The 144,179-nt window shown below is 29.6% G+C and overlaps 26 non-coding genes across 26 annotated transcripts; all 26 read left to right on the top strand.

Annotated features, from left to right (window-relative positions):
• The first annotated feature begins 71,268 nt into the window (after positions 1–71,268).
• On the top strand, positions 71,269–71,340 carry TRNAR-UCG (transfer RNA arginine (anticodon UCG)). Its single transcript has one exon. It is a non-coding gene; the product is annotated as a tRNA-Arg (tRNA).
• Positions 71,341–73,005: 1,665 nt separating this feature from the next.
• TRNAR-UCG (transfer RNA arginine (anticodon UCG)) lies at positions 73,006–73,078 on the top strand. Its single transcript has one exon. It is a non-coding gene; the product is annotated as a tRNA-Arg (tRNA).
• Positions 73,079–74,238: 1,160 nt separating this feature from the next.
• TRNAR-UCG (transfer RNA arginine (anticodon UCG)) lies at positions 74,239–74,311 on the top strand. The gene has a single exon. It is a non-coding gene; the product is annotated as a tRNA-Arg (tRNA).
• A 1,158-nt stretch (positions 74,312–75,469) lies between these two features.
• Positions 75,470–75,542, top strand: TRNAR-UCG (transfer RNA arginine (anticodon UCG)). Its single transcript has one exon. It is a non-coding gene; the product is annotated as a tRNA-Arg (tRNA).
• Positions 75,543–76,699: 1,157 nt separating this feature from the next.
• Positions 76,700–76,772, top strand: TRNAR-UCG (transfer RNA arginine (anticodon UCG)). Its single transcript has one exon. It is a non-coding gene; the product is annotated as a tRNA-Arg (tRNA).
• Positions 76,773–83,813: 7,041 nt separating this feature from the next.
• On the top strand, positions 83,814–83,886 carry TRNAR-UCG (transfer RNA arginine (anticodon UCG)). Its single transcript has one exon. It is a non-coding gene; the product is annotated as a tRNA-Arg (tRNA).
• An 880-nt stretch (positions 83,887–84,766) lies between these two features.
• On the top strand, positions 84,767–84,839 carry TRNAR-UCG (transfer RNA arginine (anticodon UCG)). Its single transcript has one exon. It is a non-coding gene; the product is annotated as a tRNA-Arg (tRNA).
• A 2,337-nt stretch (positions 84,840–87,176) lies between these two features.
• TRNAR-UCG (transfer RNA arginine (anticodon UCG)) lies at positions 87,177–87,249 on the top strand. The gene has a single exon. It is a non-coding gene; the product is annotated as a tRNA-Arg (tRNA).
• Positions 87,250–92,104: 4,855 nt separating this feature from the next.
• TRNAR-UCG (transfer RNA arginine (anticodon UCG)) lies at positions 92,105–92,177 on the top strand. Its single transcript has one exon. It is a non-coding gene; the product is annotated as a tRNA-Arg (tRNA).
• Positions 92,178–101,780: 9,603 nt separating this feature from the next.
• On the top strand, positions 101,781–101,853 carry TRNAR-UCG (transfer RNA arginine (anticodon UCG)). Its single transcript has one exon. It is a non-coding gene; the product is annotated as a tRNA-Arg (tRNA).
• A 6,534-nt stretch (positions 101,854–108,387) lies between these two features.
• TRNAR-UCG (transfer RNA arginine (anticodon UCG)) lies at positions 108,388–108,460 on the top strand. The gene has a single exon. It is a non-coding gene; the product is annotated as a tRNA-Arg (tRNA).
• Positions 108,461–109,845: 1,385 nt separating this feature from the next.
• TRNAR-UCG (transfer RNA arginine (anticodon UCG)) lies at positions 109,846–109,918 on the top strand. Its single transcript has one exon. It is a non-coding gene; the product is annotated as a tRNA-Arg (tRNA).
• Positions 109,919–111,075: 1,157 nt separating this feature from the next.
• On the top strand, positions 111,076–111,148 carry TRNAR-UCG (transfer RNA arginine (anticodon UCG)). Its single transcript has one exon. It is a non-coding gene; the product is annotated as a tRNA-Arg (tRNA).
• Positions 111,149–112,533: 1,385 nt separating this feature from the next.
• Positions 112,534–112,606, top strand: TRNAR-UCG (transfer RNA arginine (anticodon UCG)). Its single transcript has one exon. It is a non-coding gene; the product is annotated as a tRNA-Arg (tRNA).
• A 1,663-nt stretch (positions 112,607–114,269) lies between these two features.
• On the top strand, positions 114,270–114,342 carry TRNAR-UCG (transfer RNA arginine (anticodon UCG)). Its single transcript has one exon. It is a non-coding gene; the product is annotated as a tRNA-Arg (tRNA).
• A 1,157-nt stretch (positions 114,343–115,499) lies between these two features.
• TRNAR-UCG (transfer RNA arginine (anticodon UCG)) lies at positions 115,500–115,572 on the top strand. The gene has a single exon. It is a non-coding gene; the product is annotated as a tRNA-Arg (tRNA).
• A 3,121-nt stretch (positions 115,573–118,693) lies between these two features.
• Positions 118,694–118,766, top strand: TRNAR-UCG (transfer RNA arginine (anticodon UCG)). The gene has a single exon. It is a non-coding gene; the product is annotated as a tRNA-Arg (tRNA).
• A 2,387-nt stretch (positions 118,767–121,153) lies between these two features.
• TRNAR-UCG (transfer RNA arginine (anticodon UCG)) lies at positions 121,154–121,226 on the top strand. Its single transcript has one exon. It is a non-coding gene; the product is annotated as a tRNA-Arg (tRNA).
• A 4,576-nt stretch (positions 121,227–125,802) lies between these two features.
• TRNAR-UCG (transfer RNA arginine (anticodon UCG)) lies at positions 125,803–125,875 on the top strand. Its single transcript has one exon. It is a non-coding gene; the product is annotated as a tRNA-Arg (tRNA).
• Positions 125,876–129,712: 3,837 nt separating this feature from the next.
• On the top strand, positions 129,713–129,785 carry TRNAR-UCG (transfer RNA arginine (anticodon UCG)). The gene has a single exon. It is a non-coding gene; the product is annotated as a tRNA-Arg (tRNA).
• A 1,433-nt stretch (positions 129,786–131,218) lies between these two features.
• Positions 131,219–131,291, top strand: TRNAR-UCG (transfer RNA arginine (anticodon UCG)). The gene has a single exon. It is a non-coding gene; the product is annotated as a tRNA-Arg (tRNA).
• A 1,433-nt stretch (positions 131,292–132,724) lies between these two features.
• Positions 132,725–132,797, top strand: TRNAR-UCG (transfer RNA arginine (anticodon UCG)). The gene has a single exon. It is a non-coding gene; the product is annotated as a tRNA-Arg (tRNA).
• Positions 132,798–134,230: 1,433 nt separating this feature from the next.
• On the top strand, positions 134,231–134,303 carry TRNAR-UCG (transfer RNA arginine (anticodon UCG)). Its single transcript has one exon. It is a non-coding gene; the product is annotated as a tRNA-Arg (tRNA).
• Positions 134,304–135,736: 1,433 nt separating this feature from the next.
• Positions 135,737–135,809, top strand: TRNAR-UCG (transfer RNA arginine (anticodon UCG)). Its single transcript has one exon. It is a non-coding gene; the product is annotated as a tRNA-Arg (tRNA).
• Positions 135,810–137,241: 1,432 nt separating this feature from the next.
• Positions 137,242–137,314, top strand: TRNAR-UCG (transfer RNA arginine (anticodon UCG)). Its single transcript has one exon. It is a non-coding gene; the product is annotated as a tRNA-Arg (tRNA).
• A 3,889-nt stretch (positions 137,315–141,203) lies between these two features.
• TRNAR-UCU (transfer RNA arginine (anticodon UCU)) lies at positions 141,204–141,276 on the top strand. Its single transcript has one exon. It is a non-coding gene; the product is annotated as a tRNA-Arg (tRNA).
• The last annotated feature ends 2,903 nt before the right edge of the window (positions 141,277–144,179 follow it).

Below are 144,179 nucleotides of genomic sequence, written 5' to 3'. Positions count from 1 at the left end.
AAGTATTTACCTGTTAACTTGTTCAATTTTGGTAATCTGTGTTAAAAACAATTCTTTGACCAAATTGATACAATAAAGGATATTTGCATATCTGCATATAAAAATTACATCTCACATGTTTAAAAGGAATCAATGAAATCTGAACACCCATAGTCCAATGAGAAATTGCTCTAAAGCCTACATCCCTAATATTTTCATAAAACTTAAAAATCCTTTTGGAAAATGGAAGTGTTTACCTGTTAACTTGTTTGATTTTGGTATTCTGTGTTGCAAAGCAATTCTTTGACCAAATTGATACTATAATGGTTATTTGCATATCTGTATATAAAAATTACATCTCACATGTTTAGAAGGAATCAATGAACTCAGAACACCCATAGTTCAATGAGAAATTGCTCTAATGCCTACATCCCTAATCTTTTTGTAAAACTTTATAGCATGCCTATAGAAGAGTTAAGTCATTTCTCAGCTAAGTTAAGGATTTTACAAAATCTAGGCTATGTGAAAGGTATACTTTGTAATGTTCACTCAAAATATATCATTAAAATATATTGTTGGATTTCATTTTGTAATTCATATGAAAGTTTTTCCAAAACTTACCTCTAGAAAAAACTTCTAAATTTTGAATGTTATACTTGAGGTTACTATTACCACACCTTCCACAGGTTCGAGAACCTCTACATAGATGACCATGTGGTCTAATGGATATGGCGTCTGACTTCAGATCAAAAGATTGAGGGTTCGAGTCCCTTTGTGGTCGAAGTTTTCTTTTTGTCACTATTTGAAATCTTCAAACTCTGCATGAATTCAATGGATGACAAAGTTGTAAAGAATGTACATTTCTAAATGTAATTCCCATAGGAAAATAAATACAACGTAAACAATGATGTGTATGACGTACACATAGTTACAGTTTTTTTAGGTTTTTGGTGGATAGTAAAAGGTATCCTTTTGGAAAAGGTAAGTATTTACCTGTTAACTTGTTCAATTTTGGTAATCTGTGTTAAAAACAATTGTTTGACCAAATTGATACTATAATGGTTATTTGCATATTTGCATATAAAAATTACATCTCACATGTATAGAAGGAATCAATGAAATCAGAACACCCATAGTTCAATGAGAAATTGCTCTAAAGCCTACATCCCTAATCTTTTCATAAAACTTTATAGCATGCCTATAGAAAAGTTAAGTCATTTCTCAGCTAAGTTAAGGATTTAACAAAATCTAGGCTATGTGAAAGTTATCCTTTGTAATGTTCACTCAAAATAAATCATTAAAATATGTTGTTGGATTTCATTTTGTAATTCATATGCAAGTTTTTCCAAAACATTCTTCTAGAAAAAACTTCTAAATTTTGAATGTTATACTTGAGGTTGCTATTACCACACCTTCCACAGGTTCGACATCTTCTACATAGTTGACTGCGTGGCCTTATGGATAAGGCGTCTGACTTTGGATCAGAGGATTGAGGCTTCGAGTCCCTTCGTGGTCGAGGTTTTCTTTTCGATCACTATTTAAACTATTCATGAAATAAATGGATGACAATGTTGTAAAGAATGTACATTTCTAAATGTAATTCCTATAGGAAAATAAATACAACATAAACAATGATGTGTATGATGTACATATAGTTACAGTTTTGTTAGATTTTAGGTGGATAGTAAAAGTTATCCTTTTGGAAAAGATAAGTATTTACCTGTTAACTTGTTCAATTTTGGTAATCTGTGTTGCAAAAAATTCTATGACCAAATTGATAAAATAAAGGATATTTGCATATCTGCATATAAAAATTATATCTCACATGTTTAAAAGGAATCAATGAAATCAGAACACCCATAGTCCAATGAGAAATTGCTCTAAAGCCTACATCCCTAATCTTTTCGTAAAACTTTACAGCATGCATATAGAAAAAATAAGTTATCTCTCAGCTAAGTTAAGGATTTAACAAAATCAAGGATATGTGAAAGCTATACTTTGTAATGTTCTCTCAAAATAAATCATTAAAATATGTTGTTGGATTTCATTTTGTAATTCATATGCAATTTTTTCCAAAACATTCTTCTAGAAATAAATTCTCACATGTTTAAAGGAATCAATGAAATCAGAACACCCATAGTCCAATGAGAAATTGCTATAAAGCCTACATCCCTAATATTTTCATAAAACTTAAAAATCCTTTTGGAAAATGTAAGTGTTTACCTGTTAACTTGTTTGATTTTGGTAATCTGTGTTGCAAAGCAATTCTTTGACCAAATTGATACTATAATGGTTATTTGCATATTTGTATATAAAAATAACATCTCACATGTTTAAAGGAATCAATGAAATCAGAACACCCATAGTTCAATGAGAAATTGCTCTAAAGCCTACATCCCTAATCTTTTCATAAAACTTTATAGCATGGCTATAGAAAAGTTAAGTTATTTCTCAGCTAAATTAAGGATTTAACAAAATCTAGGCTATGTGAAAGGTATACTTTGTAATGTTCACTCAAAATAAATCATTAAAAAATGTTGTTGGATTTCATTTTGTAATTCATATGCAAGTTTTTCCAAAACATTCCTCTAGAAAAAACTTCTAAATTTTGAATGTTATACTTGAGGTTGCTATTACCACACCTTCCACAGGTTCGACATTTTCTACATTGTTGACTGTGTGGCCTAATGGATAAGGCGTCTAACTTTGGATCAGAAGATTGAGGGTTCGAGTACCATCGTGGTCGAGGTTTTCTTTTCGATCACTATTTAAACTATTCATGAAATAAATGGATGACAATGTTGTAAAGAATGTACATTTCTAAATGTAATATCCATAGAAAAATAAATACAACATAAACAATTATGTGTATGATGTATGTATAGTTACAGTTTTTTTAGATTTTAGGTGGATAGTAAAAGTTATCCTTTTGGAAAAGATAAGTATTTACCTGTTAACTTGTTCAATTTTGGTAATCTGTGTTGCAAAAAATTCTATGACCAAATTGATACAATAAAGGATATTTGCATATCTGCATATAAAAATTATATCTCACATGTTTAAAAGGAATCAATGAAATCAGAACACCCATAGTCCAATGAGAAATTGCTCTAAAGCCTACATCCCTAATCTTTTCGTAAAACTTTACAGCATGCATATAGAAAAAATAAGTTATCTCTCAGCTAAGTTAAGGATTTAACAAAATCAAGGATATGTGAAAGCTATACTTTGTAATGTTCTCTCAAAATAAATCATTAAAATATGTTGTTGGATTTCATTTTGTAATTCATATGCAAATTTTTCCAAAACATACTTCTAGAAAAAACTTCTCACATGTTTAAAGGAATCAATGAAATCAGAACACCCATAGTCCAATGAGAAATTGCTATAAAGCCTACATCCCTAATATTTTCATAAAACTTAAAAATCCTTTTGGAAAATGTAAGTGTTTACCTGTTAACTTGTTGGATTTTGGTAATCTGTGTTGCAAAGCAATTCTTTGACCAAATTGATACTATAATGGTTATTTGCATATCTGCATATAAAAAATACATCTCACATGTTTAGAAGGAATCAATGAAATCAGAACAGCCATAGTCCAATGAGAAATTGCTCTAAAGCCTACATCCCTAATCTTTTCATAAAACTTTATAGCATGGCTATAGAAAAGTTAAGTTATTTCTCAGCTAAGTTAAGGATTTAACAAAATCTAGGCTATGTGAAATGTATACTTTGTAATGTTCACTCAAAACAAATCATTAAAATATGTTGTTGGATTTCATTTTGTAATTCATATGCAAGTTTTTCCAAAACATACCTCTAGAAAAAACTTCTAAATTTAGAATGTTATACTTGAGGTTACTATTACCACACCTTCCACAGGTTTGACAGCTCCTCCATAGTTGACTGCTTGGCCTAATGGATAAGGCATCTGACTTTGGATCAGAAGATTGAGGGTTTGAGTCCCTTTGTGGTCGAGGTCTTCTTTTTGATCACTATTTGAACTCTTCATGAAATAAATGGATGAGAATGTTGTAAAGAAAGTAATTACTATAGGAAAATAAATACAACATAAACAATGATGTGTATGATGTACACATAGTTAGTTTTTTTAGGTTTTAGGTGGATAATAAAAGTTATCCTTTTGGAAAAGGTAAATGTTTACCTGTTAACTTGTTCAATTTTGGTAATCTGTGTTGCAAAAAATTCTTTGACCAAATTGATACAATAAAGGATATTTGCATATCTGCATATAAGAATTACATCTCACATGTTTAAAAGGAATCAATGAAATCTGAACACCCATAGTCCAGTGAGAAATTGCTATAAAGCCTACATCCCTAATATTTTCATAAAACTTAAAAATCCTTTTGGAAAATGTAAGTGTGTACCTGTTAACTTGTTTGATTTTGGTAATCTGTGTTGCAAAGCAATTCTTTGACCAAATTGATACTATAATGGTTATTTGCATATCTGCATATAAAAATTACATCTCACATGTTTAGAAGGAATCAATGAAATCAGAACACCCTTAGTTCAATGAGAAATTGCTCTAATGCCTACATCCCTAATCTTTTTGTAAAACTTTATAGCATGCCTATAGAAAAGTTAAGTCATTTCTCAGCTAAGTTAAGGATTTTACAAAATCTAGGCTATGTGAAAGGTATACTTTGTAATGTTCACTCAAAATATATCATTAAAATATATTGTTGGATTTCATTTTGTAATTAATATGAAAGTTTTTCCAAAACTTACCTCTAGAAAAAATTTCTAAATTTTGAATGTTATACTTGAGGTTACTATTACCACACCTTCCACAGGTTCGACAACTTCTACATAGATGACCACGTGGTCTAATGGATAAGGCGTCTAACTTCAGATCAGAAGATTGAGGGTTCGAGTCCCTTTGTGGTCGAAGTTTTCCTTTTGTCACTATTTGAAATCTTCAAACTCTGCATGAATTCAATGGATGACAAAGTTGTAAAGAATGTACATTTCAAAACGTAATTCCCATAGGAAAATAAATACAACATAAACAATGATGTGTATGATGTACACATAGTAACAGTTTTTTTAGGTTTTTGGTGGATAGTAAAAGGTATCCTTTTGGAAAAGGTAAGTATTTACCTGTTAACTTGTTCAATTTTGGTAATCTGTGTTAAAAACAATTCTTTGACCAAATTGATACAATAAAGGATATTTGCATATCTGCATATAAAAATTACATCTCACATGTTTAAAAGGAATCAATGAAATCTGAACACCCATAGTCCAATGAGAAATTGCTCTAAAGCCTACATCCCTAATATTTTCATAAAACTTAAAAATGATTTTGGAAAATGGAAGTGTTTACCTGTTAACTTGTTTGATTTTGGTAATCTGTGTTGCAAAGCAATTCTTTGACCAAATTGATACTATAATGGTTATTTGCATATCTGCATATAAAAATTACATCTCACATGTTTAGAAGGAATCAATGAACTCAGAACACCCATAGTTCAATGAGAAATTGCTCTAATGCCTACATCCCTAATCTTTTCATAAAACTTTATAGCATGCCTATAGAAAAGTTAAGTCATTTCTCAGCTAAGTTAAGGATTTAACAAAATCTAGGCTATGTGAAAGTTATCCTTTGTAATGTTCACTCAAAATAAATCATTAAAATATGTTGTTGGATTTCATTTTGTAATTCATATGCAAGTTTTTCCAAAACATTCTTCTAGAAAAAACTTCTAAATTTTGAATGTTATACTTGAGGTTGCTATTACCACACCTTCCACAGGTTCGACATCTTCTACATAGTTGACTGCGTGGCCTTATGGATAAGGCGTCTGACTTTGGATCAGAGGATTGAGGCTTTGAGTCCCTTCGTGGTCGAGGTTTTCTTTTCGATCACTATTTAAACTATTCATGAAATAAATGGATGACAATGTTGTAAAGAATGTACATTTCTAAATGTAATTCCTATAGGAAAATAAATACAACATAAACAATGATGTGTATGATGTACATATAGTTACAGTTTTGTTAGATTTTAGGTGGATAGTAAAAGTTATCCTTTTGGAAAAGATAAGTATTTACCTGTTAACTTGTTCAATTTTGGTAATCTGTGTTGCAAAAAATTCTATGACCAAATTGATACAATAAAGGATACTTGCATATCTGCATATAAAAATTATATCTCACATGTTTAAAAGGAATCAATGAAATCAGAACACCCATAGTCCAATGAGAAATTGCTCTAAAGCCTACATCCCTAATCTTTTCGTAAAACTTTACAGCATGCATATAGAAAAAATAAGTTATCTCTCAGCTAAGTTAAGGATTTAACAAAATCAAGGATATGTGAAAGCTATACTTTGTAATGTTCTCTCAAAATAAATCATTAAAATATGTTGTTGGATTTCATTTTGTAATTCATATGCAATTTTTTCCAAAACATTCTTCTAGAAATAAATTCTCACATGTTTAAAGGAATCAATGAAATCAGAACACCCATAGTCCAATGAGAAATTGCTATAAAGCCTACATCCCTAATATTTTCATAAAACTTAAAAATCCTTTTGGAAAATGTAAGTGTTTACCTGTTAACTTGTTTGATTTTGGTAATCTGTGTTGCAAAGCAATTCTTTGACCAAATTGATACTATAATGGTTATTTGCATATTTGTATATAAAAATAACATCTCACATGTTTAAAGGAATCAATGAAATCAGAACACCCATAGTTCAATGAGAAATTGCTCTAAAGCCTACATCCCTAATCTTTTCATAAAACTTTATAGCATGGCTATAGAAAAGTTAAGTTATTTCTCAGCTAAATTAAGGATTTAACAAAATCTAGGCTATGTGAAAGGTATACTTTGTAATGTTCACTCAAAATAAATCATTAAAAAATGTTGTTGGATTTCATTTTGTAATTCATATGCAAGTTTTTCCAAAACATTCCTCTAGAAAAAACTTCTAAATTTTGAATGTTATACTTGAGGTTGCTATTACCACACCTTCCACAGGTTCGACATCTTCTACATTGTTGACTGCGTGGCCTAATGGATAAGGCGTCTAACTTTGGATCAGAAGATTGAGGGTTCGAGTACCATCGTGGTCGAGGTTTTCTTTTCGATCACTATTTAAACTATTCATGAAATAAATGGATGACAATGTTGTAAAGAATGTACATTTCTAAATGTAATATCCATAGAAAAATAAATACAACATAAACAATTATGTGTATGATGTATGTATAGTTACAGTTTTTTTAGATTTTAGGTGGATAGTAAAAGTTATCCTTTTGGAAAAGATAAGTATTTACCTGTTAACTTGTTCAATTTTGGTAATCTGTGTTGCAAAAAATTCTATGACCAAATTGATACAATAAAGGATATTTGCATATCTGCATATAAAAATTATATCTCACATGTTTAAAAGGAATCAATGAAATCAGAACACCCATAGTCCAATGAGAAATTGCTCTAAAGCCTACATCCCTAATCTTTTCGTAAAACTTTACAGCATGCATATAGAAAAAATAAGTTATCTCTCAGCTAAGTTAAGGATTTAACAAAATCAAGGATATGTGAAAGCTATACTTTGTAATGTTCTCTCAAAATAAATCATTAAAATATGTTGTTGGATTTCATTTTGTAATTCATATGCAATTTTTTCCAAAACATTCTTCTAGAAATAAATTCTCACATGTTTAAAGGAATCAATGAAATCAGAACACCCATAGTCCAATGAGAAATTGCTATAAAGCCTACATCCCTAATATTTTCATAAAACTTAAAAATCCTTTTGGAAAATGTAAGTGTTTACCTGTTAACTTGTTTGATTTTGGTAATCTGTGTTGCAAAGCAATTCTTTGACCAAATTGATACTATAATGGTTATTTGCATATTTGTATATAAAAATAACATCTCACATGTTTAAAGGAATCAATGAAATCAGAACACCCATAGTTCAATGAGAAATTGCTCTAAAGCCTACATCCCTAATCTTTTCATAAAACTTTATAGCATGGCTATAGAAAAGTTAAGTTATTTCTCAGCTAAATTAAGGATTTAACAAAATCTAGGTTATGTGAAAGGTATACTTTGTAATGTTCACTCAAAATAAATCATTAAAAAATGTTGTTGGATTTCATTTTGTAATTCATATGCAAGTTTTTCCAAAACATTCCTCTAGAAAAAACTTCTAAATTTTGAATGTTATACTTGAGGTTGCTATTACCACACCTTCCACAGGTTCGACATCTTCTACATTGTTGACTGTGTGGCCTAATGGATAAGGCGTCTAACTTTGGATCAGAAGATTGAGGGTTCGAGTACCATCGTGGTCGAGGTTTTCTTTTCGATCACTATTTAAACTATTCATGAAATAAATGGATGACAATGTTGTAAAGAATGTACATTTCTAAATGTAATATCCATAGAAAAATAAATACAACATAAACAATTATGTGTATGATGTATGTATAGTTACAGTTTTTTTAGATTTTAGGTGGATAGTAAAAGTTATCCTTTTGGAAAAGATAAGTATTTACCTGTTAACTTGTTCAATTTTGTTAATCTGTTTTGCAAAAAATTCTTTGACCAAATTGATACAATAAAGGACATTTGCATATCTGCATATAAAAATTATATCTCACATGTTTAAAAGGAATCAATGAAATCAGAACAGCCATAGTCCAATGAGAAATTGCTCTAAAGCCTACATCCCTCATCTTTTCGTAAAACTTTATAGCATGCATATAGAAAAAATAAGTTATCTCTCAGCTAAGTTAAGGATTTAACAAAATTTAGGCTATGTGAAAGTTATACTTTGTAATGTTCACTCAAAATAAATCATTAAAATATGTTGTTGGATTTCATTTTGTAATTCATAAGCAAATTTTTCCAAAACATACTTCTAGAAAAAACTTCTCACATGTTTAAAGGAATCAATGAAATCAGAACACCCATAGTCCAATGAGAAATTGCTATAAAGCCTACATCCCTAATATTTTCATAAAACTTAAAAATCCTTTTGGAAAATGTAAGTGTTTACCTGTTAACTTGTTGGATTTTGGTAATCTGTGTTGCAAAGCAATTCTTTGACCAAATTGATACTATAATGGTTATTTGCATATCTGCATATAAAAAATACATCTCACATGTTTAGAAGGAATCAATGAAATCAGAACAGCCATAGTCCAATGAGAAATTGCTCTAAAGCCTACATCCCTAATCTTTTCATAAAACTTTATAGCATGGCTATAGAAAAGTTAAGTTATTTCTCAGCTAAGTTAAGGATTTAACAAAATCTAGGCTATGTGAAATGTATACTTTGTAATGTTCACTCAAAACAAATCATTAAAATATGTTGTTGGATTTCATTTTGTAATTCATATGCAAGTTTTTCCAAAACATACCTCTAGAAAAAACTTCTAAATTTAGAATGTTATACTTGAGGTTACTATTACCACACCTTCCACAGGTTTGACAACTCCTCCATAGTTGACTGCTTGGCCTAATGGATAAGGCATCTGACTTTGGATCAGAAGATTGAGGGTTTGAGTCCCTTTGTGGTCGAGGTCTTCTTTTCGATCACTATTTGAACTCTTCATGAAATAAATGGATGAGAATGTTGTAAAGAATGTAATTACTATAGGAAAATAAATACAACATAAACAATGATGTGTATGATGTACACATAGTTAGTTTTTTTAGGTTTTAGGTGGATAATAAAAGTTATCCTTTTGGAAAAGGTAAATGTTTACCTGTTAACTTTTTCAATTTTGGTAATCTGTGTTGCAAAAAATTCTTTGACCAAATTGATACAATAAAGGATATTTGCATATCTGCATATAAGAATTACATCTCACATGTTTAAAAGGAATCAATGAAATCTGAACACCCATAGTCCAGTGAGAAATTGCTATAAAGCCTACATCCCTAATATTTTCATAAAACTTAAACATCCTTTTGGAAAATGTAAGTGTTTACCTGTTAACTTGTTGGATTTTGGTAATCTGTGTTGCAAAGCAATTCTTTGACCAAATTGATACTATAATGGTTATTTGCATATCTGCATATAAAAATTACATCTCACATGTTTAGAAGGAATCAATGAAATCAGAACACCCTTAGTTCAATGAGAAATTGCTCTAATGCCTACATCCCTAATCTTTTTGTAAAACTTTATAGCATGCCTATAGAAAAGTTAAGTCATTTCTCAGCTAAGTTAAGGATTTTACAAAATCTAGGCTATGTGAAAGGTATACTTTGTAATGTTCACTCAAAATATATCATTAAAATATATTGTTGGATTTCATTTTGTAATTCATATGAAAGTTTTTCCAAAACTTACCTCTAGAAAAAATTTCTAAATTTTGAATGTTATACTTGAGGTTACTATTACCACACCTTCCACAGGTTCGAGAACTTCTACATAGATGACCACGTGGTCTAATGGATAAGGCGTCTAACTTCAGATCAGAAGATTGAGGGTTCGAGTCCCTTTGTGGTCGAAGTTTTCCTTTTGTCACTATTTGAAATCTTCAAACTCTGCATGAATTCAATGGATGACAAAGTTGTAAAGAATGTACATTTCAAAATGTAATTCCCATAGGAAAATAAATACAACATAAACAATGATGTGTATGACGTACACATAGTAACAGTTTTTTTAGGTTTTTGGTGGATAGTAAAAGGTATCCTTTTGGAAAAGGTAAGTATTTACCTGTTAACTTGTTCAATTTTGGTAATCTGTGTTAAAAACAATTCTTTGACCAAATTGATACAATAAAGGATATTTGCATATCTGCATATAAAAATTACATCTCACATGTTTAAAAGGAATCAATGAAATCTGAACACCCATAGTCCAATGAGAAATTGCTCTAAAGCCTACATCCCTAATATTTTCATAAAACTTAAAAATCATTTTGGAAAATGTAAGTGTTTACCTGTTAACTTGTTTGATTTTGGTAATCTGTGTTGCAAAGCAATTCTTTGACCAAATTGATACTATAATGGTTATTTGCATATCTGCATATAAAAATTACATCTCACATGTTTAGAAGGAATCAATGAACTCAGAACACCCATAGTTCAATGAGAAATTGCTCTAATGCCTACATCCCTAATCTTTTTGTAAAACTTTATAGCATGCCTATAGAAGAGTTAAGTCATTTCTCAGCTAAGTTAAGGATTTTACAAAATCTAGGCTATGTGAAAGGTATACTTTGTAATGTTCACTCAAAATATATCATTAAAATATATTGTTGGATTTCATTTTGTAATTCATATGAAAGTTTTTCCAAAACTTACCTCTAGAAAAAACTTCTAAATTTTGAATGTTATACTTGAGGTTACTATTACCACACCTTCCACAGGTTCGAGAACCTCTACATAGATGACCATGTGGTCTAATGGATATGGCGTCTGACTTCAGATCAAAAGATTGAGGGTTCGAGTCCTTTTGTGGTCGAAGTTTTCTTTTTGTCACTATTTGAAATCTTCAAACTCTGCATGAATTCAATGGATGACAAAGTTGTAAAGAATGTACATTTCTAAATGTAATTCCCATAGGAAAATAAATACAACGTAAACAATGATGTGTATGACGTACACATAGTTACAGTTTTTTTAGGTTTTTGGTGGATAGTAAAAGGTATCCTTTTGGAAAAGGTAAGTATTTACCTGTTAACTTGTTCAATTTTGGTAATCTGTGTTAAAAACAATTGTTTGACCAAATTGATACTATAATGGTTATTTGCATATTTGCATATAAAAATTACATCTCACATGTATAGAAGGAATCAATGAAATCAGAACACCCATAGTTCAATGAGAAATTGCTCTAAAGCCTACATCCCTAATCTTTTCATAAAACTTTATAGCATGCCTATAGAAAAGTTAAGTCATTTCTCAGCTAAGTTAAGGATTTAACAAAATCTAGGCTATGTGAAAGTTATCCTTTGTAATGTTCACTCAAAATAAATCATTAAAATATGTTGTTGGATTTCATTTTGTAATTCATATGAAAGTTTTTCCAAAACTTACCTCTAGAAAAAATTTCTAAATTTTGAATGTTATACTTGAGGTTGCTATTACCACACCTTCCACAGGTTCGACATCTTCTACATAGTTGACTGCGTGGCCTTATGGATAAGGCATCTGACTTTGGATCAGAGGATTGAGGCTTCGAGTCCCTTCGTGGTCGAGGTTTTCTTTTCGATCACTGTTTAAACTATTCATGAAATAAATGGATGACAATGTTGTAAAGAATGTACATTTCTAAATGTAATTCCTATAAGAAAATAAATACAACATAAACAATGATGTGTATGATGTACATATAGTTACAGTTTTGTTAGATTTTAGGTGGATAGTAAAAGTTATCCTTTTGGAAAAGATAAGTATTTACCTGTTAACTTGTTCAATTTTGGTAATCTGTGTTGCAAAAAATTCTATGACCAAATTGATACAATAAAGGATATTTGCATATCTGCATATAAAAATTATATCTCACATGTTTAAAAGGAATCAATGAAATCAGAACACCCATAGTCCAATGAGAAATTGCTCTAAAGCCTACATCCCTAATCTTTTCGTAAAACTTTACAGCATGCATATAGAAAAAATAAGTTATCTCTCAGCTAAGTTAAGGATTTAACAAAATCAAGGATATGTGAAAGCTATACTTTGTAATGTTCTCTCAAAATAAATCATTAAAATATGTTGTTGGATTTCATTTTGTAATTCATATGCAATTTTTTCCAAAACATTCTTCTAGAAATAAATTCTCACATGTTTAAAGGAATCAATGAAATCAGAACACCCATATTCCAATGAGAAATTGCTATAAAGCCTACATCCCTAATATTTTCATAAAACTTAAAAATCCTTTTGGAAAATGTAAGTGTTTACCTGTTAACATGTTGGATTTTGATAATCTGTGTTGCAAAGCAATTCTTTGACCAAATTGATACTATAATGGTTATTTGCATATCTGCATATAAAAAATACATCTCACATGTTTAGAAGGAATCAATGAAATCAGAACACCCAAAGTTCAATGAGAAGTTGCGCTAATGCCTACATCCCTAATCTTTTCATAAAACTTTATAGCATGGCTATAGAAAAGTTAAGTTATTTCTCAGCTAAGTTAAGGATTTAACAAAATCTAGGCTATGTGAAAGATATACTTTGTAATGTTCACTCATAACAAATCATTAAAATATGTTGTTGGATTTAATTTTGTAATTCATATGCAAGTTTTTCCAAAACATACCTCTAGAAAAAACTTCTAAATTTTGAATGCTATACTTGAGGTTACTATTACCACACCTTCCACAGGTTTGACAACTCCTACATAGTTGAATGCTTGGCCTAATGGATAAGGCGTCTGACTTCAGATCAGAAGATTGAGGGTTCAAGTCCCTTCGTGGTCGAGGTCTTCTTTTCGATCACTATTTGAACTCTTCATGAAATAAATGGATGACAATGTTGTAAAGAATGTAATTACTATAGGAAAATAAATACAACATAAACAATGATGTGTATGATGTACACATAGTTACAGTTTTTTTAGGCTTTAGGTGTATAGTAAAAGTTATCCTTTTGGAAAAGGTAAGTGTTTACCTGTTAACTTGTTCAATTTTGGTAATCTGTGTTGCAAAAAATTATTTGACCAAATTGATACAATAAAGGATATTTGCATATCTGCATATAAAAATTACATCTCACATGTTTAAAAGGAATCAATGAAATCTGAACACCCATAGTCCAATGAGAAATTGCTATAAAGCCTACATCCCTAATATTTTCATAAAACTTAAAAATCCTTTTGGAAAATGTAAGTGTTTACCTGTTAACTTGTTTGATTTTGGTAATCTGTGTTGCAAAGCAATTCTTTGACCAAATTGATACTATAATGGTTATTTGCATATCTGCATATAAAAATTACATCTCACATGTTTAAAAGGAATCAATGAAATCAGAACACCCATAGTTCAATGAGAAATTGCTCTAATGCCTACATCCCTAATCTTTTTGTAAAACTTTATAGCATGCCTATAGAAAAGTTAAGTTATTTCTCAGCTAAGTTAAGGATTTTACAAGATCTAGGCTATGTGAAAGGTATACTTTGTAATGTTCACTCAAAATATATCATTAAAATATATTGTTGGATTTCATTTTGTAATTCATATGAAAGTTTTTCCAAAACTTACCTCTTGTAAAACTTCTAAATTTTGAATGTTATACTTGAGGTTACTATTACCACACATTCCACAGGTTTGAGAACTTCTACATAGATGACCACGTGGTCTAATGGATAAGGCATCTGACTTCAGAAAAGAAGATTGAGGGTTCGAGTCCCTTTGTGGTTGATTTTTTCTTTTTGTCACTATTTGAAATCTTCAAACTCTGCATGAATTCAATGGATGACAAAGTTGTAAAGAATGTACATTTCTAAATGTAATTCCCATAGGAAAATAAATACAACATAAACATTGATGTGTATGACGTACACATAGTTACAGTTTTTTTAGGTTTTAGGTGGATAGTAAAAGGTATCCTTTTGGAAAAGGTAAGTATTTACCTGTTAACTTGTTCAATTTTGGTAATCTGTGTTAAAAACAATTCTTTGACCAAATTGATACTTTAATGGTTATTTGCATATATGCATATAAAAATTTCATCTCACATGTTTAGAAGGAATCAATGAAATCAGAACACCCATAGTTCAAAGAGAAATTGCTTCAAAGCCTACATCCCTAATCTTTTCATAAAACTTTATAGCATGCCTATAGAAAAGTTAAGTAATTTCTCAGCTAAGTTAAGGATTTAACAAAATCTAGGCTATGTGAAAGTTATACTTTGTAATGTTCACTCAAAATAAATCATTAAAATATGTTGTTGGATTTCATTTTGAAATTCATATGCTAGTTTTTCCAAAACATACCTCTAGAAAAAACTTCTCACATGTTTGAAAGGAATCAATGAAATCAGAACACCCATAGTCCAATGAGAAATTGCATTAAAGCCTACATCCCTAATATTTTCATAAAACTTAAAAATCATTTGGAAAATGTAAGTGTTTACCTGTTAACTTGTTCGATTTTGGTAATCTGTGTTGCAAAGCAATTCTTTGACCAAATTGATACTATAATGGTTATTTGCATATTTGCATATAAAAATAACATCTCACATGTTTAGAAGGAATCAATGAAATCAGAACACCCATAGTTCAATGAGAAATTGCTCTAAAGCCTACATCCCTAATCTTTTCATAAAACTTTATAGCATGGCTATAGAAAAGTTAAGTTATTTCTTAGCAAAATTAAGGATTTAATAAAATCTAGGCTATGTGAAAGGTATACTTTGTAATGTTCACTCAAAATAAAACATTAAAATATGTTGTTGGATTTCATTTTGTAATTCATATGCAATTTTTTCCAAAACATTCCTCTAGAAAAAACTTCTAAATTTTGAATGTTATACTTGAGGTTGCTATTACCACACCTTCCACAGGTTCGACATCTTCTACATAGTTGACTGCGTGGCCTAATGGATAAGGCATCTGACTTCAGATCAGATGATTGAGGGTTCGAGTCCCTTTTTGGTTGATTTTTTCTTTTTGTCACTATTTGAAATCTTCAAACTCTGCATGAATTCAATGGATGACAAAGTTGTAAAGAATGTACATTTCTAAATGTAATTCCCATAGGAAAATAAATACAACATAAACAATGATGTGTATGACGTACACATAGTTACAGTTTTTATAGGTTTTAGGTGGATAGAAAAAGGTATCCTTTTGGAAAAGGTAAGTATTTACCTGTTAACTTGTTCAATTTTGGTAATCTGTGTTAAAAACAATTCTTTGACCAAATTGATACTTTAATGGTTATTTGCATATATGCATATAAAAATTTCATCTGACATGTTTAGAAGGAATCAATGAAATCAGAACACCCATAGTTCAGAGAGAAATTGCTTCAAAGCCTACATCCCTAATCTTTTCATAAAACTTTATAGCATGCCTATAGAAAAGTTAAGTAATTTCTCAGCTAAGTTAAGGATTTAACAAAATCTAGGCTATGTGAAAGTTATACTTTGTAATGTTCACTCAAAATAAATCATTAAAATATGTTGTTGGATTTCATTTTGTAATTCATATGCAAGTTTTTCCAAAACATACCTCTAGAAAAAACTTCTCACATGTTTAAAAGGAATCAATGAAATCAGAACACCCATAGTCCAATGAGAAATTGCTATAAAGCCTACATCCCTAATATTTTCATAAAACTTAAAAATCCTTTTGGAAAAGGTAAGTGTTTACCTGTTAACTTTTTCGATTTTGGAAATCTGTGTTGCAAAGCAATTCTTTGACCAAATTGATACTATAATGGTTATTTGCATATTTGCATATAAAAATAACATCTCCCATGTTTAGAAGGAATCAATGAAATCAGAAAACCCATAGTTCAATGAGAAATTGCTCTAAAGCCTACATCCCTAATTTTTTCATAAAACCTTATAGCATGGCTATAGAAAAGTTAAGTTATTTCTCAGCTAAATTAAGGATTTAAGAAAATCTAGGCTATCTGAAAGGTATACTTTGTAATGTTCACTCAAAATAAATCATTAAAATATGTTGTTGGATTTCATTTTGTAATTCATATGCAAATTTTTCCAAAACATACTTCTAGAAAAAACTTCTCACATGTTTAAAGGAATCAATGAAATCAGAACACCCATAGTCCAATGAGAAATTGCTCTAATGCCTACATCCCTAATCTTTTTGTAAAACTTTATAGCAAGCCTATAGAAAAGTTAAGTTATTTCTCAGCTAAGTTAAGGATTTTACAAAATCTAGACTATGTGAAAGGTATACTTTGTAATGTTCACTCAAAATATATCATTAAAATATATTTCTGGATTTAATTTTGTAATTCATATGAAAGTTTTTCCAAAACTTACCTCTAGAAAAAACTTCTAAATTTTGAATGTTATACTTGAGGTTACTATTACCACACTTTCCACAGGTTCAAGAACTTCTACATGGATGACCACATGGTCTAATGGATATGGCGTCTGACTTAAGATCAGAAGATTGAGGGTTCGAGTTCCTGCGTGGTCGAAGTTTTCTTTTTGTCACTATTTGAAATCTTCAAACTCTGCATGAATTCAATGGATGACAAAGTTGTAAAGAATGTACATTTCTAAATGTAATTCCCATAGGAAAATAAATACAACATAAACAATGATGTGTATGACGTACACATAGTTACAGTTTTTTTAGGTTTTTGGTGGATAGTAAAAGGTATCCTTTTGGAAAAGGTAAGTATTTACCTGTTAACTTGTTCAATTTTGGTAATCTGTGTTAAAAACAATTCTTTGACCAAATTGATACTATAATGGTTATTTGCATATTTGCATATAAAAATTACATCTCACATGTTTAGAAGGAATCAATGAAATCAGAACACCCATAGTTCAATGAGAAATTGCTCTAAAGCCTACATCCCTAATCTTTTCATAAAACTTTATAGCATGCCTATAGAAAAGTTAAGTAATTTCTCAGCTAAGTTAAGGATTTAACAAAATCTAGGCTATGTGAAAGTTATACTTTGTAATGTTCACTCAAAATAAATCATTAAAATATGTTGTTGGATTTCATTTTGTAATTCATATGCAAGTTTTTCCAAAACATACCTCTAGAAAAAACTTCTCACATGTCTAAAAGGAATCAATGAAATCAGAACACCCATAGTCCAATGAGAAAATGCTATAAAGCCTACATCCCTAATATTTTCATAAAACTTCAAAATCCTTTTGGAAAATGTAAGTGTTTACCTGTTAACTTGTTCGATTTTGGAAATCTGTGTTGCAAAGCAATTCTTTGACCAAATTGATACTATAATGGTTATTTGCATTTTTGCATATAAAAATAACATGTCACATGTTTAGAAGGAATCAATGAAATCAGAACACCCATTGTTCAATGAGAAATTGCTCTAAAGCCTACATCCCTAATCTTTTCATAAAACTTTATAGCATGGCTATAGAAAAGTTAAGTTATTTCTCAGCTAAATTAAGGATTTAACAAAATCTAGGCTATGTGAAAGGTATACTTTGTAATGTTCACTCAAAATAAATCATTAAAATATGTTGTTGGATTTCATTTTGTAATTTATATGCAAGATTTTCCAAAACATACCTCTAGAAAAAACTTCTAAATTTTGAATGTTATACTTGAGGTTACTATTACCACACCTTCCACAGGTTCGACAACTTCTATGCAGGTGACCGCGTGGCCTAATTGATAAGGCATCTGACATCGAATCAGAAGATTGAGGGTTCGAGTCCCTTCGTGTTTGAGGTTTTCTTTTCGATCACTATTTGAACTCTTCATGAAATCAATGGATGACAATGTTGTAAAGAATGTACATTTCTAAATGTAATTCCTATAGGAAAATAAATACAACATAAACAATGATGTGTATGATGTACACATAGTGCCAGTTTTTTTTAGGTTTTAGGTGGATAGTAAAAGTTATCCTTTTGGAAAAGGTAAGTGTTTACCTGTTAACTTGTTCGATTTTGGTAATCTGTGTTGCAAAGCAATTCTTTGAACAAATTGATACTATAATGGTTATTTGCATTTTTGCATATAAAAATAACATCTCACATGTTTAGAAGGAGTCAATGAAATCAGAAAACCCATAGTTCAATTAGAAATTGCTCTAAAGCCTACATCCCTAATCTTTTCATAAAACTTTATAGCATGGCTATAGAAAAGTTAAGTTATTTCTCAGCTAAATTAAGGATTTAACAAAATCTAGGCTTTGTGAAAGGTATACTTTGCAATGTTCACTCAAAATAAATCATTCAAATATGTTGTTGGATTTCATTTTGTAATTCATATGCAAGTTTTTCCAAAACATTCCTCTAGAAAAAACTTCTAAATTTTGAATGTTATACTTGAGGTTGTTATTACCACACCTTCCACAGGTTCGACATCTTCTACATAGTTGACTGCGTGGCCTAATGGATAAGGCGTCTGACTTCGGATCAGAAGATTGAGGGTTCTTGTCCCTTCGTGGTCGAGGTTTTCTTTTCGATCAATATTTAAACTATTCATGAAATAAATGTATGACAATGTTGTAAAGAATGTACATTTCTAAATGTAATTCCTATAGGAAAATAAATACAACATAAACAATGATGTGTATGATGTACATATAGTTACAGTTTTTTTAGATTTTAGGTGGATAGTAAAAGTTATCCTTTTGGAAAAGATAAGTATTTACCTGTTAACTTGTTCAATTTTGGTAATCTGTGTTGCAAAAAATTCTTTGACCAAATTGATACAACAAAGGATATTTGCATATCTGCATATAAAAATTACATCTCACATGTTTAAAAGGAATCAATGAAATCAGAACACCCATAGTCCAATGAGAAATTGCTATATAGCCTACATCCCTAATATTTTCATAAAACTTAAAAATCCTTTTGGAAAATGTAAGTGTTTACCTGTTAACTTGTTGGATTTTGGTAATCTGTGTTGCAAAGCAATTCTTTGACCAAATTGATACTATAATGGTTATTTGCATATTTACATATAAAAATAACATCTCACATGTTTAGAAGGAATCAATGAAATCAGAAAACCCATAGTTCAATGAGAAATTGCTCTAAAGCCTACATCCCTAATCTTTTCAGAAAACCTTATAGCATGGCTATAGAAAAGTTAAGTTATTTCTCAGCTAAATTAAGGATTTAACAAAATCTAGGCTATCTGAAAGGTATTCTTTGTAATGTTCACTCAAAATAAATCATTAAAATATGTTGTTGGATTTCATTTTGTAATTCATATGCAAGTTTTTCCAAAACATTCCTCTAGAAAAAACTTCTAAATTTTGAATGTTATACTTGAGGTTGCTATTACCACACCTTCCACAGGTTCGACATCTTCTACATAGTTGACTGCGTGGCCTAATGGATAAGCCGTCTGACTTCGGATCACAAGATTTAGGGTTCAAGTCCCGTCGAGGTTTTCTTTTCGATCACTATTTAAACTATTCATGAAATAAATGGATGACAATGTTGTAAAGAATGTACATTTCTAAATGTAATTCCTATAGGAATATAAATACAACATAAACAATGATGTACATATAGTTACAGTTTTTTTAGATTTTAGGTGGATAGTAAAAGTTATCCTTTTGGAAAAGATAAGTATTTACCTGTTAACTTGTTCTATTTTGGTAATCTGTGTTGCAAAAAATTCTTTGACCAAATTGATACAATAATGGATATTTGCATATCTGCATATAAAAATTATATCTCACATGTTTAAAAGGAATCAATGAAATCAGAACACCCATAGTTCAATGAGAAATTGCTCTAAAGCCTACATCCCTAATCTTTTCGTAAAACTTTATAGCATGCCTATAGAAAAGTTAAGTAATTTCTCAGCTAAGTTAAGGATTTAACAAAATCTAGGCTATGTGAAAGTTATACTTTGTAATGTTCACTCAAAATAAATCATTAAAATATGTTGTTGGATTTCATTTTGTAATTCAAATGCAAGTTTTTCCAAAACATACCTCTAGAAAAAACTTCTCACATGTTTAAAAGGAATCAATGAAATCAGAACACCCATAGTCCAATGAGAAATTGCTATAAAGCCTACATCCCTAATATTTTCATAAATCTTAAAAATCCTTTTGGAAAAGGTAAGTGTTTACCTCTTAACTTGTTCGATTTTGGTAATCTGTGTTGCAAAGCAATTCTTTGACCAAATTGATACTATAATGGTTATTTGCATTTTTGCATATAAAAATAACATCTCACATGTTTAGAAGGAGTCAATGAAATCAGAACACCCATTGTTCAATTAGAAATTGCTCTAAAGCCTACATCCCTAATCTTTTCATAAAACTTTATAGCATGGCTATAGAAAAGTTAAGTTATTTCTCAGCTAAATTAAGGATTTAACAAAATCTAGGTTATGTGAAAGGTATACTTTGTAATGTTCACTCAAAATAAATCATTAAAATATGTTGTTGGATTTCATTTTGTAATTCATATGCAAGTTTTTCCAAAACATTCCTCTAGAAAAAACTTCTAAATTTTGAATGTTATACTTGAGGTTGCTATTACCACACCTTCCACAGGTTCGACATCTTCTGCATAGTTGACTGTGTGGCCTAATGGATAAGGCGTCTGACTTTGGATTGGAAGATTGAGGGTTCGAGTCCATTCGTGGTCGAGGTTTTCTTTTCGATCACTATTTAAACTATTCATGAAATAAATGATTGACAATGTTGTAAAGAATGTACATTTCTAAATGTAATTCCTATAGGAAAATAAATACAACATAAACAATGAAGTGTATGATGTACATATAGTTACAGTTTTTTTAGATTTTAGGTGGATAGTAAATGTTATCCTTTTGGAAAAGATAAGTATTTACATGTTAACTTGTTCTATTTTGGTAATCTGTGTTGCAAAAAATTCTTTGACCAAATTGATACAATAATGGATATTTGCATATCTGCATATAAAAATTATATCTCACATGTTTAAAGGAATCAATGAAATCAGAACACCCATAGTCCAATGAGAAATTGCTATAAAGCCTACATCCCTAATATTTTCATAAAACTTAAAAATCCTTTTGGAAAATGTAAGTGTTTACATGTTAACTTGTTGGATTTTGGTAATCTGTGTTGCAAAGCAATTCTTTGACCAAATTGATACTATAATGGTTATTTGCATTTTTGCATATAAAAATAACATCTCAAATGTTTAGAAGGAGTCAATGAAATCAGAACACCCATTGTTCAATTAGAAATTGCTCTAAAGCCTACATCCCTAATCTTTTCAGAAAACTTTATAGCAAGGCTATAGAAAAGTTAAGTTATTTCTCAGCTAAATTAAGGATTTAACAAAATCTAGGCTATGTGAAAGGTATACTTTGTAATGTTCACTCAAAATAAATCATTAAAATATGTTGTTGGATTTCATTTTGTAATTCATATGCAAGGTTTTCCAAAACATTCCTCTAGAAAAAACTTCTAAATTTTGAATGTTATACTTGAGGTTGCTATTACCACACCTTCCACAGGTTCGACATCTTCTACATAGTTGACTGCGTGGCTTAATGGATAAGGCGTTGGACTTCGGATCACAAGATTGAGGGTTCGAGTCCCTTCGTGGTTGAGGTTTTCTTTTCGATCACTATTTAAACTATTCATGAATTAAATAGATGACAATGTTGTAAAGAATGTACATTTCTAAATGTAATTCCTATAGGAAAATAAATACAACATAAACAATGATGTGTATGATGTACATATAGTTACAGTTTTTTTAGATTTTAGGTGGATAGTAAATGTTATCCTTTTGGAAAAGATAAGTATTTACCTGTTAACTTGTTCAATATTGGTAATCTGTGTTTTAAAAAATTCTTTGACCAAACTGATACAATAAAGGATATTTGCATATCTGCATATAAAAATTATATCTCACATGTTTAAAAGGAATCAATGAAATCAGAACACCCAAAGTCCAATGAGAAATTGCTCTAAAGCCTACATCTCTAATCTTTTCATAAAACTTTATAGCATGCATATAGAACAAATAAGTTATCTCTCAGCTAAGTTAAGGATTTAACAAAATCTAGGCTATGTGAAAGTTATACTTTGTAATGTTCACTCAAAATAAATCATTAAAATATGTTGTTGGATTTCATTTTGTAATTCATATGCAAATTTTTCCAAAACATACTTCTAGAAAAAACTTCTCACATGTTTAACGGAATCAATGAAATCAGAACACCCATAGTCCAATGAGAAATTGCTATAAAGCCTACATCCCTAATATTTTCATAAAACTTAAAAATCCTTTTGGAAAATGTAAGTGTTTACCTGTTAACTTGTTGGATTTTGGTAATCTGTGTTGCAAAGCAATTCTTTGACCAAATTGATACTATAATGGTTATTTGCATATCTGCATATAAAAAATACATCTCACATGTTTAGAAGGAATCAATGAAATCAGAACACCCATAGTTCAATGAGAAATTGCTCTAAAGCCTACATCCCTAATCTTTTCATAAAACTTTATAGCATGCCTATAGAAAAATTAAGTAATTTCTCAGCTAAGTTAAGGATTTAACAAAATCTAGGCTATGTGAAAGTTATACTTTGTAATGTTCACTCAAAATAAATCATTAAAATATGTTGTTGGATTTCAGTTTGTAATTCATATGCAAGTTTTTCCAAAACATACCTCTAGAAAAAACTTCTCACATGTTTAAAAGGAATCAATGAAATCAGAACACCCACAGTCCAATGAGAAATTGCTATAAAGCCTACATCCCTAATATTTTCATAAAAGTTAAAAATCCTTTTGGAAAATGTAAGTGTTTACCTGTTAACTTGTTTGATTTTGGTAATCTGTGTTGCAAAGCAATTCTTTGACCAAATTGATACTATAATGGTTATTTGCATTTTTTCATATAAAAATAACATCTCACATGTTTAGAACGAGTCAATGAAATCAGAACACCCATTGTTCAATTAGAAATTGCTCTAAAGCCTACATTCCTAATCTTTTCAGAAAACTTTATAGCATGGCTATAGAAAAGTTAAGTTATTTCTCAGCTAAATTAAGGATTTAACAAAACCTAGGCTATGTGAAAGGTATACTTTGTAATGTTCACTCAAAATAAATCATTAAAATATGTTGTTGGATTTCATTTTGTAATTCATATGCAAGTTTTTCCAAAACATACCTCTAGAAAAAACTTCTCACATGTTTAAAAGGAATCAATGAAATCAGAACACCCATAGTCCAATGAGAAATTGCTCTAAAGCCTACATCCCTAATCTTTTTGTTAAACTTTATAGCATGCATATAGAACAAATAAGTTATCTCTCAGCTAAGTTAAGGATTTAACCAAATCTAGGCTATGTGAAAGTTATACTTTGTAATGTTCACTCAAAATAAATCATTAAAATATGTTGTTGGATTTCATTTTGTAATTCATATGCAAATTTTTCCAAAACATACTTCTAGAAAAAACTTCTCACATGTTTAAAAGGAATCAATGAAATCAGAACACCCATAGTCCAATGAGAAATTGCTATATAGCCTACATCCCTAATATTTTCATAAAACTTAAAAATCCTTTTGGAAAATGTAAGTGTTTACCTGTTAACTTGTTGGATTTTGGTAATCTGTGTTGCAAAGCAATTCTTTGACCAAATTGATACTATAATGGTTATTTGCATATCTGCATATAAAAAATACATCTCACATGTTTAGAAGGAATCAATGAAATCAGAACACCCATAGTTCAATGAGAAATTGCTCTAAAGCCTACATCCCTAATCTTTTCATAAAACTTTATAGCATGCCTATAGAAAAGTTAAGTAATTTCTCAGCTAAGTTAAGGATTTAACAAAATCTAGGCTATGTGAAAGTTATACTTTGTAATGTTCACTCAAAATAAATCATTAAAATATGTTGTTGGATTTCATTTTGTAATTCATATGCAAGTTTTTCCAAAACATACCTCTAGAAAAAACTTCTCACATGTTTAAAAGGAATCAATGAAATCAGAACACCCATAGTCCAATGAGAAATTGCTATAAAGCCTACATCCCTAATATTTTCATAAAACTTAAAAATCCTTTTGGAAAATGTAAGTATTTACCTGTTAACTTGTTCAATTTTGGTAATCTGTGTTGCAAAAAATTCTTTGACCAAATTGATACAATAAAGGATATTTGCATATCTGCATATAAAAATAACATGTCACATGTTTAGAAGGAATCAATGAAATCAGAACACCCATTGTTCAATGAGAAATTGCTCTAAAGCCTACATCACTAATCTTTTCATAAAACTTTATAGCATGGCTATAGAAAAGTTAAGTTATTTCTCAGCTAAATTAAGGATTTAACAAAATCTAGGCTATCTGAAAGGTATACTTTGTAATGTTCACTCAAAATAAATCATTAAAATATGTTGTTGGATTTCATTTTGTAATTCATATGCAAGTTTTTCCAAAACATTCCTCTAGAAAAAACTTCTAAATTTTGAATGTTATACTTGAGTTTGCTATTACCACACCTTCCACAGGTTCGACATCTTCTACATAGTTGACTGCGTGGCCTAATGGATAAGGCGTCTGACTTCGATTCGAAGATTGAGGGTTCGAGTCCCTTCGTGGTCGAGGCTTTCTTTTTGATCACTATTTAAACTATTCATGAAATAAATGGATGACAAAGTTGTAAAGAATGTACATTTCTAAATGTAATTCCTATAGGAAAATAAATACAACATAAACAATGATGTGTATGATGTACATATAGTTACAGTTTTTTTAGATTTTAGGTGGATAGTAAATGTTATCCTTTTGGAAAAGATAAGTATTCACCTGTTAACTTGTCCTATTTTGGTAATCTGTGTTGCAAAAAATTCTTTGACCAAATTGATACAATAATGGATATTTGCATATCTGCATATAAAAATTATATCTCACATGTTTAAAGGAATCAATGAAATCAGAACACCCATAGTCCAATGAGAAATTGCTATAAAGCCTACATCCCTAATATTTTCATAAAACTTAAAAATCCTTTTGGAAAATGTAAGTGTTTACCTGTTAACTTGTTGGATTTTGGTAATCTGTGTTGCAAAGCAATTCTTTGACCAAATTGATACTATAATGGTTATTTGCATATCTGCATATAAAAAATACATCTCTCAAGTTTAGAAGGAATCAATGAAATCAGAACACCCATAGTTCAATGAGAAATTGCTCTAAAGCCTACATCCCTAATCTTTTCGTAAAACTTTATAGCATGCCTATAGAAAAGTTAAGTAATTTCTCAGCTAAGTTAAGGATTTAACAAAATCTAGGCTATGTGAAAGTTATACTTTGTAATGTTCACTCAAAATAAATCATTAAAATATGTTGTTGGATTTCATTTTGTAATTCATATGCAAATTTTTCCAAAACATACTTCTAGAAAAAACTTCTCACATGTTTAAAAGGAATCAATGAAATCAGAACACCCATAGTCCAATGAGAAATTGCTATATAGCCTACATCCCTAATATTTTCATAAAACTTAAAAATCCTTTTGGAAAATGTAAGTGTTTACCTGTTAACTTGTTGGATTTTGGTAATCTGTGTTGCAAAGCAATTCTTTGACCAAATTGATACTATAATGGTTATTTGCATATCTGCATATAAAAAATACATCTCACATGTTTAGAAGGAATCAATGAAATCAGAACACCCATAGTTCAATGAGAAATTGCTCTAAAGCCTACATCCCTAATCTTTTCATAAAACTTTATAGCATGCCTATAGAAAAGTTAAGTAATTTCTCAGCTAAGTTAAGGATTTAACAAAATCTAGGCTATGTGAAAGTTATACTTTGTAATGTTCACTCAAAATAAATCATTAAAATATGTTGTTGGATTTCATTTTGTAATTCATATGCAAGTTTTTCCAAAACATACCTCTAGAAAAAACTTCTCACATGTTTAAAAGGAATCAATGAAATCAGAACACCCATAGTCCAATGAGAAATTGCTATAAAGCCTACATCCCTAATATTTTCATAAAACTTAAAAATCCTTTTGGAAAATGTAAGTATTTACCTGTTAACTTGTTCAATTTTGGAAATCTGTGTTGCAAAAAATTCTTTGACCAAATTGATTCAATAAAGGATATTTGCATATCTGCATATAAAAATAACATGTCACATGTTTAGAAGGAATCAATGAAATCAGAACACCCATTGTTCAATGAGAAATTGCTCTAAAGCCTACATCACTAATCTTTTCATAAAACTTTATAGCATGGCTATAGAAAAGTTAAGTTATTTCTCAGCTAAATTAAGGATTTAACAAAATCTAGGCTATCTGAAAGGTATACTTTGTAATGTTCACTCAAAATAAATCATTAAAATATGTTGTTGGATTTCATTTTGTAATTCATATGCAAGTTTTTCCAAAACATTCCTCTAGAAAAAACTTCTAAATTTTGAATGTTATACTTGAGTTTGCTATTACCACACCTTCCACAGGTTCGACATCTTCTACATAGTTGACTGCGTGGCCTAATGGATAAGGCGTCTGACTTCGAATCGAAGATTGAGGGTTCGAGTCCCTTCGTGGTCGAGGCTTTCTTTTTGATCACTATTTAAACTATTCATGAAATAAATGGATGACAAAGTTGTAAAGAATGTACATTTCTAAATGTAATTCCTATAGGAAAATAAATACAACATAAACAATGATGTGTATGATGTACATATAGTTACAATATTTTTAGATTTTAGGTGGATAGTAAATGTTATCCTTTTGGAAAAGATAAGTATTCACCTGTTAACTTGTCCTATTTTGGTAATCTGTGTTGCAAAAAATTCTTTGACCAAATTGATACAATAATGGATATTTGCATATCTGCATATAAAAATTATATCTCACATGTTTAAAGGAATCAATGAAATCAGAACACCCATAGTCCAATGAGAAATTGCTATAAAGCCTACATCCCTAATATTTTCATAAAACTTAAAAATCCTTTTGGAAAATGTAAGTGTTTACCTGTTAACTTGTTGGATTTTGGTAATCTGTGTTGCAAAGCAATTCTTTGACCAAATTGATACTATAATGGTTATTTGCATATCTGCATATAAAAAATACATCTCACATGTTTAGAAGGAATCAATGAAATCAGAACACCCATAGTTCAATGAGAAATTGCTCTAAAGCCTACATCCCTAATCTTTTCATAAAACTTTATAGCATGCCTATAGAAAAATTAAGTAATTTCTCAGCTAAGTTAAGGATTTAACAAAATCTAGGCTATGTGAAAGTTATACTTTGTAATGTTCACTCAAAATAAATCATTAAAATATGTTGTTGGATTTCAGTTTGTAATTCATATGCAAGTTTTTCCAAAACATACCTCTAGAAAAAACTTATCACATGTTTAAAAGGAATCAATGAAATCAGAACACCCACAGTCCAATGAGAAATTGCTATAAAGCCTACATCCCTAATATTTTCATAAAAGTTAAAAATCCTTTTGGAAAATGTAAGTGTTTACCTGTTAACTTGTTTGATTTTGGTAATCTGTGTTGCAAAGCAATTCTTTGACCAAATTGATACTATAATGGTTATTTGCATTTTTTCATATAAAAATAACATCTCACATGTTTAGAACGAGTCAATGAAATCAGAACACCCATTGTTCAATTAGAAATTGCTCTAAAGCCTACATTCCTAATCTTTTCAGAAAACTTTATAGCATGGCTATAGAAAAGTTAAGTTATTTCTCAGCTAAATTAAGGATTTAACAAAACCTAGGCTATGTGAAAGGTATACTTTGTAATGTTCACTCAAAATAAATCATTAAAATATGTTGTTGGATTTCATTTTGTAATTCATATGCAAGTTTTTCCAAAACATACCTCTAGAAAAAACTTCTCACATGTTTAAAAGGAATCAATGAAATCAGAACACCCATAGTCCAATGAGAAATTGCTCTAAAGCCTACATCCCTAATCTTTTTGTTAAACTTTATAGCATGCATATAGAACAAATAAGTTATCTCTCAGCTAAGTTAAGGATTTAACCAAATCTAGGCTATGTGAAAGTTATACTTTGTAATGTTCACTCAAAATAAATCATTAAAATATGTTGTTGGATTTCATTTTGTAATTCATATGCAAATTTTTCCAAAACATACTTCTAGAAAAAACTTCTCACATGTTTAAAAGGAATCAATGAAATCAGAACACCCATAGTCCAATGAGAAATTGCTATATAGCCTACATCCCTAATATTTTCATAAAACTTAAAAATCCTTTTGGAAAATGTAAGTGTTTACCTGTTAACTTGTTGGATTTTGGTAATCTGTGTTGCAAAAAATTCTTTGACCAAATTGATACAATAAAGGATATTTGCATATCTGCATATAAAAATAACATGTCACATGTTTAGAAGGAATCAATGAAATCAGAACACCCATTGTTCAATGAGAAATTGCTCTAAAGCCTACATCACTAATCTTTTCATAAAACTTTATAGCATGGCTATAGAAAAGTTAAGTTATTTCTCAGCTAAATTAAGGATTTAACAAAATCTAGGCTATCTGAAAGGTATACTTTGTAATGTTCACTCAAAATAAATCATTAAAATATGTTGTTGGATTTCATTTTGTAATTCATATGCAAGTTTTTCCAAAACATTCCTCTAGAAAAAACTTCTAAATTTTGAATGTTATACTTGAGTTTGCTATTACCACACCTTCCACAGGTTCGACATCTTCTACATAGTTGACTGCGTGGCCTAATGGATAAGGCGTCTGACTTCGAATCGAAGATTGAGGGTTCGAGTCCCTTTGTGGTCGAGGCTTTCTTTTTGATCACTATTTAAACTATTCATGAAATAAATGGATGACAAAGTTGTAAAGAATGTACATTTCTAAATGTAATTCCTATAGGAAAATAAATACAACATAAACAATGATGTGTATGATGTACATATAGTTACAGTTTTTTTAGATTTTAGGTGGATAGTAAATGTTATCCTTTTGGAAAAGATAAGTATTCACCTGTTAACTTGTCCTATTTTGGTAATCTGTGTTGCAAAAAATTCTTTGACCAAATTGATACAATAATGGATATTTGCATATCTGCATATAAAAATTATATCTCACATGTTTAAAGGAATCAATGAAATCAGAACACCCATAGTCCAATGAGAAATTGCTATAAAGCCTACATCCCTAATATTTTCATAAAACTTAAAAATCCTTTTGGAAAATGTAAGTGTTTACCTGTTAACTTGTTGGATTTTGGTAATCTGTGTTGCAAAGCAATTCTTTGACCAAATTGATACTATAATGGTTATTTGCATATCTGCATATAAAAAATACATCTCTCAAGTTTAGAAGGAATCAATGAAATCAGAACACCCATAGTTCAATGAGAAATTGCTCTAAAGCCTACATCCCTAATCTTTTCGTAAAACTTTATAGCATGCCTATAGAAAAGTTAAGTAATTTCTCAGCTAAGTTAAGGATTTAACAAAATCTAGGCTATGTGAAAGTTATACTTTGTAATGTTCACTCAAAATTAATCATTAAAATATGTTGTTGGATTTCATTTTGTAATTCATATGCAAGTTTTTCCAAAACATACCTCTAGAAATAACTTCTCACATGTTTAAAAGGTATCAATGAAATCAGAACACCCATAGTCCAATGAGAAATTGCTATAAAGCCTACATCCCTAATATTTTCATAAAACTTAAAAATCCTTTTGGAAAATGTAAGTGTTTACCTGTTAACTTGTTCGATTTTGGTAATCTGTGTTGCAATGCAATTCTTTGACCAAATTGATACTATAATGGTTATTTGCATTTTTGCATATAAAAATAACATCTCACATGTTTAGAAGGAGTCAATGAAATCAGAACACCCATTGTTCAATTAGAAATTGCACTAAAGCCTACATCCCTAATCTTTTCATAAAACTTTATAGCATGGCTATAGAAAAGTTAAGTTATTTCTCAGCTAAATTAAGGATTTAACAAAATCTAGGCTATGTGAAAGGTATACTTTGTAATGTTCACTCAAAATAAATCATTAAAATATGTTGTTGGATTTCATTTTGTAATTCATATGCAAGGTTTTCCAAAACATTCCTCTAGAAAAAACTTCTAAATTTTGAATGTTATACTTGAGGTTGCTATTACCACACCTTCCACAGGTTCGACATCTTCTACATAGTTGACTGCGTGGCTTAATGGATAAGGCGTTGGACTTCGGATCACAAGATTGAGGGTTCGAGTCCCTTCGTGGTTGAGGTTTTCTTTTCGATCACTATTTAAACTATTCATGAATTAAATAGATGACAATGTTGTAAAGAATGTACATTTCTAAATGTAATTCCTATAGGAAAATAAATACAACATAAACAATGATGTGTATGATGTACATATAGTTACAGTTTTTTTAGATTTTAGGTGGATAGTAAATGTTATCCTTTTGGAAAAGATAAGTATTTACCTGTTAACTTGTTCAATATTGGTAATCTGTGTTTTAAAAAATTCTTTGACCAAACTGATACAATAAAGGATATTTGCATATCTGCATATAAAAATTATATCTCACATGTTTAAAAGGAATCAATGAAATCAGAACACCCAAAGTCCAATGAGAAATTGCTCTAAAGCCTACATCTCTAATCTTTTCATAAAACTTTATAGCATGCATATAGAACAAATAAGTTATCTCTCAGCTAAGTTAAGGATTTAACAAAATCTAGGCTATGTGAAAGTTATACTTTGTAATGTTCACTCAAAATAAATCATTAAAATATGTTGTTGGATTTCATTTTGTAATTCATATGCAAATTTTTCCAAAACATACTTCTAGAAAAAACTTCTCACATGTTTAAAAGGAATCAATGAAATCAGAACACCCATAGTCCAATGAGAAATTGCTATAAAGCCTACATCCCTAATATTTTCATAAAACTTAAAAATCCTTTTGGAAAATGTAAGTGTTTACCTGTTAACTTGTTGGATTTTGGTAATCTGTGTTGCAAAGCAATTCTTTGACCAAATTGATACTATAATGGTTATTTGCATATCTGCATATAAAAAATACATCTCACATGTTTAGAAGGAATCAATGAAATCAGAACACCCATAGTTCAATGAGAAATTGCTCTAAAGCCTACATCCCTAATCTTTTCATAAAACTTTATAGCATGCCTATAGAAAAATTAAGTAATTTCTCAGCTAAGTTAAGGATTTAACAAAATCTAGGCTATGTGAAAGTTATACTTTGTAATGTTCACTCAAAATAAATCATTAAAATATGTTGTTGGATTTCAGTTTGTAATTCATATGCAAGTTTTTCCAAAACATACCTCTAGAAAAAACTTCTCACATGTTTAAAAGGAATCAATGAAATCAGAACACCCACAGTCCAATGAGAAATTGCTATAAAGCCTACATCCCTAATATTTTCATAAAAGTTAAAAATCCTTTTGGAAAATGTAAGTGTTTACCTGTTAACTTGTTTGATTTTGGTAATCTGTGTTGCAAAGCAATTCTTTGACCAAATTGATACTATAATGGTTATTTGCATTTTTTCATATAAAAATAACATCTCACATGTTTAGAACGAGTCAATGAAATCAGAACACCCATTGTTCAATTAGAAATTGCTCTAAAGCCTACATTCCTAATCTTTTCAGAAAACTTTATAGCATGGCTATAGAAAAGTTAAGTTATTTCTCAGCTAAATTAAGGATTTAACAAAACCTAGGCTATGTGAAAGGTATACTTTGTAATGTTCACTCAAAATAAATCATTAAAATATGTTGTTGGATTTCATTTTGTAATTCATATGCAAGTTTTTCCAAAACATACCTCTAGAAAAAACTTCTCACATGTTTAAGAGGAATCAATGAAATCAGAACACCCATAGTCCAATGAGAAATTGCTCTAAAGCCTACATCCCTAATCTTTTTGTTAAACTTTATAGCATGCATATAGAACAAATAAGTTATCTCTCAGCTAAGTTAAGGATTTAACCAAATCTAGGCTATGTGAAAGTTATACTTTGTAATGTTCACTCAAAATAAATCATTAAAATATGTTGTTGGATTTCATTTTGTAATTCATATGCAAATTTTTCCAAAACATACTTCTAGAAAAAACTTCTCACATGTTTAAAAGGAATCAATGAAATCAGAACACCCATAGTCCAATGAGAAATTGCTATATAGCCTACATCCCTAATATTTTCATAAAACTTAAAAATCCTTTTGGAAAATGTAAGTGTTTACCTGTTAACTTGTTGGATTTTGGTAATCTGTGTTGCAAAAAATTCTTTGACCAAATTGATACAATAAAGGATATTTGCATATCTGCATATAAAAATAACATGTCACATGTTTAGAAGGAATCAATGAAATCAGAACACCCATTGTTCAATGAGAAATTGCTCTAAAGCCTACATCACTAATCTTTTCATAAAACTTTATAGCATGGCTATAGAAAAGTTAAGTTATTTCTCAGCTAAATTAAGGATTTAACAAAATCTAGGCTATCTGAAAGGTATACTTTGTAATGTTCACTCAAAATAAATCATTAAAATATGTTGTTGGATTTCATTTTGTAATTCATATGCAAGTTTTTCCAAAACATTCCTCTAGAAAAAACTTCTAAATTTTGAATGTTATACTTGAGTTTGCTATTACCACACCTTCCACAGGTTCGACATCTTCTACATAGTTGACTGCGTGGCCTAATGGATAAGGCGTCTGACTTCGAATCGAAGATTGAGGGTTCGAGTCCCTTTGTGGTCGAGGCTTTCTTTTTGATCACTATTTAAACTATTCATGAAATAAATGGATGACAAAGTTGTAAAGAATGTACATTTCTAAATGTAATTCCTATAGGAAAATAAATACAACATAAACAATGATGTGTATGATGTACATATAGTTACAGTTTTTTTAGATTTTAGGTGGATAGTAAATGTTATCCTTTTGGAAAAGATAAGTATTCACCTGTTAACTTGTCCTATTTTGGTAATCTGTGTTGCAAAAAATTCTTTGACCAAATTGATACAATAATGGATATTTGCATATCTGCATATAAAAATTATATCTCACATGTTTAAAGGAATCAATGAAATCAGAACACCCATAGTCCAATGAGAAATTGCTATAAAGCCTACATCCCTAATATTTTCATAAAACTTAAAAATCCTTTTGGAAAATGTAAGTGTTTACCTGTTAACTTGTTGGATTTTGGTAATCTGTGTTGCAAAGCAATTCTTTGACCAAATTGATACTATAATGGTTATTTGCATATCTGCATATAAAAAATACATCTCTCAAGTTTAGAAGGAATCAATGAAATCAGAACACCCATAGTTCAATGAGAAATTGCTCTAAAGCCTACATCCCTAATCTTTTCGTAAAACTTTATAGCATGCCTATAGAAAAGTTAAGTAATTTCTCAGCTAAGTTAAGGATTTAACAAAATCTAGGCTATGTGAAAGTTATACTTTGTAATGTTCACTCAAAATTAATCATTAAAATATGTTGTTGGATTTCATTTTGTAATTCATATGCAAGTTTTTCCAAAACATACCTCTAGAAATAACTTCTCACATGTTTAAAAGGTATCAATGAAATCAGAACACCCATAGTCCAATGAGAAATTGCTATAAAGCCTACATCCCTAATATTTTCATAAAACTTAAAAATCCTTTTGGAAAATGTAAGTGTTTACCTGTTAACTTGTTCGATTTTGGTAATCTGTGTTGCAATGCAATTCTTTGACCAAATTGATACTATAATGGTTATTTGCATTTTTGCATATAAAAATAACATCTCACATGTTTAGAAGGAGTCAATGAAATCAGAACACCCATTGTTCAATTAGAAATTGCACTAAAGCCTACATCCCTAATCTTTTCATAAAACTTTATAGCATGGCTATAGAAAAGTTAAGTTATTTCTCAGCTAAATTAAGGATTTAACAAAATCTAGGCTATGTGAAAGGTATACTTTGTAATGTTCACTCAAAATAAATCATTAAAATATGTTGTTGGATTTCATTTTGTAATTCATATGCAAGGTTTTCCAAAACATTCCTCTAGAAAAAACTTCTAAATTTTGAATGTTATACTTGAGGTTGCTATTACCACACCTTCCACAGGTTCGACATCTTCTACATAGTTGACTGCGTGGCTTAATGGATAAGGCGTTGGACTTCGGATCACAAGATTGAGGGTTCGAGTCCCTTCGTGGTTGAGGTTTTCTTTTCGATCACTATTTAAACTATTCATGAATTAAATAGATGACAATGTTGTAAAGAATGTACATTTCTAAATGTAATTCCTATAGGAAAATAAATACAACATAAACAATGATGTGTATGATGTACATATAGTTACAGTTTTTTTAGATTTTAGGTGGATAGTAAATGTTATCCTTTTGGAAAAGATAAGTATTTACCTGTTAACTTGTTCAATATTGGTAATCTGTGTTTTAAAAAATTCTTTGACCAAACTGATACAATAAAGGATATTTGCATATCTGCATATAAAAATTATATCTCACATGTTTAAAAGGAATCAATGAAATCAGAACACCCAAAGTCCAATGAGAAATTGCTCTAAAGCCTACATCTCTAATCTTTTCATAAAACTTTATAGCATGCATATAGAACAAATAAGTTATCTCTCAGCTAAGTTAAGGATTTAACAAAATCTAGGCTATGTGAAAGTTATACTTTGTAATGTTCACTCAAAATAAATCATTAAAATATGTTGTTGGATTTCATTTTGTAATTCATATGCAAATTTTTCCAAAACATACTTCTAGAAAAAACTTCTCACATGTTTAAAAGGAATCAATGAAATCAGAACACCCATAGTCCAATGAGAAATTGCTATAAAGCCTACATCCCTAATATTTTCATAAAACTTAAAAATCCTTTTGGAAAATGTAAGTGTTTACCTGTTAACTTGTTGGATTTTGGTAATCTGTGTTGCAAAGCAATTCTTTGACCAAATTGATACTATAATGGTTATTTGCATATCTGCATATAAAAAATACATCTCACATGTTTAGAAGGAATCAATGAAATCAGAACACCCATAGTTCAATGAGAAATTGCTCTAAAGCCTACATCCCTAATCTTTTCATAAAACTTTATAGCATGCCTATAGAAAAATTAAGTAATTTCTCAGCTAAGTTAAGGATTTAACAAAATCTAGGCTATGTGAAAGTTATACTTTGTAATGTTCACTCAAAATAAATCATTAAAATATGTTGTTGGATTTCAGTTTGTAATTCATATGCAAGTTTTTCCAAAACATACCTCTAGAAAAAACTTCTCACATGTTTAAAAGGAATCAATGAAATCAGAACACCCACAGTCCAATGAGAAATTGCTATAAAGCCTACATCCCTAATATTTTCATAAAAGTTAAAAATCCTTTTGGAAAATGTAAGTGTTTACCTGTTAACTTGTTTGATTTTGGTAATCTGTGTTGCAAAGCAATTCTTTGACCAAATTGATACTATAATGGTTATTTGCATTTTTTCATATAAAAATAACATCTCACATGTTTAGAACGAGTCAATGAAATCAGAACACCCATTGTTCAATTAGAAATTGCTCTAAAGCCTACATTCCTAATCTTTTCAGAAAACTTTATAGCATGGCTATAGAAAAGTTAAGTTATTTCTCAGCTAAATTAAGGATTTAACAAAACCTAGGCTATGTGAAAGGTATACTTTGTAATGTTCACTCAAAATAAATCATTAAAATATGTTGTTGGATTTCATTTTGTAATTCATATGCAAGTTTTTCCAAAACATACCTCTAGAAAAAACTTCTCACATGTTTAAGAGGAATCAATGAAATCAGAACACCCATAGTCCAATGAGAAATTGCTCTAAAGCCTACATCCCTAATCTTTTTGTTAAACTTTATAGCATGCATATAGAACAAATAAGTTATCTCTCAGCTAAGTTAAGGATTTAACCAAATCTAGGCTATGTGAAAGTTATACTTTGTAATGTTCACTCAAAATAAATCATTAAAATATGTTGTTGGATTTCATTTTGTAATTCATATGCAAATTTTTCCAAAACATACTTCTAGAAAAAACTTCTCACATGTTTAAAAGGAATCAATGAAATCAGAACACCCATAGTCCAATGAGAAATTGCTATATAGCCTACATCCCTAATATTTTCATAAAACTTAAAAATCCTTTTGGAAAATGTAAGTGTTTACCTGTTAACTTGTTGGATTTTGGTAATCTGTGTTGCAAAGCAATTCTTTGACCAAATTGATACTATAATGGTTATTTGCATATCTGCATATAAAAAATACATCTCACATGTTTAGAAGGAATCAATGAAATCAGAACACCCATAGTTCAATGAGAAATTGCTCTAAAGCCTACATCCCTAATCTTTTCATAAAACTTTATAGCATGCCTATAGAAAAGTTAAGTAATTTCTCAGCTAAGTTAAGGATTTAACAAAATCTAGGCTATGTGAAAGTTATACTTTGTAATGTTCACTCAAAATAAATCATTAAAATATGTTGTTGGATTTCATTTTGTAATTCATATGCAAGTTTTTCCAAAACATACCTCTAGAAAAAACTTCTCACATGTTTAAAAGGAATCAATGAAATCAGAACACCCATAGTCCAATGAGAAATTGCTATAAAGCCTACATCCCTAATATTTTCATAAAACTTAAAAATCCTTTTGGAAAATGTAAGTATTTACCTGTTAACTTGTTCAATTTTGGTAATCTGTGTTGCAAAAAATTCTTTGACCAAATTGATACAATAAAGGATATTTGCATATCTGCATATAAAAATAACATGTCACATGTTTAGAAGGAATCAATGAAATCAGAACACCCATTGTTCAATGAGAAATTGCTCTAAAGCCTACATCACTAATCTTTTCATAAAACTTTATAGCATGGCTATAGAAAAGTTAAGTTATTTCTCAGCTAAATTAAGGATTTAACAAAATCTAGGCTATCTGAAAGGTATACTTTGTAATGTTCACTCAAAATAAATCATTAAAATATGTTGTTGGATTTCATTTTGTAATTCATATGCAAGTTTTTCCAAAACATTCCTCTAGAAAAAACTTCTAAATTTTGAATGTTATACTTGAGTTTGCTATTACCACACCTTCCACAGGTTCGACATCTTCTACATAGTTGACTGCGTGGCCTAATGGATAAGGTGTCTGACTTCGAATCGAAGATTGAGGGTTCGAGTCCCTTCGTGGTCGAGGCTTTCTTTTTGATCACTATTTAAACTATTCATGAAATAAATGGATGACAAAGTTGTAAAGAATGTACATTTCTAAATGTAATTCCTATAGGAAAATAAATACAACATAAACAATGATGTGTATGATGTACATATAGTTACAGTTTTTTTAGATTTTAGGTGGATAGTAAATGTTATCCTTTTGGAAAAGATAAGTATTCACCTGTTAACTTGTCCTATTTTGGTAATCTGTGTTGCAAAAAATTCTTTGACCAAATTGATACAATAATGGATATTTGCATATCTGCATATAAAAATTATATCTCACATGTTTAAAGGAATCAATGAAATCAGAACACCCATAGTCCAATGAGAAATTGCTATAAAGCCTACATCCCTAATATTTTCATAAAACTTAAAAATCCTTTTGGAAAATGTAAGTGTTTACCTGTTAACTTGTTGGATTTTGGTAATCTGTGTTGCAAAGCAATTCTTTGACCAAATTGATACTATAATGGTTATTTGCATATCTGCATATAAAAAATACATCTCTCAAGTTTAGAAGGAATCAATGAAATCAGAACACCCATAGTTCAATGAGAAATTGCTCTAAAGCCTACATCCCTAATCTTTTCGTAAAACTTTATAGCATGCCTATAGAAAAGTTAAGTAATTTCTCAGCTAAGTTAAGGATTTAACAAAATCTAGGCTATGTGAAAGTTATACTTTGTAATGTTCACTCAAAATTAATCATTAAAATATGTTGTTGGATTTCATTTTGTAATTCATATGCAAGTTTTTCCAAAACATACCTCTAGAAATAACTTCTCACATGTTTAAAAGGTATCAATGAAATCAGAACACCCATAGTCCAATGAGAAATTGCTATAAAGCCTACATCCCTAATATTTTCATAAAACTTAAAAATCCTTTTGGAAAATGTAAGTGTTTACCTGTTAACTTGTTCGATTTTGGTAATCTGTGTTGCAATGCAATTCTTTGACCAAATTGATACTATAATGGTTATTTGCATTTTTGCATATAAAAATAACATCTCACATGTTTAGAAGGAGTCAATGAAATCAGAACACCCATTGTTCAATTAGAAATTGCACTAAAGCCTACATCCCTAATCTTTTCATAAAACTTTATAGCATGCCTATAGAAAAGTTAAGTAATTTCTCAGCTAAGTTAAGGATTTAACAAAATCTAGGCTATGTGAAAGTTATACTTTGTAATGTTCACTCAAAATAAATCATTAAAATATGTTGTTGGATTTCATTTTGTAATTCATATGCAAGTTTTTCCAAAACATACCTCTAGAAAAAACTTCTCACATGTTTAAAAGGAATCAATGAAATCAGAACACCCATAGTCCAATGAGAAATTGCTATAAAGCCTACATCCCTAATATTTTCATAAAACTTAAAAATCCTTTTGGAAAATGTAAGTATTTACCTGTTAACTTGTTCAATTTTGGTAATCTGTGTTGCAAAAAATTCTTTGACCAAATTGATACAATAAAGGATATTTGCATATCTGCATATAAAAATAACATGTCACATGTTTAGAAGGAATCAATGAAATCAGAACACCCATTGTTCAATGAGAAATTGCTCTAAAGCCTACATCACTAATCTTTTCATAAAACTTTATAGCATGGCTATAGAAAAGTTAAGTTATTTCTCAGCTAAATTAAGGATTTAACAAAATCTAGGCTATCTGAAAGGTATACTTTGTAATGTTCACTCAAAATAAATCATTAAAATATGTTGTTGGATTTCATTTTGTAATTCATATGCAAGTTTTTCCAAAACATTCCTCTAGAAAAAACTTCTAAATTTTGAATGTTATACTTGAGTTTGCTATTACCACACCTTCCACAGGTTCGACATCTTCTACATAGTTGACTGCGTGGCCTAATGGATAAGGCGTCTGACTTCGATTCGAAGATTGAGGGTTCGAGTCCCTTCGTGGTCGAGGCTTTCTTTTTGATCACTATTTAAACTATTCATGAAATAAATGGATGACAAAGTTGTAAAGAATGTACATTTCTAAATGTAATTCCTATAGGAAAATAAATACAACATAAACAATGATGTGTATGATGTACATATAGTTACAGTTTTTTTAGATTTTAGGTGGATAGTAAATGTTATCCTTTTGGAAAAGATAAGTATTCACCTGTTAACTTGTCCTATTTTGGTAATCTGTGTTGCAAAAAATTCTTTGACCAAATTGATACAATAATGGATATTTGCATATCTGCATATAAAAATTATATCTCACATGTTTAAAGGAATCAATGAAATCAGAACACCCATAGTCCAATGAGAAATTGCTATAAAGCCTACATCCCTAATATTTTCATAAAACTTAAAAATCCTTTTGGAAAATGTAAGTGTTTACCTGTTAACTTGTTGGATTTTGGTAATCTGTGTTGCAAAGCAATTCTTTGACCAAATTGATACTATAATGGTTATTTGCATATCTGCATATAAAAAATACATCTCTCAAGTTTAGAAGGAATCAATGAAATCAGAACACCCATAGTTCAATGAGAAATTGCTCTAAAGCCTACATCCCTAATCTTTTCGTAAAACTTTATAGCATGCCTATAGAAAAGTTAAGTAATTTCTCAGCTAAGTTAAGGATTTAACAAAATCTAGGCTATGTGAAAGTTATACTTTGTAATGTTCACTCAAAATAAATCATTAAAATATGTTGTTGGATTTCATTTTGTAATTCATATGCAAATTTTTCCAAAACATACTTCTAGAAAAAACTTCTCACATGTTTAAAAGGAATCAATGAAATCAGAACACCCATAGTCCAATGAGAAATTGCTATATAGCCTACATCCCTAATATTTTCATAAAACTTAAAAATCCTTTTGGAAAATGTAAGTGTTTACCTGTTAACTTGTTGGATTTTGGTAATCTGTGTTGCAAAGCAATTCTTTGACCAAATTGATACTATAATGGTTATTTGCATATCTGCATATAAAAAATACATCTCACATGTTTAGAAGGAATCAATGAAATCAGAACACCCATAGTTCAATGAGAAATTGCTCTAAAGCCTACATCCCTAATCTTTTCATAAAACTTTATAGCATGCCTATAGAAAAGTTAAGTAATTTCTCAGCTAAGTTAAGGATTTAACAAAATCTAGGCTATGTGAAAGTTATACTTTGTAATGTTCACTCAAAATAAATCATTAAAATATGTTGTTGGATTTCATTTTGTAATTCATATGCAAGTTTTTCCAAAACATACCTCTAGAAAAAACTTCTCACATGTTTAAAAGGAATCAATGAAATCAGAACACCCATAGTCCAATGAGAAATTGCTATAAAGCCTACATCCCTAATATTTTCATAAAACTTAAAAATCCTTTTGGAAAATGTAAGTATTTACCTGTTAACTTGTTCAATTTTGGAAATCTGTGTTGCAAAAAATTCTTTGACCAAATTGATTCAATAAAGGATATTTGCATATCTGCATATAAAAATAACATGTCACATGTTTAGAAGGAATCAATGAAATCAGAACACCCATTGTTCAATGAGAAATTGCTCTAAAGCCTACATCACTAATCTTTTCATAAAACTTTATAGCATGGCTATAGAAAAGTTAAGTTATTTCTCAGCTAAATTAAGGATTTAACAAAATCTAGGCTATCTGAAAGGTATACTTTGTAATGTTCACTCAAAATAAATCATTAAAATATGTTGTTGGATTTCATTTTGTAATTCATATGCAAGTTTTTCCAAAACATTCCTCTAGAAAAAACTTCTAAATTTTGAATGTTATACTTGAGTTTGCTATTACCACACCTTCCACAGGTTCGACATCTTCTACATAGTTGACTGCGTGGCCTAATGGATAAGGCGTCTGACTTCGAATCGAAGATTGAGGGTTCGAGTCCCTTCGTGGTCGAGGCTTTCTTTTTGATCACTATTTAAACTATTCATGAAATAAATGGATGACAAAGTTGTAAAGAATGTACATTTCTAAATGTAATTCCTATAGGAAAATAAATACAACATAAACAATGATGTGTATGATGTACATATAGTTACAATATTTTTAGATTTTAGGTGGATAGTAAATGTTATCCTTTTGGAAAAGATAAGTATTCACCTGTTAACTTGTCCTATTTTGGTAATCTGTGTTGCAAAAAATTCTTTGACCAAATTGATACAATAATGGATATTTGCATATCTGCATATAAAAATTATATCTCACATGTTTAAAGGAATCAATGAAATCAGAACACCCATAGTCCAATGAGAAATTGCTATAAAGCCTACATCCCTAATATTTTCATAAAACTTAAAAATCCTTTTGGAAAATGTAAGTGTTTACCTGTTAACTTGTTGGATTTTGGTAATCTGTGTTGCAAAGCAATTCTTTGACCAAATTGATACTATAATGGTTATTTGCATATCTGCATATAAAAAATACATCTCACATGTTTAGAAGGAATCAATGAAATCAGAACACCCATAGTTCAATGAGAAATTGCTCTAAAGCCTACATCCCTAATCTTTTCATAAAACTTTATAGCATGCCTATAGAAAAATTAAGTAATTTCTCAGCTAAGTTAAGGATTTAACAAAATCTAGGCTATGTGAAAGTTATACTTTGTAATGTTCACTCAAAATAAATCATTAAAATATGTTGTTGGATTTCATTTTGTAATTCATATGCAAGTTTTTCCAAAACATACCTCTAGAAATAACTTCTCACATGTTTAAAAGGTATCAATGAAATCAGAACACCCATAGTCCAATGAGAAATTGCTATAAAGCCTACATCCCTAATATTTTCATAAAACTTAAAAATCCTTTTGGAAAATGTAAGTGTTTACCTGTTAACTTGTTTGATTTTGGTAATCTGTGTTGCAATGCAATTCTTTGACCAAATTGATACTATAATGGTTATTTGCATTTTTGCATATAAAAATAACATCTCACATGTTTAGAAGGAGTCAATGAAATCAGAACACCCATTGTTCAATTAGAAATTGCACTAAAGCCTACATCCCTAATCTTTTCATAAAACTTTATAGCATGGCTATAGAAAAGTTAAGTTATTTCTCAGCTAAATTAAGGATTTAACAAAATCTAGGCTATGTGAAAGGTATACTTTGTAATGTTCACTCAAAATAAATCATTAAAATATGTTGTTGGATTTCATTTTGTAATTCATATGCAAGTTTTTCCAAAACATACCTCTAGAAAAAACTTCTCACATGTTTAAGAGGAATCAATGAAATCAGAACACCCATAGTCCAATGAGAAATTGCTCTAAAGCCTACATCCCTAATCTTTTTGTTAAACTTTATAGCATGCATATAGAACAAATAAGTTATCTCTCAGCTAAGTTAAGGATTTAACCAAATCTAGGCTATGTGAAAGTTATACTTTGTAATGTTCACTCAAAATAAATCATTAAAATATGTTGTTGGATTTCATTTTGTAATTCATATGCAAATTTTTCCAAAACATACTTCTAGAAAAAACTTCTCACATGTTTAAAAGGAATCAATGAAATCAGAACACCCATAGTCCAATGAGAAATTGCTATATAGCCTACATCCCTAATATTTTCATAAAACTTAAAAATCCTTTTGGAAAATGTAAGTGTTTACCTGTTAACTTGTTGGATTTTGGTAATCTGTGTTGCAAAAAATTCTTTGACCAAATTGATACAATAAAGGATATTTGCATATCTGCATATAAAAATAACATGTCACATGTTTAGAAGGAATCAATGAAATCAGAACACCCATTGTTCAATGAGAAATTGCTCTAAAGCCTACATCACTAATCTTTTCATAAAACTTTATAGCATGGCTATAGAAAAGTTAAGTTATTTCTCAGCTAAATTAAGGATTTAACAAAATCTAGGCTATCTGAAAGGTATACTTTGTAATGTTCACTCAAAATAAATCATTAAAATATGTTGTTGGATTTCATTTTGTAATTCATATGCAAGTTTTTCCAAAACATTCCTCTAGAAAAAACTTCTAAATTTTGAATGTTATACTTGAGTTTGCTATTACCACACCTTCCACAGGTTCGACATCTTCTACATAGTTGACTGCGTGGCCTAATGGATAAGGCGTCTGACTTCGAATCGAAGATTGAGGGTTCGAGTCCCTTTGTGGTCGAGGCTTTCTTTTTGATCACTATTTAAACTATTCATGAAATAAATGGATGACAAAGTTGTAAAGAATGTACATTTCTAAATGTAATTCCTATAGGAAAATAAATACAACATAAACAATGATGTGTATGATGTACATATAGTTACAGTTTTTTTAGATTTTAGGTGGATAGTAAATGTTATCCTTTTGGAAAAGATAAGTATTCACCTGTTAACTTGTCCTATTTTGGTAATCTGTGTTGCAAAAAATTCTTTGACCAAATTGATACAATAATGGATATTTGCATATCTGCATATAAAAATTATATCTCACATGTTTAAAGGAATCAATGAAATCAGAACACCCATAGTCCAATGAGAAATTGCTATAAAGCCTACATCCCTAATATTTTCATAAAACTTAAAAATCCTTTTGGAAAATGTAAGTGTTTACCTGTTAACTTGTTGGATTTTGGTAATCTGTGTTGCAAAGCAATTCTTTGACCAAATTGATACTATAATGGTTATTTGCATATCTGCATATAAAAAATACATCTCTCAAGTTTAGAAGGAATCAATGAAATCAGAACACCCATAGTTCAATGAGAAATTGCTCTAAAGCCTACATCCCTAATCTTTTCGTAAAACTTTATAGCATGCCTATAGAAAAGTTAAGTAATTTCTCAGCTAAGTTAAGGATTTAACAAAATCTAGGCTATGTGAAAGTTATACTTTGTAATGTTCACTCAAAATTAATCATTAAAATATGTTGTTGGATTTCATTTTGTAATTCATATGCAAGTTTTTCCAAAACATACCTCTAGAAATAACTTCTCACATGTTTAAAAGGTATCAATGAAATCAGAACACCCATAGTCCAATGAGAAATTGCTATAAAGCCTACATCCCTAATATTTTCATAAAACTTAAAAATCCTTTTGGAAAATGTAAGTGTTTACCTGTTAACTTGTTCGATTTTGGTAATCTGTGTTGCAATGCAATTCTTTGACCAAATTGATACTATAATGGTTATTTGCATTTTTGCATATAAAAATAACATCTCACATGTTTAGAAGGAGTCAATGAAATCAGAACACCCATTGTTCAATTAGAAATTGCACTAAAGCCTACATCCCTAATCTTTTCATAAAACTTTATAGCATGGCTATAGAAAAGTTAAGTTATTTCTCAGCTAAATTAAGGATTTAACAAAATCTAGGCTATGTGAAAGGTATACTTTGTAATGTTCACTCAAAATAAATCATTAAAATATGTTGTTGGATTTCATTTTGTAATTCATATGCAAGGTTTTCCAAAACATTCCTCTAGAAAAAACTTCTAAATTTTGAATGTTATACTTGAGGTTGCTATTACCACACCTTCCACAGGTTCGACATCTTCTACATAGTTGACTGCGTGGCTTAATGGATAAGGCGTTGGACTTCGGATCACAAGATTGAGGGTTCGAGTCCCTTCGTGGTTGAGGTTTTCTTTTCGATCACTATTTAAACTATTCATGAATTAAATAGATGACAATGTTGTAAAGAATGTACATTTCTAAATGTAATTCCTATAGGAAAATAAATACAACATAAACAATGATGTGTATGATGTACATATAGTTACAGTTTTTTTAGATTTTAGGTGGATAGTAAATGTTATCCTTTTGGAAAAGATAAGTATTTACCTGTTAACTTGTTCAATATTGGTAATCTGTGTTTTAAAAAATTCTTTGACCAAACTGATACAATAAAGGATATTTGCATATCTGCATATAAAAATTATATCTCACATGTTTAAAAGGAATCAATGAAATCAGAACACCCAAAGTCCAATGAGAAATTGCTCTAAAGCCTACATCTCTAATCTTTTCATAAAACTTTATAGCATGCATATAGAACAAATAAGTTATCTCTCAGCTAAGTTAAGGATTTAACAAAATCTAGGCTATGTGAAAGTTATACTTTGTAATGTTCACTCAAAATAAATCATTAAAATATGTTGTTGGATTTCATTTTGTAATTCATATGCAAATTTTTCCAAAACATACTTCTAGAAAAAACTTCTCACATGTTTAAAAGGAATCAATGAAATCAGAACACCCATAGTCCAATGAGAAATTGCTATAAAGCCTACATCCCTAATATTTTCATAAAACTTAAAAATCCTTTTGGAAAATGTAAGTGTTTACCTGTTAACTTGTTGGATTTTGGTAATCTGTGTTGCAAAGCAATTCTTTGACCAAATTGATACTATAATGGTTATTTGCATATCTGCATATAAAAAATACATCTCACATGTTTAGAAGGAATCAATGAAATCAGAACACCCATAGTTCAATGAGAAATTGCTCTAAAGCCTACATCCCTAATCTTTTCATAAAACTTTATAGCATGCCTATAGAAAAATTAAGTAATTTCTCAGCTAAGTTAAGGATTTAACAAAATCTAGGCTATGTGAAAGTTATACTTTGTAATGTTCACTCAAAATAAATCATTAAAATATGTTGTTGGATTTCAGTTTGTAATTCATATGCAAGTTTTTCCAAAACATACCTCTAGAAAAAACTTCTCACATGTTTAAAAGGAATCAATGAAATCAGAACACCCACAGTCCAATGAGAAATTGCTATAAAGCCTACATCCCTAATATTTTCATAAAAGTTAAAAATCCTTTTGGAAAATGTAAGTGTTTACCTGTTAACTTGTTTGATTTTGGTAATCTGTGTTGCAAAGCAATTCTTTGACCAAATTGATACTATAATGGTTATTTGCATTTTTTCATATAAAAATAACATCTCACATGTTTAGAACGAGTCAATGAAATCAGAACACCCATTGTTCAATTAGAAATTGCTCTAAAGCCTACATTCCTAATCTTTTCAGAAAACTTTATAGCATGGCTATAGAAAAGTTAAGTTATTTCTCAGCTAAATTAAGGATTTAACAAAACCTAGGCTATGTGAAAGGTATACTTTGTAATGTTCACTCAAAATAAATCATTAAAATATGTTGTTGGATTTCATTTTGTAATTCATATGCAAGTTTTTCCAAAACATACCTCTAGAAAAAACTTCTCACATGTTTAAGAGGAATCAATGAAATCAGAACACCCATAGTCCAATGAGAAATTGCTCTAAAGCCTACATCCCTAATCTTTTTGTTAAACTTTATAGCATGCATATAGAACAAATAAGTTATCTCTCAGCTAAGTTAAGGATTTAACCAAATCTAGGCTATGTGAAAGTTATACTTTGTAATGTTCACTCAAAATAAATCATTAAAATATGTTGTTGGATTTCATTTTGTAATTCATATGCAAATTTTTCCAAAACATACTTCTAGAAAAAACTTCTCACATGTTTAAAAGGAATCAATGAAATCAGAACACCCATAGTCCAATGAGAAATTGCTATATAGCCTACATCCCTAATATTTTCATAAAACTTAAAAATCCTTTTGGAAAATGTAAGTGTTTACCTGTTAACTTGTTGGATTTTGGTAATCTGTGTTGCAAAGCAATTCTTTGACCAAATTGATACTATAATGGTTATTTGCATATCTGCATATAAAAAATACATCTCACATGTTTAGAAGGAATCAATGAAATCAGAACACCCATAGTTCAATGAGAAATTGCTCTAAAGCCTACATCCCTAATCTTTTCATAAAACTTTATAGCATGCCTATAGAAAAGTTAAGTAATTTCTCAGCTAAGTTAAGGATTTAACAAAATCTAGGCTATGTGAAAGTTATACTTTGTAATGTTCACTCAAAATAAATCATTAAAATATGTTGTTGGATTTCATTTTGTAATTCATATGCAAGTTTTTCCAAAACATACCTCTAGAAAAAACTTCTCACATGTTTAAAAGGAATCAATGAAATCAGAACACCCATAGTCCAATGAGAAATTGCTATAAAGCCTACATCCCTAATATTTTCATAAAACTTAAAAATCCTTTTGGAAAATGTAAGTATTTACCTGTTAACTTGTTCAATTTTGGTAATCTGTGTTGCAAAAAATTCTTTGACCAAATTGATACAATAAAGGATATTTGCATATCTGCATATAAAAATAACATGTCACATGTTTAGAAGGAATCAATGAAATCAGAACACCCATTGTTCAATGAGAAATTGCTCTAAAGCCTACATCACTAATCTTTTCATAAAACTTTATAGCATGGCTATAGAAAAGTTAAGTTATTTCTCAGCTAAATTAAGGATTTAACAAAATCTAGGCTATCTGAAAGGTATACTTTGTAATGTTCACTCAAAATAAATCATTAAAATATGTTGTTGGATTTCATTTTGTAATTCATATGCAAGTTTTTCCAAAACATTCCTCTAGAAAAAACTTCTAAATTTTGAATGTTATACTTGAGTTTGCTATTACCACACCTTCCACAGGTTCGACATCTTCTACATAGTTGACTGCGTGGCCTAATGGATAAGGTGTCTGACTTCGAATCGAAGATTGAGGGTTCGAGTCCCTTCGTGGTCGAGGCTTTCTTTTTGATCACTATTTAAACTATTCATGAAATAAATGGATGACAAAGTTGTAAAGAATGTACATTTCTAAATGTAATTCCTATAGGAAAATAAATACAACATAAACAATGATGTGTATGATGTACATATAGTTACAGTTTTTTTAGATTTTAGGTGGATAGTAAATGTTATCCTTTTGGAAAAGATAAGTATTCACCTGTTAACTTGTCCTATTTTGGTAATCTGTGTTGCAAAAAATTCTTTGACCAAATTGATACAATAATGGATATTTGCATATCTGCATATAAAAATTATATCTCACATGTTTAAAGGAATCAATGAAATCAGAACACCCATAGTCCAATGAGAAATTGCTATAAAGCCTACATCCCTAATATTTTCATAAAACTTAAAAATCCTTTTGGAAAATGTAAGTGTTTACCTGTTAACTTGTTGGATTTTGGTAATCTGTGTTGCAAAGCAATTCTTTGACCAAATTGATACTATAATGGTTATTTGCATATCTGCATATAAAAAATACATCTCTCAAGTTTAGAAGGAATCAATGAAATCAGAACACCCATAGTTCAATGAGAAATTGCTCTAAAGCCTACATCCCTAATCTTTTCGTAAAACTTTATAGCATGCCTATAGAAAAGTTAAGTAATTTCTCAGCTAAGTTAAGGATTTAACAAAATCTAGGCTATGTGAAAGTTATACTTTGTAATGTTCACTCAAAATTAATCATTAAAATATGTTGTTGGATTTCATTTTGTAATTCATATGCAAGTTTTTCCAAAACATACCTCTAGAAATAACTTCTCACATGTTTAAAAGGTATCAATGAAATCAGAACACCCATAGTCCAATGAGAAATTGCTATAAAGCCTACATCCCTAATATTTTCATAAAACTTAAAAATCCTTTTGGAAAATGTAAGTGTTTACCTGTTAACTTGTTCGATTTTGGTAATCTGTGTTGCAATGCAATTCTTTGACCAAATTGATACTATAATGGTTATTTGCATTTTTGCATATAAAAATAACATCTCACATGTTTAGAAGGAGTCAATGAAATCAGAACACCCATTGTTCAATTAGAAATTGCACTAAAGCCTACATCCCTAATCTTTTCATAAAACTTTATAGCATGCCTATAGAAAAGTTAAGTAATTTCTCAGCTAAGTTAAGGATTTAACAAAATCTAGGCTATGTGAAAGTTATACTTTGTAATGTTCACTCAAAATAAATCATTAAAATATGTTGTTGGATTTCATTTTGTAATTCATATGCAAGTTTTTCCAAAACATACCTCTAGAAAAAACTTCTCACATGTTTAAAAGGAATCAATGAAATCAGAACACCCATAGTCCAATGAGAAATTGCTATAAAGCCTACATCCCTAATATTTTCATAAAACTTAAAAATCCTTTTGGAAAATGTAAGTATTTACCTGTTAACTTGTTCAATTTTGGTAATCTGTGTTGCAAAAAATTCTTTGACCAAATTGATACAATAAAGGATATTTGCATATCTGCATATAAAAATAACATGTCACATGTTTAGAAGGAATCAATGAAATCAGAACACCCATTGTTCAATGAGAAATTGCTCTAAAGCCTACATCACTAATCTTTTCATAAAACTTTATAGCATGGCTATAGAAAAGTTAAGTTATTTCTCAGCTAAATTAAGGATTTAACAAAATCTAGGCTATCTGAAAGGTATACTTTGTAATGTTCACTCAAAATAAATCATTAAAATATGTTGTTGGATTTCATTTTGTAATTCATATGCAAGTTTTTCCAAAACATTCCTCTAGAAAAAACTTCTAAATTTTGAATGTTATACTTGAGTTTGCTATTACCACACCTTCCACAGGTTCGACATCTTCTACATAGTTGACTGCGTGGCCTAATGGATAAGGCGTCTGACTTCGATTCGAAGATTGAGGGTTCGAGTCCCTTCGTGGTCGAGGCTTTCTTTTTGATCACTATTTAAACTATTCATGAAATAAATGGATGACAAAGTTGTAAAGAATGTACATTTCTAAATGTAATTCCTATAGGAAAATAAATACAACATAAACAATGATGTGTATGATGTACATATAGTTACAGTTTTTTTAGATTTTAGGTGGATAGTAAATGTTATCCTTTTGGAAAAGATAAGTATTCACCTGTTAACTTGTCCTATTTTGGTAATCTGTGTTGCAAAAAATTCTTTGACCAAATTGATACAATAATGGATATTTGCATATCTGCATATAAAAATTATATCTCACATGTTTAAAGGAATCAATGAAATCAGAACACCCATAGTCCAATGAGAAATTGCTATAAAGCCTACATCCCTAATATTTTCATAAAACTTAAAAATCCTTTTGGAAAATGTAAGTGTTTACCTGTTAACTTGTTGGATTTTGGTAATCTGTGTTGCAAAGCAATTCTTTGACCAAATTGATACTATAATGGTTATTTGCATATCTGCATATAAAAAATACATCTCTCAAGTTTAGAAGGAATCAATGAAATCAGAACACCCATAGTTCAATGAGAAATTGCTCTAAAGCCTACATCCCTAATCTTTTCGTAAAACTTTATAGCATGCCTATAGAAAAGTTAAGTAATTTCTCAGCTAAGTTAAGGATTTAACAAAATCTAGGCTATGTGAAAGTTATACTTTGTAATGTTCACTCAAAATAAATCATTAAAATATGTTGTTGGATTTCATTTTGTAATTCATATGCAAATTTTTCCAAAACATACTTCTAGAAAAAACTTCTCACATGTTTAAAAGGAATCAATGAAATCAGAACACCCATAGTCCAATGAGAAATTGCTATATAGCCTACATCCCTAATATTTTCATAAAACTTAAAAATCCTTTTGGAAAATGTAAGTGTTTACCTGTTAACTTGTTGGATTTTGGTAATCTGTGTTGCAAAGCAATTCTTTGACCAAATTGATACTATAATGGTTATTTGCATATCTGCATATAAAAAATACATCTCACATGTTTAGAAGGAATCAATGAAATCAGAACACCCATAGTTCAATGAGAAATTGCTCTAAAGCCTACATCCCTAATCTTTTCATAAAACTTTATAGCATGCCTATAGAAAAGTTAAGTAATTTCTCAGCTAAGTTAAGGATTTAACAAAATCTAGGCTATGTGAAAGTTATACTTTGTAATGTTCACTCAAAATAAATCATTAAAATATGTTGTTGGATTTCATTTTGTAATTCATATGCAAGTTTTTCCAAAACATACCTCTAGAAAAAACTTCTCACATGTTTAAAAGGAATCAATGAAATCAGAACACCCATAGTCCAATGAGAAATTGCTATAAAGCCTACATCCCTAATATTTTCATAAAACTTAAAAATCCTTTTGGAAAATGTAAGTATTTACCTGTTAACTTGTTCAATTTTGGAAATCTGTGTTGCAAAAAATTCTTTGACCAAATTGATTCAATAAAGGATATTTGCATATCTGCATATAAAAATAACATGTCACATGTTTAGAAGGAATCAATGAAATCAGAACACCCATTGTTCAATGAGAAATTGCTCTAAAGCCTACATCACTAATCTTTTCATAAAACTTTATAGCATGGCTATAGAAAAGTTAAGTTATTTCTCAGCTAAATTAAGGATTTAACAAAATCTAGGCTATCTGAAAGGTATACTTTGTAATGTTCACTCAAAATAAATCATTAAAATATGTTGTTGGATTTCATTTTGTAATTCATATGCAAGTTTTTCCAAAACATTCCTCTAGAAAAAACTTCTAAATTTTGAATGTTATACTTGAGTTTGCTATTACCACACCTTCCACAGGTTCGACATCTTCTACATAGTTGACTGCGTGGCCTAATGGATAAGGCGTCTGACTTCGAATCGAAGATTGAGGGTTCGAGTCCCTTCGTGGTCGAGGCTTTCTTTTTGATCACTATTTAAACTATTCATGAAATAAATGGATGACAAAGTTGTAAAGAATGTACATTTCTAAATGTAATTCCTATAGGAAAATAAATACAACATAAACAATGATGTGTATGATGTACATATAGTTACAATATTTTTAGATTTTAGGTGGATAGTAAATGTTATCCTTTTGGAAAAGATAAGTATTCACCTGTTAACTTGTCCTATTTTGGTAATCTGTGTTGCAAAAAATTCTTTGACCAAATTGATACAATAATGGATATTTGCATATCTGCATATAAAAATTATATCTCACATGTTTAAAGGAATCAATGAAATCAGAACACCCATAGTCCAATGAGAAATTGCTATAAAGCCTACATCCCTAATATTTTCATAAAACTTAAAAATCCTTTTGGAAAATGTAAGTGTTTACCTGTTAACTTGTTGGATTTTGGTAATCTGTGTTGCAAAGCAATTCTTTGACCAAATTGATACTATAATGGTTATTTGCATATCTGCATATAAAAAATACATCTCACATGTTTAGAAGGAATCAATGAAATCAGAACACCCATAGTTCAATGAGAAATTGCTCTAAAGCCTACATCCCTAATCTTTTCATAAAACTTTATAGCATGCCTATAGAAAAATTAAGTAATTTCTCAGCTAAGTTAAGGATTTAACAAAATCTAGGCTATGTGAAAGTTATACTTTGTAATGTTCACTCAAAATAAATCATTAAAATATGTTGTTGGATTTCAGTTTGTAATTCATATGCAAGTTTTTCCAAAACATACCTCTAGAAAAAACTTATCACATGTTTAAAAGGAATCAATGAAATCAGAACACCCACAGTCCAATGAGAAATTGCTATAAAGCCTACATCCCTAATATTTTCATAAAAGTTAAAAATCCTTTTGGAAAATGTAAGTGTTTACCTGTTAACTTGTTTGATTTTGGTAATCTGTGTTGCAAAGCAATTCTTTGACCAAATTGATACTATAATGGTTATTTGCATTTTTTCATATAAAAATAACATCTCACATGTTTAGAACGAGTCAATGAAATCAGAACACCCATTGTTCAATTAGAAATTGCTCTAAAGCCTACATTCCTAATCTTTTCAGAAAACTTTATAGCATGGCTATAGAAAAGTTAAGTTATTTCTCAGCTAAATTAAGGATTTAACAAAACCTAGGCTATGTGAAAGGTATACTTTGTAATGTTCACTCAAAATAAATCATTAAAATATGTTGTTGGATTTCATTTTGTAATTCATATGCAAGTTTTTCCAAAACATACCTCTAGAAAAAACTTCTCACATGTTTAAAAGGAATCAATGAAATCAGAACACCCATAGTCCAATGAGAAATTGCTCTAAAGCCTACATCCCTAATCTTTTTGTTAAACTTTATAGCATGCATATAGAACAAATAAGTTATCTCTCAGCTAAGTTAAGGATTTAACCAAATCTAGGCTATGTGAAAGTTATACTTTGTAATGTTCACTCAAAATAAATCATTAAAATATGTTGTTGGATTTCATTTTGTAATTCATATGCAAATTTTTCCAAAACATACTTCTAGAAAAAACTTCTCACATGTTTAAAAGGAATCAATGAAATCAGAACACCCATAGTCCAATGAGAAATTGCTATATAGCCTACATCCCTAATATTTTCATAAAACTTAAAAATCCTTTTGGAAAATGTAAGTGTTTACCTGTTAACTTGTTGGATTTTGGTAATCTGTGTTGCAAAAAATTCTTTGACCAAATTGATACAATAAAGGATATTTGCATATCTGCATATAAAAATAACATGTCACATGTTTAGAAGGAATCAATGAAATCAGAACACCCATTGTTCAATGAGAAATTGCTCTAAAGCCTACATCACTAATCTTTTCATAAAACTTTATAGCATGGCTATAGAAAAGTTAAGTTATTTCTCAGCTAAATTAAGGATTTAACAAAATCTAGGCTATCTGAAAGGTATACTTTGTAATGTTCACTCAAAATAAATCATTAAAATATGTTGTTGGATTTCATTTTGTAATTCATATGCAAGTTTTTCCAAAACATTCCTCTAGAAAAAACTTCTAAATTTTGAATGTTATACTTGAGTTTGCTATTACCACACCTTCCACAGGTTCGACATCTTCTACATAGTTGACTGCGTGGCCTAATGGATAAGGCGTCTGACTTCGAATCGAAGATTGAGGGTTCGAGTCCCTTTGTGGTCGAGGCTTTCTTTTTGATCACTATTTAAACTATTCATGAAATAAATGGATGACAAAGTTGTAAAGAATGTACATTTCTAAATGTAATTCCTATAGGAAAATAAATACAACATAAACAATGATGTGTATGATGTACATATAGTTACAGTTTTTTTAGATTTTAGGTGGATAGTAAATGTTATCCTTTTGGAAAAGATAAGTATTCACCTGTTAACTTGTCCTATTTTGGTAATCTGTGTTGCAAAAAATTCTTTGACCAAATTGATACAATAATGGATATTTGCATATCTGCATATAAAAATTATATCTCACATGTTTAAAGGAATCAATGAAATCAGAACACCCATAGTCCAATGAGAAATTGCTATAAAGCCTACATCCCTAATATTTTCATAAAACTTAAAAATCCTTTTGGAAAATGTAAGTGTTTACCTGTTAACTTGTTGGATTTTGGTAATCTGTGTTGCAAAGCAATTCTTTGACCAAATTGATACTATAATGGTTATTTGCATATCTGCATATAAAAAATACATCTCTCAAGTTTAGAAGGAATCAATGAAATCAGAACACCCATAGTTCAATGAGAAATTGCTCTAAAGCCTACATCCCTAATCTTTTCGTAAAACTTTATAGCATGCCTATAGAAAAGTTAAGTAATTTCTCAGCTAAGTTAAGGATTTAACAAAATCTAGGCTATGTGAAAGTTATACTTTGTAATGTTCACTCAAAATTAATCATTAAAATATGTTGTTGGATTTCATTTTGTAATTCATATGCAAGTTTTTCCAAAACATACCTCTAGAAATAACTTCTCACATGTTTAAAAGGTATCAATGAAATCAGAACACCCATAGTCCAATGAGAAATTGCTATAAAGCCTACATCCCTAATATTTTCATAAAACTTAAAAATCCTTTTGGAAAATGTAAGTGTTTACCTGTTAACTTGTTCGATTTTGGTAATCTGTGTTGCAATGCAATTCTTTGACCAAATTGATACTATAATGGTTATTTGCATTTTTGCATATAAAAATAACATCTCACATGTTTAGAAGGAGTCAATGAAATCAGAACACCCATTGTTCAATTAGAAATTGCACTAAAGCCTACATCCCTAATCTTTTCATAAAACTTTATAGCATGGCTATAGAAAAGTTAAGTTATTTCTCAGCTAAATTAAGGATTTAACAAAATCTAGGCTATGTGAAAGGTATACTTTGTAATGTTCACTCAAAATAAATCATTAAAATATGTTGTTGGATTTCATTTTGTAATTCATATGCAAGGTTTTCCAAAACATTCCTCTAGAAAAAACTTCTAAATTTTGAATGTTATACTTGAGGTTGCTATTACCACACCTTCCACAGGTTCGACATCTTCTACATAGTTGACTGCGTGGCTTAATGGATAAGGCGTTGGACTTCGGATCACAAGATTGAGGGTTCGAGTCCCTTCGTGGTTGAGGTTTTCTTTTCGATCACTATTTAAACTATTCATGAATTAAATAGATGACAATGTTGTAAAGAATGTACATTTCTAAATGTAATTCCTATAGGAAAATAAATACAACATAAACAATGATGTGTATGATGTACATATAGTTACAGTTTTTTTAGATTTTAGGTGGATAGTAAATGTTATCCTTTTGGAAAAGATAAGTATTTACCTGTTAACTTGTTCAATATTGGTAATCTGTGTTTTAAAAAATTCTTTGACCAAACTGATACAATAAAGGATATTTGCATATCTGCATATAAAAATTATATCTCACATGTTTAAAAGGAATCAATGAAATCAGAACACCCAAAGTCCAATGAGAAATTGCTCTAAAGCCTACATCTCTAATCTTTTCATAAAACTTTATAGCATGCATATAGAACAAATAAGTTATCTCTCAGCTAAGTTAAGGATTTAACAAAATCTAGGCTATGTGAAAGTTATACTTTGTAATGTTCACTCAAAATAAATCATTAAAATATGTTGTTGGATTTCATTTTGTAATTCATATGCAAATTTTTCCAAAACATACTTCTAGAAAAAACTTCTCACATGTTTAAAAGGAATCAATGAAATCAGAACACCCATAGTCCAATGAGAAATTGCTATAAAGCCTACATCCCTAATATTTTCATAAAACTTAAAAATCCTTTTGGAAAATGTAAGTGTTTACCTGTTAACTTGTTGGATTTTGGTAATCTGTGTTGCAAAGCAATTCTTTGACCAAATTGATACTATAATGGTTATTTGCATATCTGCATATAAAAAATACATCTCACATGTTTAGAAGGAATCAATGAAATCAGAACACCCATAGTTCAATGAGAAATTGCTCTAAAGCCTACATCCCTAATCTTTTCATAAAACTTTATAGCATGCCTATAGAAAAATTAAGTAATTTCTCAGCTAAGTTAAGGATTTAACAAAATCTAGGCTATGTGAAAGTTATACTTTGTAATGTTCACTCAAAATAAATCATTAAAATATGTTGTTGGATTTCAGTTTGTAATTCATATGCAAGTTTTTCCAAAACATACCTCTAGAAAAAACTTCTCACATGTTTAAAAGGAATCAATGAAATCAGAACACCCACAGTCCAATGAGAAATTGCTATAAAGCCTACATCCCTAATATTTTCATAAAAGTTAAAAATCCTTTTGGAAAATGTAAGTGTTTACCTGTTAACTTGTTTGATTTTGGTAATCTGTGTTGCAAAGCAATTCTTTGACCAAATTGATACTATAATGGTTATTTGCATTTTTTCATATAAAAATAACATCTCACATGTTTAGAACGAGTCAATGAAATCAGAACACCCATTGTTCAATTAGAAATTGCTCTAAAGCCTACATTCCTAATCTTTTCAGAAAACTTTATAGCATGGCTATAGAAAAGTTAAGTTATTTCTCAGCTAAATTAAGGATTTAACAAAACCTAGGCTATGTGAAAGGTATACTTTGTAATGTTCACTCAAAATAAATCATTAAAATATGTTGTTGGATTTCATTTTGTAATTCATATGCAAGTTTTTCCAAAACATACCTCTAGAAAAAACTTCTCACATGTTTAAGAGGAATCAATGAAATCAGAACACCCATAGTCCAATGAGAAATTGCTCTAAAGCCTACATCCCTAATCTTTTTGTTAAACTTTATAGCATGCATATAGAACAAATAAGTTATCTCTCAGCTAAGTTAAGGATTTAACCAAATCTAGGCTATGTGAAAGTTATACTTTGTAATGTTCACTCAAAATAAATCATTAAAATATGTTGTTGGATTTCATTTTGTAATTCATATGCAAATTTTTCCAAAACATACTTCTAGAAAAAACTTCTCACATGTTTAAAAGGAATCAATGAAATCAGAACACCCATAGTCCAATGAGAAATTGCTATATAGCCTACATCCCTAATATTTTCATAAAACTTAAAAATCCTTTTGGAAAATGTAAGTGTTTACCTGTTAACTTGTTGGATTTTGGTAATCTGTGTTGCAAAAAATTCTTTGACCAAATTGATACAATAAAGGATATTTGCATATCTGCATATAAAAATAACATGTCACATGTTTAGAAGGAATCAATGAAATCAGAACACCCATTGTTCAATGAGAAATTGCTCTAAAGCCTACATCACTAATCTTTTCATAAAACTTTATAGCATGGCTATAGAAAAGTTAAGTTATTTCTCAGCTAAATTAAGGATTTAACAAAATCTAGGCTATCTGAAAGGTATACTTTGTAATGTTCACTCAAAATAAATCATTAAAATATGTTGTTGGATTTCATTTTGTAATTCATATGCAAGTTTTTCCAAAACATTCCTCTAGAAAAAACTTCTAAATTTTGAATGTTATACTTGAGTTTGCTATTACCACACCTTCCACAGGTTCGACATCTTCTACATAGTTGACTGCGTGGCCTAATGGATAAGGCGTCTGACTTCGAATCGAAGATTGAGGGTTCGAGTCCCTTTGTGGTCGAGGCTTTCTTTTTGATCACTATTTAAACTATTCATGAAATAAATGGATGACAAAGTTGTAAAGAATGTACATTTCTAAATGTAATTCCTATAGGAAAATAAATACAACATAAACAATGATGTGTATGATGTACATATAGTTACAGTTTTTTTAGATTTTAGGTGGATAGTAAATGTTATCCTTTTGGAAAAGATAAGTATTCACCTGTTAACTTGTCCTATTTTGGTAATCTGTGTTGCAAAAAATTCTTTGACCAAATTGATACAATAATGGATATTTGCATATCTGCATATAAAAATTATATCTCACATGTTTAAAGGAATCAATGAAATCAGAACACCCATAGTCCAATGAGAAATTGCTATAAAGCCTACATCCCTAATATTTTCATAAAACTTAAAAATCCTTTTGGAAAATGTAAGTGTTTACCTGTTAACTTGTTGGATTTTGGTAATCTGTGTTGCAAAGCAATTCTTTGACCAAATTGATACTATAATGGTTATTTGCATATCTGCATATAAAAAATACATCTCTCAAGTTTAGAAGGAATCAATGAAATCAGAACACCCATAGTTCAATGAGAAATTGCTCTAAAGCCTACATCCCTAATCTTTTCGTAAAACTTTATAGCATGCCTATAGAAAAGTTAAGTAATTTCTCAGCTAAGTTAAGGATTTAACAAAATCTAGGCTATGTGAAAGTTATACTTTGTAATGTTCACTCAAAATTAATCATTAAAATATGTTGTTGGATTTCATTTTGTAATTCATATGCAAGTTTTTCCAAAACATACCTCTAGAAATAACTTCTCACATGTTTAAAAGGTATCAATGAAATCAGAACACCCATAGTCCAATGAGAAATTGCTATAAAGCCTACATCCCTAATATTTTCATAAAACTTAAAAATCCTTTTGGAAAATGTAAGTGTTTACCTGTTAACTTGTTCGATTTTGGTAATCTGTGTTGCAATGCAATTCTTTGACCAAATTGATACTATAATGGTTATTTGCATTTTTGCATATAAAAATAACATCTCACATGTTTAGAAGGAGTCAATGAAATCAGAACACCCATTGTTCAATTAGAAATTGCACTAAAGCCTACATCCCTAATCTTTTCATAAAACTTTATAGCATGGCTATAGAAAAGTTAAGTTATTTCTCAGCTAAATTAAGGATTTAACAAAATCTAGGCTATGTGAAAGGTATACTTTGTAATGTTCACTCAAAATAAATCATTAAAATATGTTGTTGGATTTCATTTTGTAATTCATATGCAAGGTTTTCCAAAACATTCCTCTAGAAAAAACTTCTAAATTTTGAATGTTATACTTGAGGTTGCTATTACCACACCTTCCACAGGTTCGACATCTTCTACATAGTTGACTGCGTGGCTTAATGGATAAGGCGTTGGACTTCGGATCACAAGATTGAGGGTTCGAGTCCCTTCGTGGTTGAGGTTTTCTTTTCGATCACTATTTAAACTATTCATGAATTAAATAGATGACAATGTTGTAAAGAATGTACATTTCTAAATGTAATTCCTATAGGAAAATAAATACAACATAAACAATGATGTGTATGATGTACATATAGTTACAGTTTTTTTAGATTTTAGGTGGATAGTAAATGTTATCCTTTTGGAAAAGATAAGTATTTACCTGTTAACTTGTTCAATATTGGTAATCTGTGTTTTAAAAAATTCTTTGACCAAACTGATACAATAAAGGATATTTGCATATCTGCATATAAAAATTATATCTCACATGTTTAAAAGGAATCAATGAAATCAGAACACCCAAAGTCCAATGAGAAATTGCTCTAAAGCCTACATCTCTAATCTTTTCATAAAACTTTATAGCATGCATATAGAACAAATAAGTTATCTCTCAGCTAAGTTAAGGATTTAACAAAATCTAGGCTATGTGAAAGTTATACTTTGTAATGTTCACTCAAAATAAATCATTAAAATATGTTGTTGGATTTCATTTTGTAATTCATATGCAAATTTTTCCAAAACATACTTCTAGAAAAAACTTCTCACATGTTTAAAAGGAATCAATGAAATCAGAACACCCATAGTCCAATGAGAAATTGCTATAAAGCCTACATCCCTAATATTTTCATAAAACTTAAAAATCCTTTTGGAAAATGTAAGTGTTTACCTGTTAACTTGTTGGATTTTGGTAATCTGTGTTGCAAAGCAATTCTTTGACCAAATTGATACTATAATGGTTATTTGCATATCTGCATATAAAAAATACATCTCACATGTTTAGAAGGAATCAATGAAATCAGAACACCCATAGTTCAATGAGAAATTGCTCTAAAGCCTACATCCCTAATCTTTTCATAAAACTTTATAGCATGCCTATAGAAAAATTAAGTAATTTCTCAGCTAAGTTAAGGATTTAACAAAATCTAGGCTATGTGAAAGTTATACTTTGTAATGTTCACTCAAAATAAATCATTAAAATATGTTGTTGGATTTCAGTTTGTAATTCATATGCAAGTTTTTCCAAAACATACCTCTAGAAAAAACTTCTCACATGTTTAAAAGGAATCAATGAAATCAGAACACCCACAGTCCAATGAGAAATTGCTATAAAGCCTACATCCCTAATATTTTCATAAAAGTTAAAAATCCTTTTGGAAAATGTAAGTGTTTACCTGTTAACTTGTTTGATTTTGGTAATCTGTGTTGCAAAGCAATTCTTTGACCAAATTGATACTATAATGGTTATTTGCATTTTTTCATATAAAAATAACATCTCACATGTTTAGAACGAGTCAATGAAATCAGAACACCCATTGTTCAATTAGAAATTGCTCTAAAGCCTACATTCCTAATCTTTTCAGAAAACTTTATAGCATGGCTATAGAAAAGTTAAGTTATTTCTCAGCTAAATTAAGGATTTAACAAAACCTAGGCTATGTGAAAGGTATACTTTGTAATGTTCACTCAAAATAAATCATTAAAATATGTTGTTGGATTTCATTTTGTAATTCATATGCAAGTTTTTCCAAAACATACCTCTAGAAAAAACTTCTCACATGTTTAAGAGGAATCAATGAAATCAGAACACCCATAGTCCAATGAGAAATTGCTCTAAAGCCTACATCCCTAATCTTTTTGTTAAACTTTATAGCATGCATATAGAACAAATAAGTTATCTCTCAGCTAAGTTAAGGATTTAACCAAATCTAGGCTATGTGAAAGTTATACTTTGTAATGTTCACTCAAAATAAATCATTAAAATATGTTGTTGGATTTCATTTTGTAATTCATATGCAAATTTTTCCAAAACATACTTCTAGAAAAAACTTCTCACATGTTTAAAAGGAATCAATGAAATCAGAACACCCATAGTCCAATGAGAAATTGCTATATAGCCTACATCCCTAATATTTTCATAAAACTTAAAAATCCTTTTGGAAAATGTAAGTGTTTACCTGTTAACTTGTTGGATTTTGGTAATCTGTGTTGCAAAGCAATTCTTTGACCAAATTGATACTATAATGGTTATTTGCATATCTGCATATAAAAAATACATCTCACATGTTTAGAAGGAATCAATGAAATCAGAACACCCATAGTTCAATGAGAAATTGCTCTAAAGCCTACATCCCTAATCTTTTCATAAAACTTTATAGCATGCCTATAGAAAAGTTAAGTAATTTCTCAGCTAAGTTAAGGATTTAACAAAATCTAGGCTATGTGAAAGTTATACTTTGTAATGTTCACTCAAAATAAATCATTAAAATATGTTGTTGGATTTCATTTTGTAATTCATATGCAAGTTTTTCCAAAACATACCTCTAGAAAAAACTTCTCACATGTTTAAAAGGAATCAATGAAATCAGAACACCCATAGTCCAATGAGAAATTGCTATAAAGCCTACATCCCTAATATTTTCATAAAACTTAAAAATCCTTTTGGAAAATGTAAGTATTTACCTGTTAACTTGTTCAATTTTGGTAATCTGTGTTGCAAAAAATTCTTTGACCAAATTGATACAATAAAGGATATTTGCATATCTGCATATAAAAATAACATGTCACATGTTTAGAAGGAATCAATGAAATCAGAACACCCATTGTTCAATGAGAAATTGCTCTAAAGCCTACATCACTAATCTTTTCATAAAACTTTATAGCATGGCTATAGAAAAGTTAAGTTATTTCTCAGCTAAATTAAGGATTTAACAAAATCTAGGCTATCTGAAAGGTATACTTTGTAATGTTCACTCAAAATAAATCATTAAAATATGTTGTTGGATTTCATTTTGTAATTCATATGCAAGTTTTTCCAAAACATTCCTCTAGAAAAAACTTCTAAATTTTGAATGTTATACTTGAGTTTGCTATTACCACACCTTCCACAGGTTCGACATCTTCTACATAGTTGACTGCGTGGCCTAATGGATAAGGTGTCTGACTTCGAATCGAAGATTGAGGGTTCGAGTCCCTTCGTGGTCGAGGCTTTCTTTTTGATCACTATTTAAACTATTCATGAAATAAATGGATGACAAAGTTGTAAAGAATGTACATTTCTAAATGTAATTCCTATAGGAAAATAAATACAACATAAACAATGATGTGTATGATGTACATATAGTTACAGTTTTTTTAGATTTTAGGTGGATAGTAAATGTTATCCTTTTGGAAAAGATAAGTATTCACCTGTTAACTTGTCCTATTTTGGTAATCTGTGTTGCAAAAAATTCTTTGACCAAATTGATACAATAATGGATATTTGCATATCTGCATATAAAAATTATATCTCACATGTTTAAAGGAATCAATGAAATCAGAACACCCATAGTCCAATGAGAAATTGCTATAAAGCCTACATCCCTAATATTTTCATAAAACTTAAAAATCCTTTTGGAAAATGTAAGTGTTTACCTGTTAACTTGTTGGATTTTGGTAATCTGTGTTGCAAAGCAATTCTTTGACCAAATTGATACTATAATGGTTATTTGCATATCTGCATATAAAAAATACATCTCTCAAGTTTAGAAGGAATCAATGAAATCAGAACACCCATAGTTCAATGAGAAATTGCTCTAAAGCCTACATCCCTAATCTTTTCGTAAAACTTTATAGCATGCCTATAGAAAAGTTAAGTAATTTCTCAGCTAAGTTAAGGATTTAACAAAATCTAGGCTATGTGAAAGTTATACTTTGTAATGTTCACTCAAAATTAATCATTAAAATATGTTGTTGGATTTCATTTTGTAATTCATATGCAAGTTTTTCCAAAACATACCTCTAGAAATAACTTCTCACATGTTTAAAAGGTATCAATGAAATCAGAACACCCATAGTCCAATGAGAAATTGCTATAAAGCCTACATCCCTAATATTTTCATAAAACTTAAAAATCCTTTTGGAAAATGTAAGTGTTTACCTGTTAACTTGTTCGATTTTGGTAATCTGTGTTGCAATGCAATTCTTTGACCAAATTGATACTATAATGGTTATTTGCATTTTTGCATATAAAAATAACATCTCACATGTTTAGAAGGAGTCAATGAAATCAGAACACCCATTGTTCAATTAGAAATTGCACTAAAGCCTACATCCCTAATCTTTTCATAAAACTTTATAGCATGGCTATAGAAAAGTTAAGTTATTTCTCAGCTAAATTAAGGATTTAACAAAATCTAGGCTATGTGAAAGGTATACTTTGCAATGTTCACTCAAAATAAATCATTCAAATATGTTGTTGGATTTCATTTTGTAATTCATATGCAAGTTTTTCCAAAACAATCCTCTAGAAAAAACTTCTAAATTTTGAATGTTATACTTGAGGTTGTTATTACCACACCTTCCACAGGTTCGACATCTTCTACATAGTTGACTGCGTGGCCTAATGGATAAGGCGTCTGACTTCGGATCGGAAGATTGAGGGTTTGAGTCCGTTCGTGGTCGAGGTTTTCTTTTCGATCACTATTTAAACTATTCATGAAATAAATAGATGACAATGTTGTAAAGAATGTACATTTCTAAATGTAATTCCTATAGGAAAATAAATACAACATAAACAATGATGTGTATGATGTACATATAGTTACAGTTTTTTTAGATTTTAGGTGGATAGTAAATGTTATCCTTTTGGAAAAGATAAGTATTTACCTGTTAACTTGTTCAATTTTGGTAATCTGTGTTTTAAAAAATTCTTTGACCAAACTGATACAATAAAGGATATTTGCATATCTGCATATAAAAATTATATCTCACTAGTTTAAAAGGAATCAATGAAATCAGAACACCCATAGTCCAATGAGAAATTGCTCTAAAGCCTACATCCCTAATCTTTTCGTAAAACTTTATAGCATGCATATAGAAAAAATAAGTTATCTCTCAGCTAAGTTAAGGATTTAACAAAATCTAGGCTATGTGAAAGTTATACTTTGTAATGTTCACTCAAAATAAATCATTAAAACATGTTGTTGGATTTCATTTTGTAATTCATATGCAAATTTTTCCAAAACATACTTCTAGAAAAAATTTCTCACATGTTTAAAGGAATCAATGAAATCAGAACACTCATAGTCCAATGAGAAATTGCTATAAAGCCTACATCCCTAATATTTTCATAAAACTTAAAAATCCTTTTGGAAAATGTAAGTGTTTACCTGTTAACTTGTTCGATTTTGGAAATCTCTGTTGCAAAGCAATTCTTTGACCAAATTGATACTATAATGGTTATTTGCATTTTTGCATATAAAAATAACATGTCACATGTTTAGAAGGAGTCAATGAAATCAGAACACCCATTGTTCAATTAGAAATTGCTCTAAAGCCTACATCCCTAATCTTTTCAGAAAACTTTATTGCAAGGCTATAGAAAAGTTAAGTTATTTCTCAGCCAAATTAAGGATTTAACAAAATCTAGGCTAGGTGAAAGGTATACTTTGTAATGTTCACTCAAAATAAATCATTAAAATATGTTGTTGGATTTCATTTTGTAATTCATATGCAAGGTTTTCCAAAACATTCCTCTAGAAAAAACTTCAAAATTTTGAATGTTATACTTGAGGTTGCTATTACCACACCTTCCACAGGTTCGACATCTTCTACATAGTTGACTGCGTGACTTAATGGATAAGGCGTTGGACTTCGGATCACAAGATTTAGGGTTCGAGTTCCGTCGAGGTTTTCTTTTCGATCACTATTTAAACTATTCATGAAATAAATGGATGACAATGTTGTAAAGAATGTACATTTCTAAATGTAATTCCTATAGGAAAATAAATACAACATAAACAATGATGTACATATAGTTACAGTTTTTTTAGATTTTAGGTTGATAGTAAAAGTTATCCTTTTGGAAAAGATAAGAATTTACCTGTTAACTTGTTCAATTTTGGTAATCTGTGTTGCAAAAAATTTGTTGACCAAATTGATACAATAAAGGATATTTGCATATCTGCATATAAAAATAATATCTCACATGTTTAAAAGGAATCAATGAAATCAGAACACCCATAGTCCAATGAGAAATTGCTCTAAAGCCTACATCCCTAATCTTTTTGTTAAACTTTATAGCATGCATATAGAACAAATAAGTTATCTCTCAGCTAAGTTAAGGATTTAACAAAATCTAGGCTATGTGAAAGTTATACTTTGTAATGTTCACTCAAAATAAATCATTAAAATAGGTTGTTGGATTTCATTTTGTAATTCATATGCAAATTTTTCCAAAACATACTTCTAGAAAAAACTTCTCACATGTTTAAAAGGAATCAATGAAATCAGAACACCCATAGTCCAATGAGAAATTGCTATATAGCCTACATCCCTAATATTTTCATAAAACTTAAAAATCCTTTTGGAAAATGTAAGTGTTTACCTGTTAACTTGTTGGATTTTGGTAATCTGTGTTGCAAAGCAATTCTTTGACCAAATTGATACTATAATGGTTATTTGCATATCTGCATATAAAAAATACATCTCACATGTTTAGAAGGAATCAATGAAATCAGAACACCCATAGTTCAATGAGAAATTGCTCTAAAGCCTACATCCCTAATCTTTTCATAAAACTTTATAGCATGCCTATAGAAAAGTTAAGTAATTTCTCAGCTAAGTTAAGGATTTAACAAAATCTAGGCTATGTGAAAGTTATACTTTGTAATGTTCACTCAAAATAAATCATTAAAATATGTTGTTGGATTTCATTTTGTAATTCATATGCAAATTTTTCCAAAACATACCTCTAGAAAAAACTTCTCACATGTTTAACGGAATCAATGAAATCAGAACACCCATAGTCCAATGAGAAATTGCTATAAAGCCTACATCCCTAATATTTTCATAAAACTTAAAAATCCTTTTGGAAAATGTAAGTGTTTACCTGTTAACTTGTTGGATTTTGGTAATCTGTGTTGCAAAGCAATTCTTTGACCAAATTGATACTATAATGGTTATTTGCATATCTGCATATAAAAAATACATCTCACATGTTTAGAAGGAATCAATGAAATCAGAACACCCATAGTTCAATGAGAAATTGCTCTAAAGCCTACATCCCTAATCTTTTCATAAAACTTTATAGCATGCCTATAGAAAAATTAAGTAATTTCTCAGCTAAGTTAAGGATTTAACAAAATCTAGGCTATGTGAAAGTTATACTTTGTAATGTTCACTCAAAATAAATCATTAAAATATGTTGTTGGATTTCAGTTTGTAATTCATATGCAAGTTTTTCCAAAACATACCTCTAGAAAAAACTTCTCACATGTTTAAAAGGAATCAATGAAATCAGAACACCCACAGTCCAATGAGAAATTGCTATAAAGCCTACATCCCTAATATTTTCATAAAACTTAAAAATCCTTTTGGAAAATGTAAGTATTTACCTGTTAACTTGTTCAATTTTGGTAATCTGTGTTGCAAAAAATTCTTTGACCAAATTGATACAATAAAGGATATTTGCATATCTGCATATAAAAATAACATGTCACATGTTTAGAAGGAATCAATGAAATCAGAACACTCATTGTTCAATGAGAAAATGCTCGAAAGCCTACATCCCTAATCTTTTCATAAAACTTTATAAAAATACATCTCACATGTTTAGAAGGAATCAATGAAATCAGAACACCCATAGTTCAATGAGAAATTGCTCTAAAGCCTACATCCCTAATCTTTTCGTAAAACTTTATAGCATGCCTATAGAAAAGTTAAGTAATTTCTCAGCTAAGTTAAGGATTTATCAAAATCTAGGCTATGTGAAAGTTATGCTTTGTAATGTTCACTGAAAATAAATCATTAAAATATGTTTTTGGATTTCATTTTGTAATTCATATGCAAGTTTTCCCAAAACATTCCTCTAGAAAAAACTTCTAAATTTTGAATGTTATACTTGAGGTTGCTATTACCACACCTTCCACAGGTTCGACATCTTCTACATAGTTGACTGCGTGGCCTAATGGATAAGGCGTCTGACTTCGGATCGGAAGTTTGAGGGTTCGAGTCCGTTCGTGGTCGAGGTTTTCTTTTCGATCACTATTTAAACTATTCATGAAATAAATGGTTGACAATGTTGTAAAGAATGTACATTTCTAAATGTAATTCCTATAGGAAAATAAATACAACATAAACAATGAAGTGTATGATGTACATATAGTTACAGTTTTTTTAGATTTTAGGTGGATAGTAAATGTTATCCTTTTGGAAAAGATAAGTATTTACATGTTAACTTGTTCTATTTTGGTAATCTGTGTTGCAAAAAATTCTTTGACCAAATTGATACAATAATGGATATTTGCATATCTGCATATAAAAATTATATCTCACATGTTTAAAGGAATCAATGAAATCAGAACACCCATAGTCCAATGAGAAATTGCTATAAAGCCTACATCCCTAATATTTTCATAAAACTTAAAAATCCTTTTGGAAAATGTAAGTGTTTACCTGTTAACTTGTTGGATTTTGGTAATCTGTGTTGCAAAGCAATTCTTTGACCAAATTGATACTATAATGGTTATTTGCATATCTGCATATAAAAAATACATCTCACATGTTTAGAAAGAGTCAATGAAATCAGAACACCCATTGTTCAATTAGAAATTGCTCTAAAGCCTACATCCCTAATCTTTTCGTAAAACTTTATAGCATGCCTATAGAAAAGTTAAGTAATTTCTCAGCTAAGTTAAGGATTTAACAAAATCTAGGCTATGTGAAAGTTATACTTTGTAATGTTCACTCAAAATAAATCATTAAAATATGTTGTTGGATTTCATTTTGTAATTCATCTGCAAGTTTTTCCAAAACATACCTCTTGAAAAAACTTCTCACATATTTAAAAGGAATCAATGAAATCAGAACACCCATAGTCCAATGAGAAATTGCTATAAAGCCTACATCCCTAATATTTTCTTAAAACTTAAAAATCCTTTTGGAAAATGTAAGTGTTTACCTGTTAACTTGTTCGATTTTGGTAATCTGTGTTGCATAGCAATTCTTTGATCAAATTGTTTCTATAATGGTTATTTGCATTTTTGCATATAAAAATAACATCTCACATGTTTAGAAGGAGTCAATGAAATCAGAACACCCATTGTTCAATTAGAAATTGCTCTAAAGCCTACATCCCTAATCTTTTCAGAAAACTTTATTGCAAGGCTATAGAAAAGTTAAGTTATTTCTCAGCCAAATTAAGGATTTAACAAAATCTAGGCTAGGTGAAAGGTATACTTTGTAATGTTCACTCAAAATAAATCATTAAAATATGTTGTTGGATTTCATTTTGTAATTCATATGCAAGGTTTTCCAAAACATTCCTCTAGAAAAAACTTCAAAATTTTGAATGTTATACTTGAGGTTGCTATTACCACACCTTCCACAGGTTTGAAATCTTCTACATAGTTGACTGCGTGGCTTAATGGATAAGGCGTTGGACTTCGGATCACAAGATTGAGGGTTCGAGTCCCGTCGAGGTTTTCTTTTCGATCACTATTTAAACTATTCATGAAATAAATGGATGACAATGTTGTAAAGAATGTACATTTCTAAATGTAATTCCTATAGGAAAATAAATACAACATAAACAATGATGTACATATAGTTACAGTTTTTTTAGATTTTAGGTTGATAGTAAAAGTTATCCTTTTGGAAAAGATAAGAATTTACCTGTTAACTTGTTCAATTTTGGTAATCTGTGTTGCAAAAAATTTGTTGACCAAATTGATACAATAAAGGATATTTGCATATCTGCATATAAAAATAATATCTCACATGTTTAAAAGGAATCAATGAAATCAGAACACCCATAGTCCAATGAGAAATTGCTCTAAAGCCTACATCCCTAATCTTTTTGTTAAACTTTATAGCATGCATATAGAACAAATAAGTTATCTCTCAGCTAAGTTAAGGATTTAACAAAATCTAGGCTATGTGAAAGTTATACTTTGTAATGTTCACTCAAAATAAATCATTAAAATATGTTGTTGGATTTCATTTTGTAATTCATATGCAAATTTTTCCAAAACATACTTCTAGAAAAAACTTCTCACATGTTTAAAAGGAATCAATGAAATCAGAACACCCATAGTCCAATGAGAACTTGCTATATAGCCTACATCCCTAATATTTTCATAAAACTTAAAAATCCTTTTGGAAAATGTAAGTGTTTACCTGTTAACTTGTTGGATTTTGGTAATCTGTGTTGCAAAGCAATTCTTTGACCAAATTGATACTATAATGGTTATTTGCATATCTGCATATAAAAAATACATCTCACATGTTTAGATGGAATCAATGAAATCAGAACACCCATAGTTCAATGAGAAATTGCTCTAAAGCCTACATCCCTAATCTTTTCATAAAACTTTATAGCATGCCTATAGAAAAGTTAAGTAATTTCTCAGCTAAGTTAAGGATTTAACAAAATCTAGGCTATGTGAAAGTTATACTTTGTAATGTTCACTCAAAATAAATCATTAAAATATGTTGTTGGATTTCATTTTGTAATTCATATGCAAGTTTTTCCAAAACATACCTCTAGAAAAAACTTCTCACATGTTTAAAAGGAATCAATGAAATCAGAACAACCATAGTCCAATGAGAAATTGCTATAAAGCCTACATCCAAAATATTTTCATAAAACTTAAAAATCCTTTTGGAAAATGTAAGTATTTACCTGTTAACTTGTTCAATTTTGGTAATCTGTGTTGCAAAAAATTCTTTGACCAAATTGATACAATAAAGGATATTTGCATATCTGCATATAAAAATAACATGTCACATGTTTAGAAGGAATCAATGAAATCAGAACACCCATTGTTCAATGAGAAATTGCTCTAAAGCCTACATCCCTAATCTTTTCATAAAACTTTATAGCATGGCTATAGAAAAGTTAAGTTATTTCTCAGCTAAATTAAGGATTTAACAAAATCTAGGCTATCTGAAAGGTATACTTTGTAATGTTCACTCAAAATAAATCATTAAAATATGTTGTTGGATTTCATTTTGTAATTCATATGCAAGTTTTTCCAAAACATTCCTCTAGAAAAAACTTCTAAATTTTGAATGTTATACTTGAGTTTGCTATTACCACACCTTCCACAGGTTCGACATCTTCTACATAGTTGACTGCGTGGCCTAATGGATAAGGCGTCTGACTTCGAATCAAAGATTGAGGGTTCGAGTCCCTTCGTGGTCGAGGTTTTCTTTTTGATCACTATTTAAACTATTCATGAAATAAATGGATGACAATGTTGTAAAGAATGTACATTTCTAAATGTAATTCCTATAGGAAAATAAATACAACATAAACAATGATGTGTATGATGTACATATAGTTACAGTTTTTTTAGATTTTTTATGTGGATAGTAAATGTTATCCTTTTGGAAAAGATAAGTATTCACCTGTTAACTTGTCCTATTTTGGTAATCTGTGTTGCAAAAAATTCTTTGACCAAATTGATACAATAATGGATATTTGCATATCTGCATATAAAAATTATATCTCACATGTTTAAAGGAATCAATGAAATCAGAACACCCATAGTCCAATGAGAAATTGCTATAAAGCCTACATCCCTAATCTTTTTGTTAAACTTTATAGCATGCATATAGAACAAATAAGTTATCTCTCAGCTAAGTTAAGGATTTAACCAAATCTAGGCTATGTGAAAGTTATACTTTGTAATGTTCACTCAAAATAAATCATTAAAATATGTTGTTGGATTTCATTTTGTAATTCATATGCAAATTTTTCCAAAACATACTTCTAGAAAAAACTTCTCACATGTTTAAAAGGAATCAATGAAATCAGAACACCCATAGTCCAATGAGAAATTGCTATATAGCCTACATCCCTAATATTTTCATAAAACTTAAAAATCCTTTTGGAAAATGTAAGTGTTTACCTGTTAACTTGTTGGATTTTGGTAATCTGTGTTGCAAAGCAATTCTTTGACCAAATTGATACTATAATGGTTATTTGCATATCTGCATATAAAAAATACATCTCACATGTTTAGAAGGAATCAATGAAATCAGAACACCCATAATTCAATGAGAAATTGCTCTAAAGCCTACATCCCTAATCTTTTCATAAAACTTTATAGCATGCCTATAGAAAAGTTAAGTAATTTCTCAGATAAGTTAAGGATTTAACAAAATCTAGGCTATGTAAAAGTTATACTTTGTAATGTTCACTCAAAATAAATCATTAAAATATGTTGTTGGATTTCAGTTTGTAATTCATATGCAAGTTTTTCCAAAACATACCTCAAAAAAAAACTTCTCACATGTTTAAAAGGAATCAATGAAATCAGAACACCCACAGTCCAATGAGAAATTGCTATAAAGCCTACATCCCTAATATTTTCATAAAAGTTAAAAATTCTTTTGGAAAATGTAAGTGTTTACCTGTTAACTTGTTTGATTTTGGTAATCTGTGTTGCAAAGCAATTCTTTGACCAAATTGATACTATAATGGTTATTTGCATTTTTGCATATAAAAATAACATCTCACATGTTTAGAAGGAGTCAATGAAATCAGAACACCCATTGTTCAATTAGAAATTGCTCTAAAGCCTACATCCCTAATCTTTTCAGAAAACTTTATAGCATGGCTATTGAAAAGTTAAGTTATTTCTCAGCTAAATTAAGGATTTAACAAAAACTAGGCTATGTGAAAGGTATACTTTGTAATGTTCACTCAAAATAAATCATTAAAATATGTTGTTGGATTTCATTTTGTAATTCATATGCAAGTTTTTCCAAAACATTCCTCAAGAAAAAACTTCTAAATTTTGAATGTTATACTTGAGGTTGCTATTACCACACCTTCCACAGGTTCGACATCTTCTACATAGTTGACTGCGTGGCCTAATGGATAAGGCGTCTGACTTCGGATCACAAGATTGAGGGTTCGAGTCCCTTCGTGGTCGAAGGTTTTCTTTTCGATCACTATTTAAAATATTCATGAAATAAATAGATGACAATGTTGTAAAGAATGTACATTTCTAAATGTAATTCCTATAGGAAAATAAATACAACATAAACAATGATGTGTATGATGTACATATAGTTACAGTTTTTTTAGATTTTAGGTGGATAGTAAAAGTTATCCTTTTGGAAAAGATAAGAATTTAACTGTTAACTTGTTCAATTTTGGTAATCTGTGTTGCAAAAAATTCTTTGACCAAACTGATACAATAAAGGATATTTGCATATCTGCATATAAAAATTATATCTGACATGTTTAAAAGGAATCAATGAAATCAGAACACCCATAGTCCAATGAGAAATTGCTCTAAAGCCTACATCCCTAATCTTTTCGTAAAACTTTATAGCATGCATATAGAACAAATAAGTTATCTCTCAGCTAAGTTAAGGATTTAACAAAATCTAGGCTATGTGAAAGTTATACTTTGTAATGTTCACTCAAAATAAATCATTAAAATATGTTGTTGGATTTCAGTTTGTAATTCATATGCAAGTTTTTCCAAAACATACCTCAAAAAAAAACTTCTCACATGTTTAAAAGGAATCAATGAAATCAGAACACCCACAGTCCAATGAGAAATTGCTATAAAGCCTACATCCCTAATATTTTCATAAAAGTTAAAAATTCTTTTGGAAAATGTAAGTGTTTACCTGTTAACTTGTTTGATTTTGGTAATCTGTGTTGCAAAGCAATTCTTTGACCAAATTGATACTATAATGGTTATTTGCATTTTTGCATATAAAAATAACATCTCACATGTTTAGAAGGAGTCAATGAAATCAGAACACCCATTGTTCAATTAGAAATTGCTCTAAAGCCTACATCCCTAATCTTTTCAGAAAACTTTATAGCATGGCTATTGAAAAGTTAAGTTATTTCTCAGCTAAATTAAGGATTTAACAAAATCTAGGCTATGTGAAAGGTATACTTTGTAATGTTCACTCAAAATAAATCATTAAAATATGTTGTTGGATTTCATTTTGTAATTCATATGCAAGTTTTTCCAAAACATTCCTCAAGAAAAAACTTCTAAATTTTGAATGTTATACTTGAGGTTGCTATTACCACACCTTCCACAGGTTCGACATCTTCTACATAGTTGACTGCGTGGCCTAATGGATAAGGCGTCTGACTTCGGATCACAAGATTGAGGGTTCGAGTCCCTTCGTGGTCGAAGGTTTTCTTTTCGATCACTATTTAAACTATTCATGAAATAAATAGATGACAATGTTGTAAAGAATGTACATTTCTAAATGTAATTCCTATAGGAAAATAAATACAACATAAACAATGATGTGTATGATGTACATATAGTTACAGTTTTTTTAGATTTTAGGTGGATAGTAAAAGTTATCCTTTTGGAAAAGATAAGAATTTAACTGTTAACTTGTTCAATTTTGGTAATCTGTGTTGCAAAAAATTCTTTGACCAAACTGATACAATAAAGGATATTTGCATATCTGCATATAAAAATTATATCTGACATGTTTAAAAGGAATCAATGAAATCAGAACACCCATAGCAATGAGAAATTGCTCTAAAGCCTACATCCCTAATCTTTTCGTAAAACTTTATAGCATGCATATAGAACAAATAAGTTATCTCTCAGCTAAGTTAAGGATTTAACAAAATCTAGGCTATGTGAAAGTTATACTTTGTAATGTTCACTCAAAATAAATCATTAAAATATGTTGTTGGATTTCAGTTTGTAATTCATATGCAAGTTTTTCCAAAACATACCTCAAAAAAAAACTTCTCACATGTTTAAAAGGAATCAATGAAATCAGAACACCCACAGTCCAATGAGAAATTGCTATAAAGCCTACATCCCTAATATTTTCATAAAAGTTAAAAATCCTTTTGGAAAATGTAAGTGTTTACCTGTTAACTTGTTTGATTTTGGTAATCTGTGTTGCAAAGCAATTCTTTGACCAAATTGATACTATAATGGTTATTTGCATTTTTGCATATAAAAATAACATCTCACATGTTTAGAAGGAGTCAATGAAATCAGAACACCCATTGTTCAATTAGAAATTGCTCTAAAGCCTACATCCCTAATCTTTTCAGAAAACTTTATAGCATGGCTATTGAAAAGTTAAGTTATTTCTCAGCTAAATTAAGGATTTAACAAAATCTAGGCTATGTGAAAGGTATACTTTGTAATGTTCACTCAAAATAAATCATTAAAATATGTTGTTGGATTTCATTTTGTAATTCATATGCAAGTTTTTCCAAAACATTCCTCAAGAAAAAACTTCTAAATTTTGAATGTTATACTTGAGGTTGCTATTACCACACCTTCCACAGGTTCGACATCTTCTACATAGTTGACTGCGTGGCCTAATGGATAAGGCGTCTGACTTCGGATCACAAGATTGAGGGTTCGAGTCCCTTCGTGGTCGAAGGTTTTCTTTTCGATCACTATTTAAACTATTCATGAAATAAATAGATGACAATGTTGTAAAGAATGTACATTTCTAAATGTAATTCCTATAGGAAAATAAATACAACATAAACAATGATGTGTATGATGTACATATAGTTACAGTTTTTTTAGATTTTAGGTGGATAGTAAAAGTTATCCTTTTGGAAAAGATAAGAATTTAACTGTTAACTTGTTCAATTTTGGTAATCTGTGTTGCAAAAAATTCTTTGACCAAACTGATACAATAAAGGATATTTGCATATCTGCATATAAAAATTATATCTGACATGTTTAAAAGGAATCAATGAAATCAGAACACCCATAGCAATGAGAAATTGCTCTAAAGCCTACATCCCTAATCTTTTCGTAAAACTTTATAGCATGCATATAGAACAAATAAGTTATCTCTCAGCTAAGTTAAGGATTTAACAAAATCTAGGCTATGTGAAAGTTATACTTTGTAATGTTCACTCAAAATAAATCATTAAAATATGTTGTTGGATTTCATTTTGAAATTCATATGCAAATTTTTCCAAAACATACTTCTAAAAAAAACTTCTCACATGTTTGACGGAATCAATGAAATCAGAACACTCATAGTCAAATGAGAAATTGCTATAAAGCCTAGATCCCTAATATTTTCATAAAACTTAAAAATCCTTTTGGAAAATGTAAGTGTTTACCTGTTAATTTGTTGGATTTTGGTAATCTGTGTTGCAAAGCAATTCTTTGACCAAATTGATACTATAATGGTTATTTGCATATTTGCATATAAAAATAACATCTCACATGTTTAGAAGGAATCAATGAAATCAGAAAACCCATAGTTCAATGAGAAATTGCTCTAAAGCCTACATCCCTAATTTTTTCATAAAACCTTATAGCATGGCTATAGAGAAGTTAAGTTATTTCTCAGCTAAATTAAGGATTTAACAAAATCTAGGCTATCTGAAAGGTATACTTTGTAATGTTCACTCAAAATAAATCATTAAATTATGTTGTTGGATTTCATTTTGTAATTCATATGCAAGTTTTTCCAAAACATTCCTCTAGAAAAAAATTCTAAATTTTGAATGTTATACTTGAGTTTGCTATTACCACACCTTCCACAGGTTCGACATCTTCTACATAGTTGACTGCGTGGCCTAATGGATAAGGCGTCTGACTTCGGATCAGAAGATTGAGGGTTCGAGTTCCTTCGTGGTCGAGGTTTTCTTTTCGATCACTATTTAAACTATTCATGAAATAAATGGTTGACAATGTTGTAAAGAATGTACATTTCTAAATGTAATTCCTATAGGAAAATAAATACAACATAAACAATGATGTGTATGATGTACATATAGTTACAGTTTTTTTAGATTTTAGGTGGATAGTAAATGTTATCCTTTTGGAAAAGATAAGTATTTAACTGTTAACTTGTTCTATTTTGGTAATCTGTGTTGCAAAAAATTCATTGACCAAATTGATACAATAATGGATATTTGCATATCTGCATATAAAAATTATATCTCACATGTTTAAAGGAATCAATGGAATCAGAACACCCATAGTCCAATGAGAAATTGCTATAAAGCCTACATCCCTAATATTTTCATAAAACTTAAAAATCCTTTTGGAAAATGTAAGTGTTTACCTGTTAACTTGTTGGATTTTGGTAATCTGTGTTGCAAAGCAATTCTTTGACCAAATTGATACTATAATGGTTATTTGCATATCTGCATATAAAAAATACATCTCACATGTTTAGAAGGAATCAATGAAATCAGAACACCCATAGTTCAATGAGAAATTGCTCTAAAGCCTACATCCCTAATCTTTTCGTAAAACTTTATAGCATGCCTATAGAAAAGTTAAGTCATTTCTCAGCTAAGTTAAGGACTTAACAAAATCTAGGCTATGTGAAAGTTATACTTTGTAATGTTCACTCAAAATAAATTATTAAAATATGTTGTTGGATTTCATTTTGTAATTCATATGCAAGTTTTTCCAAAACATACCTCTAGAAATAACTTCTCACATGTTTAAAAGGTATCAATGAAATCAGAACACCCATAGTCCAATGAGAAATTGCTATAAAGCCTACATCCCTAATATTTTCATAAAACTTAAAAATCCTTTTGGAAAATGTAAGTGTTTACCTGTTAACTTGTTCGATTATGGTAATCTATGTTGCAAAGCAATTCTTTGACCAAATTGATACTATAATGGTTATTTGCATTTTTGCATATAAAAATAACATGTCACATGTTTAGAAGGAATCACTGAAGTTAGAACACCCATTGTTCAATGAAAAAATGCTCTAAAGCCTACATCCCTAATCTTTTCATAAAACTTTATAGCATGGCTATAGAAAAGTTAAGTTATTTCTCAGCTTAATTAAGGATTTAACAAAATCTAGGCTATCTGAAAGGTATACTTTGTAATGTTCACTCAAAATAAATCATTAAAATATGTTGTTGGATTTCATTTTGTAATTCATATGCAAGTTTTTCCAAAACATTCCTCTAGAAAAAACTTCTAAATTTTGAATGTTATACTTGAGTTTGCTATTACCACACCTTCCACAGGTTCGACATCTTCTACATAGTTGACTGCGTGGCCTAATGGATAAGGCGTCTGACTTCGAATCGAAGATTGAGGGTTCGAGTCCCTTCGTGGTCGAGGTTTTCTTTTTGATCACTATTTAAACTATTCATGAAATAAATGGATGACAAAGTTGTAAAGAATGTACATTTCTAAATGTAATTCCTATAGGAAAATAAATACAACATAAACAATGATGTGTATGATGTACATATAGTTACAGTTTTTTTAGATTTTAGGTGGATAGTAAATGTTATCCTTTTGGAAAAGATAAGTATTTACCTGTTAACTTATTCTATTTTGGTAATCTGTGTTGCAAAAAATTCTTTGACCAAATTGATACAATAATGGATATTTGCATATCTGCATATAAAAATTATATCTCACATGTTTAAAGGAATCAATGAAATCAGAACACCCATAGTCCAATGAGAAATTGCTATAAAGCCTACATCCCTAATATTTTCATAAAACTTAAAAATCCTTTTGGAAAATGTAAGTGTTTACCTGTTAATTTGTTGGATTTTGGTAATCTGTGTTGCAAAGCAATTCTTTGACCAAATTGATACTATAATGGTTATTTGCATATCTGCATATAAAAAATACATCTCACATGTTTAGATGGAGTCAATGAAATCAGAACACCCATAGTTCAATTAGAAATTGCTCTAAAGCCTACATCCCTAATCTTTTCGTAAAACTTTATAGCATGCCTATAGAAAAGTTAAGTAATTTCTCAGCTAAGTTAAGGATTTAACAAAATCTAGGCTATGTGAAAGTTATACTTTGTAATGTTCACTCAAAATAAATCATTAAAATATGTTGTTGGATTTCATTTTGTAATTCATATGCAAGTTTTTCCAAAACATACCTCTTGAAAAAACTTCTCACATGTTTAAAAGGAATCAATGAAATCAGAACACCCATAGTCCAATGAGAAATTGCTATAAAGCCTACATCCCTAATATTTTCTTAAAACTTAAAAATCCTTTTGGAAAATGTAAGTGTTTACCTGTTAACTTGTTTGATTTTGGTAATCTGTTTTGCAAAGCAATTCTTTGACCAAATTGATACTATAATGGTTATTTGCATTTTTGCATATAAAAATAACATCTCACATGTTTAGAAGGAGTCAATGAAATCAGAACACCCATTGTTCAATTAGAAATTGCTCTAAAGCCTACATCCCTAATCTTTTCAGAAAACTTTATAGCATGGCTATAGAAAAGTTAAGTTATTTCTCAGCTAAATTAAGGATTTAACAAAATCTAGGCTATGTGAAAGGTATACTTTGTAATGTTCACTCAAAATAAATCATTAAAATATGTTGTTGGATTTCATTTTGTAATTCATATGCAAGGTTTTCCAAAACATTCCTCTAGAAAAAACTTCTAAATTTTGAATGTTATACTTGAGGTTGCTATTACCACACCTTCCACAGGTTCGACATATTCTACATAGTTGACTGCGTGGCCTAATGGATAAGGCGTTGGACTTCGGATCACAAGATTGAGGGTTCGAGTCCCTTTGTGGTCGAGGTTTTCTTTTCGATCACTATTTAAACTATTCATGAAATAAATAGATGACAATGTTGTAAAGAATGTACATTTCTAAATGTAATTCCTATAGGAAAATAAATACAACTTAAACAATGATGTGTATGATGTACATATAGTTACAGTTTTTTTAGATTTTAGGTGGATAGTAAATGTTATCCTTTTGGAAAAGATAAGTATTTACCTGTTAACTTGTTCAATTTTGGTAATGTGTGTTGCAAAAAATTCTTTGACCAAATTGAGACAATAAAGGATATTTGCATATCTGCATATAAAAATTATATCTCACATGTTTAAAAGGAATCAATGAAATCAGAACACCCATAGTCCAATGAGAAATTGCTCTAAAGCCTACATCCCTAATCTTTTCGTAAAACTTTATAGCATGCATATAGAAAAAATAAGTTATCTCTCAGCTAAGTTAAGTATTTAACAAAATCTAGGCTATGTGAAAGTTATACTTTGTAATGTTCACTCAAAATAAATCATTAAAATATGTTGTTGGATTTCATTTTGTAATTCATATGCAAATTTTTCCAAAACATACTTCTAGAAAAAACTTCTCACATGTTTAACGGAATCAATGAAATCAGAACACCCATAGTCCAATGAGAAATTGCTATAAAGCCTACATCCCTAATATTTTCATAAAACTTAAAAATCCTTTTGGAAAATGTAAGTGTTTACCTGTTAACTTGTTGGATTTTGGTAATCTGTGTTGCAAAGCAATTCTTTGACCAAATTGATACTATAATGGCTATTTGCATATCTGCATATAAAAAATACATCTCTCATGTTTAGAAGGAATCAATGAAATCAGAACACCCATAATTCAATGAGAAATTGCTCTAAAGCCTACATTCCTAATCTTTTCATAAAACTTTATAGCATGCCTATAGAAAAGTTAAGTAATTTCTCAGCTAAGTTAAGGATTTAACAAAATCTAGGCTATGTAAAAGTTATACTTTGTAATGTTCACTCAAAATAAATCATTAAAATATGTTGTTTGATTTCAGTTTGTAATTCATATGCAAGTTTTTCCAAAACATACCTCAAAAAAAAACTTCTTACATGTTTAAAAGGAATCAATGAAATCAGAACACCCACAGTCCAATGAGAAATTGCTATAAAGCCTACATCCCTAATATTTTCATAAAAGTTAAAAATTCTTTTGGAAAATGTAAGTGTTTACCTGTTAACTTGGTTGATTTTGGTAATCTGTGTTGCAAAGCAATTCTTTGACCAAATTGATACTATAATGGTTATTTGCATTTTTGCATATAAAAATAACATCTCACATGTTTAGAAGGAGTCAATGAAATCATAACACCCATTGTTCAATTAGAAATTGCTCTAAAGCCTACATCCCTAATCTTTTCAGAAAACTTTATAGCATGGCTATTGAAAAGTTAAGTTATTTCTCAGCTAAATTAAGGATTTAACAAAATCTAGGCTATGTGAAAGGTATACTTTGTAATGTTCACTCAAAATAAATCATTAAAATATGTTGTTGGATTTCATTTTGTAATTCATATGCAAGTTTTTCCAAAACATTCCTCTAGAAAAAACTTCTAAATTTTGAATGTTATACTTGAGGTTGCTATTACCACACCTTCCACAGGTTCGACATCTTCTACATAGTTGACTGCGTGGCCTAATGGATAAGGCATCTGACTTCGGATCAAAAGATTGAGGGTTCGAGTCCCTTCGTGTTCGAAGGTTTTCTTTTCGATCACTATTTAAACTATTCATGAAATAAATAGATGACAATGTTGTAAAGAATGTACGTTTCTAAATGTAATTCCTATAGGAAAATAAATACAACATAAACAATGATGTGTATGATGTACATATAGTTACAGTTTTTTTAGATTTTAGGTGGATAGTAAAAGTTATCCTTTTGGAAAAGATAAGAATTTAACTGTTAACTTGTTCAATTTTGGTAATCTGTGTTGCAAAAAATTCTTTGACCAAACTGATACAATAAAGGATATTTGCATATCTGCATATTAAAATTATATCTGACATGTTTAAAAGGAATCAATGAAATCAGAACACCCATAGTCCAATGAGAAATTGCTCTAAAGCCTACATCACTAATCTTTTCGTAAAACTTTATAGCATGCATATAGAACAAATAAGTTATTTCTCAGCTAAATTAAGGATTTAACAAAATCTAGGCTATGTGAAAGGTATACTTTGTAATGTTCACTCAAAATAAATCATTAAAATATGTTGTTGGATTTCATTTTGTAATTCATATGCAAGGTTTTCCAAAACATTCCTCTAGAAAAAACTTCTAAATTTTGAATGTTATACTTGAGGTTGCTATTACCACACCTTCCACAGGTTCGACATCTTCTACATAGTTGACTGCGTGGCCTAATGGATAAGGCGTTGGCCTTCGGATCACAAGATTGAGGGTTCGAGTCCCTTTGTGGTCGAGGTTTTCTTTTCGATCACTATTTAAACTATTCATGAAATAAATAGATGACAATGTTGTAAAGAATGTACATTTCTAAATGTAATTCCTATAGGAAAATAAATACAACTTAAACAATGATGTGTATGATGTACATATAGTTACAGTTTTTTTAGATTTTAGGTGGATAGTAAATGTTATCCTTTTGGAAAAGATAAGTATTTACCTGTTAACTTGTTCAATTTTGGTAATGTGTGTTGCAAAAAATTCTTTGACCAAATTGATACAATAAAGGATATTTGCATATCTGCATATAAAAATTATATCTCACATGTTTAAAAGGAATCAATGAAATCAGAACACCCATAGTCCAATGAGAAATTGCTCTAAAGCCTACATCCCTAATCTTTTCGTAAAACTTTATAGCATGCATATAGAAAAAATAAGTTATCTCTCAGCTAAGTTAAGGATTTAACAAAATCTAGGCTATGTGAAAGTTATACTTTGTAATGTTCACTCAAAATAAATCATTAAAATATGTTGTTGGATTTCATTTTGTAATTCATATGCAAATTTTTCCAAAACATACTTCTAGAAAAAACTTCTCACATGTTTAACGGAATCAATGAAATCAGAACACCCATAGTCCAATGAGAAATTGCTATAAAGCCTACATCCCTAATATTTTCATAAAACTTAAAAATCCTTTTGGAAAATGTAAGTGTTTACCTGTTAACTTGTTGGATTTTGGTAATCTGTGTTGCAAAGCAATTCTTTGACCAAATTGATACTATAATGGCTATTTGCATATCTGCATATAAAAAATACATCTCTCATGTTTAGAAGGAATCAATGAAATCAGAACACCCATAATTCAATGAGAAATTGCTCTAAAGCCTACATCCCTAATCTTTTCATAAAACTTTATAGCATGCCTATAGAAAAGTTAAGTAATTTCTCAGCTAAGATAAGGATTTAACAAAATCTAGGCTATGTAAAAGTTATACTTTGTAATGTTCACTCAAAATAAATCATTAAAATATGTTGTTGGATTTCATTTTGTAATTCATATGCAAATTTTTCCAAAACATACTTCTAAAAAAAACTTCTCACATGTTTGACGGAATCAATGAAATCAGAACACCCATAGTCAAATGAGAAATTGCTATAAAGCCTACATCCCTAATATTTTCATAAAACTTAAAAATCCTTTTGGAAAATGTAAGTGTTTACCTGTTAATTTGTTGGATTTTGGTAATCTGTGTTGCAAAGCAATTCTTTGACCAAATTGATACTATAATGGTTATTTGCATATTTGCATATAAAAATAACATCTCACATGTTTAGAAGGAATCATTGAAATCAGAAAACCCATAGTTCAATGAGAAATTGCTCTAAAGCCTACATCCCTAATTTTTTCATAAAGCCTTATAGCATGGCTATAGAGAAGTTAAGTTATTTCTCAGTTAAATTAAGGATTTAACAAAATCTAGGCTATCTGAAAGGTATAATTTGTAATGTTCACTCAAAATAAATCATTAAATTATGTTGTTGGATTTCATTTTGTAATTCATATGCAAGTTTTTCCAAAACATTCCTCTAGAAAAAAATTCTAAATTTTGAATGTTATACTTGAGTTTGCTATTACCACACCTTCCACAGGTTCGACAACTTCTACATAGTTGACTGCGTGGCCTAATGGATAAGGCGTCTGACTTCGGATCAGAAGATTGAGGGTTCGAGTTCCTTCGTGGTCGAGGTTTTCTTTTCGATCACTATTTAATCTATTCATGAAATAAATGGTTGACAATGTTGTAAAGAATGTACATTTCTAAATGTAATTCCTATAGGAAAATAAATACAACATAAACAATGATGTGTATGATGTACATATAGTTACAGTTTTTTTAGATTTTAGGTGGATAGTAAATGTTATCCTTTTGGAAAAGATAAGTATTTAACTGTTAACTTGTTCTATTTTGGTAATCTGTGTTGCAAAAAATTCATTGACCAAATTGATACAATAATGGATATTTGCATATCTGCATATAAAAATTATATCTCACATGTTTAAAGGAATCAATGAAATCAGAACACCCATAGTCCAATGAGAAATTGCTATAAAGCCTACATCCCTAATATTTTCATAAAACTTAAAAATCCTTTTGGAAAATGTAAGTGTTTACCTGTTAACTTGTTCGATTTTGGTAATCTGTGTTGCAAAGCAATTCTTTGACCAAATAGATACTATAATGGTTATTTGCATTTTTGCATATAAAAATAACATGTCACATGTTTAGAAGGAATCACTGAAGTCAGAACACCCATTGTTCAATGAGAAAATGCTCTAAAGCCTACATCCCTAATCTTTTCATAAAACTTTATAGCATGGCTATAGAAAAGTTAAGTTATTTCTCAGCTAAATTAAGGATTTAACAAAATCTAGGCTATCTGAAAGGTATACTTTGTAATGTTCACTCAAAATAAATCATTAAAATATGTTGTTGGATTTCATTTTGTAATTCATATGCAAGTTTTTCCAAAACATTCCTCTAGAAAAAACTTCTAAATTTTGAATGTTATACTTGAGTTTGCTATTACCACACCTTCCACAGGTTTGACATCTTCGACATAGTTGACTGCGTGGCCTAATGGATAAGGCGTCTGACTTCGGATCAGAAGATTGAGGGTTCGAGTTCCTTCGTGGTCGAGGTTTTCTTTTCGATCACTATTTAATCTATTCATGAAATAAATGGTTGACAATGTTGTAAAGAATGTACATTTCTAAATGTAATTCCTATAGGAAAATAAATACAACATAAACAATGATGTGTATGATGTACATATAGTTACAGTTTTTTTAGATTTTAGGTGGATAGTAAATGTTATCCTTTTGGAAAAGATAAGTATTTAACTGTTAACTTGTTCTATTTTGGTAATCTGTGTTGCAAAAAATTCATTGACCAAATTGATACAATAATGGATATTTGCATATCTGCATATAAAAATTATATCTCACATGTTTAAAGGAATCAATGAAATCAGAACACCCATAGTCCAATGAGAAATTGCTATAAAGCCTACATCCCTAATATTTTCATAAAACTTAAAAATCCTTTTGGAAAATGTAAGTGTTTACCTGTTAACTTGTTCGATTTTGGTAATCTGTGTTGCAAAGCAATTCTTTGACCAAATAGATACTATAATGGTTATTTGCATTTTTGCATATAAAAATAACATGTCACATGTTTAGAAGGAATCACTGAAGTCAGAACACCCATTGTTCAATGAGAAAATGCTCTAAAGCCTACATCCCTAATCTTTTCATAAAACTTTATAGCATGGCTATAGAAAAGTTAAGTTATTTCTCAGCTAAATTAAGGATTTAACAAAATCTAGGCTATCTGAAAGGTATACTTTGTAATGTTCACTCAAAATAAATCATTAAAATATGTTGTTGGATTTCATTTTGTAATTCATATGCAAGTTTTTCCAAAACATTCCTCTAGAAAAAACTTCTAAATTTTGAATGTTATACTTGAGTTTGCTATTACCACACCTTCCACAGGTTTGACATCTTCGACATAGTTGACTGCGTGGCCTAATGGATAAGGCGTCTGACTTCGAATCGAAGATTGAGGGTTCGAGTCCCTTCGTGGTCGAGGTTTTCTTTTTGATCACTATTTAAACTATTCATGAAATAAATGGATGACAAAGTTGTAAAGAATGTACATTTCTAAATGTAATTCCTATAGGAAAATAAATACAACATAAACAATGATGTGTATGATGTACATATAGTTACAGTTTTTTTAGATTTTAGGTGGATAGTAAATGTTATCCTTTTGGAAAAGATAAGTATTCACCTGTTAACTTGTCCTATTTTGGTAATCTGTGTTGCAAAAAATTCTTTGACCAAATTGATACAATAATGGATATTTGCATATCTGCATATAAAAATTATATCTCACATGTTTAATGGAATCAATGAAATGAGAACACCCATAGTCCAATGAGAAATTGCTATAAAGCCTACATCCCTAATATTTTCATAAAACTTAAAAATCCTTTTTGAAAATGTAAGTGTTTACCTGTTAACTTGTTGGATTTTGGTACTCTGTGTTGCAAAGCAATTCTTTGACCAAATTGATACTATAATGGTTATTTGCATATCTGCATATAAAAAATACATCTCTCAAGTTTAGAAGGAATCAATGAAATCAGAACACCCATAGTTCAATGAGAAATTGCTCTAAAGCCTACATCCCTAATCTTTTCGTAAAACTTTATAGCATGCCTATAGAAAAGTTAAGTAATTTCTCAGCTAAGTTAAGGATTTAACAAAATCTAGGCTATGTGAAAGTTATACTTTGTAATGTTCACTCAAAATTAATCGTTAAAATATGTTGTTGGATTTCATTTTGTAATTCATATGCAAGTTTTTCCAAAACATACCTCTAGAAATAACTTCTCACATGTTTAAAAGGTATCAATGAAATCAGAACACCCATAGTCCAATGAGAAATTGCTATAAAGCCTACATCCCTAATATTTTCATAAAACTTAAAAATCCTTTTGGATAATGTAAGTGTTTACCTGTTAACTTGTTCGATTTTGGTAATCTGCGTTGCAAAGCAATTCTTTGACCAAATTGATACTATAATGGTTATTTGCATTTTTGCATATAAAAATAACATCTCACATGTTTAGAAGGAGTCAATGAAATCAGAACACCCATTGTTCAATTAGAAATTGCTCTAAAGCCTACATCCCTAATCTTTTCAGAAAACTTTATAGCATCGCTATAGAAAAGTTAAGTTATTTCTCAGCTAAATTAAGGATTTAACAAAATCTAGGCTATGTGAAAGGTATACTTTGCAATGTTCACTCAAAATAAATCATTCAAATATGTTGTTGGATTTCATTTTGTAATTCATATGCAAGTTTTTCCAAAACATTCCTCTAGAAAAAACTTCTAAATTTTGGATGTTATACTTGAGGTTGTTATTACCACACCTTCCACAGGTTCGACAACTTCTACATAGTTGACTGCGTGGCCTAATGGATAAGGCGTCTGACTTCGGATCAGAAGATTGAGGGTTCGAGTCCCTTCGTGGTCGAGGTTTTCTTTTTGATCACTATTTAAACTATTCATGAAATAAATGGATGACAATGTTGTAAAGAATGTACATTTCTAAATGTAATTCCTATAGGAAAATAAATACAACATAAACAATGATGTGTATGATGTACATATAGTTACAGTTTTTTTAGATTTTAGGTGGATAGTAAAAGTTATCCTTTTGGAAAAGATAAGTATTTACCTGTTAACTTGTTCAATTTTGGTAATCTGTGTTGCAAAAAATTCTTTTACCAAATTGATACAATAAAGGATATTTGCATATCTGCATATAAAAATTATATCTCACATGTTTAAAAGGAATCAATGAAATCAGAACACCCATAGTCCAATGAGAAATTGCTCTAAAGACTACATCCCTAATCTTTTCGTAAAACTTTATAGCATGCATATAGAAAAAATAAGTTATCTCTCAGCTAAGTTAAGGATTTAACAAAATCTAGGCTATGTGAAAGTTATACTTTGTAATGTTCACTCAAAATAAATCATTAAAATATGTTGTTGGATTTCATTTTGTAATTCATATGCAAGTTTTTCCAAAACATACCTCTAGAAATAACTTCTCACATGTTTAAAAGGTATCAATGAAATCAGAACACCCATAGTCCAATGAGAAATTGCTATAAAGCCTACATCCCTAATATTTTCATAAAACTTAAAAATCCTTTTGGATAATGTAAGTGTTTACCTGTTAACTTGTTTGATTTTGGTAATCTGCGTTGCAAAGCAATTCTTTGACCAAATTGATACTATAATGGTTATTTGCATTTTTGCATATAAAAATAACATCTCACATGTTTAGAAGGAGTCAATGAAATCATAACACCCATTGTTCAATTAGAAATTGCTCTAAAGCCTACATCCCTAATCTTTTCAGAAAACTTTATAGCATGGCTATTGAAAAGTTAAGTTATTTCTCAGCTAAATTAAGGATTTAACAAAATCTAGGCTATGTCAAAGGTATACTTTGTAATGTTCACTCAAAATAAATCATTAAAATATGTTGTTGGATTTCATTTTGTAATTCATATGCAAGTTTTTCCAAAACATTCCTCTAGAAAAAACTTCTAAATTTTGAATGTTATACTTGAGGTTGCTATTACCACACCTTCCACAGTTTCGACATCTTCTACATAGTTGACTGCGTGGCCTAATGGATAAGGCATCTGACTTCGTATCACAAGATTGAGGGTTCGAGTCCCTTCGTGGTCGAAGGTTTTCTTTTCGATCACTATTTAAACTATTCATGAAATAAATAGATGACAATGTTGTAAAGAATGTACGTTTCTAAATGTAATTCCTATAGGAAAATAAATACAACATAAACAATGATGTGTATGATGTACATATAGTTACAGTTTTTTTAGATTTTAGGTGGATAGTAAAAGTTATCCTTTTGGAAAAGATAAGAATTTAACTGTTAACTTGTTCAATTTTGGTAATCTGTGTTGCAAAAAATTCTTTGACCAAACTGATACAATAAAGGATATTTGCATATCTGCATATTAAAATTATATCTGACATGTTTAAAAGGAATCAATGAAATCAGAACACCCATAGTCCAATGAGAAATTGCTCTAAAGCCTACATCCCTAATCTTTTCGTAAAACTTTATAGCATGCATATAGAACAAATAAGTTATCTCTCAGCTAAATTAAGGATTTAACAAAATCTAGGCTATGTGAAAAGTATACTTTGTAATGTTCACTCAAAATAAATCATTAAAATATGTTGTTGGATTTCATTTTGTAATTCATATGCAAGGTTTTCCAAAACATTCCTCTAGAAAAAACTTCTAAATTTTGAATGTTATACTTGAGGTTGCTATTACCACACCTTCCACAGGTTCGACATCTTCTACATAGTTGACTGCGTGGCCTAATGGATAAGGCGTTGGACTTCGGATCACAAGATTGAGGGTTCGAGTCCCTTTGTGGTCGAGGTTTTCTTTTCGATCACTATTTAAACTATTCATGAAATAAATAGATGACAATGTTGTAAAGAATGTACATTTCTAAATGTAATTCCTATAGGAAAATAAATACAACTTAAACAATGATGTGTATGATGTACATATAGTTACAGTTTTTTTAGATTTTAGGTGGATAGTAAATGTTATCCTTTTGGAAAAGATAAGTATTTACCTGTTAACTTGTTCAATTTTGGTAATTTGTGTTGCAAAAAATTCTTTGACCAAATTGATACAATAAAGGATATTTGCATATCTGCATATAAAAATTATATCTCACATGTTTAAAAGGAATCAATGAAATCAGAACACCCATAGTCCAATGAGAAATTGCTCTAAAGCCTACATCCCTAATCTTTTCGTAAAACTTTATAGCATGCATATAGAAAAAATAAGTTATCTCTCAGCTAAGTTAAGGATTTAACAAAATCTAGGCTATGTGAAAGTTATACTTTGTAATGTTCACTCAAAATAAATCATTAAAATATGTTGTTGGATTTCATTTTGTAATTCATATGCAAATTTTTCCAAAACATACTTCTAGAAAAAACTTCTCACATGTTTAACGGAATCAATGAAATCAGAACACCCATAGTCTAATGAGAAATTGCTATAAAGCCTACATCCCTAATATTTTCATAAAACTTAAAAATCCTTTTGGAAAATGTAAGTGTTTACCTGTTAACTTGTTGGATTTTGGTAATCTGTGTTGCAAAGCAATTCTTTGACCAAATTGATACTATAATGGCTATTTGCATATCTGCATATAAAAAATACATCTCTCATGTTTAGAAGGAATCAATGAAATCAGAACACCCATAATTCAATGAGAAATTGCTCTAAAGCCTACATCCCTAATCTTTTCATAAAACTTTATAGCATGCCTATAGAAAAGTTAAGTAATTTCTCAGCTAAGTTAAGGATTTAACAAAATCTAGGCTATGTAAAAGTTATACTTTGTAATGTTCACTCAAAATAAATCATTAAAATATGTTGTTTGATTTCAGTTTGTAATTCATATGCAAGTTTTTCCAAAACATACCTCAAAAAAAAACTTCTCACATGTTTAAAAGGAATCAATGAAATCAGAACACCCACAGTCCAATGAGAAATTGCTATAAAGCCTACATCCCTAATATTTTCATAAAAGTTAAAAATTCTTTTGGAAAATGTAAGTGTTTACCTGTTAACTTGGTTGATTTTGGTAATCTGTGTTGCAAAGCAATTCTTTGACCAAATTGATACTATAATGGTTATTTGCATTTTTGCATATAAAAATAACATCTCACATGTTTAGAAGGAGTCAATGAAATCATAACACCCATTGTTCAATTAGAAATTGCTCTAAAGCCTACATCCCTAATCTTTTCAGAAAACTTTATAGCATGGCTATTGAAAAGTTAAGTTATTTCTCAGCTAAATTAAGGATTTAACAAAATCTAGGCTATGTGAAAGGTATACTTTGTAATGTTCACTCAAAATAAATCATTAAAATATGTTGTTGGATTTCATTTTGTAATTCATATGCAAGTTTTTCCAAAACATTCCTCTAGAAAAAACTTCTAAATTTTGAATGTTATACTTGAGGTTGCTATTACCACACCTTCCACAGGTTCGACATCTTCTACATAGTTGACTGCGTGGCCTAATGGATAAGGCACCTGACTTCGGATCACAAGATTGAGGGTTCGAGTCCCTTCGTGGTCGAAGGTTTTCTTTTCGATCACTATTTAAACTATTCATGAAATAAATAGATGACAATGTTGTAAAGAATGTACGTTTCTAAATGTAATTCCTATAGGAAAATAAATACAACATAAACAATGATGTGTATGATGTACATATAGTTACAGTTTTTTTAGATTTTAGGTGGATAGTAAAAGTTATCCTTTTGGAAAAGATAAGAATTTAACTGTTAACTTGTTCAATTTTGGTAATCTGTGTTGCAAAAAATTCTTTGACCAAACTGATACAATAAAGGATATTTGCATATCTGCATATTAAAATTATATCTGACATGTTTAAAAGGAATCAATGAAATCAGAACACCCATAGTCCAATGATAAATTGCTCTAAAGCCTACATCCCTAATCTTTTCGTAAAACTTTATAGCATGCATATAGAACAAATAAGTTATCTCTCAGCTAAGTTAAGGATTTAACAAAATCTAGGCTATGTGAAAGTTATACTTTGTAATGTTCACTCAAAATAAATCATTAAAATATGTTGTTGGATTTCATTTTGTAATTCATATGCAAATTTTTCCAAAACATACTTCTAAAAAAAACTTCTCACATGTTTGACGGAATCAATGAAATCAGAACACCCATAGTCAAATGAGAAATTGCTATAAAGCCTACATCCCTAATATTTTCATAAAACTTAAAAATCCTTTTGGAAAATGTAAGTGTTTACCTGTTAATTTGTTGGATTTTGGTAATCTGTGTTGCAAAGCAATTCTTTGACCAAATTGATACTATAATGGTTATTTGCATATTTGCATATAAAAATAACATCTCACATGTTTAGAAGGAATCATTGAAATCAGAAAACCCATAGTTCAATGAGAAATTGCTCTAAAGCCTACATCCCTAATTTTTTCATAAAGCCTTATAGCATGGCTATAGAGAAGTTAAGTTATTTCTCAGCTAAATTAAGGATTTAACAAAATCTAGGCTATCTGAAAGGTATAATTTGTAATGTTCACTCAAAATAAATCATTAAATTATGTTGTTGGATTTCATTTTGTAATTCATATGCAAGTTTTTCCAAAACATTCCTCTAGAAAAAAATTCTAAATTTTGAATGTTATACTTGAGTTTGCTATTACCACACCTTCCACAGGTTCGACATCTTCTACATAGTTGACTGCGTGGCCTAATGGATAAGGCGTCTGACTTCGGATCAGAAGATTGAGGGTTCGAGTTCCTTCGTGGTCGAGGTTTTCTTTTCGATCACTATTTAATCTATTCATGAAATAAATGGTTGACAATGTTGTAAAGAATGTACATTTCTAAATGTAATTCCTATAGGAAAATAAATACAACATAAACAATGATGTGTATGATGTACATATAGTTACAGTTTTTTTAGATTTTAGGTGGATAGTAAATGTTATCCTTTTGGAAAAGATAAGTATTTAACTGTTAACTTGTTCTATTTTGGTAATCTGTGTTGCAAAAAATTCATTGACCAAATTGATACAATAATGGATATTTGCATATCTGCATATAAAAATTATATCTCACATGTTTAAAGGAATCAATGAAATCAGAACACCCATAGTCCAATGAGAAATTGCTATAAAGCCTACATCCCTAATATTTTCATAAAACTTAAAAATCCTTTTGGAAAATGTAAGTGTTTACCTGTTAACTTGTTCGATTTTGGTAATCTGTGTTGCAAAGCAATTCTTTGACCAAATAGATACTATAATGGTTATTTGCATTTTTGCATATAAAAATAACATGTCACATGTTTAGAAGGAATCACTGAAGTCAGAACACCCATTGTTCAATGAGAAAATGCTCTAAAGCCTACATCCCTAATCTTTTCATAAAACTTTATAGCATGGCTATAGAAAAGTTAAGTTATTTCTCAGCTAAATTAAGGATTTAACAAAATCTAGGCTATCTGAAAGGTATACTTTGTAATGTTCACTCAAAATAAATCATTAAAATATGTTGTTGGATTTCATTTTGTAATTCATATGCAAGTTTTTCCAAAACATTCCTCTAGAAAAAACTTCTAAATTTTGAATGTTATACTTGAGTTTGCTATTACCACACCTTCCACAGGTTTGACATCTTCAACATAGTTGACTGCGTGGCCTAATGGATAAGGCGTCTGACTTCGAATCGAAGATTGAGGGTTCGAGTCCCTTCGTGGTCGAGGTTTTCTTTTTGATCACTATTTAAACTATTCATGAAATAAATGGATGACAAAGTTGTAAAGAATGTACATTTCTAAATGTAATTCCTATAGGAAAATAAATACAACATAAACAATGATGTGTATGATGTACATATAGTTACAGTTTTTTTAGATTTTAGGTGGATAGTAAATGTTATCCTTTTGGAAAAGATAAGTATTCACCTGTTAACTTGTCCTATTTTGGTAATCTGTGTTGCAAAAAATTCTTTGACCAAATTGATACAATAATGGATATTTGCATATCTGCATATAAAAATTATATCTCACATGTTTAATGGAATCAATGAAATGAGAACACCCATAGTCCTGTGAGAAATTGCTATAAAGCCTACATCCCTAATATTTTCATAAAACTTAAAAATCCTTTTTGAAAATGTAAGTGTTTACCTGTTAACTTGTTGGATTTTGGTAATCTGTGTTGCAAAGCAATTCTTTGACCAAATTGATACTATAATGGTTATTTGCATATCTGCATATAAAAAATACATCTCTCAAGTTTAGAAGGAATCAATGAAATCAGAACACCCATAGTTCAATGAGAAATTGCTCTAAAGCCTACATCCCTAATCTTTTCGTAAAACTTTATAGCATGCCTATAGAAAAGTTAAGTAATTTCTCAGCTAAGTTAAGGATTTAACAAAATCTTGGCTATGTGAAAGTTATACTTTGTAATGTTCACTCAAAATTAATCATTAAAATGTGTTGTTGGATTTCATTTTGTAATTCATATGCAAGTGTTTCCAAAACATACCTCTAGAAATAACTTCTCACATGTTTAAAAGGTATCAATGAAATCAGAACACCCATAGTCCAATGAGAAATTGCTATAAAGCCTACATCCCTAATATTTTCATAAAACTTAAAAATCCTTTTGGATAATGTAAGTGTTTACCTGTTAACTTGTTCGATTTTGGTAATCTGCGTTGCAAAGCAGTTCTTTGACCAAATTGATACTATAATGGTTATTTGCATTTTTGCATATAAAAATAACATCTCACATGTTTAGAAGGAGTCAATGAAATCAGAACACCCATTGTTCAATTAGAAATTGCTCTAAAGCCTACATCCCTAATCTTTTCAGAAAACTTTATAGCATGGCTATAGAAAAGTTAAGTTATTTCTCAGCTAAATTAAGGATTTAACAAAATCTAGGCTATGTGAAAGGTATACTTTGCAATGTTCACTCAAAATAAATCATTCAAATATGTTGTTGGATTTCATTTTGTAATTCATATGCAAGTTTTTCCAAAACATTCCTCTAGAAAAAACTTCTAAATTTTGAATGTTATACTTGAGTTTGCTATTACCACACCTTCCACAGGTTTGACATCTTCGACATAGTTGACTGCGTGGCCTAATGGATAAGGCGTCTGACTTCGAATCGAAGATTGAGGGTTCGAGTCCCTTCGTGGTCGAGGTTTTCTTTTTGATCACTATTTAAACTATTCATGAAATAAATGGATGACAAAGTTGTAAAGAATGTACATTTCTAAATGTAATTCCTATAGGAAAATAAATACAACATAAACAATGATGTGTATGATGTACATATAGTTACAGTTATTTTAGATTTTAGGTGGATAGTAAATGTTATCCTTTTGGAAAAGATAAGTATTCACCTGTTAACTTGTCCTATTTTGGTAATCTGTGTTGCAAAAAATTCTTTGACCAAATTGATACAATAATGGATATTTGCATATCTGCATATAAAAATTATATCTCACATGTTTAATGGAATCAATGAAATGAGAACACCCATAGTCCTGTGAGAAATTGCTATAAAGCCTACATCCCTAATATTTTCATAAAACTTAAAAATCCTTTTTGAAAATGTAAGTGTTTACCTGTTAACTTGTTGGATTTTGGTAATCTGTGTTGCAAAGCAATTCTTTGACCAAATTGATACTATAATGGTTATTTGCATATCTGCATATAAAAAATACATCTCTCAAGTTTAGAAGGAATCAATGAAATCAGAACACCCATAGTTCAATGAGAAATTGCTCTAAAGCCTACATCCCTAATCTTTTCGTAAAACTTTATAGCATGCCTATAGAAAAGTTAAGTAATTTCTCAGCTAAGTTAAGGATTTAACAAAATCTTGGCTATGTGAAAGTTATACTTTGTAATGTTCACTCAAAATTAATCATTAAAATGTGTTGTTGGATTTCATTTTGTAATTCATATGCAAGTGTTTCCAAAACATACCTCTAGAAATAACTTCTCACATGTTTAAAAGGTATCAATGAAATCAGAACACCCATAGTCCAATGAGAAATTGCTATAAAGCCTACATCCCTAATATTTTCATAAAACTTAAAAATCCTTTTGGATAATGTAAGTGTTTACCTGTTAACTTGTTCGATTTTGGTAATCTGCGTTGCAAAGCAGTTCTTTGACCAAATTGATACTATAATGGTTATTTGCATTTTTGCATATAAAAATAACATCTCACATGTTTAGAAGGAGTCAATGAAATCAGAACACCCATTGTTCAATTAGAAATTGCTCTAAAGCCTACATCCCTAATCTTTTCAGAAAACTTTATAGCATGGCTATAGAAAAGTTAAGTTATTTCTCAGCTAAATTAAGGATTTAACAAAATCTAGGCTATGTGAAAGGTATACTTTGCAATGTTCACTCAAAATAAATCATTCAAATATGTTGTTGGATTTCATATTGTAATTCATATGCAAGTTTTTCCAAAACATTCCTCTAGAAAAAACTTCTAAATTTTGAATGTTATACTTGAGGTTGTTATTACCACACCTTCCACAGGTTCGACATCTTCTACATAGTTGACTGCGTGGCCTAATGGATAAGGCGTCTGACTTCGAATCGAAGATTGAGGGTTTGAGTCCCTTTGTGGTCGAGGTTTTCTTTTTGATCACTATTTAAACTATTCATGAAATAAATGGATGACAAAGTTGTAAAGAATGTACATTTCTAAATGTAATTCCTATAGGAAAATAAATACAACATAAACAATGATGTGTATGATGTACATATAGTTACAGTTTTTTTAGATTTTAGGTGGATAGTAAATGTTATCCTTTTGGAAAAGATAAGTATTCACCTGTTAACTTGTCCTATTTTGGTAATCTGTGTTGCAAAAAATTCTTTGACCAAATTGATACAATAATGGATATTTGCGTATCTGCATATAAAAATTATATCTCACATGTTTAATGGAATCAATGAAATCAGAACACCCATAGTCCAATGAGAAATTGCTATAAAGCCTACATCCCTAATATTTTCATAAAACTTAAAAATCCTTTTGGAAAATGTAAGTGTTTACCTGTTAACTTGTTGGATTTTTGTAATCTGTGTTGCAAAGCAATTCTTTGACCAAATTGATACTATAATGGTTATTTGCATATCTGCATATAAAAAATACATCTCTCAAGTTTAGAAGGAATCAATGAAATCAGAACACCCATAGTTCAATGAGAAATTGCTCTAAAGCCTACATCCCTAATCTTTTCGTAAAACTTTATAGCATGCCTATAGAAAAGTTAAGTAATTTCTCAGCTAAGTTTAGGATTTAACAAAATCTAGGCTATGTGAAAGTTATACTTTGTAATGTTCACTCAAAATTAATCATTAAAATATGTTGTTGGATTTCATTTTGTAATTCATATGCAAGTTTTTCCAAAACATACCTCTAGAAATAACTTCTCACATGTTTAAAAGGTATCAATGAAATCAGAACACCCATAGTCCAATGAGAAATTGCTATAAAGCCTACATCCCTAATATTTTCATAAAACTTAAAAATCCTTTTGGATAATGTAAGTGTTTACCTGTTAACTTGTTCGATTTTGGTAATCTGCGTTGCAAAGCAATTCTTTGACCAAATTGATACTATAATGGTTATTTGCATTTTTGCATATAAAAATAACATCTCACATGTTTAGAAGGAGTCAATGAAATCAGAACACCCATTGTTCAATTAGAAATTGCTCTAAAGCCTACATCCCTAATCTTTTCAGAAAACTTTATAGCATGGCTATAGAAAAGTTAAGTTATTTCTCAGCTAAATTAAGGATTTAACAAAATCTAGGCTATGTGAAAGGTATACTTTGCAATGTTCACTCAAAATAAATCATTCAAATATGTTGTTGGATTTCATTTTGTAATTCATATGCAAGTTTTTCCAAAACATTCCTCTAGAAAAAACTTCTAAATTTTGAATGTTATACTTGAGGTTGTTATTACCACACCTTCCACAGGTTCGACATCTTCTACATAGTTGACTGCGTGGCCTAATGGATAAGGCGTCTGACTTCGGATCAGAAGATTGAGGGTTCGTGCTCGATGTTTTCTTTTTGATCACTATTTAAACTATTCATGAAATAAATGGATAACAATGTTGTAAAGAATGTACATTTCTAAATGTAATTCCTATAGGAAAATAAATACAACATAAACAATGATGTGTATGATGTACATATAGTTACAGTTTTTTTAGATTTTAGGTGGATAGTAAAAGTTATCCTTTTGGAAAAGATAAGTATTTACCTGTTAACTTGTTCAATTTTGGTAATCTGTGTTGCAAAAAATTCTTTGACCAAATTGATACAATAAAGGATATTTGCATATCTGCATATAAAAATTATATCTCACATGTTTAAAAGGAATCAATGAAATCAGAACACCCATAGTCCAATGAGAAATTGCTCTAAAGCCTACATCCCTAATCTTTTCGTAAAACTTTATAGCATGCATATAGAAAAAATAAGTTATCTCTCAGCTAAGTTAAGGATTTAACAAAATCTAGGCTATGTGAAAGTTATACTTTGTAATGTTCACTCAAAATAAATCATTAAAATATGTTGTTGGATTTCATTTTGTAATTCATATGCAAATTTTTCCAAAACATACTTCTAGAAAAAATTTCTCACATGTTTAAAGGAATCAATGAAATCAGAACACTTATAGTCCAATGAGAAATTGCTATAAAGCCTACATCCCTAATATTTTCATAAAACTTAAAAATCCTTTTGGAAAATGTAAGTGTTTACCTGTTAACTTGTTAAATTTTGGAAATCTCTGTTGCAAAGCAATTCTTTGACCAAATTGATACTATAATGGTTATTTGCATTTTTGCATATAAAAATAACATGTCACATGTTTAGAAGGAATCAATGAAGTCAGAACACTCATTGTTCAATGAGAAAATGCTCTAAAGCCTACATCCCTAATCTTTTCATAAAACTTTATAAAAATACATCTCACATGTTTAGAAGGAATCAATGAAATCAGAACACCCATAGTCCAATGAGAAATTGCTCTAAAGCCTACATCCCTAATCTTTTCGTAAAACTTTATAGCATGCATATAGAAAAAATAAGTTATCTCTCAGCTAAGTTAAGGATTTAACAAAATCTAGGCTATGTGAAAGTTATACTTTGTAATGTTCACTCAAAATATATCATTAAAATATGTTGTTGGATTTCATTTTGTAATTCATATGCAAATTTTTCCAAAACATACTTCTAGAAAAAATTTCTCACATGTTTAAAGGAATCAATGAAATCAGAACACTCATAGTCCAATGAGAAATTGCTATAAAGCCTACATCCCTAATATTTTCATAAAACTTAAAAATCCTTTTGGAAAATGTAAGTGTTTACCTGTTAACTTGTTCGATTTTGGAAATCTCTGTTGCAAAGCAATTCTTTGACCAAATTGATACTATAATGGTTATTTGCATTTTTGCATATAAAAATAACATGTCACATGTTTAGAAGGAATCAATGAAGTCAGAACACTCATTGTTCAATGAGAAAATGCTCTAAAGCCTACATCCCTAATCTTTTCATAAAACTTTATAAAAATACATCTCACATGTTTAGAAGGAATCAATGAAATCAGAACACCCATAGTTCAATGAGAAATTGCTCTAAAGCCTACATCCCTAATCTTTTCGTAAAACTTTATAGCATGCCTATAGAAAAGTTAAGTAATTTCTCAGCTAAGTTAAGGATTTATCAAAATCTAGGCTATGTGAAAGTTATACTTTGTAATGTTCACTGAAAATAAATCATTAAAATATGTTGTTGGATTTCATTTTGTAATTCATATGCAAGTTTTCCCAAAACATTCCTCTAGAAAAAACTTCTAAATTTTGAATGTTATACTTGAGGTTGCTATTACCACACCTTCCAAAGGTTCGACATCTTCTACATAGTTGACTGCGTGGCCTAATGGATAAGGCGTCTGACTTCGGAACGGAAGATAGAGGGTTCGAGTCCCTTCGTGGTTGAGGTTTTCTTTTTGATCACTATTTAAACTATTCATGAAATAAATGGTTGACAATGTTGTAAAGAATGTACATTTCTAAATGTAATTCCTATAGGAAAATAAATACAACATAAACAATGAAGTGTATGATGTACATATAGTTACAGTTTTTTTAGATTTTAGGTGGATAGTTAATGTTATCCTTTTGGAAAAGATAAGTATTTACCTGTTAACTTGTTCTATTTTGGTAATCTGTGTTGCAAAAAATTATTTGACCAAATTGATACAATAATGGATATTTGCATATCTGCATATAAAAATTATATCTCACATGTTTAAAGGAATCAATGATATCAGAACACCCATAGTCCAATGAGAAATTGCTATAAAGCCTACATCCCTAATATTTTCATAAAACTTAAAAATCCTTTTGGAAAATGTAAGTGTTTACCTGTTAACTTGTTGGATTTTGGTAATCTGTGTTGCAAAGCAATTCTTTGACCAAATTGATACTATAATGGTTATTTGCATATCTGCATATAAAAAATACATCTCACATGTTTAGAAGGAGTCAATGAAATCAGAACACCCATAGTTCAATGAGAAATTGCTCTAAAGCCTACATCCCTAATCTTTTCGTAAAACTTTATAGCATGCCTATAGAAAAGTTAAGTAATTTCTCAGCTAAGTTAAGGATTTATCAAAATCTAGGCTATGTGAAAATTATACTTTGTAATGTTCACTGAAAATAAATCATTAAAATATGTTGTTGGATTTCATTTTGTAATTCATATGCAAGTTTTCCCAAAACATTCCTCTAGAAAAAACTTCTAAATTTTGAATGTTATACTTGAGGTTGCTATTACCACACCTTCCAAAGGTTCGACATCTTCTACATAGTTGACTGCGTGGCCTAATGGATAAGGCGTCTGACTTCGGAACGGAAGATTGAGGGTTCGAGTCCCTTCGTGGTCGAGGTTTTCTTTTTGATCACTATTTAAACTATTCATGAAATAAATGGTTGACAATGTTGTAAAGAATGTACATTTCTAAATGTAATTCCTATAGGAAAATAAATACAACATAAACAATGAAGTGTATGATGTACATATAGTTACAGTTTTTTTAGATTTTAGGTGGATAGTTAATGTTATCCTTTTGGAAAAGATAAGTATTTACCTGTTAACTTGTTCTATTTTGGTAATCTGTGTTGCAAAAAATTATTTGACCAAATTGATACAATAATGGATATTTGCATATCTGCATATAAAAATTATATCTCACATGTTTAAAGGAATCAATGATATCAGAACACCCATAGTCCAATGAGAAATTGCTATAAAGCCTACATCCCTAATATTTTCATAAAACTTAAAAATCCTTTTGGAAAATGTAAGTGTTTACCTGTTAACTTGTTGGATTTTGGTAATCTGTGTTGCAAAGCAATTCTTTGACCAAATTGATACTATAATGGTTATTTGCATATCTGCATATAAAAAATACATCTCACATGTTTAGAAGAAGTCAATGAAATCAGAACACCCATTGTTCAATTAGAAATTGCTCTAAAGCCTACATCCCTAATCTTTTCGTAAAACTTTATAGCATGCCTATAGAAAAGTTAAGTAATTTCTCAGCTAAATTAAGGATTTAACAAAATCTAGGCTATGTAAAAGTTATACTTTGTAATGTTCACTCAAAATAAATCATTAAAATATGTTGTTGGATTTCAGTTTGTAATTCATATGCAAGTTTTTCCAAAACATACCTAAAAAAAAAACTTCTCACATGTTTAAAAGGAATCAATGAAATCAGAACACCCACAGTCCAATGAGAAATTGCTATAAAGCCTACATCCCTAATATTTTCATAAAAGTTAAAAATTCTTTTGGAAAATGTAAGTGTTTACCTGTTAACTTGTTTGATTTTGGTAATCTGTGTTGCAAAGCAATTCTTTCACCAAATTGATACTATAATGGTTATTTGCATTTTTGCATATAAAAATAACATCTCACATGTTTAGAAGGAGTCAATGAAATCATAACACCCATTGTTCAATTAGAAATTGCTCTAAAGCCTACATCCCTAATCTTTTCAGAAAACTTTAAAGCATGGCTATTGAAAAGTTAAGTTATTTCTCAGCTAAATTAAGGATTTAACAAAATCTAGGCTATGTGAAAGGTATACTTTGTAATGTTCACTCAAAATAAATCATTAAAATATGTTGTTGGATTTCATTTTGTAATTCATATGCAAGTTTTTCCAAAACATTCCTCTAGAAAAAACTTCTAAATTTTGAATGTTATACTTGAGGTTGCTATTACCACACCTTCCACAGGTTTGACGTCTTCTACATAGTTGACTGCGTGGCCTAATGGATAAGGCGTCTGACTTCGGATCACAAGATTGAGGGTTCGAGTCCCTTCGTGGTCGAGGTTTTCTTTTCGATCACTATTTAAACTATTCATGAAATAAATAGATGACAATGTTGTAAAGAATGTACATTTCTAAATGTAATTCCTATAGGAAAATAAATACAACATAAACAATGATGTGTATGATGTACATATAGTTACAGTTTTTTTAGATTTTAGGTGGATAGTAAAAGTTATCCTTTTGGAAAAGATAAGAATTTAACTGTTAACTTGTTCAATTTTGGTAATCTGTGTTGCAAAAAATTCTTTGACCAAATTGATACAATAAAGGATATTTGCATATCTGCATATAAAAATTATATCTGACATGTTTAAAAGGAATCAATGAAATCAGAACACCCATAGTCCAATGAGAAATTGCTCTAAAGCCTACATCCCTAATCTTTTCGTAAAACTTTATAGCATGCATATAGAACAAATAAGTTATCTCTCAGCTAAGTTAAGGATTTAACAAAATCTAGGCTATGTGAAAGTTATACTTTGTAATGTTCACTCAAAATAAATCATTAAAATATGTTGTTGGATTTCATTTTGTAATTCATATGCAAATTTTTCCAAAACATACTTCTAAAAAAAACTTCTCACATGTTTGACGGAATCAATGAAATCAGAACACCCATAGTCCAATGAGAAATTGCTATAAAGCCTACATCCCTAATATTTTCATAAAACTTAAAAATCCTTTTGGAAAATGTAAGTGTTTACCTGTTAACTTGTTGGATTTTGGTAATCTGTGTTGCAAAGCAATTCTTTGACCAAATTGATACTATAATGGTTATTTGCATATCTGCATATAAAAAATACATCTCACATGTTTAGAAGGAATCAATGAAATCAGAACACCCATTGTTCAATGAGAAAATGCTCTAAAGCCTACATCCCTAATCTTTTCATAAAACTTTATAGCATGGCTATAGAAAAGTTAAGTTATTTCTCAGCTAAATTAAGGATTTAACAAAATCTAGGCTATCTGAAAGGTATACTTTGTAATGTTCACTCAAAATAAATCATTAAAATATGTTGTTGGATTTCATTTTGTAATTCATATGAAAGTTTTTCCAAAACATTCCTCTAGAAAAAACTTCTAAATTTTGAATGTTATACTTGAGTTTGCTATTACCACACCTTCCACAGGTTCGACATCTTCTATGTAGTTGACTGCGTGGCCTAATGGATAAGGCGTCTGACTTCGAATCGAAGATTGAGGGTTCGAGTCCTTTTGTGGTCGAGGTTTTCTTTTTGATCACTATTTAAACTATTCATGAAATAAATGGATGACAAAGTTGTAAAGAATGTACATTTCTAAATGTAATTCCTATAGGAAAATAAATACAACATAAACAATGATGTGTATGATGTACATATAGTTACAGTTTTTTTAGATTTTAGGTGGATAGTAAATGTTATCCTTTTGGAAAAGATAAGTATTCACCTGTTAACTTGTCCTATTTTGGTAATCTGTGTTGCAAAAAATTCTTTGACCAAATTGATACAATAATGGATATTTGCATATCTGCATATAAAAATTATATCTCACATGTTTAATGGAATCAATGAAATCAGAACACCCATAGTCCAATGTGAAATTGCTATAAAGCCTACATCCCTAATATTTTCATAAAACTTAAAAATCCTTTTGGAAAATGTAAGTGTTTACCTGTTAACTTGTTGGATTTTGGTAATCTGTGTTGCAAAGCAATTCTTTGACCAAATTGATACTATAATGGTTATTTGCATATCTGCATATAAAAAATACATCTCTCAAGTTTAGAAGGAATCAATGAAATCAGAACACCCATAGTTCAATGAGAAATTGCTCTAAAGCCTACATCCCTAATCTTTTCGTAAAACTTTATAGCATGCCTATCGAAAAGTTAAGTAATTTCTCAGCTAAGTTAAGGATTTAACAAAATCTAGGCTATGTGAAAGATATACTTTGTAATGTTCACTCAAAATTATTCATTAAAATATGTTGTTGGATTTCATTTTGTAATTCATATGCAAGTTTTTCCAAAACATACCTCTTGAAAAAACTTCTCACATGTTTAAAAGGAATCAATGAAATCAGAACACCCATAGTCCAATGAGAAATTGCTATAAAGCCTACATCCCTAATATTTTCTTAAAACTTAAAAATCCTTTTGGAAAATGTAAGTGTTTACCTGTTAACTTGTTTGATTTTGGTAATCTGTGTTGCAAAGCAATTCTTTGACCAAATTGATACTATAATGGTTATTTGCATTTTTGCATATAAAAATAACATCTCACATGTTTAGAAGGAGTCAATGAAATCAGAACACCCATTGTTCAATTAGAAATTGCTCTAAAGCCTACATCCCTAATCTTTTCAGAAAACTTTATAGCATGGCTACTGAAAAGTTAAGTTATTTCTCAGCTAAATTAAGGATTTAACAAAATCTAGGCTATGTGAAAGGTATACTTTGTAATGTTCATTCAAAATAAATCATTAAAATATGTTGTTGGATTTCATTTTGTAATTCATATGCAAGTTTTTCCAAAACATTCCTCTAGAAAAAACTTCTAAATTTTGAATGTTATACTTGAGGTTGCTATTACCACACCTTCCACAGGTTCGACATCTTCTACATAGTTCACTGCGTGGCCTAATGGATAAAGCGTCTGACTTCGGATCAGAAGATTGAGGGTTCGAGTCCCTTCGTGGTCGAGGTTTTTTTTTCGATCACTATTTAAACTATTCATGAAATAAATAGATGACAATGTTGTAAAGAATGTACATTTCTAAATGTAATTCCTATAGGAAAATAAATACAACATAAACAATGATGTGTATGATGTACATATAGTTACAGTTTTTTTAGATTTTAGGTGGATAGTAAAAGTTATCCTTTTGGAAAAGATAAGAATTTAACTGTTAACTTGTTCAATTTTGGTAATCTGTGTTGCAAAAAATTCTTTGACCAAATTGATACAATAAAGGATATTTGCATATCTGCATATAAAAATTATATCTGACATGTTTAAAAGGAATCAATGAAATCAGAACACCCATAGTCCAATGAGAAATTGCTCTAAAGCCTACATCCCTAATCTTTTCGTAAAACTTTATAGCATGCATATAGTACAAATAAGTTATCTCTCAGCTAAGTTAAGGATTTAACAAAATCTAGGCTATGTGAAAGTTATACTTTGTAATGTTCACTCAAAATAAATCATTAAAATATGTTGTTGGATTTCATTTTGTAATTCATATGCAAATTTTTCCAAAACATACTTCTAGAAAAAACTTCTCACATGTTTAACGGAATCAATGAAATCAGAACACCCATAGTCCAATGAGAAATTGCTATAAAGCCTACATCCCTAATATTTTCATAAAACTTAAAAATCCTTTTGGAAAATGTAAGTGTTTACCTGTTAATTTGTTGGATTTTGGTAATCTGTGTTGCAAAGCAATTCTTTGACCAAATTGATACTATAATGGTTATTTGCATATTTGCATATAAAAATAACATCTCACATGTTTAGAAGGTATCAGTGAAATCAGAAAACCCATAGTTCAATGAGAAATTGCTCTAAAGCCTACATCCCTAATTTTTTCATAAAACCTTATAGCATGGCTATAGAGAAGTTAAGTTATTTCTCAGCTAAATTAAGGATTTAACAAAATCTAGGCTATCTGAAAGGTATACTTTGTAATGTTCACTCAAAATAAATCATTAAATTATGTTGTTGGATTTCATTTTGTAATTCATATGCAAGTTTTTCCAAAACATTCCTCTAGAAAAAACTTCTAAATTTTGAATGTTATACTTGAGTTTGCTATTACCACACCTTCCACAGGTTCGACATCTTCTACGTAGTTGACTGCGTGGCCTAATGGATAAGGCGTCTGACTTCGAATCGAAGATTGAGGGTTCGAGTCCCTTTGTGGTCGAGGTTTTCTTTTTGATCACTATTTAAACTATTCATGAAATAAATGGATGACAAAGTTGTAAAGAATGTACATTTCTAAATGTAATTCCTATAGGAAAATAAATACAACATAAACAATGATGTGTATGATGTACATATAGTTACAGTTTTTTTAGATTTTAGGTGGATAGTAAATGTTATCCTTTTGGAAAAGATAAGTATTCACCTGTTAACTTGTCCTATTTTGGTAATCTGTGTTGCAAAAAATTCTTTGACCAAATTGATACAATAATGGATATTTGCATATCTGCATATAAAAATTATATCTCACATGTTTAATGGAATCAATGAAATCAGAACACCCATAGTCCAATGAGAAATTGCTATAAAGCCTACATCCCTAATATTTTCATAAAACTTAAAAATCCTTTTGGAAAATGTAAGTGTTTACCTGTTAACTTGTTGGATTTTGGTAATCTGTGTTGCAAAGCAATTCTTTGACCAAATTGATACTATAATGGTTATTTGCATATCTGCATATAAAAAATACATCTCTCAAGTTTAGAAGGAATCAATGAAATCAGAACACCCATAGTTCAATGAGAAATTGCTCTAAAGCCTACATCCCTAATCTTTTCGTAAAACTTTATAGCATGCCTATAGAAAAGTTAAGTAATTTCTCAGCTAAGTTAAGGATTTAACAAAATCTAGGCTATGTGAAAGATATACTTTGTAATGTTCACTCAAAATTAATCATTAAAATATGTTGTTGGATTTCATTTTGTAATTCATATGCAAGTTTTTCCAAAACATACCTCTTGAAAAAACTTCTCACATGTTTAAAAGGAATCAATGAAATCAGAACACCCATAGTCCAATGAGAAATTGCTATAAAGCCTACATCCCTAATATTTTCTTAAAACTTAAAAATCCTTTTGGAAAATGTAAGTGTTTACCTGTTAACTTGGTTGATTTTGGTAATCTGTGTTGCAAAGCAATTCTTTGACCAAATTGATACTATAATGGTTATTTGCATTTTTGCATATAAAAATAACATCTCACATGTTTAGAAGGAGTCAATGAAATCAGAACACCCATTGTTCAATTAGAAATTGCTCTAAAGCCTACATCCCTAATCTTTTCAGAAAACTTTATAGCATGGCTACTGAAAAGTTAAGTTATTTCTCAGCTAAATTAAGGATTTAACAAAATCTAGGCTATGTGTAAGGTATACTTTGTAATGTTCATTCAAAATAAATCATTAAAATATGTTGTTGGATTTCATTTTGTAATTCATATGCAAGTTTTTCCAAAACATTCCTCTAGAAAAAACTTCTAAATTTTGAATGTTATACTTGAGGTTGCTATTACCACACCTTCCACAGGTTCGACATCTTCTACATAGTTCACTGCATGGCCTAATGGATAAAGCGTCTGACTTCGGATCAGAAGATTGAGGGTTCGAGTCCCTTCGTGGTCGAGGTTTTTTTTTCGATCACTATTTAAACTATTCATGAAATAAATAGATGACAATGTTGTAAAGAATGTACATTTCTAAATGTAATTCCTATAGGAAAATAAATACAACATAAACAATGATGTGTATGATGTACATATAGTTACAGTTTTTTTAGATTTTAGGTGGATAGTAAAAGTTATCCTTTTGGAAAAGATAAGAATTTAACTGTTAACTTGTTCAATTTTGGTAATCTGTGTTGCAAAAAATTCTTTGACCAAATTGATACAATAAAGGATATTTGCATATCTGCATATAAAAATTATATCTGACATGTTTAAAAGGAATCAATGAAATCAGAACACCCATAGTCCAATGAGAAATTGCTCTAAAGCCTACATCCCTAATCTTTTCGTAAAACTTTATAGCATGCATATAGTACAAATAAGTTATCTCTCAGCTAAGTTAAGGATTTAACAAAATCTAGGCTATGTGAAAGTTATACTTTGTAATGTTCACTCAAAATAAATCATTAAAATATGTTGTTGGATTTCATTTTGTAATTCATATGCAAATTTTTCCAAAACATACTTCTAGAAAAAACTTCTCACATGTTTAACGGAATCAATGAAATCAGAACACCCATAGTCCAATGAGAAATTGCTATAAAGCCTACATCCCTAATATTTTCATAAAACTTAAAAATCCTTTTGGAAAATGTAAGTGTTTACCTGTTAATTTGTTGGATTTTGGTAATCTGTGTTGCAAAGCAATTCTTTGACCAAATTGATACTATAATGGTTATTTGCATATTTGCATATAAAAATAACATCTCACATGTTTAGAAGGTATCAGTGAAATCAGAAAACCCATAGTTCAATGAGAAATTGCTCTAAAGCCTACATCCCTAATTTTTTCATAAAACCTTATAGCATGGCTATAGAGAAGTTAAGTTATTTCTCAGCTAAATTAAGGATTTAACAAAATCTAGGCTATCTGAAAGGTATACTTTGTAATGTTCACTCAAAATAAATCATTAAATTATGTTGTTGGATTTCATTTTGTAATTCATATGCAAGTTTTTCCAAAACATTCCTCTAGAAAAAAATTCTACATTTTGAATGCTATACTTGAGTTTGCTATTACCACACCTTCCACAGGTTCGACATCTTCTACATAGTTGACTGCGTGGCCTAATGGATAAGGCGTCTGACTTCGGATCAGATGATTGAGGGTTCGAGTCCCTTCGTGGTCGAGGTTTTCTTTTCGATCACTATTTAAACTATTCATGAAATAAATGGTTGACAATGTTGTAAAGAATGTACATTTCTAAATGTAATTCCTATAGGAAAATAAATACAACATAAACAATGATGTGTATGATGTACATATAGTTACAGTTTTTTTAGATTTTAAGTGGATAGTAAATGTTATCCTTTTGGAAAAGATAAGTATTTAACTGTTAACTTGTTCTATTTTGGTAATCTGTGTTGCAAAAAATTCATTGACCAAATTGATACAATAATGGATATTTGCATATCTGCATATAAAAATTATATCTCACATGTTTAAAGGAATCAATGAATTCAGAACACCCATAGTCCAATGAGAAATTGCTATAAAACCTACATCCCTAATATTTTCATAAAACTTAAAAATCCTTTTGGAAAATGTAAGTGTTTACCTGTTAACTTGTTGGATTTTGGTAATCTGTGTTGCAAAGCAATTCTTTGACCAAATTGATACTATAATGGTTATTTGCATATCTGCATATAAAAAATACATCTCACATGTTTAGAAGGAATCAATGTAATCAGAACACCCATATTTCAATGAGAAATTGCTCTAAAGCCTACATCCCTAATCTTTTCATAAAACTTTATAGCATGCCTATAGAAAAGTTAAGTAATTTCTCAGCTAAGTTAAGGATTTAACAAAATCTAGGCTATGTGAAAGTTATACTTTGTAATGTTCACTCAAAATAAATCATTAAAATATGTTGTTGGATTTCATTTTGTAATTCATATGCAAGTTTTTCCAAAACATATCTCTAGAAAAAACTTCTCACATGTTTAAAAGGAATCAATGAAATCAGAACACCCATAGTCCAATGAGAAATTGCTATAAAGCCTACATCCCTAATATTTTCATAAAACTTAAAAATCCTTTTGGAAAATGTAAGTGTTTAACTGTTAACTTGTTCGATTTTGGTAATCTGTGTTGCAAAGCAATTCTTTGACCAAATTGATACTATAATGGTTATTTGCATTTTTGCATATAAAAATAACATCTCACATGTTTAGAAGGAGTCAATGAAATCAGAACACCCATTGTTCAATTAGAAATTGCTCTAAAGCCTACATCCCTAATCTTTTCAGAAAACTTTATAGCATGGCTATTGAAAAGTTAAGTTATTTCTCAGCTATATTAAGGATTTAACAAAATCTAGGCTATGTGAAAGGTATACTTTGTAATGTTCACTCAAAATAAATCATTAAAATATGTTGTTGGATTTCATTTTGTAATTCATATGCAAGTTTTTCCAAAACATTCCTCTAGAAAAAACTTCTACATTTTGAATGTTATACTTGAGTTTGCTATTACCACACCTTCCACAGGTTTGACATTTTCTACATAGTTGACTGCGTGGCCTAATGGATAAGGCGTCTGACTTCGGATCACAAGATTGAGGGTTCGAGTCCCTTTGTGGTCGAGGTTTTCTTTTCGATCACTATTTAAACTATTCATGAAATAAATAGATGACAATGTTGTAAAGAATGTACATTTCTAAATGTAATTCCTATAGGAAAATAAATACAACATAAACAATGATGTGTATGATGTACATATAGTTACAGTTTTTTTAGATTTTAGGTGGATAGTAAAAGTTATCCTTTTGGAAAAGATAAGAATTTACCTGTTAACTTGTTAAATTTTGGTAATCTGTGTTGCAAAAAATTCTTTGATCAAATTGATACAATAAAGGATATTTGCATATCTGCATATAAAAATTATATCTCACATGTTTAAAAGGAATCAATGAAATCAGAACACCCATAGTCCAATGAGAAATTGCTCTAAAGCCTACATCCCTAATCTTTTCGTAAAACTTTATAGCATGCATATAGAACAAATAAGTTATCTCTCAGCTAAGTTAAGGATTTAACAAAATCTAGGCTATGTGAAAGTTATACTTTGTAATGTTCACTCAAAATAAATCATTAAAATATGTTGTTGGATTTCATTTTGTAATTCATATGCAAATTTTTTCAAAACATACTTCTAGAAAAAACTTCTCACATGTTTAACGGAATCAATGAAATCAGAACACCCATAGTCCAATGAGAAATTGCTATAAAGCCTACATCCCTAATATTTTCATAAAACTTAAAAATCCTTTTGGAAAATGTAAGTGTTTACCTGTTAACTTGTTGGATTTTGGTAATCTGTGTTGCAAAGCAATTCTTTGACCAAATTGATACTATAATGGTTATTTGCATATTTGCATATAAAAATACATCTCACATGTTTAGAAGGAATCAATGAAATCAGAAAACCCATAGTTCAATGAGAAATTGCTCTAAAGCCTACATCCCTAATTTTTTCATAAAATTTTATAGCATGGCTATAGAGAAGTTAAGTTATTTCTCAGCTAAATTAAGGATTTAACAAAATCTAGGCTATCTGAAAGGTATACTTTGTAATGTTCACTCAAAATAAATCATTAAATTATGTTGTTGGATTTCATTTTGTAATTCATATGCAAGTTTTTCCAAAACATTCCTCTAGAAAAAACTTCTAAATTTTGAATGTTATACTTGAATTTGCTATTACCACACCTTCCACAGGTTCGACATCTTCTACATAGTTGACTGTGTGGCCTAATGGATAAGGCATCTGACTTCGGATCAGAAGATTGAGGGTTCGAGTCTCTTCGTGGTCGAGGTTTTCTTTTTGATCACTATTTAAACTATTCATGAAATAAATGGATGACAAAGTTGTAAAGAATGTACATTTCTAAATGTAATTCCTATAGGAAACTAAATACAACATAAACAATGATGTGTATGATGTACATATAGTTACAGTTTTTTTAGATTTTAGGTGGATAGTAAATGTTATCCTTTTGGAAAAGATAAGTATTTAACTGTTAACTTGTTCTATTTTGGTAATCTGTGTTGCAAAAAATTCATTGACCAAATTGATACAATAATGGATATTTGCATATCTGCATATAAAAATTATATCTCACATGTTTAAAGGAATCAATGAAATCAGAACACCCATAGTCCAATGAGAAATTGCTATAAAGCCTACATCCCTAATATTTTCATAAAACTTAAAAATCCTTTTGGAAAATGTAAGTGTTTACCTGTTAACTTGTTGGATTTTGGTAATCTGTGTTGCAAAGCAATTCTTTGACCAAATTGATACTATAATGGTTATTTGCATATCTGCATATAAAAAATACATCTCACATGTTTAGAAGGAATCAATGAAATCAGAACACCCATAGTTCAATGAGAAATTGCTCTAAAGCCTACATCCCTAATCTTTTCGTAAAACTTTATAGCATGCCTATAGAAAAGTTAAGTCATTTCTCAGCTAAGTTAAGGATTTAACAAAATCTAGGCTATGTGAAAGTTATACTTTGTAATGTTCACTCAAAATTAATCATTAAAATATGTTGTTGGATTTCATTTTGTAATTCATATGCAAGTTTTTCCAAAACATACCTCTAGAAATATCTTCTCACATGTTTAAAAGGTATCAATGAAATCAGTAGACCCATAGTCCAATGAGAAATTGCTATAAAGCCTACATCCCTAATATTTTCATAAAACTTAAAAATCCTTTTGGAAAATGTAAGTGTTTACCTGTTAACTTGTTCGATTTTGGTAATCTGTGTTGCAAAGCAATTCTTTGACCAAATTGATACTATAATGGTTATTTGCATTTTTGCATATAAAAATAACATGTCACATGTTTAGAAGGAATCACTGAAGTTAGAACACCCATTGTTCAATGAGAAAATGCTCTAAAGCCTACATCCCTAATCTTTTCATAAAACTTTATAGCATGGCTATAGAAAAGTTAAGTTATTTCTCAGCTAAATTAAGGATTTAACAAAATCTAGGCTATCTGAAAGGTATACTTTGTAATGTTCACTCAAAATAAATCATTAAAATATGTTGTTGGATTTCATTTTGTAATTCATATGCAAGTTTTTCCAAAACATTCCTCTAGAAAAAACTTCTAAATTTTGAATGTTATATTTGAGTTTGCTATTACCACACCTTCCACAGGTTCGACATCTTCTACATAGTTGACTGTGTGGCCTAATTGATAAGGCGTCTGACTTCGGATCAGAAGATTGAGGGTTCGAGTCTCTTCGTGGTCGAGGTTTTCTTTTTGATCACTATTTAAACTATTCCTGAAATAAATGGATGACAATGTTGTAAAGAATGTACATTTCTAAAAGTAATTCCTATAGGAAAATAAATACAACATAAATAATGATGTGTATGATGTACATATAGTTACAGTTTTTTTAGATTTTAGGTGGATAGTAAATGTTATCCTTTTGGAAAAGATAAGTATTTACCTGTTAACTTGTTCAATTTTGGTAATCTGTGTTGCAAAAAATTCTTTGACCAAACTGATACAATAAAGGATATTTGCATATCTGCATATAAAAATTATATCTCACATGTTTAAAAGGAATCAATGAAATCAGAACACCCATAGTCCAATGAGAAATTGCTCTAAAGCCTACATCCCTAATCTTTTCGTAAAACTTTATAGCATGCAAATAGAACAAATAAGTTATCTCCCAGCTAAGTTAAGGATTTAACAAAATCTAGGCTATGTGAAAGTTATACTTTGTAATGTTCACTCAAAATAAATCATTAAAATATGTTGTTGGATTTCATTTTGTAATTCATATGCAAATTTTTCCAAAACATACTTCTAGAAAAAACTTCTCACATGTTTAACGGAATCATTGAAATCAGAACACCCATAGTCCAATGAGAAATTGCTATAAAGCCTACATCCCTAATATTTTCATAAAACTTAAAAATCCTTTTGGAAAATGTAAGTGTTTACCTGTTAACTTGTTGGATTTTGGTAATCTGTGTTGCAAAGCAATTCTTTGACCAAATTGATACTATAATGGTTATTTGCATATCTGCATATAAAAAATACATCTCACATGTTTAGAAGGAATCAATGAAATCAGAACACCCATATTTCAATGAGAAATTGCTCTAAAGCCTACATCCCTAATCTTTTCATAAAACTTTATAGCATGCCTATAGAAAAGTTAAGTAATTTCTCAGCTAAGTTAAGGATTTAACAAAATCTAGGCTATGTGAAAGTTATACTTTGTAATGTTCACTCAAAATAAATCATTAAAATATGTTGTTGGATTTCATTTTGTAATTCATATGCAAGTTTTTCCAAATAATATCTCTAGAAAAAACTTCTCACATGTTTAAAAGGAATCAATGAAATCAGAACACCCATAGTCCAATGAGAAATTGCTATAAAGCCTACATCCCTAATATTTTCATAAAACTTAAAAATCCTTTTGGAAAATGTAAGTGTTTACCTGTTAACTTGTTTGATTTTGGTAATCTGTGTTGCAAAGCAATTCTTTGACCAAATTGATACCATAATGGTTATTTGCATTTTTGCATATAAAAATAACATCTCACATGTTTAGAAGGAGTCAATGAAATCAGAACACCCATTGTTCAATTAGAAATTGCTCTAAAGCCTACATCCCTAATCTTTTCAGAAAACTTTATAGCATGGCTATTGAAAAGTTAAGTTATTTCTCAGCTATATTAAGGATTTAACAAAATCTAGGCTATGTGAAAGGTATACTTTGTAATGTTCACTCAAAATAAATCATTAAAATATGTTGTTGGATTTCATTTTGTAATTCATATGCAAGTTTTTCCAAAACATTCCTCTAGAAAAAACTTCTAAATTTTGAATGTTATACTTGAGTTTGCTATTACCACACCTTCCACAGGTTTGACATTTTCTACATAGTTGACTGCGTGGCCTAATGGATAAGGCGTCTGACTTCGGATCACAAGATTGAGGGTTCGAGTCCCTTTGTGGTCGAGGTTTTCTTTTCGATCACTATTTAAACTATTCATGAAATAAATAGATGACAATGTTGTAAAGAATGTACATTTCTAAATGTAATTGCTATAGGAAAATAAATACAACATAAACAATGATGTGTATGATGTACATATAGTTACAGTTTTTTTAGATTTTAGGTGGATAGTAAAAGTTATCCTTTTGGAAAAGATAAGAATTTACCTGTTAACTTGTTAAATTTTGGTAATCTGTGTTGCAAAAAATTCTTTGACCAAATTGATACAATAAAGGATATTTGCATATCTGCATATAAAAATTATATCTCACATGTTTAAAAGGAATCAATGAAATCAGAACACCCATAGTCCAATGAGAAATTGCTCTAAAGCCTACATCCCTAATCTTTTCGTAAAACTTTATAGCATGCATATAGAACAAATAAGTTATCTCTCAGCTAAATTAAGGATTTAACAAAATCTAGGCTATGTGAAAGTTATACTTTGTAATGTTCACTCAAAATAAATCATTAAAATATGTTGTTGGATTTCATTTTGTAATTCATATGCAAATTTTTTAAAAACATACTTCTAGAAAAAACTTCTCACATGTTTTACGGAATCAATGAAATCAGAACACCCATAGTCCAATGAGAAATTGCTATAAAGCCTACATCCCTAATATTTTCATAAAACTTAAAAATCCTTTTGGAAAATGTAAGTGTTTACCTGTTAACTTGTTGGATTTTGGTAATCTGTGTTGCAAAGCAATTCTTTGACCAAATTGATACTATAATGGTTATTTGCATATTTGCATATAAAAATACATCTCACATGTTTAGAAGGAATCAATGAAATCAGAAAACCCATAGTTCAATGAGAAATTGCTCTAAAGCCTACATCCCTAATTTTTTCATAAAATTTTATAGCATGGCTATAGAGAAGTTAAGTTATTTCTCAGCTAAATTAAGGATTTAACAAAATCTAGGCTATCTGAAAGGTATACTTTGTAATGTTCACTCAAAATAAATCATTAAATTATGTTGTTGGATTTCATTTTGTAATTCATATGCAAGTTTTTCCAAAACATTCCTCTAGAAAAAACTTCTAAATTTTGAATGTTATACTTGAATTTGCTATTACCACACCTTCCACAGGTTCGACATCTTCTACATAGTTGACTGTGTGGCCTAATGGATAAGGCATCTGACTTCGGATCAGAAGATTGAGGGTTCGAGTCTCTTCGTGGTCGAGGTTTTCTTTTTGATCACTATTTAAACTATTCATGAAATAAATGGATGACAAAGTTGTAAAGAATGTACATTTCTAAATGTAATTCCTATAGGAAACTAAATACAACATAAACAATGATGTGTATGATGTACATATAGTTACAGTTTTTTTAGATTTTAGGTGGATAGTAAATGTTATCCTTTTGGAAAAGATAAGTATTTAACTGTTAACTTGTTCTATTTTGGTAATCTGTGTTGCAAAAAATTCATTGACCAAATTGATACAATAATGGATATTTGCATATCTGCATATAAAAATTATATCTCACATGTTTAAAGGAATCAATGAAATCAGAACACCCATAGTCCAATGAGAAATTGCTATAAAGCCTACATCCCTAATATTTTCATAAAACTTAAAAATCCTTTTGGAAAATGTAAGTGTTTACCTGTTAACTTGTTGGATTTTGGTAATCTGTGTTGCAAAGCAATTCTTTGACCAAATTGATACTATAATGGTTATTTGCATATCTGCATATAAAAAATACATCTCACATGTTTAGAAGGAATCAATGAAATCAGAACACCCATAGTTCAATGAGAAATTGCTCTAAAGCCTACATCCCTAATCTTTTCGTAAAACTTTATAGCATGCCTATAGAAAAGTTAAGTCATTTCTCAGCTAAGTTAAGGATTTAACAAAATCTAGGCTATGTGAAAGTTATACTTTGTAATGTTCACTCAAAATTAATCATTAAAATATGTTGTTGGATTTCATTTTGTAATTCATATGCAAGTTTTTCCAAAACATACCTCTAGAAATATCTTCTCACATGTTTAAAAGGTATCAATGAAATCAGTAGACCCATAGTCCAATGAGAAATTGCTATAAAGCCTACATCCCTAATATTTTCATAAAACTTAAAAATCCTTTTGGAAAATGTAAGTGTTTACCTGTTAACTTGTTCGATTTTGGTAATCTGTGTTGCAAAGCAATTCTTTGACCAAATTGATACTATAATGGTTATTTGCATTTTTGCATATAAAAATAACATGTCACATGTTTAGAAGGAATCACTGAAGTTAGAACACCCATTGTTCAATGAGAAAATGCTCTAAAGCCTACATCCCTAATCTTTTCATAAAACTTTATAGCATGGCTATAGAAAAGTTAAGTTATTTCTCAGCTAAATTAAGGATTTAACAAAATCTAGGCTATCTGAAAGGTATACTTTGTAATGTTCACTCAAAATAAATCATTAAAATATGTTGTTGGATTTCATTTTGTAATTCATATGCAAGTTTTTCCAAAACATTCCTCTAGAAAAAACTTCTAAATTTTGAATGTTATATTTGAGTTTGCTATTACCACACCTTCCACAGGTTCGACATCTTCTACATAGTTGACTGTGTGGCCTAATTGATAAGGCATCTGACTTCGGATCAGAAGATTGAGGGTTCGAGTCTCTTCGTGGTCGAGGTTTTCTTTTCGATCACTATTTAAACTATTCCTGAAATAAATGGATGACAATGTTGTAAAGAATGTACATTTCTAAAAGTAATTACTATAGGAAAATAAATACAACATAAATAATGATGTGTATGATGTACATATAGTTACAGTTTTTTTAGATTTTAGGTGGATAGTAAATGTTATCCTTTTGGAAAAGATAAGTATTTACCTGTTAACTTGTTCAATTTTGGTAATCTGTGTTGCAAAAAATTCTTTGACCAAACTGATACAATAAAGGATATTTGCATATCTGCATATAAAAATTATATCTCACATGTTTAAAAGGAATCAATGAAATCAGAACACCCATAGTCCAATGAGAAATTGCTCTAAAGCCTACATCCCTAATCTTTTCGTAAAACTTTATAGCATGCAAATAGAACAAATAAGTTATCTCCCAGCTAAGTTAAGGATTTAACAAAATCTAGGCTATGTGAAAGTTATACTTTGTAATGTTCACTCAAAATAAATCATTAAAATATGTTGTTGGATTTCATTTTGTAATTCATATGCAAATTTTTCCAAAACATACTTCTAGAAAAAACTTCTCACATGTTTAACGGAATCATTGAAATCAGAACACCCATAGTCCAATGAGAAATTGCTATAAAGCCTACATCCCTAATATTTTCATAAAACTTAAAAATCCTTTTGGAAAATGTAAGTGTTTACCTGTTAACTTGTTGGATTTTGGTAATCTGTGTTGCAAAGCAATTCTTTGACCAAATTGATACTATAATGGTTATTTGCATATCTGCATATAAAAAATACATCTCACATGTTTAGAAGGAATCAATGAAATCAGAACACCCATATTTCAATGAGAAATTGCTCTAAAGCCTACATCCCTAATCTTTTCATAAAACTTTATAGCATGCCTATAGAAAAGTTAAGTAATTTCTCAGCTAAGTTAAGGATTTAACAAAATCTAGGCTATGTGAAAGTTATACTTTGTAATGTTCACTCAAAATAAATCATTAAAATATGTTGTTGGATTTCATTTTGTAATTCATATGCAAGTTTTTCCAAATAATATCTCTAGAAAAAACTTCTCACATGTTTAAAAGGAATCAATGAAATCAGAACACCCATAGTCCAATGAGAAATTGCTATAAAGCCTACATCCCTAATATTTTCATAAAACTTAAAAATCCTTTTGGAAAATGTAAGTGTTTACCTGTTAACTTGTTTGATTTTGGTAATCTGTGTTGCAAAGCAATTCTTTGACCAAATTGATACCATAATGGTTATTTGCATTTTTGCATATAAAAATAACATCTCACATGTTTAGAAGGAGTCAATGAAATCAGAACACCCATTGTTCAATTAGAAATTGCTCTAAAGCCTACATCCCTAATCTTTTCAGAAAACTTTATAGCATGGCTATTGAAAAGTTAAGTTATTTCTCAGCTATATTAAGGATTTAACAAAATCTAGGCTATGTGAAAGGTATACTTTGTAATGTTCACTCAAAATAAATCATTAAAATATGTTGTTGGATTTCATTTTGTAATTCATATGCAAGTTTTTCCAAAACATTCCTCTAGAAAAAACTTCTAAATTTTGAATGTTATACTTGAGTTTGCTATTACCACACCTTCCACAGGTTTGACATTTTCTACATAGTTGACTGCGTGGCCTAATGGATAAGGCGTCTGACTTCGGATCACAAGATTGAGGGTTCGAGTCCCTTTGTGGTCGAGGTTTTCTTTTCGATCACTATTTAAACTATTCATGAAATAAATAGATGACAATGTTGTAAAGAATGTACATTTCTAAATGTAATTGCTATAGGAAAATAAATACAACATAAACAATGATGTGTATGATGTACATATAGTTACAGTTTTTTTAGATTTTAGGTGGATAGTAAAAGTTATCCTTTTGGAAAAGATAAGAATTTACCTGTTAACTTGTTAAATTTTGGTAATCTGTGTTGCAAAAAATTCTTTGACCAAATTGATACAATAAAGGATATTTGCATATCTGCATATAAAAATTATATCTCACATGTTTAAAAGGAATCAATGAAATCAGAACACCCATAGTCCAATGAGAAATTGCTCTAAAGCCTACATCCCTAATCTTTTCGTAAAACTTTATAGCATGCATATAGAACAAATAAGTTATCTCTCAGCTAAATTAAGGATTTAACAAAATCTAGGCTATGTGAAAGTTATACTTTGTAATGTTCACTCAAAATAAATCATTAAAATATGTTGTTGGATTTCATTTTGTAATTCATATGCAAATTTTTTAAAAACATACTTCTAGAAAAAACTTCTCACATGTTTTACGGAATCAATGAAATCAGAACACCCATAGTCCAATGAGAAATTGCTATAAAGCCTACATCCCTAATATTTTCATAAAACTTAAAAATCCTTTTGGAAAATGTAAGTGTTTACCTGTTAACTTGTTGGATTTTGGTAATCTGTGTTGCAAAGCAATTCTTTGACCAAATTGATACTATAATGGTTATTTGCATATTTGCATATAAAAATACATCTCACATGTTTAGAAGGAATCAATGAAATCAGAAAACCCATAGTTCAATGAGAAATTGCTCTAAAGCCTACATCCCTAATTTTTTCATAAAACTTTATAGCATGGTTATAGAGAAGTTAAGTTATTTCTCAGCTAAATTAAGGATTTAACAAAATCTAGGCTATCTGAAAGGTATACTTTGTAATGTTCACTCAAAATAAATCATTAAATTATGTTGTTGGATTTCATTTTGTAATTCATATGCAAGTTTTTCCAAAACATTCCTCTAGAAAAAACTTCTAAATTTTGAATGTTCTACTTGAGTTTGCTATTACCACACCTTCCACAGGTTCGACATCTTCTACATAGTTGACTGTGTGGCCTAATGGATAAGGCGTCTGACTTCGGATCACAAGATTGAGGGTTCGAGTCCCTTTGTGGTCGAGGTTTTCTTTTCGATCACTATTTAAACTATTCATGAAATAAATAGATGACAATGTTGTAAAGAATGTACATTTCTAAATGTAATTCCTATAGGAAAATAAATACAACATAAACAATGATGTGTATGATGTACATATAGTTACAGTTTTTTTAGATTTTAGGTGGATAGTAAAAGTTATCCTTTTGGAAAAGATAAGAATTTACCTGTTAACTTGTTAAATTTTGGTAATCTGTGTTGCAAAAAATTCTTTGACCAAATTGATACAATAAAGGATATTTGCATATCTGCATATAAAAATTATATCTCACATGTTTAAAAGGAATCAATGAAATCAGAACACCCATAGTCCAATGAGAAATTGCTCTAAAGCCTACATCCCTAATCTTTTCGTAAAACTTTATAGCATGCATATAGAACAAATAAGTTATCTCTCAGCTAAGTTAAGGATTTAACAAAATCTAGGCTATGTGAAAGTTATACTTTGTAATGTTCACTCAAAATAAATCATTAAAATATGTTGTTGGATTTCATTTTGTAATTCATATGCAAATTTTTTCAAAACATACTTCTAGAAAAAACTTCTCACATGTTTAACGGAATCAATGAAATCAGAACACCCATAGTCCAATGAGAAATTGCTATAAAGCCTACATCCCTAATATTTTCATAAAACTTAAAAATCCTTTTGGAAAATGTAAGTGTTTACCTGTTAACTTGTTGGATTTTGGTAATCTGTGTTGCAAAGCAATTCTTTGACCAAATTGATACTATAATGGTTATTTGCATATTTGCATATAAAAATACATCTCACATGTTTAGAAGGAATCAATGAAATCAGAAAACCCATAGTTCAATGAGAAATTGCTCTAAAGCCTACATCCCTAATTTTTTCATAAAACTTTATAGCATGGCTATAGAGAAGTTAAGTTATTTCTCAGCTAAATTAAGGATTTAACAAAATCTAGGCTATCTGAAAGGTATACTTTGTAATGTTCACTCAAAATAAATCATTAAATTATGTTGTTGGATTTCATTTTGTAATTCATATGCAAGTTTTTCCAAAACATTCCTCTAGAAAAAACTTCTAAATTTTGAATGTTATACTTGAGTTTGCTATTACCACACCTTCCACAGGTTCGACATCTTCTACATAGTTGACTGTGTGGCCTAATGGATAAGGCGTCTGACTTCGGATCAGAAGATTGAGGGTTCGAGTCTCTTCGTGGTCGAGGTTTTCTTTTTGATCACTATTTAAACTATTCATGAAATAAATGGATGACAAAGTTGTAAAGAATGTACATTTCTAAATGTAATTCCTATAGGAAAATAACTACAATGTAAACAATGATGTGTATGATGTACATATAGTTACAGTTTTTTTAGATTTTAGGTGGATAGTAAATGTTATCCTTTTGGAAAAGATAAGTATTTAACTGTTAACTTGTTCTATTTTGGTAATCTGTGTTGCAAAAAATTCATTGACCAAATTGATACAATAATGGATATTTGCATATCTGCATATAAAAATTATATCTCACATGTTTAAAGGAATCAATGAAATCAGAACACCCATAGTCCAATGAGAAATTGCTATAAAGCCTACATCCCTAATATTTTCATAAAACTTAAAAATCCTTTTGGAAAATGTAAGTGTTTACCTGTTAACTTGTTTGATTTTGGTAATCTGTGTTGCAAAGCAATTCTTTGACCAAATTGATACTATAATGGTTATTTGCATATCTGCATATAAAAAGTACATCTCACATGTTTAGTAGGAATCAATGAAATCAGAACACCCATAGTTCAATGAGAAATTGCTCTAAAGCCTACATCCCTAATCTTTTCGTAAAACTTTATAGCATGCCTATAGAAAAGTTAAGTCATTTCTCAGCTAAGTTAAGGATTTAACAAAATCTAGGCTATGTGAAAGTTATACTTTGTAATGTTCACTCAAAATTAATCATTAAAATATGTTGTTGGATTTCATTTTGTAATTCATATGCAAGTTTTTCCAAAACATACCTCTAGAAATAACTTCTCACATGTTTAAAAGGTATCAATGAAATCAGAAAACCCATAGTCCAATGAGAAATTGCTCTAAAGCCTACATCCCTAATATTTTCATAAAACTTAAAAATCCTTTTGGAAAATGTAAGTGTTTACCTGTTAACTTGTTCGATTTTGGAATCTCTGTTGCAAAGCAATTCTTTGACCAAATTGATACTATAATGGTTATTTGCATTTTTGCATATAAAAATAACATGTCACATGTTTAGAAGGAATCAATGAAGTCAGAACACCCATTGTTCAATGAGAAAATGCTCTAAAGCCTACATCCCTAATCTTTTCATAAAACTTTATAGCATGGCTATAGAGAAGTTAAGTTATTTCTCAGCTAAATTAAGGATTTAACAAAATCTAGGCTATCTGAAAGGTATACTTTGTAATGTTCACTCAAAATAAATCATTAAAATATGTTGTTGGATTTCATTTTGTAATTCATATGCAAGTTTTTCCAAAACATTCCTCTAGAAAAAACTTCTAAATTTTGAATGTTATACTTGAGTTTGCTATTACCACACCTTCCACAGGTTCGACATCTTCTACATAGTTGACTGTGTGGCCTAATGGATAAGGCGTCTGACTTCGGATCAGAAGATTGATGGTTCGAGTCCCTTCGGGGTCGAGGTTTTCTTTTCGATCACTGTTTAAACTATTCATGAAATAAATGGATGACAATGTTGTAAAGAATGTACATTTCTAAAAGTAATTCCTATAGGAAAATAAATACAACATAAACAATGATGTGTATGATGTACATGTAGTTACAGGTTTTTTAGATTTTAGGTGGATAGTAAAAGTTATCCTTTTGGAAAAGATAAGTATTTACCTGTTAACTTGTTCAATTTTGGTAATCTGTGTTGCAAAAAATTCTTTGACCAAATTGATAGAATAAAGGACATTTGCATATCTGCATATAAAAATTATATCTCACATGTTTAAAAGGAATCAATGAAATCAGAACACCCATAGTCCAATGAGAAATTGCTTTAAAGCCTACATCCCTAATCTTTTCGTAAAACTTTATAGCATGCATATAGAACAAATAAGTTATCTCTCAGCTAAGTTAAGGATTTAACAAAATCTAGGCTATGTGAAAGTTATACTTTGTAATGTTCACTCAAAATAAATCATTAAAATATGTTGTTGGATTTCATTTTGTAATTCATATGCAAATTTTTCCAAAACATACTTCTAGAAAAAACTTCTAACAGGTTTAACGGAATCAATGAAATCAGAACACCCATAGTCCAATGAGAAATTGCTATAAAGCCTACATCCCTAATATTTTCATAAAACTTAAAAATCCTTTTGGAAAATGTAAGTGTTTACCTGTTAACTTGTTGGATTTTGGTAATCTGTGTTGCAAAGCAATTCTTTGACCAAATTGATACTATAATGGTTATTTGCATATCTGCATATAAAAACTACATCTCACATGTTTAGAAGGAATCAATGAAATCAGAACACCCATAGTTCAAGGAGAAATTGCTCTAAAGCCTACATCCATAATATTTTCATAAAACTTTATAGCATGCCTATAGAAAAGTTAAGAAATTTCTCAGCCAAGTTAAGGATTTAACAAAATCTAGGCTATGTGAAAGTTATACTTTGTAATGTTCACTCAAAATAAATTATTAAAATATGTTGTTGGATTTCATTTTCTAATTCATATGCAAGTTTTTCCAAAACATACCTCTAGAAAAAACTTCTCACAAGTTTAAAAGGAATCAATGAAATCAGAACACCCATAGTCCAATGAGAAATTGCTATAAAGCCTACATCCCTAATATTTTCATATAACTTAAAAATTATTTTGGAAAATGTAAGTATTTACCTGTTAACTTGTTCAATTTTGGTAATCTGTGTTGCAAACAATTCTTTGACCAAATTGATACAATAAAGGATATTTGCATATCTGCATATAAAAATAACATGTCACATGTTTAGAAGGAATCAATGAAATCAGAACACCCATTGTTCAATGAGAAATTGCTCTAAAGCCTACATCCCTAATTTTTTCATAAAACTTTATAGCATGGCTATAGAAAAGTTAAGTTATTTCTCAGCTAAATTAAGGATTTAACAAAATCTAGGCTATCTGAAAGGTATACTTTGTAATGTTCACTCAAAATAAATCATTAAAATATGTTGTTGGATTTCATTTTGTAATTCATATGCAAGTTTTTCCAAAACATTCCTCTAGAAAAAACTTCTAAATTTTGAATGTTATACTTGAGTTTGCTATTACCACACCTTCCACAGGTTCGACATCTTCTACATAGTTGACTGCGTGGCCTAATGGATAAGGCGTCTGACTTCGAATCGAAGATTGAGGGGTCGAGTCCCTTCGTGGTCGAGGTTTTCTTTTTGATCACTATTTAAACTATTCATGAAATAAATGGATGACAAAGTTGTAAAGAATGTACATTTCTAAATGTAATTCCTATAGGAAAATAAATACAACATAAACAATGATGTGTATGATGTACATATAGTTACAGTTTTTTTAGATTTTAGGTGGATAGTAAATGTTATCCTTTTGGAAAAGATAAGTATTCACCTGTTAACTTGTTCTATTTTGGTAATCTGTGTTGCAAAAAATTCTTTGACCAAATTGATACAATAATGGATATTTGCATATCTGCATATAAAAATTATATCTCACATGTTTAAAGGAATCAATGAAATCAGAACACCCATAGTCCATTTAGAAATTGCTATAAAGCCTACATCCCTAATATTTTCATAAAACTTAAAAATCCTTTTGGAAAATGTAAGTGTTTACCTGTTAACTTGTTGGATTTTGGTATTCTGTGTTGCAAAGCAATTCTTTGACCAAATTGATACTATAATGGTTATTTGCATATCTGCATATAAAAAATACATCTCTCATGTTTAGAAGGAATCAATGAAATCAGAACACCCATAGTTCAATGAGAAATTGCTCTAAAGCCTACATCCCTAATCTTTTCGTAAAACTTTATAGCATGCCTATAGAAAAGTTAAGTAATTTCTCAGCCAAGTTAAGGATTTAACAAAATCTAGGCTATGTGAAAGTTATACTTTGCAATGTTCACTCAAAATTAATCATTAAAATATGTTGTTGGATTTCATTTTGTAATTCATATGCAAGTTTTTCCAAAACATACCTCTAGAAATAACTTCTCACATGTTTAAAAGTTATCAATGAAATCAGAACACCCATAGTCCAATGAGAAATTGCTATAAAGCCTACATCCCTAATATTTTCATAAAACTTAAAAATCCTTTTGGAAAATGTAAGTGTTTACCTGTTAACTTGTTCGATTTTGGTAATCTGTGTTGCAAAGCAATTCTTTGACCAAATTGATACTATAATGGTTATTTGCATTTTTGCATATAAAAATAACATCTCACATGTTTAGAAGGAGTCAATGAAATCAGAACACCCATTGTTCAATTAGAAATTGCTCTAAAGCCTACATCCCTAATCTTTTCATAAAACTTTATAGCATGGCTATAGAAAAGTTAAGTTATTTCTCAGCTAAGTTAAGGATTTAACAAAATCTAGGCTATGTGAATGGTATACTTTGCAATGTTCACTCAAAATAAATCATTCAAATATGTTGTTGGATTTCATTTTGTAATTCATATGCAAGTTTTTCCAAAACATTCCTCTAGAAAAAACTTCTAAATTTTGAATGTTATACTTGAGGTTGTTATTACCACACCTTCCACAGGTTTGACATCTTCTACATAGTTGACTGCGTGGCCTAATGGGTAAGGTGTCTGACTTCGGATCAGAAGATTGAGGGTTCGAGTCCCTTCATGGTCGAGGTTTTCTTTTCGATCACTATTTAAACTATTCATGAAATAAATGGATAACAATGTTGTAAAGAATGTACATTTCTAAATGTAATTCCTATAGGAAAATAAATACAACATAAACAATTATGTGTATGATGTACATATAGTTACAGTTTTTTTAGATTTTAGGTGGATAGTAAAAGTTATCCTTTTGGAAAAGATAAGTATTTACCTGTTAACTTGTTCAATTTTGGTAATCTGTGTTGCAAAAAATTCTTTGACCAAATTGATACAATAAAGGATATTTGCATATCTGCATATAAAAATTATATCTCACATGTTTAAAGGAATCAATGAAATCAGAACACCCATAGTCCAATGAGAAATTGCTCTAAAGCCTACATCCCTAATCTTTTCGTAAAACTTTATAGCATGCATATAGAACAAATAAGTTATCTCTCAGCTAAGTTAAGGATTTAACAAAATCTAGGCTATGTGAAAGTTATACTTTGTAATGTTCACTCAAAATAAATCATTAAAATATGTTGTTGGATTTCATTTTGTAATTCATCTGCAAATTTTTCCAAAACATACTTCTAGAAAAAACTTCTCACATGTTTAACGGAATCAATGAAATCAGAACACCCATAGTCCAATGAGAAATTGCTATAAAGCCTACATCCCTAATATTTTCATAAAACTTAAAAATCCTTTTGGAAAATGTAAGTATTTACCTGTTAACTTGTTCAATTTTGGTAATCTGTGTTGCAAAAAATTCTTTGACCAAATTGATACAATAAAGGATATTTGCATATCTGCATATAAAAATAACATGTCACATGTTTAGAAGGAATCAATGAAATCAGAACACCCATTGTTCAATGAGAAATTGCTCTAAAGCCTACATCCCTATTTTTTTCATAAAACTTTATAGCATGGCTATAGAAAAGTTAAGTTATTTCTCAGCTAAATTAAGGATTTAACAAAATCTAGGCTATCTGAAAGGTATACTTTGTAATGTTCACTCAAAATAAATCATTAAAATATGTTGTTGGATTTAATTTTGTAATTCATATGCAAGTTTTTCCAAAACATTCCTCTAGAAAAACTTCTAAATTTTGAATGTTATACTTGAGATTGCTATTACCACACCTTCCACAGGTTCGACATCTTCTACAGAGTTGACTACGTGGCCTAATGGATAAGACGTCTGACTTCGAATCGAAGATTGAGGGCTCGAGTCCCTTCGGGGTCGAGGTTTTCTTTTTGATCACTATTTAAACTATTCATGAAATAAATGGATGACAAAGTTGTAAAGAATGTACATTTCTAAATGTAATTCCTATAGGAAAATAAATACAACATAAACAATGATGTGTATGATGTACATATAGTTACAGTTTTTTTAGATTTTAGGTGGATAGTAAAAGTTATCCTTTTGGAAAAGATAAGTATTTACCTGTTAACTTGTTCAATTTTGGTAATCTGTGTTGCAAAAAATTCTTTGACCAAATTGATACAATAAAGGATATTTGCATATCTGCATATAAAAATTATATCTCACATGTTTAAAGGAATCAATGAAATCAGAACACCCATAGTCCAATGAGAAATTGCTCTAAAGCCTACATCCCTAATCTTTTCGTAAAACTTTATAGCATGCATATAGAACAAATAAGTTATCTCTCAGCTAAGTTAAGGATTTAACAAAATCTAGGCTATGTGAAAGTTATACTTTGTAATGTTCACTCAAAATAAATCATTAAAATATGTTGTTGGATTTCATTTTGTAATTCATCTGCAAATTTTTCCAAAACATACTTCTAGAAAAAACTTCTCACATGTTTAACGGAATCAATGAAATCAGAACACCCATAGTCCAATGAGAAATTGCTATAAAGCCTACATCCCTAATATTTTCATAAAACTTAAAAATCCTTTTGGAAAATGTAAGTATTTACCTGTTAACTTGTTCAATTTTGGTAATCTGTGTTGCAAAAAATTCTTTGACCAAATTGATACAATAAAGGATATTTGCATATCTGCATATAAAAATAACATGTCACATGTTTAGAAGGAATCAATGAAATCAGAACACCCATTGTTCAATGAGAAATTGCTCTAAAGCCTACATCCCTAATCTTTTCATAAAACTTTATAGCATGGCTATAGAAAAGTTAAGTTATTTCTCAGCTAAATTAAGGATTTAACAAAATCTAGGCTATCTGAAAGGTATACTTTGTAATGTTCACTCAAAATAAATCATTAAAATATGTTGTTGGATTTAATTTTGTAATTCATATGCAAGTTTTTCCAAAACATTCCTCTAGAAAAACTTCTAAATTTTGAATGTTATACTTGAGATTGCTATTACCACACCTTCCACAGGTTCGACATCTTCTACAGAGTTGACTGCGTGGCCTAATGGATAAGGCGTCTGACTTCGAATCGAAGATTGAGGGCTCGAGTCCCTTCGGGGTCGAGGTTTTCTTTTTGATCACTATTTAAACTATTCATGAAATAAATGGATGACAAAGTTGTAAAGAATGTACATTTCTAAATGTAATTCCTATAGGAAAATAAATACAACATAAACAATGATGTGTATGATGTACATATAGTTACAGTTTTTTTAGATTTTAGGTGGATAGTAAATGTTATCCTTTTGGAAAAGATAAGTATTCACCTGTTAACTTGTTCTATTTTGGTAATCTGTGTTGCAAAAAATTCTTTGACCAAATTGATACAATAATGGATATTTGCATATCTGCATATAAAAATTATATCTCACATGTTTAAAGGAATCAATGAAATCAGAACACCCATAGTCCAATGAGAAATTGCTATAAAGCCTACATCCCTAATATTTTCATAAAACTTAAAAATCCTTTTGGAAAATGTAAGTGTTTACCTGTTAACTTGTTGGATTTTGGTAATCTGTGTTGCAAAGCAATTCTTTGACCAAATTGATACTATAATGGTTATTTGCATATCTGCATATAAAAAATACATCTCTCATGTTTAGAAGGAATCAATGAAATCAGAACACCCATAGTTCAATGAGAAATTGCTCTAAAGCCTACATCCCTAATCTTTTCGTAAAACTTTATAGCATGCCTATAGAAATGTTAAGTAATTTCTCAGCTAAGTTAAGGATTTAACAAAATCTAGGCTATGTGAAAGTTATACTTTGTAATGTTCACTCAAAATTAATCATTAAAATATGTTGTTGGATTTCATTTTGTATTTCATATGCAAGTTTTTCCAAAACATACCTCTAGAAATAACTTCTCACATGTTTAAAAGGTATCAATGAAATCAGAACACCCATAGTCCAATGAGAAATTGCTCTAAAGCCTACATCCCTAATATTTCCATAAAACTTAAAAATCCTTTTGGAAAATGTAAGTGTTTACCTGTTAACTTGTTCGATTTTGGAATCTCTGTTGCAAAGTAATTCTTTGACCAAATTGATACTATAATGGTTATTTGCATTTTTGCATATAAAAATAACATGTCACATGTTTAGAAGGAATCAATGAAGTCAGAACACCCATTGTTCAATGAGAAAATGCTCTAAAGCCTACATCCCTAATCTTTTCGTAAAACTTTATAGCATGCATATAGAACAAATAAGTTATCTCTCAGCTAAGTTAAGGATTTAACAAAATCTAGGCTATGTGAAAGTTATACTTTGTAATGTTCACTCAAAATAAATCATTAAAATATGTTGTTGGATTTCATTTTGTAATTCATATGCAAGTTTTTCCAAAACATTCCTCTAGAAAAACTTCTAAATTTTGAATGTTATACTTGAGTTTGCTATTACCACACCTTCCACAGGTTCGACATCTTCTACATAGTTGACTGTGTGGCCTAATGGATAAGGCGTCTGACTTCGGATCAGAAGATTGAGGGTTCGAGTCCCTTCGTGGTCGAGGTTTTCTTTTCGATCACTGTTTAAACTATTCATGAAATAAATGGATGACAATGTTGTAAAGAATGTACATTTCTAAAAGTAATTCCTATAGGAAAATAAATACAACATAAACAATGATGTGTATGATGTACATGTAGTTACAGGTTTTTTAGATTTTAGGTGGATAGTAAAAGTTATCCTTTTGGAAAAGATAAGTATTTACCTGTTAACTTGTTCAATTTTGGTAATCTGTGTTGCAAAAAATTCTTTGACCAAATTGATAGAATAAAGGACATTTGCATATCTGCATATAAAAATTATATCTCACATGTTTAAAAGGAATCAATGAAATCAGAACACCCATAGTCCAATGAGAAATTGCTCTAAAGCCTACATCCCTAATCTTTTCGTAAAACTTTATAGCATGCATATAGAACAAATAAGTTATCTCTCAGCTAAGTTAAGGATTTAACAAAATCTAGGCTATGTGAAAGTTATACTTTGTAATGTTCACTCAAAATAAATCATTAAAATATGTTGTTGGATTTCATTTTGTAATTCATATGCAAATTTTTCCAAAACATACTTCTAGAAAAAACTTCTCACAGGTTTAACGGAATCAATGAAATCAGAACACCCATAGTTCAATGAGAAATTGCTCTAAAGCCTACATCCCTAATCTTTTCGTAAAACTTTATAGCATGCCTATAGAAAAGTTAAGTAATTTCTCAGCTAAGTTAAGGATTTAACAAAATCTAGGCTATGTGAAAGTTATACTTTGTAATGTTCACTCAAAATTAATCATTAAAATATGTTGTTGGATTTCATTTTGTAATTTATATGCAAGTTTTTCCAAAACATACCTCTAGAAATAACTTCTCACATGTTTAAAAGGTATCAATGAAATCAGAACACCCATAGTCCAATGAGAAATTGCTCTAAAGCCTACATCCCTAATATTTTCATAAAACTTAAAAATCCTTTTGGAAAATGTAAGTGTTTACCTGTTAACTTGTTCGATTTTGGAATCTCTGTTGCAAAGCAATTCTTTGACCAAATTGATACTATAATGGTTATTTGCATTTTTGCTTATAAAAATAACATGTCACATGTTTAGAAGGAATCAATGAAGTCAGAACACCCATTGTTCAATGAGAAAATGCTCTAAAGCCTACATCCCTAATCTTTTCATAAAACTTTATAGCATGGCTATAGAAAAGTTATGTTATTTCTCAGCTAAATTAAGGATTTAACAAAATCTAGGCTATCTGAAAGGTATACTTTGTAATGTTCACTCAAAATAAATCATTAAATATGTTGTTGGATTTCATTTTGTAATTCATATGCAAGTTTTTCCAAAACATTCCTCTAGAAAAACTTCTAAATTTTGAATGTTATACTTGAGTTTGCTATTACCACACCTTCCACAGGTTCGACATCTTCTACATAGTTGACTGTGTGGCCTAATGGATAAGGCGTCTGACTTCGGATCAGAAGATTGAGGGTTCGAGTCCCTTCGGGGTCGAGGTTTTCTTTTCGATCACTGTTTAAACTATTCATGAAATAAATGGATGACAATGTTGTAAAGAATGTACATTTCTAAAAGTAATTCCTATAGGAAAATAAATACAACATAAACAATGATGTGTATGATGTACATGTAGTTACAGGTTTTTTAGATTTTAGGTGGATAGTAAAAGTTATCCTTTTGGAAAAGATAAGTATTTACCTGTTAACTTGTTCAATTTTGGTAATCTGTGTTGCAAAAAATTCTTTGACCAAATTGATAGAATAAAGGACATTTGCATATCTGCATATAAAAATTATATCTCACATGTTTAAAAGGAATCAATGAAATCAGAACACCCATAGTCCAATGAGAAATTGCTCTAAAGCCTACATCCCTAATCTTTTCGTAAAACTTTATAGCATGCATATAGAACAAATAAGTTATCTCTCAGCTAAGTTAAGGATTTAACAAAATCTAGGCTATGTGAAAGTTATACTTTGTAATGTTCACTCAAAATAAATCATTAAAATATGTTGTTGGATTTCATTTTGTAATTCATATGCAAATTTTTCCAAAACATACTTCTAGAAAAAACTTCTCACAGGTTTAACGGAATCAATGAAATCAGAACACCCATAGTTCAATGAGAAATTGCTCTAAAGCCTACATCCCTAATCTTTTCGTAAAACTTTATAGCATGCCTATAGAAAAGTTAAGTAATTTCTCAGCTAAGTTAAGGATTTAACAAAATCTAGGCTATGTGAAAGTTATACTTTGTAATGTTCACTCAAAATTAATCATTAAAATATGTTGTTGGATTTCATTTTGTAATTTATATGCAAGTTTTTCCAAAACATACCTCTAGAAATAACTTCTCACATGTTTAAAAGGTATCAATGAAATCAGAACACCCATAGTCCAATGAGAAATTGCTCTAAAGCCTACATCCCTAATATTTTCATAAAACTTAAAAATCCTTTTGGAAAATGTAAGTGTTTACCTGTTAACTTGTTCGATTTTGGAATCTCTGTTGCAAAGCAATTCTTTGACCAAATTGATACTATAATGGTTATTTGCATTTTTGCATATAAAAATAACATGTCACATGTTTAGAAGGAATCAATGAAGTCAGAACACCCATTGTTCAATGAGAAAATGCTCTAAAGCCTACATCCCTAATCTTTTCATAAAACTTTATAGCATGGCTATAGAAAAGTTATGTTATTTCTCAGCTAAATTAAGGATTTAACAAAATCTAGGCTATCTGAAAGGTATACTTTGTAATGTTCACTCAAAATAAATCATTAAATATGTTGTTGGATTTCATTTTGTAATTCATATGCAAGTTTTTCCAAAACATTCCTCTAGAAAAACTTCTAAATTTTGAATGTTATACTTGAGTTTGCTATTACCACACCTTCCACAGGTTCGACATCTTCTACATAGTTGACTGTGTGGCCTAATGGATAAGGCGTCTGACTTCGGATCAGAAGATTGAGGGTTCGAGTCCCTTCGGGGTCGAGGTTTTCTTTTCGATCACTGTTTAAACTATTCATGAAATAAATGGATGACAATGTTGTAAAGAATGTACATTTCTAAAAGTAATTCCTATAGGAAAATAAATACAACATAAACAATGATGTGTATGATGTACATGTAGTTACAGGTTTTTTAGATTTTAGGTGGATAGTAAAAGTTATCCTTTTGGAAAAGATAAGTATTTACCTGTTAACTTGTTCAATTTTGGTAATCTGTGTTGCAAAAAATTCTTTGACCAAATTGATAGAATAAAGGACATTTGCATATCTGCATATAAAAATTATATCTCACATGTTTAAAAGGAATCAATGAAATCAGAACACCCATAGTCCAATGAGAAATTGCTCTAAAGCCTACATCCCTAATCTTTTCGTAAAACTTTATAGCATGCATATAGAACAAATAAGTTATCTCTCAGCTAAGTTAAGGATTTAACAAAATCTAGGCTATGTGAAAGTTATACTTTGTAATGTTCACTCAAAATAAATCATTAAAATATGTTGTTGGATTTCATTTTGTAATTCATATGCAAATTTTTCCAAAACATACTTCTAGAAAAAACTTCTCACAGGTTTAACGGAATCAATGAAATCAGAACACCCATAGTTCAATGAGAAATTGCTCTAAAGCCTACATCCCTAATCTTTTCGTAAAACTTTATAGCATGCCTATAGAAAAGTTAAGTAATTTCTCAGCTAAGTTAAGGATTTAACAAAATCTAGGCTATGTGAAAGTTATACTTTGTAATGTTCACTCAAAATTAATCATTAAAATATGTTGTTGGATTTCATTTTGTAATTTATATGCAAGTTTTTCCAAAACATACCTCTAGAAATAACTTCTCACATGTTTAAAAGGTATCAATGAAATCAGAACACCCATAGTCCAATGAGAAATTGCTCTAAAGCCTACATCCCTAATATTTTCATAAAACTTAAAAATCCTTTTGGAAAATGTAAGTGTTTACCTGTTAACTTGTTCGATTTTGGAATCTCTGTTGCAAAGCAATTCTTTGACCAAATTGATACTATAATGGTTATTTGCATTTTTGCTTATAAAAATAACATGTCACATGTTTAGAAGGAATCAATGAAGTCAGAACACCCATTGTTCAATGAGAAAATGCTCTAAAGCCTACATCCCTAATCTTTTCATAAAACTTTATAGCATGGCTATAGAAAAGTTATGTTATTTCTCAGCTAAATTAAGGATTTAACAAAATCTAGGCTATCTGAAAGGTATACTTTGTAATGTTCACTCAAAATAAATCATTAAATATGTTGTTGGATTTCATTTTGTAATTCATATGCAAGTTTTTCCAAAACATTCCTCTAGAAAAACTTCTAAATTTTGAATGTTATACTTGAGTTTGCTATTACCACACCTTCCACAGGTTCGACATCTTCTACATAGTTGACTGTGTGGCCTAATGGATAAGGCGTCTGACTTCGGATCAGAAGATTGAGGGTTCGAGTCCCTTCGGGGTCGAGGTTTTCTTTTCGATCACTGTTTAAACTATTCATGAAATAAATGGATGACAATGTTGTAAAGAATGTACATTTCTAAAAGTAATTCCTATAGGAAAATAAATACAACATAAACAATGATGTGTATGATGTACATGTAGTTACAGGTTTTTTAGATTTTAGGTGGATAGTAAAAGTTATCCTTTTGGAAAAGATAAGTATTTACCTGTTAACTTGTTCAATTTTGGTAATCTGTGTTGCAAAAAATTCTTTGACCAAATTGATAGAATAAAGGACATTTGCATATCTGCATATAAAAATTATATCTCACATGTTTAAAAGGAATCAATGAAATCAGAACACCCATAGTCCAATGAGAAATTGCTCTAAAGCCTACATCCCTAATCTTTTCGTAAAACTTTATAGCATGCATATAGAACAAATAAGTTATCTCTCAGCTAAGTTAAGGATTTAACAAAATCTAGGCTATGTGAAAGTTATACTTTGTAATGTTCACTCAAAATAAATCATTAAAATATGTTGTTGGATTTCATTTTGTAATTCATATGCAAATTTTTCCAAAACATACTTCTAGAAAAAACTTCTCACAGGTTTAACGGAATCAATGAAATCAGAACACCCATAGTTCAATGAGAAATTGCTCTAAAGCCTACATCCCTAATCTTTTCGTAAAACTTTATAGCATGCCTATAGAAAAGTTAAGTAATTTCTCAGCTAAGTTAAGGATTTAACAAAATCTAGGCTATGTGAAAGTTATACTTTGTAATGTTCACTCAAAATTAATCATTAAAATATGTTGTTGGATTTCATTTTGTAATTTATATGCAAGTTTTTCCAAAACATACCTCTAGAAATAACTTCTCACATGTTTAAAAGGTATCAATGAAATCAGAACACCCATAGTCCAATGAGAAATTGCTCTAAAGCCTACATCCCTAATATTTTCATAAAACTTAAAAATCCTTTTGGAAAATGTAAGTGTTTACCTATTAACTTGTTCGATTTTGGAATCTCTGTTGCAAAGCAATTCTTTGACCAAATTGATACTATAATGGTTATTTGCATTTTTGCATATAAAAATAACATGTCACATGTTTAGAAGGAATCAATGAAGTCAGAACACCCATTGTTCAATGAGAAAATGCTCTAAAGCCTACATCCCTAATCTTTTCATAAAACTTTATAGCATGGCTATAGAAAAGTTATGTTATTTCTCAGCTAAATTAAGGATTTAACAAAATCTAGGCTATCTGAAAGGTATACTTTGTAATGTTCACTCAAAATAAATCATTAAATATGTTGTTGGATTTCATTTTGTAATTCATATGCAAGTTTTTCCAAAACATTCCTCTAGAAAAACTTCTAAATTTTGAATGTTATACTTGAGTTTGCTATTACCACACCTTCCACAGGTTCGACATCTTCTACATAGTTGACTGTGTGGCCTAATGGATAAGGCGTCTGACTTCGGATCAGAAGATTGAGGGTTCGAGTCCCTTTGGGGTCGAGGTTTTCTTTTCGATCACTGTTTAAACTATTCATGAAATAAATGGATGACAATGTTGTAAAGAATGTACATTTCTAAAAGTAATTCCTATAGGAAATAAATACAACATAAACAATGATGTGTATGATGTACATGTAGTTACAGGTTTTTTAGATTTTAGGTGGATAGTAAAAGTTATCCTTTTGGAAAAGATAAGTATTTACCTGTTAACTTGTTCAATTTTGGTAATCTGTGTTGCAAAAAATTCTTTGACCAAATTGATAGAATAAAGGACATTTGCATATCTGCATATAAAAATTATATCTCACATGTTTAAAAGGAATCAATGAAATCAGAACACCCATAGTCCAATGAGAAATTGCTCTAAAGCCTACATCCCTAATCTTTTCATAAAACTTTATAGCATGGCTATAGAACAAATAAGTTATCTCTCAGCTAAGTTAAGGATTTAACAAAATCTAGGCTATGTGAAAGTTATACTTTGTAATGTTCACTCAAAATAAATCATTAAAATATGTTGTTGGATTTCATTTTGTAATTCATATGCAAATTTTTCCAAAACATACTTCTAGAAAAAACTTCTCACAGGTTTAACGGAATCAATGAAATCAGAACACCCATAGTTCAATGAGAAATTGCTCTAAAGCCTACATCCCTAATCTTTTCGTAAAACTTTATAGCATGCCTATAGAAAAGTTAAGTAATTTCTCAGCTAAGTTAAGGATTTAACAAAATCTAGGCTATGTGAAAGTTATACTTTGTAATGTTCACTCAAAATTAATCATTAAAATATGTTGTTGGATTTCATTTTGTAATTTATATGCAAGTTTTTCCAAAACATACCTCTAGAAATAACTTCTCACATGTTTAAAAGGTATCAATGAAATCAGAACACCCATAGTCCAATGAGAAATTGCTCTAAAGCCTACATCCCTAATATTTTCATAAAACTTAAAAATCCTTTTGGAAAATGTAAGTGTTTACCTATTAACTTGTTCGATTTTGGAATCTCTGTTGCAAAGCAATTCTTTGACCAAATTGATACTATAATGGTTATTTGCATTTTTGCATATAAAAATAACATGTCACATGTTTAGAAGGAATCAATGAAGTCAGAACACCCATTGTTCAATGAGAAAATGCTCTAAAGCCTACATCCCTAATCTTTTCATAAAACTTTATAGCATGGCTATAGAAAAGTTATGTTATTTCTCAGCTAAATTAAGGATTTAACAAAATCTAGGCTATCTGAAAGGTATACTTTGTAATGTTCACTCAAAATAAATCATTAAATATGTTGTTGGATTTCATTTTGTAATTCATATGCAAGTTTTTCCAAAACATTCCTCTAGAAAAACTTCTAAATTTTGAATGTTATACTTGAGTTTGCTATTACCACACCTTCCACAGGTTCGACATCTTCTACATAGTTGACTGTGTGGCCTAATGGATAAGGCGTCTGACTTCGGATCAGAAGATTGAGGGTTCGAGTCCCTTTGGGGTCGAGGTTTTCTTTTCGATCACTGTTTAAACTATTCATGAAATAAATGGATGACAATGTTGTAAAGAATGTACATTTCTAAAAGTAATTCCTATAGGAAATAAATACAACATAAACAATGATGTGTATGATGTACATGTAGTTACAGGTTTTTTAGATTTTAGGTGGATAGTAAAAGTTATCCTTTTGGAAAAGATAAGTATTTACCTGTTAACTTGTTCAATTTTGGTAATCTGTGTTGCAAAAAATTCTTTGACCAAATTGATAGAATAAAGGACATTTGCATATCTGCATATAAAAATTATATCTCACATGTTTAAAAGGAATCAATGAAATCAGAACACCCATAGTCCAATGAGAAATTGCTCTAAAGCCTACATCCCTAATCTTTTCGTAAAACTTTATAGCATGCATATAGAACAAATAAGTTATCTCTCAGCTAAGTTAAGGATTTAACAAAATCTAGGCTATGTGAAAGTTATACTTTGTAATGTTCACTCAAAATAAATCATTAAAATATGTTGTTGGATTTCATTTTGTAATTCATATGCAAATTTTTCCAAAACATACTTCTAGAAAAAACTTCTCACAGGTTTAACGGAATCAATGAAATCAGAACACCCATAGTCCAATGAGAAATTGCTATAAAGCCTACATCCCTAATATTTTCATAAAACTTAAAAATCCTTTTGGAAAATGTAAGTGTTTACCTGTTAACTTGTTGGATTTTGGTAATCTGTGTTGCAAAGCAATTCTTTGACCAAATTGATACTATAATGGTTATTTGCATATCTGCATATAAAAACTACATCTCATATGTTTAGAAGGAATCAATGAAATCAGAACACCCATAGTTCAAGGAGAAATTGCTCTAAAGCCTACATCCCTAATCTTTTCATAAAACTTTATAGCATGCCTATAGAAAAGTTAAGAAATATCTCAGCTAAGTTAAGGATTTAACAAAATCTAGGCTATGTGAAAGTTATACTTTGTAATGTTCACTCAAAATAAATCATTAAAATATGTTGTTGGATTTCATTTTGTAATTCATATGCAAGTTTTTCCAAAACATACCTCTAGAAAAAACTTCTCACATGTTTAAAAGGAATCAATGAAATCAGAACACCCATAGTCCAATGAGAAATTGCTATAAAGCCTACATCCCTAATATTTTCATAAAACTTAAAAATTCTTTTGGAAAATGTAAGTATTTACCTGTTAACTTGTTCAATTTTGGTAATCTGTGTTTCAAAAAATTCTTTGACCAAATTGATACAATAAAGGATATTTGCATATCTGCATATAAAAATAACATGTCACATGTTTAGAAGGAATCAATGAAATCAGAACACCCATTGTTCAATGAGAAATTGCTCTAAAGCCTACATCCCTAATTTTTTCAATAAAACTTTATAGCATGGCTATAGAAAAGTTAAGTTATTTCTTAGCTAAATTAAGGATTTAACAAAATCTAGGCTATCTGAAAGGTATACTTTGTAATGTTCACTCAAAATAAATCATTAAAATATGTTGTTGGATTTCATTTTGTAATTCATATGCAAGTTTTTCCAAAACATACCTCTAGAAATAACTTCTCACATGTTTAAAAGGTATCAATGAAATCAGAACACCCATAGTCCAATGAGAAATTGCTCTAAAGCCTACATCCCTAATATTTTCATAAAACTTAAAAATCCTTTTGGAAAATGTAAGTGTTTACCTGTTAACTTGTTCGATTTTGGAATCTCTGTTGCAAAGCAATTCTTTGACCAAATTGATACTATAATGGTTATTTGCATTTTTGCATATAAAAATAACATGTCACATGTTTAGAAGGAATCAATGAAGTCAGAACACCCATTGTTCAATGAGAAAATGCTCTAAAGCCTACATCCCTAATCTTTTCATAAAACTTTATAGCATGGCTATAGAAAAGTTATGTTATTTCTCAGCTAAATTAAGGATTTAACCAAATCTAGGCTATCTGAAAGGTATACTTTGTAATGTTCACTCAAAATAAATCATTAAATATGTTGTTGGATTTCATTTTGTAATTCATATGCAAGTTTTTCCAAAACATTCCTCTAGAAAAACTTCTAAATTTTGAATGTTATACTTGAGTTTGCTATTACCACACCTTCCACAGGTTCGACATCTTCTACATAGTTGACTGTGTGGCCTAATGGATAAGGCGTCTGACTTCGGATCAGAAGATTGAGGGTTCGGGGTCGAGGTTTTCTTTTCGATCACTGTTTAAACTATTCATGAAATAAATGGATGACAATGTTGTAAAGAATGTACATTTCTAAAAGTAATTCCTATAGGAAAATAAATACAACATAAACAATGATGTGTATGATGTACATGTAGTTACAGGTTTTTTAGATTTTAGGTGGATAGTAAAAGTTATCCTTTTGGAAAAGATAAGTATTTACCTGTTAACTTGTTCAATTTTGGTAATCTGTGTTGCAAAAAATTCTTTGACCAAATTGATAGAATAAAGGACATTTGCATATCTGCATATAAAAATTATATCTCACATGTTTAAAAGGAATCAATGAAATCAGAACACCCATAGTCCAATGAGAAATTGCTCTAAAGCCTACATCCCTAATCTTTTCGTAAAACTTTATAGCATGCATATAGAACAAATAAGTTATCTCTCAGCTAAGTTAAGGATTTAACAAAATCTAGGCTATGTGAAAGTTATACTTTGTAATGTTCACTCAAAATAAATCATTAAAATATGTTGTTGGATTTCATTTTGTAATTCATATGCAAATTTTTCCAAAACATACTTCTAGAAAAAACTTCTCACAGGTTTAACGGAATCAATGAAATCAGAACACCCATAGTCCAATGAGAAATTGCTATAAAGCCTACATCCCTAATATTTTCATAAAACTTAAAAATCCTTTTGGAAAATGTAAGTGTTTACCTGTTAACTTGTTGGATTTTGGTAATCTGTGTTGCAAAGCAATTCTTTGACCAAATTGATACTATAATGGTTATTTGCATATCTGCATATAAAAACTACATCTCACATGTTTAGAAGGAATCAATGAAATCAGAACACCCATAGTTCAAGGAGAAATTGCTCTAAAGCCTACATCCCTAATCTTTTCATAAAACTTTATAGCATGCCTATAGAAAAGTTAAGAAATTTCTCAGCTAAGTTAAGGATTTAACAAAATCTAGGCTATGTGAAAGTTATACTTTGTAATGTTCACTTAAAATAAATCATTAAAATATGTTGTTGGATTTCATTTTGTAATTCATATGCAAGTTTTTCCAAAACATACCTCTAGAAAAAACTTCTCACATGTTTAAAAGGAATCAATGAAATCAGAACACCCATAGTCCAATGAGAAATTGCTATAAAGCCTACATCCCTAATATTTTCATAAAACTTAAAAATTCTTTTGGAAAATGTAAGTATTTACCTGTTAACTTGTTCAATTTTGGTAATCTGTGTTGCAAAAAATTCTTTGACCAAATTGATACAATAAAGGATATTTGCATATCTGCATATAAAAATAACATGTCACATGTTTAGAAGGAATCAATGAAATCAGAACACCCATTGTTCAATGAGAAATTGCTCTAAAGCCTACATCCCTAATTTTTTCATAAAACTTTATAGCATGGCTATAGAAAAGTTAAGTTATTTCTCAGCTAAATTAAGGATTTAACATAATCTAGGCTATCTGAAAGGTATACTTTGTAATGATCACTCAAAAAAAATCATTAAAATATGTTGTTGGATTTCATTTTGTAATTCATATGCAAGTTTTTCCAAAACATTCCTCTAGAAAAAACTTCTAAATTTTGAATGTTATACTTGAGTTTGCTATTACCACACCTTCCACAGGTTCGACATCTTCTACATAGTCGACTGCGTGGCCTAATGGGTAAGGCGTCTGACTTCTGATCAGAAGATTGAGGGTTCGAGTCCCTTCGTGGTCGAGGTTTTCTTTTCGATCACTATTTAAACTATTCATGAAATAAATGGATAACAATGTTGTAAAGAATGTACATTTCTAAATGTAATTCCTATAGGAAAATAAATACAACATAAACAATGATGTGTATGATGTACATATAGTTACAGTTTTTTTAGATTTTAGGTGGATAGTAAAAGTTATCCTTTTGGAAAAGATAAGTATTTACCTGTTAACTTGTTCAATTTTGGTAATCTGTGTTGCAAAAAATTCTTTGACCAAATTGATACAATAAAGGATATTTGCATATCTGCATATAAAAATTATATCTCACATGTTTAAAGGAATCAATGAAATCAGAACACCCATAGTCCAATGAGAAATTGCTCTAAAGCCTACATCCCTAATCTTTTTGTAAAACTTTATAGCATGCATATAGAACAAATAAGTTATCTCTCAGCTAAGTTAAGGATTTAACAAAATCTAGGCTATGTGAAAGTTATACTTTGTAATGTTCACTCAAAATAAATCATTAAAATATGTTGTTGGATTTCATTTTGTAATTCATGTGCAAGTTTTTCCCAAACATTCCTCTAGAAAAAACTTCTAAATTTTGAATGTTATACTTGAGTTTGCTATTACCACACCTTCCACAGGTTCGACATCTTCTACATAGTTGACTGTGTGGCCTAATGGATAAGGCGTCTGACTTCGGATCAGAAGATTGAGGGTTCGAGTCTCTTCGTGGTTGAGGTTTTCTTTTCGATCACTATTTAAACTATTCCTGAAATAAATGGATGACAATGTTGTAAAGAATGTACATTTCTAAAAGTATTTCCTAAAGGAAAATAAATACAACATAAACAATGATGTGTATGATGTACATATAGTTACAGTTTTTTTAGATTTTAGGTGGATAGTAAAAGTTATCCTTTTGGAAAAGATAAGTATTTACCTGTTAACTTGTTCAATTTTGGTAATCTGTGTTGCAAAATATTCTTTGACCAAATTGATAGAATAAAGGACATTTGCATATCTGCATATAAAAATTATATCTCACATGTTTAAAAGGAATCAATGAAATCAGAACACCCATAGTCCAATGAGAAATTGCTCTAAAGCCTACATCCCTAATCTTTTCGTAAAACTTTATAGCATGCATATAGAAAAAATAAGTTATCTCTCAGCTAAGTTAAGGATTTAACAAAATCTAGGCTATGTGAAAGTTATACTTTGTAATGTTCACTCAAAATAAATCATTAAAATATGTTGTTGGATTTCATTTTGTAATTCATCTGCAAATTTTTCCAAAACATACTTCTAGAAAAAACTTCTCACATGTTTAACGGAATCAATGAAATCAGAACACCCATAGTCCAATGAGAAATTGCTATAAGGCCTACATCCCTAATATTTTCATAAAACTTAAAAATCCTTTTGGAAAATGTAAGTATTTACCTGTTAACTTGTTCAATTTTGGTAATCTGTGTTGCAAAAAATTCTTTGACCAAATTGATACAATAAAGGATATTTGCATATCTGCATATAAAAATAACATGTCACATGTTTAGAAGGAATCAATGAAGTCAGAACACCCATTGTTCAATGAGAAAATGCTCTAAAGCCTACATCCCTAATCTTTTCATAAAACTTTATAGCATGGCTATAGAAAAGTTATGTTATTTCTCAGCTAAATTAAGGATTTAACAAAATCTAGGCTATCTGAAAGGTATACTTTGTAATGTTCACTCAAAATAAATCATTAAATATGTTGTTGGATTTCATTTTGTAATTCATATGCAAGTTTTTCCAAAACATTCCTCTAGAAAAACTTCTAAATTTTGAATGTTATACTTGAGTTTGCTATTACCACACCTTCCACAGGTTCGACATCTTCTACATAGTTGACTGTGTGGCCTAATGGATAAGGCGTCTGACTTCGGATCAGAAGATTGAGGGTTCGAGTCTCTTCGGGGTCGAGGTTTTCTTTTCGATCACTGTTTAAACTATTCATGAAATAAATGGATGACAATGTTGTAAAGAATGTACATTTCTAAAAGTAATTCCTATAGGAAAATAAATACAACATAAACAATGATGTGTATGATGTACATGTAGTTACAGGTTTTTTAGATTTTAGGTGGATAGTAAAAGTTATCCTTTTGGAAAAGATAAGTATTTACCTGTTAACTTGTTCAATTTTGGTAATCTGTGTTGCAAAAAATTCTTTGACCAAATTGATAGAATAAAGGACATTTGCATATCTGCATATAAAAATTATATCTCACATGTTTAAAAGGAATCAATGAAATCAGAACACCCATAGTCCAATGAGAAATTGCTCTAAAGCCTACATCCCTAATCTTTTCTTAAAACTTTATAGCATGCATATAGAACAAATAAGTTATCTCTCAGCTAAGTTAAGGATTTAACAAAATCTAGGCTATGTGAAAGTTATACTTTGTAATGTTCACTCAAAATAAATCATTAAAATATGTTGTTGGATTTCATTTTGTAATTCATATGCAAATTTTTCCAAAACATACTTCTAGAAAAAACTTCTCACAGGTTTAACGGAATCAATGAAATCAGAACACCCATAGTCCAATGAGAAATTGCTATAAAGCCTACATCACCTAATATTTTCATAAAACTTAAAAATCCTTTTGGAAAATGTAAGTGTTTACCTGTTAACTTGTTGGATTTTGGTAATCTGTGTTGCAAAGCAATTCTTTGACCAAATTGATACTATAATGGTTATTTGCATATCTGCATATAAAAACTACATCTCACATGTTTAGAAGGAATCAATGAAATCAGAACACCCATAGTTCAAGGAGAAATTGCTCTAAAGCCTACATCCCTAATCTTTTCATAAAACTTTATAGCATGCCTATAGAAAAGTTAAGAAATTTCTCAGCTAAGTTA

This window comes from Taudactylus pleione, unplaced genomic scaffold (genome assembly GCF_031769625.1).
Source record: "Taudactylus pleione unplaced genomic scaffold, aTauple2 ptg000914l, whole genome shotgun sequence".
NCBI lineage: Eukaryota > Metazoa > Chordata > Amphibia > Anura > Myobatrachidae > Taudactylus > Taudactylus pleione.
The sequence above is the reverse complement of the archived record's forward strand: the minus strand, read 5'-3'. Positions and strand labels throughout refer to the sequence as shown.